This window comes from Oncorhynchus mykiss, chromosome 25, assembly GCF_057628025.1.
Source record: "Oncorhynchus mykiss isolate SJ-2025 chromosome 25, ASM5762802v1, whole genome shotgun sequence".
NCBI classification, from domain to species: Eukaryota; Metazoa; Chordata; class Actinopteri; order Salmoniformes; family Salmonidae; genus Oncorhynchus; species Oncorhynchus mykiss.
Window position 1 is genome coordinate 65,828,906 of NC_143046.1, and position 141,095 is coordinate 65,970,000.

Below are 141,095 nucleotides of genomic sequence, written 5' to 3' on the forward strand. Positions count from 1 at the left end.
GTGTCTCTGCATATGTTGTCCACGCAGGTTTAATGTGGTCTTCCAGGAGGCCTGCGCCCATGAGAGGATACCCACAGTATGAGACTGCTGGTGGCTAGCTCGAGATGCCTGGAACAGTGACCAGCAAATCTCAGCCTCCTTAAAACATTGACACACAATGTAATAATCATTTGTGAATCACATTAAACAAAAGGGACTGCAGAGCAGGAACTCTGACATTCATCAGTGATGACCAACAGTTTGGCCATTTTATTTTACACAAAACAATCTCCCCTCCAAGCCATAAGCAACTAATTAACAATATTTACATAGATAAAAATCCAATACCAAACCCCAATAACCACTGAGCTTCCCAAATCAATCGAACTGGAACCTTGAACACTGAAAGCTGGACCTGCTTATGAATGTGAAAGACTATATAAACTAACTTTAAATCACAACTTCCGTTTCTTTACACATCTTCATATTATGTCCTTATCTGAACTGTATTAAACTATTTACACTTTTGTAAATGCACATGGTTTGTATAAGAATAGTTCAGATCTTGATTCCTATAGTACAATGCATTTCTACTTCTGTCAACACAGTTTGACTTGTGCCTCCATAAGGATAGCACCAATAACACAAACAGCCCCCTAAAGAAGACCCCAATCATGTTGAATTATTCTGTTAGAAGTGTGTATCCTGTTCAACAAGAATGATGTGACGTTTAAGTGGTAAATCACATTGATAAATGTGAGGAGGGTTGAACAACAACAACTTAACCTGCCGTGGGTTTGCATTTTGTGGTGCGTTGTGAGGCTAATGATTCAAATGATCTTTTAACACTTCAAAGAATACAATAGTATTGCTTAAAATGTGTGTGTGTCTGTCTGCTTTAGGCTTTTGTGCTATATGCCGCATTCTACATTATGCTTTCCTAAATAGCCTGTATGTGTGGTTAGCTGCCCACTGTAATACACTGCATATTGTCAAGTGTACAAATGTTCGCTGCAGAGATGAAATGACCATAGAAGAAGAATACATGCAGTTCAGAACATAAACCAATATTTCACACCATCCCGTAGGCTCATGGTTTGACTTAACAACAGTATTATACGTACATGGGCATTGGAAAACGGTGTAAATATGTAGAAATAAGTCAATAATACAATGAAAACACAGGCAATAAATATTCACCTTGTGTATCCTGTCTCAGTATCCTTGCTCAGGTCAAATACAGCAGCCTATGGGTAGTACAGTCAGAAGGGAGGCAGCTAAAATCACACAAGCACTCGGATGGACACAGACACACATACAGCGAGTGGATGCATAGATGGAATTGGAGATCCAGAGGTAAACCCAGTCAAGAGCAAAAGACATGACCGATATCAAGATAACAGTTGAAGAGGCTGGAACTCAAGGTTAAAATCCAATTGATATTCACATCTCAAATCTCCCCGGCAGTCAACAGAAAGTCATGTTATAGTAATATCTCTGTTGTTATACTTTTACAGGTCTAGGCTTCGTTTAACTATACACATCTCCAGATAAAGTCAGAGGCAAAGGGTTTGAATAAGGCAGGTTTAAAAAAACAAAAAAACTTTTACGGATCAAGACGAATAACATCGTCAACAAAAAGCCATCAACAGTATGGGTGAAAACAACACAAATCCCTAAGTCAGTCCATAAAACAGACAGTGACATGGGCAAGTACTTTGTTTGTTCCTTTGAAACCCCATGTCTTTGTACAGTGAAGTCAATTGGTGATGTGAAATGTTAAAGGGATATTTTGGGATTTTGGCAATGAGGCCCTAACCCTTTATTTACTTGAAGGTAGTTTTACGAGCCACACCTATAGACTTCCAGTCATTGCGCTAACGCTAGTTGGCAATAGATTGTGACACTACCTCTAACTTCCTTCATACTGGACACAGAGACATAAAAATGTTATCCACAAGTTCACCTGACTCTAGGGATGCCACAACCCATTGCCACAACCCTGAAGTATCACTTTAATAACAAAACATAAATGAATCAGCTGGGCTTCAACTGTGACATATGAAACTCCCACCAACAAAAAAAGTGTGACCTCAAATATATAAATATCAAGTACCACTTGTCCCTTCTCTTTGAAAATGAAACAAAAAGATCTGAACTGTTGCCATAACATGAAAACCTATTTACATGTATGTACACATATTGAAGTAAAAGAGTCATGTATATATACTGTATATCCTTCCCTGATCAGTTAAGGCCAAAGTGCTATGGGTGCGCAGCTACTCCAAACTTTGTATAGGCTGCATTTGCATTTAAATGTTCCTCGTTTTTTTTCTCCAAAACAAAATTACAAAAAGCAAAATGACATCAAGCTCACGAGGCTCTTAAACTAGTGCTACGTTCTGTCTCAAACATGTAAAACTAAGTAACTCTTGCATCTAGAAGAAAACTATCAAGCCTTTTTTTACACCAGTTCATCTTTCTTCATTAGAAAAGCAAGTGTTGTACAGCATATACATAGTGCCAGCAGACATATGAGGACTTCCCAGAGCTTTCTGGGACATCCTGTGGGTTTCCTGTAATGCCCTCTACCACTGAAAGAGGATCATGGGTAGTCTGTGTGAGTCGAGGAGAGTTGTCCATTGTCCAAAGCTGATGGAGAGGATAACAGGGGTATACCAGAGTCTGGGGGTGAGCTCCAGGGATAAGGCCAATCAGAGCATGCCGAAGCCCTCACTGCCCTCACTGATGGCGAGCTTCAGCATCTTGTGCAGCTCCTCATAGGAGTCATAGGTAGGGAGGCACAGCTGGTTAAAACTAGAGAGAAAATAATCCAGAGTCAATTTACAGTTGTGTATGTGTTTATTATATAAAGATGTATAGTGTGTCTGTGCATTATTCAAGTAAAGAACTGAAACCAACTACATAGTACATACATGTATGTGAGCCAAGTACGAATGTGAGTGTAAGTGTACATATACTGTAAATGTCCGTCTGTGTGTGTGTGTCTGCCCGTCCACTCACCAGGTGTGTGCGGTGGGCAGGGTGCTGTGTGTGGGCGCAGCGATGATCTGGAAGGAGGGGCAGAGGGTGCTGAAGCCCCCGGGGGGCAGCTGGGAGGAGCCGGTGGTGAACTGCAGCAGGCGAGCCAACTCCTCCTGGGTGAAGCTGGACACCACGGCCCAGAACCACTTCATCACCTAGGACAACACCAGAACACAGTCAGCATGGTGCTCAACACGAGCACATTTAACACATCTCCATCAATGCTGTAGCAAAGCAGTATCTTTCACCGTGTACTATGGGTCAGACCTGGTGACGTCACCCACCTTCTCTCTGAAGTGCCAAGACCCTCCTACGACCACAGCATGGGCCTTGAAGTCCTGGACATCGATATCTCCCGTACCACACAACAACAGCTAGGAACAAACAGACATTTAGACATCACAGGGCCATAAGAGTGACATTTAGAATGTATGACAAGGGATGTACGCTTGGAATGTATGACAGTGAATGTGATTTTATGCAGCATACCTCCAGCTCATTCTCATCAAATATGGCCAAAAGGTTCTCTGGAACAAGTTCATTCAAACCTGCAATTCACAAAACAGTTTGTTGCCTATCCCCTTACAGAGACTCCAGATTAGACACACAGGTGAATGTGAAGAGGCCATAGAATATCTACGTTTGTATCCTTACCTTTGAGAAAGTGCTCCACCTCGTCTCGCACCTGACTGGCGAGCCTGTACTGGGCCAGCAGGTTCAGATAATGCATCTTGTTCTCATTGTTCACAGCAATCTGAGCTCCTCCAGATATCAACTCCACCACCTGCAGTGACAGAGTAACAGAGCACAGGACGTGACTGACAACACATACCGAACCTGACACACTACCTCTACTTTTACACACTCCACTTCTATTTAGGAGTCCTAAGCAGTCTACCAAGGAAATCATATGGGTTTCTTCTGTTTAGTTATTGCTTTCTTTTTTCCCTGTGAGATGACTTGGTGGATAAGGGAAGTCATGTCAAATAGAATGATTTCCTCGTCACCTTCTCCAGCTGTCCCGACTTGCTGTACTTCTCCTCGGCAAACACCAGGTCCATGTCACTGACATCATTGTTTAGGATGACACAGACTTTCATTTTGTAGAACTCCTGATCATCCGTCTCAAAGTACTGCCGTGGAAAATGAAATACAAACACAGGAAAATGGAATTGAAATAGAATGACGTCTTTACCTCGGCGAAACAATAAGGATGACTTATCCACTTAGAGCGGCAGGTTCAGATCTTAATATGTTCTAGAAACACCACAACATACAACTGGTACGCTATGAAATAAACAGATCTCCTTTCATGGCCTTGTGAACAATGCAACACTTACAATTTGATTACAATTAGGGCTGGGCGATATGGCCAAAATCTCATATCCCGATATAGATAATTTTCTGTAAATTCAATTTATAAATAGTTTATATAAAATGACCACATGTAAAGGCCTATTTCTTATTACATTTTGAATTATACTCAACAAATAAAAAGGTACTTACTCATATTTGATTATTTATTTTATTTAGAACCTGTGCAAATTTTCAATTAAGCATGAAACAAAATATAAAATATGAATGTATAAAATCTAAAAAAGGTCAATAGAAAACACTTAAACTATAGTTGCAAACAAAATAAATATAGGCCTAAAATATATATATTTTGGGGGGCTTGCCTGTTTTGCATGTTATTTTGTCATTAATACGTGTCACATACCAGTTTGGTACCTTGGGTCGAGTGTCAGCACCAACACACGAAACCCCCGTTTCTCGACCATGTAAATTGGGGCCATGTCTTTGCAGATGTAAGTTGTAATGGCAGCTGTTACCTCCTTCCATCTTCGTGATTCATCGCCATATAGTGTGTCGTGGGCAAAAGCCTCTTGCAACGAGTCGGGGGTTTGTTTGGAGCACTCGACTGTACTTTTTTGGGTCTCATCCGTAGACTCTCTCTGTACTGTTTCACATGATTCTTGCGTAGGTGGTAAAAGAGGTTAGTGGTATTTGAGCCTGCGGCATATTTTGCAGAGGACGGTTTTCTGGTCCGTGTCAGACTTTTCATACCCAAACCACGTCCATGTGACCGAAGTAGCCCCTCTTTTAGGTACGAGCCCCGTGTCTCCGTGCTCTGTGTCACGTTCACTCTCCTCCATGTTTGTTTGTGTTGCAAATTTATTTTCTCACGGCACATGTGGAAGAACACAAAGCTTCGTCCAATTGGTGAAAAATATTGCCGTAAAGAGTGTGATTTGCGACAACAAAATAAACAATAGAGCACAATATGAAACGATAGACGCTTTTCTATCGTCACACGATATATATCGTCATATCACCCAGCCCTAATACTAGCCGAAGCATAGAGGTAAACATTGGGAGTGAGGTCTAACTCCAGTTCCTCTGAGCGGCTGTGGGACTGGGGTGGAGGGCGTACCTTGTAGTTCATCCTGAGTCCGATGATCTGGGCTAGGAAGGAGCGGGTGAAGCGAGCACGGACCATCTGCTTGTAGGCCCCGCCCAGGGCTGACTCGTACAGGCACTTCCCCACCACGCGGCCGGCAAACTCATACATCTTCAGACGCAGGTGGGCCGGCCGCTCTGCGTTGGGGTGGACCTGGGAAGACAGGCAGACACATTACCTCACTATCATATTGGCAAAGTCAGTGAATATTGACCCTAGCCGTATAGTGTTAGTTGTGCTGGTGAGGTCTTACCAGTCCCTGGTTGTCGTCACTGAAGCGAGTGAACAGCTGATTGGTGGTGTCAAACAGGGTCTTACAGACGAGCTCAAACCACTCCCTTCGAGGCCCTCCCCAGTCCAGAGCTAGGGGCCAACACAACACACATACTTAGTGATTCAACAGCCCTTACCACAAACAACACCAGCTGACTGGCCTGTCATCTGCTGATCTTACCTTCCTCATCCTGGAACACCACCTCAAAGTTCTTACTCCAGTCCGACACGGAAAAGTTCCGGGTGGATTTCAGAGACTGGGGAGAGAGAGATTTTAAAACACTGTAATTTTCAATTTCCAATCATTGTCTTCATACGAGTCTGCTGTAGCAGTTCTTAATCTCACTGCAGCTCGGAGAGTAGTTGCGCGGTGGATTCACTCACCGAGTCCAGGATGCAGTGGCGTGTGATCTTCAGGCAGGTCTTGGTGCGAGGTCTCTTGGAGTGGATGTGTCTGAGCTCCCTCTGGAAGAAGCTCACCTTGTCCTGGAACGTCTCCGAGCCTCCTGACAACGGCATAAAAAACATACAGATCTTAACCATGTACTCCCCATGGACACTGAATTGGAAGAGGAAGGAAACTAGGGCTGACCCCATTTAGTCGAATGGTCGATTGTTTGGTTGATAGGCTGTTGGTTGACCAAGATTTATTTAGTTGAGCAGTAGCAAAAAATAAATACAAACGTTAATGGTGTAGACACCTGTCTGAGCGGACTAATCCATTATGGAGGCTGTAATGATGGCATAGTCCATCACTATAAAACATGTGCTTTTGAAATTGTATATGGTTATATTATGTAAGAACAATGGTGCAACACTAATAACAATGATATTATTTATAACAAATGCACTTTCTGCCATGTTGGATAGCGGTCGCAGTTCTGAAACATCAGTGCGCTGTTGAATTGGCACCTTTTCCTAGACCAGCAAAGATAACCAGCATATTGGTGTTGAGAACAATGCGGTTGAGGCAGCAGCGGAGTTACGAGACGAGAAAACAGCCCTTTCCTTAATTGCCTAAGAAAAGTGAGGAGAGGGGAAACCAACTAAATTAGGTCTATAATCAATAGCCTAACTGTTAAATGTGCCTGGCTATTTAAATCATCCATATGTATGTACAGAAATAAGACAGATCCTGCTTCTGTTGCCAGTTTGAGTGTTTGTTTAATAGCCTGCTGATTCTGTGAGCACCAAGCCTCATGCAACCACAACATGTTGGATAAACAATTTCACAAATTCGTCTGTTTTTAATCTTTGCTATGCTGTAATAAAGGTAATGGACTTTTTTTCCCATTAGAACAGCCTCTCTGGTATTATTTATAGTTTTATTTATAATTTTTTTGTAAATACACCTGACATTCCGCTTAGTTTGCCAAAAGGCACCTAAAGGACTCTCAGACCATGACAAACAAGATTAAACTCCTTGGCCTGAATGCCAAGCGTCACATCTGGAGGAAACCTGGCACCATCCCTGCGGTGAAGCATGGTGGTGGCAGCATCATGCTGTGGAGATGTTTGTCAGTGGCAAGGACTGGGAGACTAGTCAGGATCGAGGGAAAGATGAACTGAGCAAAGTACAAAGAGATCTTTGATGAAAACCTGCTCCAGAGAGCTCAGGACCTCAGACTGGGGTGAAGGCTCACCTTCCAATAGGACAACGATCCTAAGCACACAGCCAAGACAATGCAGAAGTGGTTTCGGGACAAGTCTCTGAATGTCCTTGAGTAACCCAGCCAAAGCTCGGATTTGAAACCGATCAAACATCTCTGGAGACCTGAAAATAGCTGTGCAGCAACGCTCCCCATCCAACCTGACAGAGCTTGAGAGGATCTGCTGAGAAGAATGGGAGAAACTCCCCAAATACAGGTGTACCAAGCTTGTAGCGTCATTACCAAGAAGACACAAGGCTGTAATCGCTGCCGAAGGTGCTTCAACAAAGGGTCTGAATACTTATGTAAATGTAATATTTATATTTTTTAAAGTATTTTTTATTTCTAAAAACCTGTTTTTGATTTGTCATTATGGGGTATTGTGTGTAGATTGATTTAATACATTTTAGAATAAGGCTGTAATGTAACAAAATGTGGAAAGAGTCAAGGGGTCTAAATATTTTCCGAATGTACTGTACTATAAGTCAGGCCCTATTGGTCACGTTCATGCGATGCATACATGTGTCATGTAAAGAGAGCAAGGGTTGAGGGAATAGAGAATGTAAATGGCTCTAATTATGTTGCAGCTTTAACAACATGGACAGCGGCATTAACACTGTTGATATTCTGTGGTGGGGAGGAGAGAGAGAACGGGTACTAGTCACACAGTGTCATTTTCTTAAACACAATCAAATCAAGTGCGGTACTCCCTCTAGTCATTAGGGTGTCTTAATTATTTAATCAAACAGTGAGCTTAAAGCATCGGACAAGCTCATTGAATATAGTTTATTTGATTAAAATACATAGCATCTGTCTATATATGAAAAATGCAAGTTTTAAAATGTTGACCAATCAATTGGTCGAAAGAACAGACGACTCTCGGTCGACCAAGAGTTTTTGGGGGTCGGGGATAGTCCTAAAGGAAACCAACCGATATTCTTGTGCAGGAAACGGATGAAGGTGGCAGCCATGATGTTTCTGTCTTTACAGCTCAGCTCCACTGGCGGCTGGATCCCATCATCCACCACTAGAGTCAGGTACTTGTGAACGGGGTCAGGGCCGTAGTATGTGAACTGGGAGGGACAGAAGAGGAGGGTGAACACACCAGCTCATTAAATCTACTGATAAAAGGTCAGAAAGCATTATGTGGACATCGTACAGTTTTTCAGAGCAGTTCTGCTTGTCCTACCTTTGTCCCTGGACACACTCGAAAGGTAAAAAGGCGCCATGGAATAATTTTCAGGTAAAACTCCTTCACGGACAGTTGCTGTGTAGCAGAAAAGTACATTTTCCAGTCAATGACAAGTCTGCAACACACCCAACTGAAGAGCATGTACTATTTCTATAAAAATAGCTTTCCCTTTCTATCCCCTCTTCACCCACCTTTGGGGATATGTAGCAGTAGACCTTTTTAGGTTTCTTGACCTTCTCTGGCTGGTCTTCTACAGGGGAGTCATGCTCGTCCTCCTCGTCCCCCATGGAGGGTCGACTCTGAGGGGCCATCAGAGCCGAGGCTGGGAGCTGCCACGAGGAGTTACTGTAGTTACTGTAGTTCCCTGTGCCGTAGAGGTACGCCTCAAAGTAGATGCTGATCCCTGGAGTTGACACGTTCTTCTCCACACAGTTCTTCTCATTCTCTGTGGGGGAGGTGGAAGAGTAGCAGTTGAAACACAGGAGCGATGTAAGAGATTTTACTACACAAAGAACAAAAGTCTTCATATACACTGTACATGATCTAATGTTGAGTATGATAGGCTGACTTGCTGAAATACTTCCTTCGCCTCGGCCTGTGTAATCGTACCCTAAAATAGGACCCTTACTAACCACTGAGAACGATGATGTCAAACTCCCCGTTGCTGATGGGCAGGTCGTTATAGGAGATGCGTGCCCGGAAACAGCCCTTCTTCCTCAGGGTGATCTTCAGCAGTACCTGGCACAGCTGCTTGTTGGACGTCACTGTCTTACTGTAGTACTCCTCCAGGCTGTCGTCATCCACTGTGCCCAACTGATAGGAGGCAGATACAAAATGGATTCCCATTTTCCACTTTCACAGTCTAAATTCCGGAAACAATTGACTTCAGGCTGTTATATGAGGATTGTTATATTGGGCCTCAAGTGTCTTACCGAGTGGACGTGGACACCGTAGTTGACCTCGTCTATGAGTGAGGTGGAGTTACTGGTGGGGTTGCCATACTCGTCCCGGGGCTCAATCTGCAGGGTATGCTGCTGGCCATATACTAAGACCAGCGTGGAGAAGTGGTAGGCTATCTTCGTTTTAGATGGAACCACTGTCCCTGAAATGAACACAGAAAATAAGGGAAACAGATGAGCATTGAAGGAACGTTTCAAATTAAAGTATGTAGTGTTTACCAGTACAATACATGCAATGGCCCTGAGACAACAAAGAAAAACAACTCTCTTTCATTTACACAAAGGTTCAAGTTGCTTCCATGTTAAGGGAGCATTTCAACACGTATCAAGCCTGATTGGTCAAAGCTGTAGAGCATGATGACAAATGAAATCATTCCAAACATTGTAATAAACAACCAGATGAAAATACAATGTTCCGAAAAATATTGATTTTGTCTTAAATAAACTTGATGTCATGATCAGCATCACATCATGCTATATTTAGTAAACAAAGCCAAACTACAAACCAGATTGTGATGAAGAATACTATTAACAGCCTTATTATCGTGCTATGAGGACAAGCAATGGAAAGAACATTGGAAGTAACATTGGCATTATAATAAGGGGTATCAACATTTCTGGTCTGGGTGGCCATTCATTCATTCCTACTAGGCAACTTCAAAGTGATGTTCTTTATGAGCAAAAGCACATGATTATCAATATCAATTACTTAAACGTCATCATGTCATCCATGCTTTGCATTAAATCTTACAAATATAGCACAGTCCTGTCCTGAAATGGGTTACTTACACAGCCCAACCTTACCTGGCTGGAATATCTTGTAGTAGGGGCTATAGGCCACGTTGAGTCCTCCCAGTTTGACGGCCACCTCATAGCGCCCGGCCTTTCGGACAGTGAAGGTCACTTTGACCACGTTGGACTCTGGCTCCTGCAGAACCTCCTGGGTGACGGGGATGTCTAGGGCCAGCTCTATGTGGGTGATGTTGACCCTTAACCCCACGGGCCGGTGGGCAGGGAAGGGCTGGCCGTTCTTATAGAAGAGCTGGGGTAGAGAGTCAGAGAAAACCATGAGAAACCATGGCAGGAAGTCTTGCACTACAACTTGTGCCAGAACACCATCCTGCCAACAGTCTATTCATTGTGTGCTTTATGATCCCAATAGAAACCCAACAAACAAGCCAAATAACAGAATCACTGATTTCAATCTGCAGAAACAAAAAAATCCTTCCTCCACACTCTTTAATACTTGATGTAGGTTGTTGTTCTTTAATCATACAGTTTCAAATATAAACTAAACTCTTAAAGTCCAGAAATTACTGAAGCAGACTTCAGATTTCAAGCCATTCGGTAGGTAAGGATCTTACCTGAACACGGAAGCTCATAGTTTGGCCCACTTCCTGTGGGTCCTTCCAATCCCATGACACATTGCAGGAGCGCGGGTCCAGGTAGTTCCCCCGTACATAGTCGTAAATGCTGCGGTCGCCCCTCCTCCCAGGGTCATCATTCTGCAGGAAGCTAACCACCCGCGCAGCGAGCTCACATAGGAACTTGATGGTAAAGACAAACGCTATGATGGAAACAGTAATTCCACCTGACAGGGGGAGACATTGTGTCAGAGAGCTAAATGTGATTAAATGCACAGCACACATTAGTAGAGAGACCATTTGCAATGCAATATTACTTCAAAGAATGCCCTCCAGGTCTATTTGATTTAATGAGCTGCAGATAAGCAGTAATTGTATGGGTAAAGCCTGAAAGTCTTGGGACACAAACAGTATCACAAGTTCAAATATGTACTAGTATTTCAACAAGTTCAAAGTTCTTCCTGATAATTCTAAACTACAAGTTAGTTTAGACTCCAGGCCTGGCTGACATGTGCCAATCCCCTACTTCAAACAGCTACGGTCAGTAGAACTCACTCACCAATCACGTAAAACATGAGGTCCCTTATCAGAAAGCACAGTGCCACAGTACAGCCAAATATAAGAGCTCCCGCTGAAAGAGAAACAAAGAGACGGCATACTTCACTTGACTTTCCCAGCACAGAAGGAGCTTTCAACAGACATTTCATATAAAGCTGGCGTTCTCTAGTGTACACCATTCATTCTGAAAGGGCATACTTACAGATCAACTTGGAGGATTGACTTGTATTTCACTTTTGTTTTCTGATTCATCTGTAGATAATAAACCTTTAAATGTAGCACACGCCCAGGTTGGACTCTGCATCCAGGACATTCATCAGGAAACCTATTAGGTCCATGTTGTCCTACCCAAGTACTACAGTATATGGACTAGGGCTGACCCCATTTAGTCCACTGGACGATTGTTTGGCCGATAGGCTGTTGGTCGACAGAGATTTTTTTTAGTCGAGCAGTGGCTTAAGAATATATGACACGAGACACCTGTCTGATACACGCCTGTCTGATACACGCCTGTCTGATAAACGCCTGTCTGATACACGCCTGTCTGATACACGCCTGTCTGAGTGGACTAATCCATTGCAGAGGCTGCGTGGATGGCAAACCAATATCACCAGTATTACTAATTACAATGTTAGTTTGCTTATGGTCATTTCTGTTAATGCATTCAATATAGTACTATTACAGTCTAACCATCATTGTAGGAGTGGACACGTTGTTTGCAGAGCGCACAACCTATGCTACACTTGTGAGGAAAAAAAGTTGTGGTTTATTTAATTATATTTACGAGTTGTCCTGTCAATCTGGAGTACGCACCTTATTTCGCATAGAAGTAGGCCTAGGCTACCTGGCCTGGGTGCAAATGTAGGCCTACAAATGTTCCCGTTTGGGGATTTGATACCATTTTGAATTGTCTTAACTCACCACCACTGTGGAGCTTCTCAAAGTAGTTTTGTCTTCGCCTTAAACTGCAAGTAAATTAAGTCTGTTTTTACATCCACTGAGAATGACAAAAGTTGTGAGTCTGTCTAAGCTCACCAGTGTGGGAAACTCGAGGTTTGCTAGCATGAGCTTCAGACCAGACCAAGTTAATGGTTGATACAATGTTTCAAGTTCATTACAGAAAGGCCATGCATAGCAAATATGATTAATAGGATATTTATTTTTAAAATCAGGATATTTTCTACCTGCAGTCTGCAATGTTTTTAAATTTGTTTTTTGTCTTTATTTAGGCTATTTTTAAATATTGTCAATGGCAATAGAAGTTACTTTTAGATTTGTATCAGGAACAGGTTTTCTTCTGGGTTAGGCTATATTGATCTCTGGCTCCCTCTTTAATAATTTGTGCATCTTCATTTTCAATCGCAGTGCTTAAAGCATCAGACAAGCTCAGTAGCTTACATATAGTTGATTTTATTCAAATATAGGGTGTGTCTATATATATTTTGTACTTTTTATCTCCTCAATTTCGTGTGGGGCGGCAGGTAGCCTAGTGGTTAGAGCGTTGGACTAGTAACCGAAAGGTTGCAAGATTGAATCCCCGAGCTGACAAGGTAAAAATCTGTTGTTCTGCCCCTGAACAAGGCCACTGGTCCTAGGCCGTCATTGAAAATAAGAATTTGTTCTTTTAACTGACTCGCCTAGTTGAATAAAGGTAAAAAATAAAATATCCAATTGGTAGTTACAATCTTGTCCCATCGCTGCAACTCCCGTACAGACTCAGGAGAGGCGAAGGTCGAGAGCCATACGTCCTCTGAAACACAACCTTGCCAAGCTGCACTGCATCTTGACACACAGCTCGCTTAACCCGGAAGCCAGCTGCACCAATGTGTCGGAGGAAACACTGTCCAACAGGTGACCAAATTCAGCATGCATGTGCCTGGCCCGCCACAAGGAGTCACTAGAATGCAATAAGACGAGGACATCCCGACCGGCTAAACCCTCCCCTAACCCAGACAACGCTGGACAAATTGTGTGTCTCCCGGTCACGGCCAACTGTGCCACAGCCTGGGATCGTGACCCGGGTCTGTTAGAGCGCTGCGCCACTCGGGAGGCCCACATTTAGAACATTTCAATCGATTGGTCAAAAGCACAGACGACTCTCGGTTGACCAAGTTTTTTTTAAAGTTGAGAACAGCCCTAATGTGGACACTGTTATGTGGTGCATCAGTGAATAAACAAAGGCAAATCAAGATTTTCCAGGAATAGGAGTTAGGTATCTTCTCTGAGCATAGCGATTTGCTAATTGAGAGTGTATAGGCCAATGAGAATCGGTGTGTGTACTGCAGTATGTAAATTAGGATAGGAAATGGTACATTGGAGAATGTAACAACATAGGACTAGGCCTTAACATTATGTGGTTGCACTTTTTTGGGGGGGTGAAAGATTTTATTTATGATTACGATTTTTTAAATCCAAAACATCCATGTACAAACAACAACAAGCAGACGCACACAAACATCCACAACATCATCCCCGCCCAGACCCACCTCCTTACACCCCCATCTTCAGCACTCGTATTACTCTCCGCCACATGACTTCAAACCGCACCATTTTTTATCTCTCCGTCGCCAACGCACATTTAGATAATAAAGCATTTGACCTTTCCATTGTGTTAACGATTTATTTCCAGTCAAGTATACGTTTTCTCAAGATGATTGATGAGAAAAGTATCGTCCAACACATCAGGTATCTCACTGCACCCTCAAGCTTGATGCCCTCAATCTCACACAATTTATCAATGAACCTACCAGATATAACCCCAAATCCGTAAACATGGGCACCCTCATAGATATCATCCTAACTAACTCACCCTCCAAAAACACCTCTGCTGTTTTCAACCAAGATCTCAGCGATCAGTGCCTCATTGCCTGCATCCGTAATGCGTCTGCGAGCAAACGACCACCCCTCATCACTGTCAAACGCTCCCTAAAACACTTCTGCGAGCAAGCCTTTCTAAATGACCTGGCCCGAGTATCCTGGAAGGATATTGACCTCATCCCGACAGTAGAGGATGCCTGGTTATTCTTTAAAAGTGCCTTCCTCACCATCTTAAATAGGTATGCCCCATTCAAAAAATGTAGAACCAGGAATAGATATTGCCCTTGGTTGACTCCAGACCGGTCTGCCCTTGACCAGCACAAAAACATCCTGTGGTGTTCTGCATTAGCATCGACTAGCCCCCATGATATGCAACTTTTCAGGGAAGTTAGGAACCAACATACACAGGCAGTTAGGAAAGCTAAGGTTAGCTTTTTTAAACAGAAATTTGCATCCTGCAGTACAAACTCAAAACAATTCTGGGACACTGTAAAGTCCATGGAGAATAAGAGCACCTCCTCCCAGCTGCCCACTGCTCTGAGGCTAGGAAACACTGTTACAACCGACAAATCCACTATAATTGAGAATTTCAATAAGCATTGCTCTACAGCTGGCCATGCTTTCCACCTGGCTACCATTACCCCAGTCAACTGCCCGGCACCCTCCACAGCAACCCGCCAAAGCCTCCACCATTTCTCCTTCACCCATATCCAGATAGCTGGTGTTCTGAAAGAGCTGCAAAATCTGGACCCCTACAAATCAGCTGGGCTAGACAATCTGGACCCTCTCTTTCTAAAATGATCTGCCGAAATTGTTGCAACCCCTATTACTAGCCTGTTCAACCTCTCTTTCGTATCGTCTGAGATTCCCAAAGATTGGAAAGCTGCCGCGGTCATCCCCCTCTTCAAAGGTGGAGACACTTTAGACCCAAACTGCTACAGACCCATATCTATCCTACCCTGAATCTCTAAGGTCTTCGAAAGCCAAGTTAACAAACAGATGAATGACCATGCACCTCAGCCACGCTCAAGGTCCTTAACGATATCATAACCGCCATCGATAAGAGACATTACTTTGCAGCTGTATTCATCGACCTGGCCAAGGCTTTCGACTCTGTCAATCACCACCTTCTTATTGGCATACTCTTTCTCAAATGATTGCCTCGCCTGATTCACCAACTACTTCTCTGGTCGGAGGGCCCATTGTCCGGACCTCTGGCAGTCTCCATGGGGGTGCCACAGGGTTCAATTCTCGGGCCGACTCTCTTCTCTGTATACATCAATGATGTCGCTCTTGCTGCTGGTGATTCTCTGATCCACCTCTATGCAGACAACACCATTCTGTATACTCCTGGATCTTCTTTGGACACTGTGTTAACTAACCTCCAGATGAGCTTCAATGCCATACAACTCTCCTTCCGTGGCCTCCAACTGCTCTTAAACCCAAATAATACTAAATGCATGCTATTCAACTGATCATTGCCCGCACCTGCCCGCCCAGCCAGCATCACTACTCTGGACGGCTCTGACTTAGAATACGTGGATAACTACAAATACCTAGGTGTCTGGCTAGACTGTAAACTCTCCTTCCAGACGCACATTAAGCATCTCCAAAATTAAATCTAGAATCGGCTTCCTATTTCGCAACAAAGCATCCTTCACTCATGCTGCCAAATATACCCTCGTAAAACTGACCATCCTACCGATCCTTGACTTGGGCGATGTCATCTATAAAATAGCCTCCAACACTCTACTCAGCAAACTGGATGTAGTCTATCACAGTGCCACCCGTTTTGCCACCAAAGCCCCATACACTACTCACCACTGCGACCTATACGCTCTCGTTGGCTGGCCCTCGCTTCATACTCGTCGCCAAACCCACTGGCTACAAGTTATCTACAAGTCTCTGCTAGGTAAAGCCCCGCCCTATATCAGCTCGCTGGTCACCATAGCAGCACCCACTCGTAGCACGCACTCCTGCAGGTATATCTCACTGGTCACCCCCAAAGCCAATTCCTCTTTGGTCGCCTTTCCTTACAGTTCTCTGCTGCCACTGACTGGAACGCTGCAAAAAGATTCCCATCTCCCTCACTAGCTTTAAGAACCAGCTGTTAGAGCAGCTCACGGAGCACTGCACCTGTTCATAGCCCATCTGTATACAACCCATCTATCTACCTCATCCCCAAACTGTATTTATTTATTTTGCTCCTTTTGCACCACAGTATCTCTACTTGCACATCCATCTTTTGCACATCTACCATTCCAGTGTTTAATTGCTATATTGTAATTACTTCTCCCTTATCTTACCTCATTTGCACTCACTGTTTATAGACTTTGTTTGATTTTTTCTACTGTATTATTGACTGTATGTTTTGTTCATTCCATGTGTAACTCTGTGTTGTTGTATGTGTCGAACTGCTATGCTTTATCTTGGCCAGGTCGCAGTTGCAAATGAGAACTTGTTCTCAACTAGCTTACCTGATTAAATAAAGGTGAAATAAATAAATAATAAATAAATAAGCCATGTCTTGACATATGCAGACAGACGGATTAAAAGTACATTTACATTGTAATATTCTGACAGACAATTTTCTAACTCCTCCAATAACTTTTGGGCTTTATAGCATTCCCAGAAGGCATGGATTATTGAGTCATTGTTCGTTTTACAGTTAAGACATGACCCGTTGCGCTGTAGAATGTACCATGCGCATCTTCAATATGTACCCATTGTTCCTCTTTAATCGATTTAACTATATATTACAAGTAAAATCCCTGAGTGGCGAGTTGATACAATTCCAGGTCTGGAAGGTTAAAACTAGAGGTCGACCGATTATGATTTTTCAACGCCGATACCGATTATTGGAGGACCAAAAAAAGCTGATACCGATTAATTGGCTGATTTAAAAAAAATATATTTATAATAATGACAACTACAACAATACTGAATGAACACTTATAATACATCAATAAAAATCCATTTAGCCTCAAATAAATAATGAAACATGTTCAATTTGGTTTAAATAATGCAAAAACAAAGTGTTGGAGAAGAAAGTAAAAGTGCAATATGTGCCATGTAAAAAAGCTAACGTTTAAGTTCCTTGCTCAGAACATGAGAACATATGAAAGCTGGTGGTTCCTTTTAACATGAGACTTAAATATGCCAAGGTAAGAGGCTTTAGGTTGTAGTTAATATAGTATTTAAAGGACTATTTATCTCTATACTATTTGTATTTCATATACCTTTGACTATTGGATGTTCTTATAGGCACTTTAGTATTGCCAGTGTAACAGTATAGCTTCCGTCCCTCTCCTCGCCCCTACCTGGGCTCAAACCAGGAACACATTGACAACAGCCACCCTCGAAGCATCGTTACCCATCGCTCCACAAAATCCGCGGCCCTTGCAGAGCAAGGGGAACAACTACCCCAAGTCTCAGAGGGAGTGACGTTTGAAACGCTATTAGCGCGCACCCCGCTAACTAGCTAGCCATTTCACATTGGTTACACCAGCCTAATCCCGGGAGTTGATAGGCTTGAAGTCATAAACAGCTCAATGCTTGAAGCACAGTGAAGAGCTGCTGGCAAAACGCAAGAAAGTACTGTTTGAATGAATGCTTACGAGCCTGCTGCTGCCTACCATCGCTCAGTCAGACTGCTCTATCAAATATCAAATCATAGACTTAATTATAACATAATAACACACAGAAATACGAGCCTTTGGTCATTAATATGGTAGAATCCGGAAACTATCATTTTGAAAACAAAACGTTTATTATTTCAGTGAAATACGGAACCGTTCCGTATTTTATCTAATGGGTGTCATCCCTAAGTCTAAATATTCCTGTTACATTGTACAACCTTCAATGTTATGTCATAATTACGTAAAATTCTGGCAAATTAGCAATGAGCCAGGCGGCACAAAATGTTGCCTACTAACCTACTAATATTGCCTACTAACCTGGTTTTCGTTTAGCTAAATATGCCGGTTTAAAAATATATACTTTGGTGTATTGATTTTAATAAAGACATTGGTGTTAATGGCTAGGTACACGTTGGAGCAACGACAGTCCTTTTTCACGAATGCGCACCGCATCGATTATATGCAACGCAGGACACGCTAGATAAACTAGTAATATCATCAACCATGTGTAGTTAACTAGTGATTATGATTGATTGATTGTTTTCTATAAGATAAGTTGAATGCTAGCTAGCAACTTACCTTGGCTTCTTACTGCATTCGCGTAACAGGCAGGCTCCCCGTGGAGTGCAATGAGAGGGAGGTGGTTAGAGCGTTGGACTAGTTAACTGTAAGGTTGCAAGATTGAATCCCAGAGCTGACAAGGTAAAAATCTGTCATTCTGCCCCTGAATAAGGCAGAAACCCACCGTTCCTAGGTCGTCATTGAAAATAAGAATGTGTTCTTAACTGACTTGCCTTGTTAAATAAAGGTGTAAAGAAATATTTTTTTAAATTGGCCAAATCGGTGTCCAAAAATACCGATTTCCGATTGTTATGAAAACTTGAAATCGGACCCAATTAAATCGGCCATTCCTATTAATCGGTTGACCTCTAGTTAAAACCACCCTCCGACTTAGGAAGATGTAAAACTTTCCCTTTTATTCTATGAGTTCTATTTGCCCATATAAAGTCTTATGACTGAGTATACTTGTTTAAAGAATCTATTCTAATCTATTATTTTTATTATTTCCATAATTATTTTTCCCCCCCATGCAAATCTTCTATCCTGAGATTTTAGAGTATTCTGAAAATATCTTTAGCAAAGGGGGCAATGAGTTTTCAATATTGTCTGGTACAGTGTATTCAGAAAGTATTCAGAACCCCTTCTCTTTTTCCACATTTGGATACATTACAGCCTTATTCTACAATGGATAAATAAAAATCCTCAATCTACACATAATACACCATAATGACAAAGCGAAAAAAAAGAAGGAAAAAAAATGCCTTATTTACATAAGAATTCATACCCTTGCTATTAGACTATTAGTTTCCACTGATCATCCTTGAGATGTTTCTACAACTTGGGAGTCCACCTGTGGTAAATTCAATTGATTGGACATGATTTGGAAAGGCACACACCGGTCTATATAAAGTCCCACAATTGACAGTGCATGTCAGAGCAAAAACTAAGCCATGAGGTCAAAGGAATTGTCCGTAGAGCTCTGAGACAGGATTGTGTCGAGGCACAGATCTGGGGAAGGCTACCAAAACATTTCTGCAGCATTGAAGGTCCCCAAGAATACAGTGGCCTCCATCATTCTTAAATGGAAAAAGTTTGGAACCATCAAGAATCTTCCTAGAGCTGGTTGCCCAGCTAAACTGAGCAATAGGGAGAGAAGGGCCTTGGTCAGGGAGGTGACCAAGAACCCAATGGTCATTCTGATAGAGCTCCATGGTTCCTCTGTGGAGATGGGATAACCTTCCAGAAGGACAACCGGCACTTCACCAATGAGGCCTTTATGGTAGATTGGCCAGAATGAAGCCACTCCTCAGTAAAAGGCAGATGGCAACCCACTTAAAGTTTACCAAAAGGAACCTAAGGGACTTTGACCATGAGAAACAAGATTATCTGGTCTGATGAAACCAAGATTGAACTATTTGACATGAATGCCAAGCGTCTAGTCTGGAGGAAACCTGGCATCGGCAGGGACTGGGAGACTAGTTAGGATCGAGGGAAAGAAGAACGGAGCAAAGTGCAGAGAGATCCTTGATGAAAACCTGCTCCAGAGAGCTCAGGACCTCAGACTGGGGCGAAGGTTCACCTTCCACCAGGACAACGACCCTTAGCACACAGCCAAGACAATGCAGGAGTGGCTTCGGGACAAGTCTCTGAATGTCCTTGAGTGACCCAGCCAAAGCCCGAACTTGAACCCGATCGAGCATCTCTGGAGAGACCCGAAAATAGCTGTGCAGTGACGCTCCTCATCCAACCTGACAAAGCTTAAGAGGATCTGCAGAGAATGGGAGAAACTTCCAAAATACAGGTCTGGCAAGCTTGTAGCGTCATAGCCAAGAAGACTTGAGGCTGTAATCGCTGTTAAAAGTCCTTCAACAAAGTACTGAATGCACTGTTTGAGCATTGTTAAACTTATGGGTATGTAATCAGCAGGGGACTGTCACATATTTTCTTGGTTTTAATATAACTGTTTGATACATGGAATTAGAAAGCACTGAACTGAGTGACATGTGTTGTCCTTTGTGTAAATAGGGGTGGTACTTTGTCCCAAAATGATAAATATAATTCTATGGGAAATCCATGCATTCCTGGTGCTTTTCTCTGTCCGAATGTTTTAACAGTGTATCATATTTATATTTGGGTGATATCTTTTTTTAGTGATCATTTTTTGTCTGCTGATAATTCAGGGATACAAACTGGTGAGGGCCCAAACATTTGACACTTTTTTTTTGGGGGGGGGGGGGGGTTGAAACATACAAAAAATCCCTGCTAGGGGGAAATGCAGGTTAACTAATTAAACAACAAAGAATATGATCTACATGATCAGTCTCTGTGTGTAAAATAAAAAGTGGTAAATGTGAACCTAACTCACAGCTAAAAAATGTAAAGAAAGCAATCCAATGTCATTTGTTGCCTAAAGTTTACTGCAAATGACACTCAAGTCTTGAGAAAAAAACAATACATTAATATTGCAGCCATGACAGCCTTTATAATAGAACGCTCGTGACCACACACACATATAAATATTGCACTTGAGAAACAAACATATTAAAAGTAGAAATAGAATGAAACAAACAGGCATTCTATTCTTGCTCTATTATAGTGGCCACTATAGCAGACATCGGTCAAGTGCACAAAGCTACATGTGTGCAAAAATAATTTTCACCGAGTAAAAAAACTATAATCCCCCTCACACACACACACACACACACACACACACACACGTGTTACTGTCAAATTCAACACAACAAAAACCATATCTGTGGGCTACACTGCACATTATTACATTGTACACTTTCTGCCTGTGGACATCTGTTCTACAATGTGCCTGCAGAGCATGATACCCTTTGTTGGCATAATTGATCTCTTTCAGGCAGAGAGGACACCTGGCTTACCCCTTGTTATCCACTGTATTGAAAAAGTGAGAAAGAGAGAAAGTGTTGTGTTCCTTTCACCTCTATAGTGGCATCCAGCTTAAGCCAGGCCCAGCTCCAGCTACACTTGATCCCTGAATCCACTTGTTTAACAAACAACGCTTCATTTCACCTCATTTTCTCATTATGAAAATTAACCACATTCTGTAGAGGGAAAACATTAGTTAACAGATAGTGGTTAGTTCTTTTTTTTTTAACCTATATTTAACTAGGCAAGTCAGTTAAGAAAAAATCTTATTTTCAATGACGGCCTAGGACCAGTGGGCTAATTGCCTTGTTCAGGGGGAAAACGACAGATTCTTACCTTATCAGCTCAGGGATTCGATCTAGCAACCTTTTGATTGCTCTAACCACTAGGCTATGCTCTAACCACTAGGCTACCTGCCGCCCCAGATAACGTTAACATTTCACACAGATTGCCAGGGTTCAGTAAGCAACTAACGCGTTATAACTTGAGGAACGGCAAGGAATCGTATACCAGGTAATACTATAGCGAATGGTTAGGTTACTGTTTGCTCATCTGATGTGTTCTCTAAATTATTTGTAGAGATGCCATTTTTTTTCAGACTCTTTGAAGGTTCCTTGAATTTGCCTTTTTTATTGCTACGTCTGTCAAACTTATCAACTGTATTATTTAGGTCTCATGCTAAGATAATAGTTCCTGTCTGGATTTGACCTAATATAGCTTAAATTCCATCTAAAAACACCAGATTTGTCTATTAAATCAATGTGTAATCTTTTACCATGTAAGATACAATTCAACATTAGAAAATGTCCTTTTTGGTCTGTGTGTTAGGATATAACAGAAAAGGGTGTATTTATCAAGCATGCCCACACCACTGCTGTTACTACAGTAGGTGGCAGTAGGGCTGGGCGATATGGCCTAAAACTCATATCTCCATTTTTAAAAAACTTATAAGTGATTCAAGATATATATATATATATATATATATCTAAATAAGCTTTGTTGTACAATTAAAAGGTCAAATACACTGCTTTTTAAACAGTCACCAAAATTATAATGAATTGAGTGCTTGTGAAATTACACCTAGGCTGAATATATATGCCTTCCACAACCACTAATAAATGTCATTATTTTATCAAAAATAGTTGTACCTTTTTTTTTTCAATAATCACCGATTTGGCTTTCAGGTCTGTCTATAAAAATGCTATTTTTGTAACAAATGTAACCAAAACCATGCATAATGCACATTCAGTAATAATGGTTTATATAAAATGAACACCGGTCTCATAAACAATCTGTCAAACACAAGCCCATGTGCTAATGAGTAGCCAGCTAATATTTAGATTTCATGTTCAGCCAACTTGGATCTAGGTAAAATTCCACTAACAAGGCAAAACATTGTAATTGTTATGAACACACCCTTCTGTCCGTCTCCAACTGTTTGAACAGCGTGCTAGCCTGTCCACTTTGTTCAGATGTTGAAATAAGTGGCCTACCTTATTTCTCAGAATGAGAACGGGTTGCCAATTCCTTATAATTGTTTTATGCTTATTGCACATTTATAAAAGACAGACTAAACAGCTAGTATAACAATCTTTATTTGACTAAAATGCTGCTAGTGATACGTGGTACCGTAACCCGTGGGCACGCAACGAACTAAGCATACATTTTCCAGAATAATTGTTCATTGGTACATCCGTTTTATTAGTGTCTGCTCTGCTTGAAATGTAAGGAGTTGAAACATAAACAAGGTATGGTTCGAGAGGTTCACGTTTCCTCTATTACAGTAAAATAATGTCTCAATGTGTTTCGGTGTCCATATGAACGATTCCGTTGGACCAAACCTCAAATAGCAAGTTGAAACCGTTTGTCAGAAAAGAAGAAGTGATCTCCCATCTTAGTTGTTGTGAGTGGTAGGGGGAGGAGCTTTGGAGAAAGAGGCGAAGCGAGAAGTTTCACCTCGTCATTATATACAGATCTCTGGTGTAAATGGGAAGGTGCACAGCACAGACGGAGCGAACGAGACCAAAAAGACAACATGAAAACAAGCAGACAAACGCTCATAAAAACAAAAAATACAACAACAACAAATTATTCTGCGATACAGGCATTTGGAATATCAGGCAAAAACATTCATTTTAATGAATTAGATATAACGCTCAGCCCTAGGTGGCAGCATAGACCTCTCCAACCCTGGCTCCTCTTTAAATATTACATTCCTCCTTTTTTGAAATGTAACGCTTGCAGGAAAACCACATCTGCTGACAGTCTCTAAAGTGTTCAATCACTAAGTGTTCAATCTCTAAGTGTTCAAGAACCATATGCTTTTTCCCCATCATGAAGCCTGTGCACATTCCATGTAATCAATCAAATGTATTTATAAAGCTCTTCTTACATCAGCTGATGTCACAAAGTGCTGTACAAAAACCCAGCCTAAAACCCCAAACAACAAGCAATGCAGGTGTAGAAGCACGGTGACCAGGGAAGACTCCCTAGAAAGGCCGGAACCTAGGAAGAAACCAGGCTATGAGGGGTGGCCAGTCCTCTTCTGTCTGTGCCGGGTGGAGATTATAACAGAACATGGCCAAGATGTTCAAATGTTCACAGATGACCAGCAGGGTCAAATAATAATAATCACAGTGGTTGTAGAGGGTGCAACAGGTCAGCACCTCAGGACTAAATGTAATAAATTGGATTTTGTTAACCACTCAAAATACACTCAAAGTTAACCAGATAAAACATTTTAGCAGTTGTATAAGGGCAGTGGGCCATTTCATGAAATGGAAGAGTCATTGTATGAATACATCGTTATTGTATACATTACATCTATAGAGCATGTGAGCATGCAAGCTGAACAGACATTTAACAGAAAACATACAAAAAACGAAGTAAAGTACTTTTGTACTTTGAGGTGCTATGCCTTTTTAGAGCCTTTAAGCTCCAACTCCTCTCCTAGTGTACCAAGAGTCTAAGGATTATGTCATTGTACATAGATGAGTGGAGGCCTGACACACACCTAAGAGAAGTGTCTAATGCCTTCCCATTCACCCCGCCCCAATCCCCCAGAAAGAGCCCCCCTCCACTCTCACGAATAACCACCATTGAATCTTAGCTGTAATGACAAATTCAACATCCTCTCCTAATCGATCCAGAACTCTTACTCATTTTACAGCAGGATTGCAAGTCACAAAAGTAAATTAAATGACATTGTAGTATAGTTAAATACTTCTCTCTCTCCCAAGCCAAACCCATTCCTCTCTACCTCCCTGCTTTCTACCCCCTTTACCCAAGCAAAGCTTGTCCCAACCTCCCATCCTTGCCCATCCAAGCTAAGCTTGTCCCAATCTCCCATCCCTGCCCACCCAAGCTAAGCTTGTCCCTACCTACCATCCTGTCCTACCCTCCCTCCCTACCTCTCTGACACACTTACACCCATCAACTTACTCATCCATTCCCGCCCAACATATACCCTATGCATCAACACACCCATTCTCTCCCACCCTCCTACACATATTTACCATCCATCACCAGTTTTAACCAGTAGGTAGCCTAGCGGTTAAGAGCGTTGGGCCAGTAACCGAAAGGTCACTGGTTCGAATCCCTGATCCCTTGACCGAGGCACTGAACCCTAATTGCTCCTGTAAGTCGCTCTGGATAAGAGTGCCTGCTAAATGACCAAAACATATATATACAGTGCCAGTTAAACGTTCATTCAAGGCTTTTATTTAATTTTTTACATTGTAGAATAATAGTGAAGACATCAAAACTATGAAATAACACATATGGAATCATGTAGTAAGGGAGATGGAGCTAGCATGTTGGAGTGAACGGCTGTGTGAGAGAGGCTCCTGCAACTGTTTTGCGAAACAATCTAACTTAACCTACTTTACAGCACTTTTTACAACATAAGTCTCTTTCTAATACAATATTGTAACTTTGTATGTGAACATGCCGAGTAAATAGGCGACTAAAGGACAATAAATCCTCATCGGAGCCCTTCTCCCCACCAAACAACAAGACAGACATGGCGGAATGCACAGGTAACAACGTGACACTTACAGAACTTACCCGGGCTCTGGGAGAACTACGTGTTGCTATAGCTGAGGATTTTAAGGCTACTATTTCTGAACTGGACACCAAAATCGAGAGCACCATTCAATCAGTTGCTTCTTTGCCTGTTGTCCCCGTGCCTGGACCGGGCCAACGTCCTCACCCAGTAATCACCTGTTGTCACAGTTTCAAGACCAAGGATCATATGAGGCTCGAATGAGGGGTAACCTGTTACATAAAGGACATCCCTTCCGTGTCTATGATGATTACGTGCCCGATGTGGCGAAGCATCAGGTCGGCTTCAGAGACGTCACGACCAAACTCTACAAACTCCATCTTGGCCCAGCCTTGCTCTTCCCTGCCAGACTCAGAATTACCCCTCCTTCTGGTGAGAAGATCTCTCCTCGGTTATGGACGCAGAGAATTTTAACCGGGAATATGCACCAATCCCCCGTGCGGGTTAGATTGCCTTGTCATTGTGTGTTAGGGTGTGGTGTGCTCATGGACTCAAATCCATACTATGTCATAGCGGATGAAACCTTATTAAACTGTCTCAGCAAGGGCTGCCGACGGAAGTTTTATTGACGCTCCCGGACATGTAAGATGCTTAGCCGGCCAATGGAGGGCGGTTAGAGCTTTCATTCCGGCTGGAAGACTGACCTGTCGTTGAAGTTTAGAGGATGCCTGTTTGAGTGGATTGTTGGGTTTGATCATTGACACTTTTGGATGGATATACTTATACCACCCATTTTTGTTTTGTTTCATTATTTCTCAATTCTTAGATTATTCCTACATTATTCTTATTATCATATCATTTATTGGCGGTGATGGTTAGGTCGGGGCAGATGGGGTGGCATTAGACACCTGGATATCATGCTGGGTTCTGTCATTACGGCGGGCCGCTCTGCCGTCCTGCTTCTGTCATTACGGCGGGCCGCTCTGCCGTTCTGCTTCTGTCATTACGGCGGGCCGCTCTGCTTCTGTCATTACGACGGGCCGCTCTGCCGTTCTGCTTCTGTCATTACGGCGGGCCGCTCTGCTTCTGTCATTACAGCGGACCATTCTACTTCTGTCATTACGGCGGGCCGCTCTGCCGTTCTGCTTCTGTCATTACGACGGGCCGCTCTGCCGTTCTGCTTCTGTCATTACAGTGGACCGTTCTGCTTCTGTCATTACAGCGGGCTGATCTGCTTCTGTCATTACAGCGGACCGCTCTGCTTCTGTCATTACAGCGGACCATTCTACTTCTGTCATTACAGCGGACCGCTCTGCTTCTGTCATTACAGCGGACCATTCTACTTCTGTCATTACGGCGGGCCGCTCTGTCGTTCTGCTTCTGTCATTACGGCGGGCCGCTCTGCTTCTGTCATTACGACGGGCCGCTCTGCCGTTCTGCTTCTGTCATTACAGTGGACCGTTCTGCTTCTGTCATTACAGCGGGCTGATCTGCTTCTGTCATTACAGCGGACCGCTCTGCTTCTGTCATTACAGCGGACCATTCTACTTCTGTCATTACAGCGGACCGCTCTGCTTCTGTCATTACAGCGGACCATTCTACTTCTGTCATTACAGCGGACCGCTCTGCTTCTGTCATTACAGGGGACCGCTCTGCTTCTGTCATTACAGCGGACTGATCTGCCGTTTTGCTTCTGTCATTACAGCGGACTGATCTGCCGTTCTGCTTCTGTCATTACAGCGGACTGATCTGCTTCTGTCATTACAGCGGACCGCTCTGCTTCTGTCATTACAGCGGACCGTTCTGCTTCTGTCATTACAGAGGACCGCTCTGCTTCTGTCATTACAGCGGGCTGATCTGCCCTTCTGCTTCTGTCATTACAGCAGACCGCTCTGCTTCTGTCATTACAGCGGACCGCTCTGCTTCTGTCATTACAGCGGACCGCTCTGCTTCTGTCATTACAGCGGACCGCTCTGCTTCTGTCATTACAGAGGACCGCTCTGCTTCTGTCATTACAGCGGACCGCTCTGCTTCTGTTATTACAGCGGACCGCTCTGCTTCTGTCATTACAGCGGGCTGATCTGCCATTCTGCTTCTGTCATTACAGCGGGCTGATCTGCCATTCTGCTTTTGTCATTACAGCGGGCTGATCTGCCATTCTGCTTCTGTCATTACAGCAGACCGCTCTGCTTCTGTCATTATAGCGGACCGCTCTGCTTCTGTCATTATAGCGGACCGCTCTGCTTCTGTCATTACAGCGGACCGCTCTGCTTCTGTCATTACAGCGGGCTGATCTGCCATTCAGCTTCTGTCATTACAGCAGACCGCTCTGCTTCTGTCATTACAGCGGACCGCTCTGCTTCTGTCATTACAGCGGACCGCTCTGCTTCTGTCATTACAGAGGACCGCTCTGCTTCTGTCATTACAGCGGACCGCTCTGCTTCTGTCATTACAGCGGACCGCTCTGCTTCTGTCATTACAGCGGACCGCTCTGCTTCTGTCATTACAGAGGACCGCTCTGCTTCTGTCATTACAGCGGGCTGATCTGCTTCTGTCATTACAGCGGGCTGATCTGCTTCTGTCATTACAGCGGGCTGATCTGCTTCTGTCATTACAGCGGACCGCTCTGCTTCTGTCATTACAGCGGACCGCTCTGCTTCTGTCATTACAGCGGACCGCTCTGCTTCTGTCATTACAGCGGACCGCTCTGCTTCTGTCATTACAGCAGACCGCTCTGCTTCTGTCATTACAGCGGACCGCTCTGCTTCTGTCATTACAGCGGACCACTCTGCTTCTGTCATTACAGCGATGATTCACAAAGTTAAATTTGCTACTGGGGAATTACTCTCTTCCCCCAAGTACATCAATGACAGATTCCGTCAGTTTTACGAGACTCTATATGCATCTAAAGCAGATCCTAACCCCTTAATAATGAAAACGTTTTGGAGAGCTGTAATCTCCCTGCCCTGAACCAGGAAGATTCCAAATTCCTGAATAAGGAAATATCTCTAGGAGAAATTCAAGAAACAATTACATCTCTAAAGAGTGGCAAGACCCCAGGCCCAGATGGATTCCCTGGTGAATTCTATAAAACATTCAGCAACATGCTCTCCCCCTACCTGCACAAAATGTTGGTTCAGGCCAATGAGGATGGAGCTCTCCCACCTACTTTGGATGAGGCGTTTATCACAGTTATTCATAAAAAGGGTAATGATCCGGAAGAGGTAGGGTCATACAGACCAATATCTCTCCTTAATACAGAACAAAAGATTTTAGCAAAAACTCTTGCTAATAGGGTTAGCACTTTAGTGGGCAAATTGGTCCATTCGGACCAGACCGGCTTTATCCCTAACAGAAACTCATTCTTCAATCTCAGGCGCCTTTGACCACAGTTGAGTGATCCAATATATTCAAGGTCCTACAGAAATGTAATATTGGAGATGGGTTCACAAAGTGGATTCAGTTTTTATATAGGAACCCCTGTGCGAGAATACTCACTAACCAATCGCCACAATTTAACCTTTGTAGAGTGACAAGGCAAGGTTGTGCGCTGTCGACTCTGCTTTTTGCTCTAATCATTGAACCTCTCGTCACAGGCAATCAGATCTCATGCAGCAATACACGGCTATAATACTAATGATACTCTAAATAAGATTTCACTATACGCAGATAACATACATACTATGTAACAGAACCCCAATCTAGTATTCCAGCTATTCTTGATTTGATGAATTTGTTTGGTACCTTCTCGGGATACAGAATAAATTGGAACAAGAGTGAATTAATGCCCATAAGGTTGCAAAACACCTCTTGGTTAGAACTGATTCCATTTACCTATCTAGGAATTGTAGTTACCAAACAATACCCCTCACTATTTAAAGAGAATTTCCCCCCTCTGATGCAAAAACTCAAGGCAAACATATAATTTTGGAGAACTCTCCCAACTTCATTGCTCAGAAGAATTAATGCCATTAAAATGGTCTTCGTCCCACAACTGCTTTACCTATTCCAAAAAATCCCAGTATTCATACCTAAGTCCTTTCATAAACATCTGGACTCAATTATCAATCCATTCATCTGGGATTATAAAACACACAGGATAGGTAAAAAAAAACACCTGTAAATCCAAGATGGATGGAGGATTCTCTCTCCAAAATGTTATATTTTACTATTGGGCCGCTAACCTCCGTGCTGTTACGTTTCTGCTGGATGACACACTTCTGTCATCCGGTTGGCTTAGTATGGAGCGTGAGGATTGCCACCCCTTCTCTATTGGCGCTGTGATTTTGTCGCCTGTCAAGTTGGAGATGTCACTTTATAGTAACAATCCTATTATACATAGCACAGTCTGAATCTGGAAGCAAATTAAAGTCTACTTTGACCTTAGTCCAATATCATTCCTACTCCCTGTTGCCAGGAATCCCTCCTTTGCCCCCTCTAACCTTGATAACACATTTGAGCGATGGGGAGAACTAGGGAGCAATACCATAGGGGATCTACATATAGAAGGGACCTTTGCCTCTGAGTTGCTGAGGGAAATGTATAATCTTCCCAGAAGTAACTTTTTCAGATACCTACAGATTAGAGACTAATCCCAACCAATACACACAAAAAAATATTCTGCGATACAGGCATTTGGAATATCAGGCAAAAACATTAATTTTAATGAATTAGATATAACGCTCAGCCCTAGGTGGCAGCATAGACCTCTCCAACCCTGGCTCCTCTTTAAATATTACATTCCTCCTTTTTTGAAATGTAACGCTTGCAGGAAAACCACATCTGCTGACAGTCTCTAAGTGTTCAATCACTAAGTGTTCAAGTTCAAGTGTTTAATCATGAATTTAAATGCATTCCAGGTGACTACCTCATGAAGCTGGTTGAGAGAATGCCAAGCGTGTGCAAAGGTGTCACTTTGAAGAATCTGAAATATTTTTTGATTTGTTTAAAAAAAAATTGGTTACTACATGATTCTATGTGTGTTATTTCATAGTTTTGATGTCTTCACTATTATTCTACAATGTAGAAAATAAGAAAAATAAAGAAAAACCCTTGAATGAGTAGGTGTCCAAACTGTTGACTGGTACTGTATATGTAAGTCACCTTTCCATTCATATACACACACATACTCCCACACACATATCCCTGAAACAGTTATTGCACTTATTGTTTCAGCATGACTATGTAATAACAGTCAACTTCTCCTTCACAACATATTACCTAGTTCTGCTCATCTGTGTGGCTATTGCTTAATAAAACAGTGAAACGCTAGGTCCTTGCAATACATCAGTATCTTCTACAGACAGCTGTTGAAGTCACTCTGTCTCAATACAAGGCAGAAGCTTTTCAACGCCTGTCAAACGATGTCTACAAAGTGATCAGGCACTCACCGATAGACCACTTCTCATTCAGCCGCCTCTCAGCAAGGTTGTGCACCAGTTGGATCTCGTAGTCTTGGTCGCGGCGCCCCCTTGAGGCCTGGAGAACCTTGACGCCCGTGGACAACTTGATGTAGTCTTCGTAATAGTATCCCCACGCAGCCAGAGAGAGCTGCAACTGGCTGTCAAACTGGGCTAGATCATCCAAATTCATACAACCCAAGGTCTTCAGTCTTCATTTGGACCACAGTGCAATATGGTCAAACAGAGAAAAAAAAACTGTCAATTGTATTCATTTCACCTCTAGCATGGCCACAGTCTCACACTCACACTCAGAGCGACTGAACAAGAAGAACCTGGCTTTAAACAGGGCTGTGGTCTGTTAGCGAGTGCCTTAAATAGGCTTCTGTGTACTCTATCGTGCACGTAAAACAAATATTGGTTTATCACCTTGTTCTGCACTGCACCACAGTAAACGTAACATGATCTACTAAGTTACATTTATATTAAGCATTAAAAAGGGGCAATCTGCAGTTCAAACAACAACAAATCGGTCAAACCGCCCTTGATTTGGTAAATAGCTGCGGGAATGCTGGAGAAATGTAACCACTCTCAAATTCATAGACAAAGCAAGGAAATCAAATGAGATCAAAATTACAGTTAACCATATTGAGGCAATACAGTGTTTGTTTACAATTACTTTATTTAGAAACAAAGGAGTAGATCAAGTTTATATTTTGGGTTCTGATGGGGTAAGAACATTTTACTACGCTCATGAGGGATTTATAAGTTATATTCTTCAAGAATCTATGCAAATTAATCATGAATTTAAATGTCCAGAAATGGATGTAGCAATCACAGATTGCCTCTTCAAGAGTTATATAAACATTAGAAAGCCAGAAACATTAGAAAGCATAGTGTGGTATGGAGTGAGTCATGATGAAAGTGGATTAGTATTCCTATGACACATGTATTAAATGGTACAGTGTAATCTACTCAAGGAGCAAAAGCTTTCCAGGGTTGACAGCTGCTGTAGCCACAATAAACACAGTGTAATAACCACTATAACCCAGCTGCTCATGTTCACAATACATTACTTTAGGTAAAGAGCCAGTGCTCAGACAGACCTGAGCTCATACTGTACTGAACAATCTGCAAAGAGGAAGTCAAGTTTACATTCCCCTCCGTATGACTAACCTATGTGTCACAATAAAATATATGAATGTGATACAACTGAAAATAGAGAACATTTGTCTTTATTTATGAATTAATACATGAAACAAGTAAAGGTTATACTATTATACAGAAAGGCATATAGGCTCAGTCTGACTGCAGTTCAACTCAGTCCACAGAGAGCTACACCCCCATTTGTAGGATTGCAGAACATCGACTACTATATCGTATGTGTAACAGACCCTTCAGAGCACTCATTACTGCAGTGACCCTCTGAAACACTGCAGCCTCCTGAGCTCAATGTCACCAAGCGCAGCCAGCCATGAATGGGGAGTCTGCTCCCAAGTGGACAAAAAAGCAGACACAAAGCAGTATCTGTTCTATGGTTGTTATTCTCAGCCATGTAGCCTCTCTCAGTGAAAGAGAGAGACCTCTCAGTGTTTCGCAAAATGAATGAATTCTGTAAGATGTAAGTGCGGAATTGTGTAGTAATGTTGAATCTGCCCATGACAGGTGAGAGGTAGGTAGTACTGTGCTAATAACATGGTGGTCTTATGCTTACGTATGATAGTAGTGCTCAAGGCTTTGAGAGCAAAGCCACTCCTGGAAGGCAAAGTCTCGCAGCAGCTGGATGTGAGCCTCTGCGATGTCCCTCCAGCGCCGCTTCTCTCTCACCACGTCCTCCAGACGAGTCAGAACACTCAGGCTCAGCTCCTCCAGAGTCTCCACATCTACACACACAGACAGACAAAGACGCAGACAAATCAGCCAGAGCAGACATGCCAGTATGAGGATCTATTCTAGTCTATAGCCTTGTCACAAAGACATACACCTCAACATTACCAGAATGAGGGGAACACAAGAATATACTCTTACCTGCAAACAAGAAGGCCCTAAATCACTGAAACAACAACCTCAGGCACTACAAAGAGTTACACTAATGGCTGAAGATAAGCTGTCGAGAAGGAATTTCACCCATTGGCCGAACCTTCATTAAAACGCCCTTTGAACTGTGATAGGCTTTTGTGCAAACTCCAATGGATGAGATAATTCAAAGAGAATAAATTCCTCTTGTTGTAAAAGAACTGGGATGCTGTGCATTAACTACAGAGCAAGTCAATTAAGATTTACTGTGTTTGGTTGCAATTACATTAGCCTCCTACCCATCAGCAATAGTTCAGATATGCCAAACTGCCACTGAAGATGTTCCATGTCATTCATGAACATTGGATCATCGCAAAGAGTGGCATATATTTTCTCAACTAACCTTCAAGTAAGTGTTTGTATTCGGAGAGACTGTGGCCTTGAATCCATTCTTCAATCTGACTTTCTTTGCCTTTCTTCCAGCACACTTCCCAGAAGAAAATCCACGAGACTGAGCAGAAGAGGAAGGTCAGCAAAAAGCGGCGGTCCATCAGACCATCTTCAGCCTGGACTCAGACTCCTCTGCTCCTCACAAAGACTGGGCCAGGTCCAAAATATTGCACGATAAAGTCTCAAATGATCTTAAATTCTCCAGCTTCTTCACTTGGAAAGACCTTGAGCAACAACAAAACATGACAGGTATAAGTCCGGCAGTTCAAAAAGAATGAACCTAAACAATGACTGAGACAATTAAAAACGTGTGACCATGCTCATTTAGCTACTCAGACACTGTCACTAATCAGTACCAGCATAACCAAGAAGACATGTATGAATATTAATGTGTCACAGTGGAGGAGTGTTGGGTGATGGGATACGACATGTAATCCAGATGATTTAAATATGCATGAACTGGCAAGGGTCCTAAAAGGTCTCATTACTTGAATCTCATAATCTGAACTAAAGACCACCAAAGACCATAGTGATAAAAACATAGACTAAATGCATTGGGACAATACCCATAGACAGACTATCTACAAAAACAACATCCCCACAAGATACCCATTTGTTATCAGCGCTGCTTTGGAAGCCTTCATCAAGGTTGAAATGATACGGCATTGATATACATATGACCCCTATGAATGACAACTAGGTCGAGGATACTAGGCTGTATCAATAAGGAGTTTTTTTGACAGCATATCACAGAGTGCTGTTTGCTAAAGATCTGACGAGAAATTACACATCTGGAATGGTGAAAGGTTTAGCAATACTGCATAGCTTCAGTAATCAATATGCCTTGATACTGGCTCTTGGGGTTAACTTGTCCTGCTAACGTTACCTGGCTGGTTGGCAAAGTAAGGCGATCAATTAATGGAACAAGCAGTTAGTTATGTCGTTATCTCGCTACTCCATGCATGTGTAGAATGGAGAACCGTAGCTAATCAATAGAAACGACCATCATTAGAAACGTGATTAACATGTCTTAGGCTATGCAAAACTAACAAAACTGGCAGGGATGAATATACAGCTAGCTACAACATGATTTTAGTTAACGTTAGTTAGATACACAAAAAACATGTCGCATCATCAATTCCTTCAAAACAAGTGCACGATAGCTAGCTAACCTTAGTTGCTGAGAGCTAGACTGTGCTAACTAGCGACGTTAACCGTCAATGTCAACGCAAAATAGAAATGTGGTATTCCAGAGCCAAATTCAGTGTTTCAAAACAAATGTGATAATCCATTCCTCACGCATAGCTGCGCCAACTTTTCATTGAAATACATTACATAGCTAATACAACGTTCATTTCAACAATAACACTTATCATACCTTGCTTGGATTTATCACATTTAGCTAGCCAGCAGCAATCGGAAGTCAAAATGTGCAAAGGCAGCAAACGTCTATTGTTGATGACGTACAAACACAGTTACACGAGGGCTATACTACTAGGGACATGCAAGAAGTCCGCTGTTGGATAACAAATCATGGTAACGTCGTCCTTTAAGTTATCATATTATAATGACATGATACAATGTATATAGTGGTTGTTGATTTAGCTGTTTTAATGATTGAACATGTGTTTCAGTAGTTGTTGATGGGAGTTCGTATGCTTTGTGTTGCTCTGCTACTACTAACTAACGAACGTTAACTTGCTAACCATGAGCTAACGTAACGTGCATTTCTCGATTAATCGTAGCTAGCTAGTAGTTTTTGTTCTTGTTTTTTTGTTCTGACTGTATTATTCCAATATGTGTAATTCAGGGGAAACGGAAGACTAAAAAGTTTGCTTCAATGAAGAGAATGATAAGTTTGAAAGATCAGAGAATGTGAGTTGCTAGCTAGCAAGCTAAGTTACTACCGTCGGTGAACACGAATATGAATGTATATTGTACTTTCTGCACAGGATCATCACACACACACCATTTAGCGAGCTAACGTTAGTTGACTAACAAACCATGCCAACTTTGTATATACTAATTGTCAAGCTAACAAATTGGCATGGATTGTCAGAAATAACTAGCTTGCCAGTTTGCTTACTAATTGTTCACACATTCCTTTCTTTACTTTGAATAAGACATAGCTAACCTATCTATCACGATCTCTCCAGTTTGAATTTCTATGGTAATGACTGTGTTTCTTTAGAAAAGAGAAAGACCGTACCAAAGTACTGGCGAAAAAAAAGAAAGATCCTTCAGAAATAAAGGAAAAAGAAGTGTAAGTACATCTGAGTAAACAAATATAAATGTACCAATAGTTCTTAACTGATATTCAATATATTGTGAACACATGATTGATTATACGTTGATACCTTCTTACTGTGTGTTCACACATTCCTTTCCTACCTGCAGGCCAAAGTATCCATCATGTCTGTTCTTCCAGTACAACACTCAGCTTGGTCCCCCTTATCATATCCTTGTCGACACCAATTTCATCAACTTCTCCATCAAGGCTAAACTCGACATAGTTCAGTCAATGATGGACTGCCTGTACGCCAAATGTGAGTATCTGGAAAAGTTTATTCCGCTGAAACTCAATTAATGTAACCCTATTAGGCAATAACTGTATATTTTCAATTATCATCAAGGTATCCCATGCATCACAGACTGTGTAATGGCCGAGATAGAGAAACTGGGGATGAAGTATCGAGTTGCTCTAAGGTAACTAGCCTGTTGTGAAGACCAACACCCAGGTATTCAGACATAAACACATGATCAGAGCACAGGAGATTGGTGGCACCTTAATTGGGGAGGATGTGCACGTGGTAATGGCTGGAGCAGAATAGGTAGAACAGTATCAACAACATTAAACACATGGTTTCCTTGTGTTTGCTGCCATTCCATTTGCTCTGTTCCAGACATTATTATGAGCCGTCCTCCCCTCAGCATCCTCCACTGGTTTAGAGGGTTATTATCGATGTTCCATAGGGGAAGTATTTGACAGATAAATATTTGTCTGTTTCTGTAGGATAGCCAAGGATCCTCAGTTCGAACGACTTCCATGCACCCACAAAGGAACTTACGCTGATGACTGTTTAGTTCAAAGGGTAACACAGGTAATGTAATTTAATGTACTAAATTGACAATATATTATACTTATCAAAAATATAAACGTAAAGTGTAAGCTGAAATAAAAGTTCCACATTGAGAAACCTTATTTCTCTCAGATTGTGTGCACAAATTTGTTTACATCCTTGGTAGTGAGCCTTTATGTTTTTCCAAGGTAATCCATTCACCTCACAGGTGTGGCTTATTAAAAAGATGATTAAACAGCATGATCATTACACAGCTCCACCTTGTGCTGGGGACAATAAAGGCCACTTTAAAATGTGCAGTTTTGTCACACAACACAATGCCACAGATGTATCATGTTTTGAGGGAGAATACAATTGGTGTGCTGACTGCATGAATGTCCACAGGGTTTGCACACGGTGCTTAAAGTACTTGAATTTGCCACACAAATTCAAGTACTGCAATACCTTAAATCTGACATTTTTGAAGTTGGTCCTTGAATTAAAATGAGAGGAGAACAGAAAAGGATCAAATATGAAAAATATTAGAAACATTTATTTGTCTTGCTAATTAATTCCCAGGCAGACTACTGAGTTTTGTTTCTTGTTTCGCTCTCTGGTTTCCAGGCAAGCTCACTCATTTCACCCACACTGCCACTCAGCTAGGCAGGTACAAAACTGACTGAATAGGCACCTCCAAAGGTACATCGATAGCTAAAATGACGGGCAAATGTAGATTCAATCCTGCATGTCAAAATATTTATGTTTTGCCAGACCTAACCAGGGAGCAATGATTTATATATGCTCGTTATGTTCCCCTGGTCCCCCGGATTTACCCTGTTGGCAGCGCATTCATTCACCACTCTGCCCAACATTAAGCAGTTGACCTCAGCAGGAGCAGTTGACTGAAATTAAACTAGCTGTAATCAAAAGATGGGCTGCTATAAGTTCTTATAACAAAATGCATTCTTTATAGAGATTAGTGAGACAGACAGTGGTGAGTCAGGCTGAAATGAAATAGGCAAAGGAGATACAGAGGGGAAGCATTGAAGCAAGCAGGGAGAGAGGTTAGCACTACAGTAGTAACCAAACTTGGTGTCCGAAACCCACGTGGTGTCCCCTAAAATGTAAATATAGTCCCCTGAGATAAGATTATCAAACGCATTAATAACTTGTTTCTCTTCAAATGGGTATAGAATACAAAAATGTAGAGTCAACTAAGAGCCTTTTACACTTTCAGTATTCACTTTCATGGCATGTTGGGACGGACTGTGGGACCTCAAATTTAGGGAAATATAAAGACAAGTTTAATATTATTGCCATGTAAACTAAAATATGAATGCAACAATTTCAAAGATTTTACTGAGTTACAGTTTATATAATTCAACATCATCAGTACTGACTTACCACTCATGTATGTAGTGACAAGTTCTGTTTAAGGTTGTGATGTATAGTAAGTTATGGAGATATTTTGCCATCCGGTGGTGACTAGAAACAATTGCATAATATGAACTATTACAAATTGATTTTATTTTTATTTTACCAGGTAGGCCAGTTGAGAACAAGTTCTCATTTACAACTGCGACCTGGCCAAGATAAAGCAAAGCAGTGTGACAAAAACAACAGTTACACATGGGATAAACAAACAAAAGTCAATAACACAATGCAAATGTAGTAAGATTAGGGAGGTAAGGCAATAAATAGGCCATAGTGGCGAAATAATTACAATTTAGCATTAACACAAGTGATCTATGTGCAGGTAGTTGGGTGGGCTATTTACAGATGGGCTGTGTACAGGTGCAGTGATCCGTAAGCTGCTCTGACAGCTGATGCTTAAAGTTATTGAGGGAGATATGTCTCCAGCTTCAGTGATTTTTGCAATTCATTCCAGTCATTGGCAGCAGTGAACTGGAAGGAAAGGTGGCCAAAGGGGTTGTTGGCTTTGGGGGATGACCAGTGACATATACCTACTGGAGTGTGTGCTACAGGTGGGTGTTGCTATGGTGACCAGTGAGCTGAGATAAGGCAGTGCTTTACCTAGCACTGCCTTAGTGCCAGAGTCACAAGCCTTGGCCAGGTCGATGAAGACGGCTGCACGGTACTGTCTTTTATCGATGGTGGTTATGACCTGGAGCCAGTGGGTTTGGCGATGAATATGTAGCGAGGGTCAGCAAACGAGAGCATACAGGTCGCAGTGGTGGGTAGTATATTGGGCTTTGGTGACAAAACAGATGGCACTGTGATAGACTAAATCCAATTTGTTGAGTAGAGTGTTAAGAGGCTATTTTGGGGGCATCTCCAACGGGGTGGCAGGGTAGCCTAGTGGTTAGAGCGTTGGACTAGTAATTGGAAGGTTGCAAGTTCAAACCCCCGAGCTGACAAGGTACAAATCTGTCGTTCTGCCCCTGAACAGGCCCACTGTTCCTAGGCCGTCATTGTAAATAAGAATTTGTTCTTAACTGACTTGCCTAGTTAAATAAAGGTACATTTAAAAATGGAAAAAAAAGTTCTGTAGGGTAGTCAGTATGTTTGGCAGCATGAGTGAAGGATACTTTGTTGCGAAATAGCCAATTTAATTTTGGATTGGAGATGCTTAATGTGAGTCTGGAAGGAGAGTTTACAGTCTAACCAGACACCTAGGTATTTGTAGTTGTCCACATATTCTAAGTCAGAACCGTCCAGAGTAGTGATGCTAGTCGGCCGGGCGGGTGCGGTCAGCGATCGGTTGAAGATGCATGCATTTAGTTTTATTAGCATTAAAGAGCAGTTGGAGGCCACGGAAAGAGTGTTGTATGGTTATAAAGCTCGTTAGGAGGTTTGTTAACACAGTGTCCAAAGAAAGGCCAGATGTATACAGAATGGTGTTGTCTGCGTAGAGGTGGATCAGAGAATCACCTGCAGAAGGAGCGACATCATTGATATATATACAGAGAAAAGTGTCGGCCCGAAAATGTAACCCTGTGAAACCCCTGCCAGAGGTCCGGACAACAGGCCCTCTAATTTGACATACTGAACTCTATCTGAGAAGTAGTTGGTGAACCAGGCGAGGCAGTCATTTGAGAAACCAAGGCTATTGAGTCTGCCGATAAGAATGCGGTAATTACCAGAGTCACAAGCCTTCGCCAGGTCGATGAAGACGGCTGCACGGTACTGTCTTTTATCGATGGTGGTTATGATATCATTTAGGACCTTGAGCGTGGCTGTGGCGCACCCATGACCAGCTCGGAAACCAGATTGCATTGTGGAGAAGGTACGATGGGATTAGAAATGGTCGGTGATCTGTTTGTTAACTTGGCGTTCGAAGACTTGATAAAGACAGGGCAGGATGGATATAGGACTGTAACAGTTTGGGTCTAGAGTGTCGGTCCTTGAAAATAAATATTAGTGCTTGAAAAAGTACTTAAGTCCTTGAATTTGACTTGCCACAGTCTCTTCGAATCCTGTGTCCACCAGAGCTGTTACCAGATAATATAATGTTAATTTCTCTACCATAAACTGCCTCCAATGTCAGTTTAGATAATTTGGCAGTACGTCCAACCGGCCACACAACCACAGACCACGCGTAACCACGCCAGCCCAGGACCTCCATATCCAGCTTCTTCACCTGCAGGATCGTCAGTGACCAGCTATCCGGACAGCTGATGAAACTGGGTTTGCACAACCAAAGAATTTCTGCACTAACTGACAGAAAACATCTCATGGAAGCTCATCTGCTTGCTTGTCGTTCTCACCAGTGTCTTGACCTGACTGCAGTTCGGCGTTGTAACCCACCTCAGTGGTTAATTTCTCACTTTCGATGGCCACTGGCATGCTGGATAAGTGTGCCTTCACAGCTTAATCCTGGTTTCAACTGTACTGGGCAGATGACAGACAGCGTGTATGGTGTCATGTGGGTGAGCGGTTTGCTGATGTCAATGTTGTGAACAGAGTGCCCCATAAAATTGCATTTTATCAATGGCAATTTTAATGCACAGAGATACTGTGATGAGATCCTGAGGCCCATTGTCGTGCCATTCATCCGCTGCCATCGCCACATGTTTCAGCATGATAATGCACAGCCCCATGTCGTGAGGATCTGTACACAATTCCTGGAAGCTGTCCTGCATACTCACCAGACATGTCACCCATTGAGCATGTTTGGGATGCTTGGATCGCCGTGTACAACAGCGTGTTCCAGTTCCCGCCAATATCCAGCAACTTTGCACAGCCATTGAAGAGGAGTGGGACAACATTCCACAGGCCACAATCAACAGCCTGATTTCCATGAGGCAAATTGTGGTTATACCAGATACTGTCTGTATTTTTTTCTCCACGCCCCTACCTTTTTAAAGGTATCTGTGACCAACAGATGCATATCTGTATTCCCTGTCATGTGAATTCCATAGATTAGGGCCTTGTTTATTTCAATGGCCTGATTTCCTTATATGAACTGTAACTCAGTAAAAATCTATGAATTTGGTCCATGTTGCGTTTTATATTTTTGTTCTGTGTATATTAGGTGAACCCTGTAGTTATTAGAACACTGGTTTTCTGCCAGAGAAGAGCATCAATGAAATTGTGTGTCTTTCACAGCACAAGTGCTACATCCTGGCAACTGTGGACAGAGACCTGAAGAGAAGAATCAGAAAGATCCCAGGAGTACCCATCATGTACATCTCCAACCATAGGTAAGAATTAACATTAAATTACTAGTGTTCAATTATTCATTGAACACTAGTAATGTATCATTAGGAACACCTTTCTAATATTGAGCACCTTTTGCCCTCAGAACAGCCTCAATTTGTTTGCGCATTTACTCCACAAGGTGTCGAAAGCATCTACAGGGATGCTGGCCCATGTTGACTCCAACGCTTCCCACAGTTGTCAAGTTGGCTTGATGTCCTTTGGGTGGTGAAGCATTGTTGATACACACAGGAAACTGTTGTGTGAAAAACCCAGCAGCGTTGCAGTTTTTGACACAAACCAGTGCGCCTGGCACCTAATACCATACCCCGTTCCAAGGCACTTAAATATTTTGTCTTACCCGTTCACCCTCTGAATGGCACACATACACAATCCATATCTCAAGGCTTAAAAATCCTTCTTTAACCTTTCTCCTCCCCTCTCAATAAGGGATCATAGCGTTCACCTGGATTCACCTGGTTAGTCTGTCATGGAAAGAGCAGGTGTTCTTAATGTTTTGTACACTCAGTGTATGGCAGTAAAATGTATAGCAAGGTAAAATACCTTATACCATGATCTTTAAACCATGTCTAACAATATTTATTCACAGGTTCAACATTGAAAGAATGCCTGATGACTATGGTGCTCCAAGATTTTAACATTCAATGGATGGACATAGGATTTAAATTCCAGTTGGACTGTGGTTTCTGTCGAGGAGGATTTGATTTGTTTACCTGCTTATTGTATATTATCAAAGGACTTGAGTTTATGCTGGTTTTTTTGTGAAAAGGGGAATGACAGAATATTTTTTGCAAGCTTATTCTGGCTGTGTTTTTCATACCAATCCAAACCTAATTTTTGTCCCATAAAAGTGCAATAAATTAATGGAAGAAGTAAAATGTCTCCAGTTTTTCTATTATAGTACTCCTAGAGCTTTGATAACTTGGAGAATGCATTTATTATACAGTAAACCCTTGAGTTTTGCTGCATGTAGAGTATCCAAGAATGATGCCAATACAATATATTTGCTGTTAAATGTTCATATAATAGCTGCCCACTGTGCTGGCATTATATCAAGTACCTGCAAGCCATTGCAGTTCACAGTATATTTATCAATAGACTAATGCATTTTCCGCTCATCATTTGTCTGTAATAGAGGAGTAATTTTGTTTGGCTGACGCCACCAACAGTAGACGAAATGTGCATGTCGTGGAAGATGTTATCCGTCAGATAGAGCATGCGCAGCTGCTGGGTTCTGGGAGTGTCTGAGCGGCGCAATATTGTAGCAGGCATGAGATCAGCACTCGCTACTGTGAAGCCATGGGCGTTCAAACTGGACAATGACTTGGACTGACAAGAAGAATATGATGTCAAAAGGACAAGACTGAAATGCGCCACCGGCTAAGCAGAGTGTCGAAGAAATGTCCAATCGAATCTTTCCCGGCGTTTTGGATATAGACGGAATCCCCGCTCTGGGATAACGGTGCCGGGTATTAGTGATTTATAATAAGGTAGTTTGTTGTGGCCTACCCTGTTGGAAGACTGCTATTTTTTCCCCGTTATGTTGAAGGCATTGTGTGTATTCATTATTTCCAAGGTGCTGAATTTATCATCAATGTTGTAGGCCTAGTATAGTGTGTTTAATGTTGGCTGCCAATTCACGCCTTTTCTAGTTTTGATAATTTTTGTGTAGTTTCATGTTTTTCAGTGATATACTTGACTTAATCTGCATCTTATAGATCATTGTGATTTTTATAAAGTGCCAATAACCATGTTGATCAGATAGTGATTATGACTATTGAGGTAGCAAACATTCCCTTTAATCTCTGATTTTGGAAGCATTTGTTAATGTTTTTGAAGTTGAACTCATCTGACAATTTAAGTGGACAATTGTAACAACATATGGAACATATTTTCAAGTCTGTGTGCCATTTTGTTCATGAGAGGCACAGTATTTGAATTTGCAGGCTAATAGGCTACAGCCTGCAGTTTTGAAAAGTCCTACATATCCAGTGGGTCATGAATTGCTCATGTTTCTCACCTGCTGTGGGAGTGTTACTTGCTGAGAAACTGCAATCAGATTGACAGTTAAAGGGCGAGGCTGTAAGCCATTTGTGCCAGCCAGGTTCCAGGACTGGGGTCCGTTGTGTGGCGGGATGCTGAGGACCACAGTGGGGTGTGTGGGGGTGGAGGAGAGAGATGAGGAGCAGGAGGATGAAGGTGAAGAGGACTTGCGGGATGGAGGTGTGCCCTTCTTTGTGAACAGGGGAGGCCTACCGGTGGATGAGGAGACTTGGGAGCAGATGTGGAGGCATGTGGCCCGGATTCACCCTAATGGTGAGGCCATAGGGAAACGCATCCGGGGAGCCAGTGATCTGCCCAAGGTAGGATGAAGGTGAAGTCCTGACCTAGCTAGACACCCTGCCTGACTGTTGAGAACTCTACAGGCTGCACTCGTACGCAGACTTTGTCAATAGCTCCCCCCAGAAATATAGGCATAGACACTGTTTCAGTAATATGCACACCAGTCACATTTATTTAAAGTAAACCATCATTCAATATTGAGATAAACATACAGTAAATGGTTCAGGAGGATAAATTTTCCAATAGCATGGGCTTAGTATATTATGCTACATGAACTTCATCAAATTCACACTTACTGACAATAGCGTGAATAGCTGATTATGCAGAATGATGGTAACTGAGTGATTCAGTTACGGCCCGTCTAATTGTACAACGGTCATTTAAACGCTACATATTTCTGTCATGCAACATACAGGCATGCAGAATCCAGTTGAGCTGTCCACGCCTTCTCCTCACCTGGATATAATACATTCAGTAAATCAACCATATGAATGCAATGTTAATTGACTATACAGTACATTTGGAAAGTATTCAGACACCTTCCCTTTTTCCACATTTTGTTACGTTTCAGCATTATTTTAAAATGGATTAAATAAAAACATTTCCTCATCAAGCGACACACAATATCCCATAATGACTAAGCAAAAACTGGTTTTTAGACATTTTAGCAAATATATTAAAAATAAAACTGAAATACCTTATTTACATAAATGTTCAGACCCTTTTCTATGAGACACAAAATTGAGCTCAGGTGCATCCTGTTTCCATTGATCATCCTTGAGCTGTTTCTACAACTTGATTGGAGTCCACCTGTGGTAAATTCAATTGATTGATCATGATTTGGAAAGGCGCACACCTGTCTGTATAAGGTCTCACAGTTGACAGTGCATGTCAAAGCAAAAACCAAGCCAAGAGGTCGAAGGAATTGTCTGTCGAGCGCCGAGACAGGATTGTGTCAGGGAGGTGATCAAGAACCCGATGGTCGCTCTGACAGAGTTCCACTGTGGAGATGGGAGAACCTTCCAGAAGGACAACCATCTCTGCAGCACTCCACCAATCAGGCCGTTATGGTAGAGTGGCCAGACGGAAGCCACTCCTCAGTAAAATACACAACAGCCTGCTTGGACTTTGCCAAAAGACACCTAAAGGAATCTCAGACCATGAGAAACAAGATTGAACTCCTTGGCCTGAATGCCTAGCATCACGTCTGGAGGAAATCTGGCACCATCCCTACGGTGAAGCATGGTGGTGGCAGCATCATGCTGTGGGTATGTTTTTCAGCGGCAGGGACTGGGAGACTAGTCAGGATCGAGGGAAAGATGAATGGAGCAAAGTACAAAGAGATCCTTGATTGAAACCTGCTCCAGAGCGCTCAGGACCTCAAACTGGGGCGACGGTTCACCTTCCAAAAGGACAACGACCCTAAGCACACAGCAAAGACAATGCTGGAATGGCCTTGGGACAAGTCTCTGAATATCCTTGACTGGCCCAGTCAGAGCCCGGACTTGAACCCGATCGAACATCTCTGGAGAGACCTGAAAATATATGTGCAGCAACGCTCCCCATCCAACCTGACAGAGCTTGAGAGGATCTGCAAAGAAGAATGGGAGAAACTCCCCAAGTACAGGTGTGCCAAGCTTGTAGCGTCATACCCAAGAAGATGTGAGGCTGTAATCGCTTTAACAAAGTACTAAGTAAAGGGTCTGTATACTTATGTAATATTTCAATTTTTTATTCTAAAAACCTGTTTTTGCTTTGTCATTATGGGTTATTGTGTGTAGATTGACAATGAAAAAAACAAAAAAAACAATCCATTTTAGATTAAGCCTGTCACGTAACAAAATGTGGAAAAAGTCAAGGGGTCTGAATACTTTCCGACGGCGCTGTATGCTTGAAGACATCCACTGACTATTGTCAATGATGGGTTGTTTGTTTTCGTTAAGTATACTAAGTGTGTCTCCGACTGCACATTCCAGTTAGGAATTTCATTATACAAAATTACATTATTTTCGGACCAAAACCAAGTGGATAAAGCTGTCAAAATATACATTACAGACCACGCAGATAAACATGTCACTAGATTGTCACAGCAACCTTTCAGTTAAACCCCATCACACTTAACCGTTAGGCTACCTGCCACCCATAGACTCACCATAGGGAACAATTAAGATAATGATCATGGGTTAAAAGTTTAAGAAACATGGTTGTTAGGTTAAACAAGTGGACATTCTCCAACTCTGTAAATATAGGGATTGTGTGATATTAATGCCTCTGGTTGTGCTCTGCCTCTCCCCCATAGATTCCAACACTGAGTGTGCCTACATACCAGCCAACCACCAGTATCCCACAGCGCCTAGAAGCCATACAGAAATATATCAGGGATTTGCAGTATCCTTTGCCTGAAATGGTAGAACTGCTTGTCACTATTGCCAAGCTCTGAACCAATGATAGCCCAGGTAGCCTAGATAAAGCTATGACTATTCATTAGACCTCAGGGTGCAGTTGTTTGTCATGGTCAGTTTTTATGATTGACAGGGTGGGCTGAACAGTTTAGGACATATCCAGATATGTCAACAAAATATACATTAGGTTGAGCAAACAAACTAAATTTCATGCATGATGCAAGCACACTATGCTCTGGGTTTGAATTCAAGATGGGTCTTCTGAAATATGTGTTAGCCATGCACTGTATTATGTATTGCTTTAAGCTTCATACATAATTCATAGATATAGGCACAAGCTGATTCCATGCTATTAGAAACTGGCCCAAACACAGTAGATGTACTGAATAAGTATTATGGTGGTGACTGACCAGTATAATAGTTCATATATATACTTCATACTTGTTTGACTCTGTCTTTTTAGGACAATATGTATGTCCTTAACATGTCACAACATCTCAGAATGTAAGGCCATGTTTAGGCTATAATCTATTATAAGCATAAACATTAGCACCTCTCAGCTCAAGAAGCTCATCCATAATTCACAAACGAGGAAGTATGAATATCAGAAATCACTTAACATGGTTTTATTCCCCATGAGAATATGTTTAGTTGGGTTTGAACAGTTCCATGTTGTTTCACTCCCTCTGCATTCTTTGTACTTAACAATATCCTACAGGTACAATCACACAGGAACACAGTTTTTTGAAATCAAGAAGAGCAGGCCTCTTACTGCGTAAGCACAGTTTCTTCTATCCAATTGCTGTTTCCTAACGTTTCGTTTTAGCTTAGCTCTTTGATGATCCTAAGTGTTTGTAAATGTCAGACAGTGTAAATGACATGACTGTTGTCTGCCAGAGAGAATCTCAGGGTTTGACAAAATAGCTTTTCCTGGAGCTGCAGAGAGGCCACAGAGGCAGCAAACAGAAGAAGCAGCTGATGATGTTTACCAATTGCTTCCTAGTTGCGCTGATCATGACAGAAGCTGAAAGAACTGGATATCTGGATCAGCTGTATGTCTGTTGCGCCCCAGGACTGAGGGAACAGGAACTGTTATCATAGCCTAATAGTATCTGTTTCCCGGGCAGGAGCTTCTAGTACATTTTTCTTGCTCATCCACTCAGTTTGTGACATTTGGCACCAGACGCTTTTATTTCAATGTTTCTCAAAGTGCCAGTTTTCTAAGCTTTGAGATTTTTCTAGTAATCAAAGTTTTGCCTAAAGGAGGTAATAATTTTCTCTTTGCATGCATGCACATGTCCTGCAATGTGTGCAAATGTTCTTCAGGCCATTTAGAATCCATGTTTAGAATTATTACCTTTAGTGTAGACTATTTTGTTGCTTTTCCTTCAGGTGTATTCTAACCCTCATATTCTGTGTAGGTTGATGGACATCGCCAAGGAGATGATCCGGGAGTCACTACCAATCAAGTGTCTGGAGGCAGTGATCCTTGGAATGTATCCTTTCCTTTAATTAGCTGAGGTATTCCATGGGTCACACTGACAGCATGTGGAAATTGGAATGAGTTTCTTATGCCCGTGTTTTTACCTGCACATCATTTTTTGGTCAAATTTTGGAGACTTAGGAATGGGGTGAGGATAAAGGATGACCTGGACATGTTGTTTTCCAACTGAGTGTTTATGGGAAACTAAAAATAACCCAGAGTGATGCCCCAAACAGTGTGGTAACAGGGATTTAGATAAGACAAAGCTTTATGGGCACAACCAGGGCATCCAAGTATTATGTGATTAGAACAGACTCGTGTGCTTACAGTCTGAGACTACTGTATGTGACTAATGTATTCTTGTTTAAAAACCAGATCATTGGGGCTTGAAAACTGTTGTTGTCTATGTTACCCTGTAAAGGAGCAGTCCAGTGTGAGCATACAACCAGGTAATAGGGGTTTCCATTTCCTTGACCTTGCCTGTCCCAGTTACCTCAGCAACAGCATGCCGGGTGTGGAGCGCTTCCCCCTCAGCTTTAAGACGCAGTTCTCAGGGAACCACTTTTGCCACATCGTGCTGGGGATGCACAGCGGTGGCCGCTTCGGAGCACTGGGCATCAGCCGGCGGGAGGACCTCATGTTCAAACCCCTGGAGTTCCGCACGCTGGCTGACCTGGTGCAGGAGTTTGAGGGGGCCTACAGGGGCTACTGGCACACCTTGAGGAAGGTGAAGATTGGTCAGTATGTGTCCCATGACCCCCACAGTGTGGAACAGATAGACTGGAAACACTCCATAATAGACGTGGACAAACTGACCAAGGAGGAGCTGCGGAGAGAGCTGGAGAGACACACCCGGGACATGAGGCTGAAGGTATGGGACCAGGGATACAGAGATCATCTGTTAAAGAGTGTTGGGGTGTGATGGGATGTACAGCACTAAAGCAGGACATGTTCACACATTCAGGAAGGATCCTGGGGACTGAGATGGAAAATGTCCATGAACCAAACCAGTCAGCTACCTTCTAGTGATTGCATTAGCTCCAACCAGTGGTGGAAAAAGTACCTAACTGTCATACTTGAGTAAAAGTAAAGATACCGTGATAGAAAATGACTCAAGTAAAAGTAAAAGTCACCCAGTAAAATACTACTTGAGTAAAAGTCTAAAAGTATTTGGTTTTAAATATACTTCAGTATCAAAAGTCAATGTAACAGCTAAAATATACTTAAGTATCAGAAGTAAAAGTATAAATAATTTCAAATATCTTATATTATGCAAACCAGAAGGCACCATTTTCTTGTTTTTAAAATTTACGAATAGCCAGGGGCCCACTCCAACACTCAGACATAATTTACAAACAAAGCATGTGTTTAGTCCACCAGATCAGAGGCAGTAGGGATGACCAGGGATGTTTTCTTGATAAGTTTGTGAATTAGACAAATTTCCTGTCCTGCTAAATTAATACAAATGTAACTAGTACTTTTTGTACTTTTGGGTGTCAGGGAAAACGTATGGAGTAAAAAGTACATCATTTTCTTTAGGAATGTAGTGAAGTAAAAGTTGTCAAATAAATACAAATAGTAAAGTCCAGATATATACTGTAAATAAAAAAAACTTAAGTAGTACTTTAAAGTATTTTTACTTAAGTAAATTACACCACTGGATCCAACTGGGACTGAATTAGTCTGCAGCATATCACTGTACCAGCACTGAATTTAGATTAGTGTCAAATTAAATTGGGATGCATGTGAGCTACATTAGATCTGAATCTATATGAGATGGAAGCACAAGGGGATCGTTGAATGTGAATCCATCCTGAGCAGATGGAAAGCCCTTAATCAGAGTTGCTGACCTCTTTTTGACCCGTCATGCATGATGATATGGAGTTGACCTGCCAATTCAGGACCTATCATCCTCAAATGATGACCTCTCATGGGCTATCATCCCAAACAGTAATGAAAGGAGCCTTAACGCAGGGCCCTGTGAATAATAATAACTAATGTGATGACATTTCTCTGCTCCATTGTGAGTCACGCATGGCTGCCTCAATCAATGGCTGATCCTTTATAGCGAGGGCTCTCACCCAATGGCAGCACTCACAATCACATTAAAGATGGGGACGATTTTACCGTCATCACCGTCAAAACTGTGCCTCCTTGAGCACATTAGGGCCTCATTGAGGTGCTCGCTCACCTTAGCACTACTCTAAGTAATTGAAAGCTGATGATCTGTGTGTGTGTGTGTCCTTCCTCCTCCCTTCTCTGCATAAATGGTGTGCTGAATTTTAAAATAAACGTTTAGTAATTGGAGAATTGCACTTCTCCTTAGTCTACACGGTGGATATTACCAGAACTCAACTTGTAAGCATTTGTACCTCTACCTTTGTGTTGCCCCTTGTTGTTACTGTGAGGTAAACATAACTGTGTGATTGTCTTTCAGATTGGAAAGGCTGCGCCCCCTTCACCCGCCAAAGACAGGAAGAGTAGCATGGGCTCGCCCCTTCGTAACCCAGGCAGCCCCATGCGCAGGAACAGCCGCATCGAGAGACGGTAATACTGATTGTGCAATGTAGTCAGATATCAGGAGCTGCTTAGTCTCACTATAGTCTCTCTGACAGCACAGTAAATACTCGTTAGGTCAATAAACAAGATGCTAGCTGTAGTGGAGATGGCCCTGCACTGATCTGAACAAGCACTAGAGGCTATAAGTCCTATGATGGTGTAGTTCAAGAGGAATCTCTGAACAGTAATCTCTCAGTTTTAATCTGTGTCATGAGAAATCATATATATATTTTTTTGGGGTTTACAGTCCATCTGGAGAGAAGAAAGTTCTTGATCCGAAGCCGCCACCAGACATGAATGGATATCAGATTCGAGTGTGAGGAGGATTTCACTTCATAAAATCATCCTGCAAAACAAGATCTTAGAATGGTGGGGTTCTGTCTGACAAAAGGTTTGTTCTGGGGAATGGGGCTTTTGTGTTCAGTTTTCCAAATAGGTTTGTACCGTGTAAGCAATTTATTTTGGGTATTTTGCATTCAACAAACGTGAGGTATACTGTACAGAGCATGGCCATGTCAATAACTGATTATTGACTAAATGTACAGTACTAGTCAAAAGTTTGGACACCTACTCATTCTAGGGGTTTTCTTTATTTTTATTATTTTCTACATTGTAGAATAATAGTGAAGACATCAAAACTATGAAATAACACATATGGAATAATGTAGTAACCCCAAAATATATTTTATATTCTTCAAAGTAGCCACCCTTTGCCTTGATGACAGCTTTGCACACTCTAGGCATTCTCTCAACCAGCTTCATGAGGAATGCTCTTCCAACAGTCTTGAAGGAGTTCCCACATATGCTGAGCACTTGTTGGCTGCTTTTCATTCACTCTGCGGTCCGACTTCTCCAAAACCATCTCAACTGGGTTGAGGTTGGGTGATTGTGGAGGACAGGTTATCTGATGCAGCACTCCATCACTCTCCTTGGTCATTGTCTTGTTGAAAAACAAATGATAGTGCCACTCAGTGGAAACCAGATGGGATGGCGTATCGCTGCAGAATGCTGTGGTAGCCATGCTAGTTAAGCATGCCTTGAATTCTAAATAGATCACTGACAGTGTCTCTAGCAAAGCACCATCACACCTCCTCCATGCTTCACGGTGGGAACCACACATGCGGAGATCATCCGTTCACCTACTCTGCATCTCACAACAACATGGCGGTTGGAACCAAAAATCTCAGATTTGGAATCATTAGACCAAAGGACAGATTTCCACCGGTCTAATGTCCATTGCTCGTGTTTCTTGGCCCAAGCAAGTCTCTTCTTCTTATTCATGTCCTTTAGTAGTGGTTTCTTTGCGACAATTCGACCATGAAGGCCTGATTCACGCAGTCTCCTCTGAACAGTTTAAGTTGACATGTCTGTTACTTAAACTATGGGAAGCAAATGTTTTGACTGAAATCTGAGGTGCAGTTAACTCTAATGAACTTGTCTTCTGCAGCAGAGGTGACTCTGGTTCTTCCTTTCCTGTGGCGGTCCTCATGCGAGCCAGTTTCATCATAGCGCTTGATGGTTTTTGACATTTTCCATATTGACTGACCTTCATGTCTTAAAGTAATGATAGACTGTCATTTCTCTTTGCTTATTTGAGCTGTTATTGCCATAATATGGACTTGGTCTTTTACCGAATAGGGCTATCTTCTGTATATCACTCATACCTTGTCACAACACAACTGATTGGCTCAACTCATTAAGAAGGAAAGGATTTCCACAACTTAACTTTTAACAAGGCACACCTGTTAATTGAAATGCATTCCAGGTGACTTCCTGATGAAGCTGGTTGAGAGAATGCCAAGAGTGTGCAAAGCTGTCATCAAGGCAAAGGGTGGCTACTTTGAAGAATCTCAAACATAAAATACATTTTGATTTGATTAACACTTTTTTTTGGGTTACTACATGATTCCATATGTGTTATTTCATAGTTTCATAGTATTATTTAACAATGTAGAAAATAGCAAAAATAAAGAAATTAGTAGGTGTGCCCAAACTTTTGACTGGTACTGTATGTTCAAAGCCTATAATTCTAAGGTCTCGCAATGCTCAACTTTGGGGATATCGAACACTCGTTTTACACCAGGGGATATCAAACCCTTGTGTAGGATCAATTCCACGGGCCTACTTATTATTATTATTATTATTATTATTTTGTTCTCAGTGGGATCTCAACTTACGTTTGAGAGGTAGAATACACAAGGTGCAATTTCAAGATGTGGTTGTGCATCAGCAGTTTTCCTCTGACGTCAGTCACTGGAAGTCACTAAATGAACCCATGTCAGCTAAATATTTTTAGATTGGTAAATTAGTCTAGCGGGCAGCTATCTAAACTTCTAGTAATCCTGATCGAATTACCAACTGGGGGCCCCCCATTGATTTTGTTTGTCACATCATATTAAAAACTGCAAACATTTCTCTCCACCCTATGGCAAAATGTGTAGAAATGCAGGACATTAGCTGTAAACTGCACACAAAAAATCCCCCTGACAAAATTTGTAGAATTGTATGAAATTAGTTATAAAATTGCTAAATTTTCTCTCTGCCCCAAACTTCTTTTAAACCTGCAACGTTTTCTCTACACCCCATGGCAAAAATGTGTTTAATTGGAGGAAATAATAATTGAACTCTAAAACTTAAATTAACTAAATAAAAGTTGCCCACCCTGTTTTACACAGACACTTATATTTAAATTAACAGGCATAACTAGCTGACCTATTCACAATATCTCGTTGAGTAATAGATGTTAAGTCCCCAGCAACTTCTTTCCAAAAATGTGGCATGGGTCATTCAGCAGCTCTGTAGTTCTAGGTTGCTACCAGGCTTTTTATGAAGCCGGAAGCTTGGTAGTGACACCGTTCTTTTATAGTTCATTCTACAATAAGATTGGTTCAGGCAGCATTTAAGGAATTCCCAAAGGCTAAACAGGTATGGCTCATGTTTTTAAAGATGGGTTAATATGCAATGTTACATTTGGCTTAAGCTGTGTAAGGTGTAAAAATGAGTAATTAGACATATCACAGAAGAGATCCATGTTGTCAGTTATTAAGAATTGCAATCTGTCTCCATGTTGTACTTTAAGTGTGTAAATATTTGTTTTAGCTCTGCTGGATAGTAACCGCTTTTGTAGTGTAGTTTGCAATCCACTTACCTTGTGCCTTTTTAATGAACATTTTAATAGACAGTGATAAAGAAAACAAGTGTTACTGGATGAATAGTTTATCTTTAATTTCACTAGCAAAACATACTGTACCATCTGCTCTATCCCAAATAGCCAGCAGACTGAGTGATCTACACCTGATCTCGTATTTGTATGTTCTGCTATTGATTACACATGATTGAATATGGGGTAATTCAGCGTGCAGTAGTCTATTTAAACCTTCCAAAGCATGAGAAGTGTGATTCCTTTTAGGATAGTAAGAGAAAGTGGTCACTGTGGTCAACAGAAGTTTAGAATTTTGTGGTCACTCATGAGACAACCTCACATGCACAATGTTTTTGTCCAATTGTGAACGATTACATTGCAGGTGATTTTTTTTTAAATTTCTTTGTCATTATTCTTGATAACATGGGCATTTAAGGCAGCAGTTGCTTTTTTATATTGACATGGAGTGATATATTTAGTTTTTGTTCAGTATAAATAACCTTGTTCTTATTTTAACACACAGCCTTAGTGTGGTTGTCTAGCTACTCTAAATATTAAAGTTGTATTCAAGGTGCAAAGAGATTTGTTTACAGTATTCTCATCTGCATTTTTATATGGCATTTAGGCCAGAGTTTCTGTAATTTTATACTAGCATCAATTTTTATTATCACCGAGCATTTGAGAAATTGAAGTCCGCACCACGTTTCTAAATATTGCCACAGAGCACATTGAAATTTGTTGGTTGGGATTCCTTTAGTCCACTTTAATTTCAATACCATAAACAGAGGTTGTCTTGTGCCAAAATATTGTAATTGTCCTTTTAACATGTTGTAAAGCTTTCTATTGACTTAGTCAACTCCTCTCACTTTCCTCCCAGTGTGTCTGTTGTTGCCAGGATTTATCTAACTCATTGACATGGGTCAGATGGCTGAATGTTTATTAGCAAGCTTCAGCTATATTTAGAGATCTACAAAATACAACAGTGGACAAAATGTAGTTAAAAATCAATGACCGATGCAGTATAAATAAACTGGGTCCTGAGGACAAACTGATAGCCTACATGCCAACCAAGAGTCCAAACTGGGCAGTGTAGCCTGGACTAAAGAGAGTGACTAACATTTCCTCCTTTAATTGTCTTCAAAGAAAGCTTAATACAAATCCCATACTGAGGATATGTGTACTGGGGGACCATACAGTAAGACAATGAACAACAATTGGTTGCAGCTATACTAATTAGAATTTTCTGTATATTCTCTGTTGCCCGCTGGTACACTGAGACATTCGACCTAGCCCATTTTGGGCTCCAAGACATCCGTGACATGAAATCAGAGGTTTTGATATTTCCTCCTTTCATTGCAATGTGGTCTGTTTTTGTTCCTTCGTGCAAAGATGTGATGACACTGTATTAATACATGTCATCTGAAATATTGTAACCGTAAATCACCCGTATGGCTTTGTGACACTTGAAACTGAAATAAACAAGGAACTGGTATAGGACCAGATTTGTTGAAAACAAATGGTGTAACATTTGAGTGATTAACCTACCTTTTTTCCCATTCATCACATGCTTTTTGGAGAGATGCTAGTGCTAGCAACCAGCATGGGTTGTACAAGTCAATTGTACTGTGCTGGCTGTGTCTACAGTGTACTGACGCCCAAGGATTCTGCTGCACAAATCAATTAAGTCTAATGGAAGCCTGGCTGAATGGATAGTCTACCTGACAGCACTGCAATCGGCTAACAAGGCTTAACTAACTAAACCCTGCTAACCTGACATATTTCATCATACGAGCACACAGGACTGCCATGGTTGTTGCTCTCCTGAACAAACAGCCTCTTACTGTTTCATGTTCAGACCAGGGAGATTTTGATAGCTCTCATATACAGTAGCACAAGAGTAGCTGGTGACTGTTCTCTTATGAAATGGCTCCTGTTAGTATATGCTATAGCTGAATGTACATCATGTAGGTATGGTATGTGAAATGCAAGTGTTGAAATAGGTTTGTTAAGTGGGGGTAGGGATGGTAATGTTCAGTGGCAAGATTTCAAATGTATGAAGGCACAGAGGGAGACAAAACAGAAACCCAGAGGTAACAAACACTAGGTACTACCGCCACCACCACTGTTTATGAAATGAAGACAGGAATAGTGGCCTACTTTGAAAAACCTACTGACCCATTTCTCCTCAGTGCATGTGTTTTGTGCCACGGGAAATTTATTTTTGTGCAGCACAGTCAAACTCATGTATAGGTTTCAAGGTAGATCCTGGAATTCTTACACACTGAACCCACTGCCTGCCTTTATGCTAACTTACATTTAAAAACTCTTTCAGTGATTCATTATGAGATACAGAAAATAATTCCCCGGAAGACCTGAGAGAGAACACCTGATTTATTGTAGTTAGACTAAAGGAAGTGTCAGACCTTGACATTTGTGTCATTCCAGTGAGCTATAACTAGAGGTCTTAGTGTTGACAGGAGTCTGTTGGCTGTTCCTCTAGACCAGGCTTTCCCAAACTCAGTCCTGGGAACCCCCCTGCCCGGTGTACCTTTTGGTTTTGCCCAAGCACTACACAGCTGATTCAAATAACCAACTCAAGTTTTGATTATTTGAATCGGCTATGTATTGCTAGGGCAAAAACAAAAACGTGCACCCAGGGGGAGTCGTAGGACTGAGTTGGGAAAACCCTGGTCTAGACTGCAGTGTACACACACACACACACACACAAAGGCCCCGACAGTGCCCTAGCATGCATGAATGCTCCCTTCCTGCAACCTGAATGAATAATTGATTCATGCCTCAGCCAGCCACACTCATCTTCTCCTTGACAGAGTGCCTCAGTAGAGCGAGAGAGCTTCCATCTCAGTGTGGCACTGCCAACATTCAGGTCACAATTTTAACACCCAAAGATGATGTAGATCACCTTAATTAGACTGCCAAGCTATTGTTAGATTTATTTAAGATTTCTACCATTTGAACAAATAATACTGACTGGACCAAAGACAGAGGATAGGGGGGAAAACAGCTAAATAAATAGAAAACATTGACATTCAATTATTTCACAGTTTGTAAATGTTTTAAGACAAATGTTCCAATTTACTAGTGTAGCAGATTGTGAACAAACTGAGTAAACAAAATCCCCATAAACCTTTAAATCTAAAAGCTTCTTGTATTCATATCTTAACAGTAAGAGCATTTGTCAAATAAACTCCAACTAACTGAATCTAACCTTTTTGGTTATTTTTTCTCTATACATGTAAACAAATATTATCATTCAGAGGACATCCCATCTCTTCTGGAAATTGGGCTGAGTAGTTTTTCTTCATGTAGGAAACAAGCAGAGTATTAGATGGGACTCAAAACTCTCTGTGAGCCCCAGGGACCAAGTAAGTATTCACTTTTAAACATGGAATTGTGCCATGGGCAAATCATGTAAGGTTTGAACAAAAATGTTTAAATGCTTGACCTCTGTCCTCCTGATTCTTCATTGACCATAGACAGCCCAAATCACACAGGATTCAGGTCCAGCTGGAACTTGGCCAGGAGACTGAGGTGGTCCGAGGGGAACATTTCATTGGGTAAACCGTTCATTGACCAGAGGTCCTCCTCTGGTAGGAGGGAGAGACGACCAAGCAGCTTCAGACCTTGGCTCTGCCGTTGACCTCCACCTGAAACAACGTTTTTGGTACACCATCTCTCAATTCTTCTTTCTCTATACACTTACTAGACTGGAGGACAATATCAATGGCTATTATACAGTGCCTTGCGAAAGTATTCGGCCCCCTTGAACTTTGCGACCTTTTGCCACATTTCAGGCTTCAAACATAAAGATATACAACTGTATTTTTTTGTGAAGAATCAACAACAAGTGGGACACAATCATGAAGTGGAACGACATTTATTGGATATTTCAAACTTTTAACAAATCAAAAACTGAAAAATTGGGCGTGCAAAATTATTCAGCCCCCTTAAGTTAATACTTTGTAGCGCCACGTTTTGCTGCGATTACAGCTGTAAGTCGCTTGGGGTATGTCTCTATCAGTTTTGCACATCGAGAGACTGACATTTTTTCCCATTCCTCCTTGCAAAACAGCTCGAGCTCAGTGAGGTTGGATGGAGAGCATTTGTGAACAGCAGTTTTCAGTTCTTTCCACAGATTCTCGATTGGATTCAGGTCTGGACTTTGACTTGGCCATTCTAACACCTGGATATGTTTATTTTTGAACCATTCCATTGTAGATTTTGCTTTATGTTTAGGATCATTGTCTTGTTGGAAGACAAATCTCCATCCCAGACTCAGGTCTTTTGCAGACTCCATCAGGTTTTCTTCCAGAATGGTCCTGTATTTTGCTCCATCCATCTTCCCATCAATTTTAACCATCTTCCCTGTCCCTGCTGAAGAAAAGCAGGCCCAAACCATGATGCTGCCACCACCATGTTTGACAGTGAGGTTGGTGTGTTCAGGGTGATGAGCTGTGTTGCTTTTACGCCAAACATAACGTTTTGCTTTCTTGCCAAAAAGTTCAATTTTGGTTTCATCTGACCAGAGCACCTTCTTCCACATGTTTGGTGTGTCTCCCAGGTGGCTTGTGGCAAACTTTAAACGACACTTTTTATGGATATCTTTAAGAAATGGCTTTCTTCTTGCCACTCTTCCATAAAGGCCAGATTTGTGCAATATACGACTGATTGTTGTCCTATGGACAGAGTCTCCCACCTCAGCTGTAGATCTCTGCAGTTCATCCAGAGTGATCATGGGCCTCTTGGCTGCATCTCTGATCAGTCTTCTCCTTGTATGAGCTGAAAGTTTAGAGGGACGGCCAGGTCTTGGTAGATTTGCAGTGGTCTGATACTCCTTCCATTTCAATATTATCGCTTGCACAGTGCTCCTTGGGATGTTTAAAGCTTGGGAAATCTTTTTGTATCCAAATCCGGCTTTAAACTTCTTCACAACAGTATCTCGGACCTGCCTGGTGTGTTCCTTGTTCTTCATGATGCTCTCTGCGCTTTTAACGGACCTCTGAGACTATCACAGTGCAGGTGCATTTATACGGAGACTTGATTACACACAGGTGGATTGTATTTATCATCATTAGTCATTTAGGTCAACATTGGATCATTCAGAGATCCTCACTGAACTTCTGGAGAAAGTTTGCTGCACTGAAAGTAAAGGGGCTGAATAATTTTGCACGCCCAATTTTTCAGTTTTTGATTTGTTAAAAAAGTTTGAAATATCCAATAAATGTCGTTCCACTTCATGATTGTGTCCCACTTGTTGTTGATTCTTCACAATAAAATACAGTTTTATATCTTTATGTTTGAAGCCTGAAATGTGGCAAAAGGTCGCAAAGTTCAAGGGGGCCGAATACTTTCGCAAGGCACTGTATATATTTCCTTTGGATTACATGCCCCTTACCTTTCTGATAAGCACCAGAAATGCCACGCCTTGGAGAGTAGAAGATGTAGTCGACTGTAGCTCCAACCTCGGAGTGCAGCGTGGTCACCTCAGCACGGTCTGTTCCAGGGATGAAGTGGCCGTAGGCTGACCGCAGGTTCAGGTAATGGGAGATAGTCTGTCTGAACCTGAGGAAGGACATGGACAATGTTATTACATTTAACATGTATTCAGCACTGTCAGAGTGCCTTCAGGAAGTATTCAAACCCTTGACGTTATCCCCATTTTGTTGCGTTACAGCCTGCTGCTACTGGACTCCTATTTACAGTTGAGGTCGGAAGTTTACCTACACTTAGGTTGGAGTCATTAAAAATATTTTTTCAACCCCTCCACAAATTTCTTGTTAACAAACTATAGTTTTGGCAAGTCGGTGAGGACATTTCCAAATGCCTGAAGGTACCACGTTCATCTGTACAAACAAAAGTACGTAAGTATAAACCCCATGGGACCACGCAGCCGTCATACCGCTCAGAATGGAGACATGTTCTGTCTCCTAGAGATGAACGTACTTTGGAGCAAAAAGTGCAAATCAATCCCAGAACAACAGCAAAGGACCTTGTGAAGATCCTGGAGGAAACAGGTACAAAGGATCTATATCCCCAGTAAAATGATTCCTATATCGACCTAACCTGAAACGCCGCTCAGCAAGGAAGCCACTGCTCCAAAACCACCATAAAAAAAGACAGACTACGGGTTGCAACTGCACATGGGGCAAATATCGTACTTTTTGGAGAAATGTCCTCTGGTCTGATGAAACAAAAATAGAACTGTTTGGCCATTATGACCATCGTTATGTTTGGAAGAAAAAGGGGGAGGCTTGCAAGCCGAAGAACACCATCCCAACGTGAAACACAGGAGTCGCAGCATCATGTTGTGGTGGTGCTTTGCTGCAGGAGGGCCTGGTGCACGTCACAAATAGATGGCTACATGAGGAAGGAAAATGACGTGGATAAATTGAAGCAACATCTCAAGACATCAGTCAGGAAGGTAAAGCTTGGTCGCAAATGGACAATGACCCCAAGCATACTTCCAAAGTTGTGGCAAAATGGCTTAAGGACAACAAAGTCAAGGTATTGGAGTGGCCATCACAAAGCCCTGACCTCAATCCCATAGAACATTTGTGGGCAGAACTGAAAAAGCGTGTGCGAGCAAGGGGGCCTACAAACCTGACTCAGTTACACCAGCTCTGTCAGGAGGAATGGGCCAAAATTCACCCAACTTATTGTGGGAAGCTTGTGGAAGGCTACCCAAAACGTTTGACCCAAGTTAAACAATTTAAAGGCAATGCTACCAAATACTAATTGAGTGTGTTAACTTCTGACCCACTGGGAATGTGATGAAAGAAATAAACGCTGAAATAACTAATTCTCTCTACTACTATTCTGACATTTCACATTCTTAAAATAAAGTGGTGATCCTAACTGACTGAAGACAGGGAAGTTATACTAGGATTAAATGTCAGGAATTGTGAAAAACTAAGTTTATATCTATTTGGCTTAGGTGTATGCAAACTTCTGTATATATTACTGCACAATGTCTGATCACACAATCCATTGCACAATTCTTCAGCAAGTGTAAATATCCTACTTCAATTCATTGAGTGCCTTCTTCTATTGCATTAGTATGGTTTTATTCACTTAATTACTTTCCCATTGTGGAGAGGTGAACCTGCAGGTCAGCATTTTATTGCACATCAGGTGTATATGACATATAAACAAAATTGAACATGAAATGTGGCCCTTTGAAAAGGGACATAAAATCTGACCTTGTTGTATAAGGATGCTTGTCCTCAGGATCTATTGGAAATAAGTGAAAGAGTAACATACAGGAGTCATTAACTGTTCTCTACACAACTGTGCTCTGGGGTCTCACCTGCCGTGGGTATAGTTGAGAGTAAATGTTTTGGGGTCTAGTTTTAGTGTGTGTGTGTGTTACCAGGTGTGTTGTCAGTGACCCCTGGAATGAGCTCCAGGTCCTGTGGCCGGATACAGGCAGCCTCACAGAAACGCAGCCGACGCAGGAAGCCATGGTTGTACTGCAGGTTCCCTACACAGGAAGAACAAACAGAGTGGCCAGTCAGACCATCACACAAGACTTAAATGGAGATACTGACAATACTCAACAATCCACCCTGACATGGTCCAAACAGAAAGACTGACACATACGTTCTGGACTCTGGGTTGACGTGATTTGACTCTTTGGCTCATTTACAGTTGTGTACTGGCAGTTGTCATCGATGCCCACGGTGCTTGGCCAAAGGGGAGCGAATACCCTTCTATGATGGACGTTGTAGGACAGATCCTCTTGACCTGATATCTGCCACACATAAGGAAACAAAACACAGAACCCATTGGCCAAGGTAACATACTGAACACCAACTCACCATTGAATTATTAAGTAGCTTAAAATTGACAAGTCATTTTCCATAGGAGTAGTGTGCTCACCATCCAGGCAGGTAGACCATGATAGTAAAGCTGTCTTGTCGTGATCAGTTGGTACAGAGGCATGTTGGGTAGAGCATTGAAGTCTCCACATAGAACAACATTGCAGTGCTCTCCCTTCACCTTGCAGTTCCTCACGATGTAGTCGATCTCTGCCAGCAGCATTGCAAGCTGGGTCAGCTTCACGTCACCCCTCCTGGTGTTGAACAGGAGGTGGGTGGTTGCCACACAGAGGGGTGGGCCCTTGGCAGTGACTTCTGACCCCTGTGTGATAATTGGCTGGAGCAGCAGGACAATGCCCACGTTGTCTCGGTCCAGCAGCTCACACTCTGGCCTGTAGAACTCCAGCAGACTCTCTGACACCTGGGAGAAACGGTCGCCGCGGTAACAAATCACACAGCCATCAGTCTTGGTGCCGGTGCGCCGCTTGTAAACACAGGTGTAGCCTTGAGGATTGAACCACAAAATTACAAATATTGATATACAAACAGCTATTACATGTCTGTTACTAAGTGTAGCTGACTTGCATTATTCTGCAATGGTCTTGATTGTGCCATTAACAGATGCTGAGGAACTTGGACCTACCCATGTCACGAAGGACAGGATGGAGTTGCTCTGTAAAGTGGTTCTCCTGGACCTCTTGCAGACAAAGGATCTACACATGGGAAAAACATACAGCTCAATTCACAAGGAGACTCCGATGACAATTGCTCAGCAACACAGTGTCAATAGATGTTACTGTATTAATTTGGTAAGGTCAGACTGACATCTGGTTCCCATTTCTTGAACTCCTGTGTGAGGTTTGGGAAGCGGTAGTCCCAGCTCAACACCCCTAGAGGGCAGTGTGTGTACAGCTCCTGGTTGGCCTCCAGCAGGTCCTGGGCAAGGATGTTGTAAGACATCACTGTGAAGTCAAACAGGGGCCGGGGTTCTGAGGGGGGCCTTTGGAGAGGCTCTGGCGCTGTGTGGGTCTCACTGAGTTCCTCCCACACCCTCCACACCACTGAGGGGGAAGCAGAGAGATGTCTAAGCAAATGGTAACACTGATATTCTGATGGTGATGTGGGTTCACAAACAATCAATCAAAAACCTGTACAGATGTTACAGATATCATGCAAAATGCTCACCTTGGAAGGTCTCTCTCTCCAGTGAATGTGGGTAGTAGCTCATGCTTGGGAACGCTGTGGAAGGGCAGAACAACACCTCTTTCAAGCCAGGGCCGATGGGGAAATGCCAGCCCTTGGGTGGGGGCTGAGCCCTACTCTCCCATGGCTGTGTCTGGGCCTCTGCCTCACAGAGAAGGGAGACCAGGTCCAGCCCAGGATCCCATATCTCAGCAGGCACTTCACTAGTGCTTGCATGTGGGTCTACAAAAGAGCTCAAGTCTAGTCCTGCTGCAGTCTGGCTCTCCCACTCCGGTTTTTGCACCTGTGCCTTGGTTACTGACTCTCCCATGCTCATCTTTTCCACTATCTGTTCTAACAGGACATGGACAATCGCTTTATCGTCTGTTGTCCTGCTGTCCTTGACTGATGGATTCTGTACTTCAGATGTCTCTGTTGTTAGCTCCGGCGCTGGGTTACTGTTCTCAGACTTCTCTGTGGGGGAACAGGGAGCCTCCTGCACGCCATCATCCCTCATGAGCTTCTCTGAGTAGAGGATAGTCTGCTCCTGGTCCTGCTGCTTTGGACCTTCCTCTCTGACCCCGTCCTCCTCCACGTCGTCTCTCACCTCTGGCTCCTCTTCCTTCACTCCATCAAGCAGCCGACCCCCCAGAGTTACGAATACAGGCTCTTTCCTGTCTTTCTCTGGTTCAGACCCCATCACCTCTTTCACAGTGCTTTTCTTCATCTCTGCCTCTTTACTCTTCTCTTTTTCTAGTGCGCCGTTCTCCTTCAACCATTCCCCAGTCACTCTCCCAGGATCCTTCTTGGCCTTTGGGGGCCCGCTGCTTGTACTAAGCCACGGATCCAGCAGGCCTGCCTGCGTTTTAGTAAATATTTTGGAAGGGACTTCACCATCCCACACCTTATTGTCATTAATGGACACAGAGGGACCCTTTTTCAAGGGTTCTGTAAAAAAGAAATGGTGCGATAACTTACATATGTGTTCAAACACTAGCTTATTATTGCTGCATGCATCTATAATAAAACAAATATTTTAAGCAATTATATCATTACTCCTCATAAAATCAAACAAAAAGCTGTCAGTCACTGCACACACCACAACATATGCACGTGGTACTCATATGACGTCACGCAGTACATTTAGAATCCATTGCGCCTAGCTAAAATGTCAATGCCATGTGTTTGCTATTTAGATTATGTTCAAACTCAAATAGCATGCGGTAGCTAAAGCAGACCAGATTAGCCTTTAGTTAAATCATCGATTAAAAATTGGACTCCAACTAAATATGTGCTACGCGACGTGTAGTTAGTTAGCTAGAGCTAGCTATTCGGCCATTCGACTTTAGGCACCCAAACGAGCCATCATGTTAGGCGAAAATGTACAGGCAATAAAACAAAAATGTATGTGTCGAATGTTTTTTGTTTGTATGTGGTTTACCTGTGACGCAGTTTATAAGCCGTGTTAACGGGTAAAGCCCGTAAAATATCAGGCTCCCAATCATGCTCCGCTCCAATGATTGGGCGGACCCGATCATGCCGAGCCGCGGGGCACCGGGCTATGGCCCGTGATATGAACGGGATGAGTGCCCTTCTCAAATCGAACCATAATCTGCGCCACGAGGTCATGTTCTCAACAAAACATCCATTTCCATAAAATATGTTTTAATTGTCTAACTAGTTTTCAGTTGGAAGGCAGATTACGCGTTTTATCAAAAAATCACCTTTGAAAAAACTAAGAATTCTGTTCATTACTCCATGTGCTTAATTTACATGTCACTTTTGTTTTGACACGATTTAACGTGGGCATTTTCCCTATTCAAAACAACTAGGAACTCGGAAATCTCCGACTTCTGATTTAAATGCGTTTTGTATTTAACATTTAACTAGGCAAGTCAGACAACTGGGTACTCGGCGAAAGAAAATAGTTCCGACTTGGGAACATCGTTTTGAATGGTCATTCAACTCGGAATTCTTTCTAGAACTCCCGAGTTTTTTTCGTTTTTTCACCGAGTTCCCAGTTCCTCATGCCCAAGGGCAGCCAGGCCGTTTCCAAAACGAATGCAATCAACTTTCATCCGGGCCAGATTAATCGAATCCCCTCACTGGTATGCTCACATTAATTATGTATAATTGTCTTTAAAAAAGAAGTGAACCCATACACTACAACCATCTCAGTGGCAGACTTCATTATAGTGATAACAAGAAAGCTGCACGTTGGAATATAGACTCCTTTTATGTGTTTGTAAACAGTGCTGCACGAGGTGGTGGCAAAACACGCGAGTTCCTATGGAATGCCAGCTAATTAGTGCAGTTCACACTACTTTTGGATTATAATTGGACTTTAAGGCTCGTATGAATGACCTGCTTAATATAATGTTTGTGTCATCATCGCAAATCAACTGCATTATGCTTACAAAAACACTTAAACTTCAACCAGTAAAATGGCCCATTGACTAGCTTTTGCTACACCCAATGTCAATGAGCGTTAGCATTCTAGCTACCTGCTGCATTAAAAATAGTTATTTTGCTAAGACCACAACCAACTATAATCTTAGCGACGGTTCAAGCAAGAATCGAAACATTATTGTAAGCGCATGACAACCCCAAAAAGTTATTTGGTTTAGAAGTAATAACAACGTACGGGCGTTGCAGCCAAGAGTCGCGTAACGTCAGTGTGTCGTGCACTGGAAAATGGCCTATTTGTAAAACATTATGGTCTGGAACTGAGAATGCAGAAATTGTATGGATTGACAGTGAAAATCGTCCCAAATCTATAATACTCAATGGTGTACTACCCAGGAATATTTTATATATTTTTTCATGATAAACACTATAAATACAAAAGTATGTGGACATGCCTTCAAATTAGTGGATTCGGCTATGGCAACCACACCCGTTGCTGACAGTGGAATAAAATCGAGAACACAGCCATGCAATCTCAAATCAAATGTTATTTGTCACATGCGCTGAATACAACAGGTAGACCTTACAGTGAAATGCTTACTTACAAGCTCTTAACCAATAATGCAGTTTTAAGAAAATACCCCCCCAAAAAGTAAGAGATAAGAAAAACAAATAATTAAAGAGCAGCAGTAAATAACAATAGTGGGGCTATATACAGGGGGTACCGGCACAGAGTCAATGTGTAAATGTGCTGGAGGCACCGGTGTTGAGATAATTATGTACATGCAGGTAGGATTATTAAAGTGGCTATGCATAGATAATAACATAGAGTGGGGGGTGCAAATAGTTTGGGTAGCCATTTTATTAGTTGTTCAGGAGTCTTATGGCTTGGGGCTAGAAGCTGTTTAGAAGCTGGGGTAGAAGCTGTTTAGACTTGACGCTCCGGTACCGCTTGCCGTGCTGTAGCAGAAAGAACAGTCTATGACTAGGGTGGCTGGAGTCTTTGAACATTTTTAGGGCCTTCCTCTCCAAAGACAAACATTGGCAGTAGAATGGCCTAACTGAAGAGCTCAGTGACTTTCAACGTGGCACCGTCATAGGATGCCACCTATCCAACAAGTCAGTTCGACACATTTCTACCCTGCTAGAGCCAAGGATTTTGGAATAAGATGTTCGACAAGCAGGTGTCCACATACTTTTGTTCATGTAGAGTACCATATGGTGGGAAATACTGTATCAATGAAAGACATACTGAAATGCAAATAATATTTCAACATGTATATGTGGTGGACCTGGATCTGGTGAGAGTTGAACACAGGAGATGTCTATCCTATCTCTCGAGTCTGCCAAGCAGATAATGTCAGTCCATCCCTTGCAGAAGACCTAGACCTGCATGATGAGTGGGATACAGACCTGGAGGTTGATGAGTATGCTATTTTATTGAAATTTTATGGATAAAAAAACCCATCAGATCACAGTAGTTATTACAATGTATTATTGTTTGTATTGTAAGTTGATTTGTTTTATGCATATCTCACCCTGATGGTTGTCTGATAGTGACACCACTTCTTATCATCGTTAGAGGTGAAAAAGACCACCGCTGAGATGTACCTGCAGGCCTGCAACCTGGTCCGAGTGGTTCCTGTCTCTTACTTCCTCTGGAATCTGGGCACCTCCACCATGAGCCACAACCACCACGGCGTGGGACCCCTGGGGGGAGGCGCTGGTCATTGCCCTGGTGGTAAGTCTGCTGGATGTCTATTGACACATTATCAACTTCAAGGAATGCTCATCAACAGGACATGGACTATCACTCTATCATCTGTTGTCCTTGACTGATGGATTCTGTACTTCAGATGTCTCTGTTGTTAGCTCCAGTGCTGGGTTACTGTTCTCAGACTTCTCTGTGGGGGAACAGGGACCATGCACATCACCAACCTGGAGCTGGCAGGAAACTACCTGCTGGCTGAGGGAGCCAAATACCTTGTGGCGATGTTGAAGGCAAATTTCACCATTCGCCATCTGGTAAGTTTGTATGAGTTCTTTGTAAGAAGGTAATGTAAATGTATCTGGTAGCATTAACATCTCTTATTAAACATGTTCATTCAGAAATGGGACAAGTATGATGTGCTATTTGTCCCACAATCTGCCACAAGAGGGCATTGGAGTTGTGCAGGCCATGCAGTCCTTGACATTAAGAGATGTATTAAAATGGCCACTGTCTAGTAGAATTTGTCCAACAATCGCTTACTGTCTGAAGGCGCTGAGTGCAGAGCAAAAATGTTGCTTGACAACATTTCCATCAAATCCGTCAAACTTTCAGGTAGTACACACAGATTTCAACATGAAAACAAAAAACTCTGTTCAATAGATACACTGAAAAAAATATAAACGCAGCATGTAAAGTGTTGGTCCCATGTTTCATGAGCTGAAATTAACGATCCCAGAAATATTCCATATGCACAAAAAAACTATTTCTCTCAAATGATGTGCACAAATTTGTTTACATCCTTGTAAGTGAGCATTTCTCCTTTGCCATTTCAGTTGAATGCATTCAGTTGTACAACTGACTAGGTATCCCCTTTTCCCTTATGATGCGTTGATATTTTTGTTAAGTATATATTATATTTCTCTACTTTATTTGTGAATCTTTATTTCAAAAATTTCAACAACAGGGAATGGATACATAGAGGACGATGCTAAAAGTTTTGCAGATGCCCTGGCAGTAAGTGAATAGAAATGACATTAAAAAAATGCAGGTATATTGATGACAATACTGTCATTGGAGTCTATAGCTAGCTACTTGCAATATCTCTCCCTTTTGAACAACTATAGAGTAAAGGAGCTGGACTTGAGCCACAATCAGTTCTGTGGGAGAAATGGGGAGCATCAGGGGCAGATGTTAGGTAGAGACCATTTCACTTTATGTCTGCATCTCACATCGTTACGGTTGAGCAGTCTCATGGAGTCATTCGGGTTACAATCATTCACAATGTGAGTGTTTAGCGTTTTGCATCTGCTGTCACTGACCTTGTAATCCTACAGCAAATTATGAAGGTCTGGCGGTACTAGACTTAAGATGGAACATCTGCAAATGAAAGGAGCTGTGGCTTTCTGTGCCGGCCACAAGGTGTGGATAAACATACTCATCCCAATTCCCACATTCAAAGTGTAATTGTTCCTTTAAAAAAAAAATAGTTAAACAGTATGTGATGAAGATATCTCCTCTTCACAAATGTGAATGTGACCCTGAAACACCTAGACCTGTCCTGGAATGTCTTTGGGAATAAGGGGCCTTGACTTTAAGAGAGGCACTGAAATTCAGCAACACTCTGGTATCGAAATATCTAGAACCCAACTACAACCGCATCACCAATGAGGGGGTGGGCATGCAGTGCAAGGGCTGGAGGCCAACGACACTCTTGGAGTGCTGACAGTAGGTGCTTGATTGACAGCGCTCACATCCACTGACCTGTGTGGTGTGGAACTAGGGGGACTTTAGATGTTTTGTGTCCCTGCAGCTGACTTATAACTCTCTGGAGGGGCGCTGGCTCTTGTCACTGTGGTCAAGAACACGCCCAGAACTGCTCTGGAAGAGTTCAACATATCTGTGAGCATTGTTGTTCTCTACTTGATGTACACGAAAAGTGTTTTGGTTCCTCTGTTAGCACTCCAAACCATGGTAAAATTATAACTGAGTCCTTTGTGTTTGTGAGTAGAATCCAGTCTAGAGGTGCTGTATGGAGGTGTCAGAGGCTTTATCGCTAAGAAATCATCCAAATGCCTTGACCCAGGTACACTGACTGGTCATATAATTTTTGTCAAATGTGTATTCACATGCAGTAGTTACAAGTGATTGTAAATCATAACTGAATACAGAGTATTTAAACAATTTTTTAAATAAACTTCAAATTCAACTCACTGGTACCTAGTAATCAATGTTTTTCAAACCAGTGCAAGATGTGAAATAGGGAGGATTATGTCAAGGAAAAACATCTCTGCTCTTTTCTTTGAAGGATTATCTGGATCAACAAAAGCTGCACCTTTGGGACTGTCCCAAAAAGATGGGACAATGCAAGTGCCTGTAGCAGACTTCAGGAAGGCTGTGCAGCTCTCAAACTAATTGCTCATCCCATAGTCTCTGACATTTGCAGGGTCCGTTGAGCTAATGCATTTCCAATGCTCGAAGATACCCCGGAATACCCTCACTTGCATGTACTCGTATGAGTGGTTTCTGTAATGTTATTCTCATACACTGAGTGTACAAAACATTAGGAACACCTTCCTAATATTGAGTTGCACCCCCCAACCCCATTCCCTTTGCCCTCAGAACAGCCTCAATTTATCGAGGCATGGACTCTACAAGGTGTCGAAAGCATTCTACAGGGATGCTGGCCCATGTTGACTCCAATGCTTCCCACAGTTGTGTCAAGATGGCTGGATGTCCTTTGGGTGATGGACCATTCTTAATGCACATGGGAAACTGTTGAGCGTGAAAAACACAGCAGTGTTGCAGTTCTTGACACACTCAAACTGGTGCATCTGGCACCTACGTTCAAATGTACTTAAATCTTTTGTCTTGCCCATTCACCCTCTGAATGGCACACATACACAATCCATGTCTCAATTGTCTCAAGGTTTAAAAATCCTTCTTTAACCTGTCTCCTACCCTTCATCTACACTGATTGAAATTGATTTAACAGGTGACATCAATAAGGTATCATAGCTTTCACTTGGATTCACCTGGTCAATCTGTCATGGAACGTTCCAGAGACTGGATCGTGAAAGGACAGGGATGGTTGATTACAGGTGGGCTTTTCTCATACAGTACACACTGTCAGGGTGGGGTGAACTAGCAACATTATTTGAAGACCGCTATGAGTGTGTAAAGAAAACACCAAACATCAGCAATAACCTGTGAACTGAACAGAAACTTGTCATAAACTGTCCACACATCTGTTTGCCCTAAAAAAAACTCATAATGAGCAGACGTTTATGGTCAAAGTGTCGAAGTAGGGCAAACATATATATTTATTATTGCTTGTAGTGTCGTGCCAATGTTCTTCCTTTTCAAACGCTAAGAAAGTCCTTTTAGTGAAACATCATACGTTCTTCGGAGTCCCTCCTCAGGGGTCTGGCCGACACCAGGAAGCAGAGGATGCCAGCTGCATAAGATGGAGTCCCGTCAGAAGAAGGAGAAGCAGAAGAGCGAGCGCATCCTGAAGACCTTCCAACACCCCCCGCAGCTCATGGTCATGTCCCCGGGGGGCACCAAGGAGGACTCCAGTGGCCCCCAGCACTTCTCTGCCACCCCACTGAACTCCTGGCACCACACCATCATGTCCAACAGCAGCCGTTACTCCGTCACCAACCTGAGCAGGGAGCGCATCCACCTTCCCATGCCCCCACCATGTGACCCACCACAGGCCCACCAGCTCCCCCACCATGTGCTCCTACTCCCAGCCCAAGCTGACGGAAGACTCTCCACGCTAGCCCCAATCTAAACCATGTTATGTAATTTTACAGAGAAATCACTGGCTTCTACATACAGTCCATGTATTACACATATAACCATACAATATACATTCCTCCAGTATACATAACCACGTTTCAGGCCAACTTTATGAATCAACTGGGGAAATTATAATACCACACCATTATGACATCCCTGCACCTAAAATATCCTAGCAGTTAGAACCAACAAGTCTGAATCATAACCACCTCGACTACTCCAGAATGACTTCCACTCTGTTTGTCTTAGCTCTCCTGAGAACCACCTTGGCCTTTGGGGTACGTGTGATGTGATTCTGGTGCATCTCTCTCAGACTAACTGATGCCTATAGAAGTGACTTGTTTATTTGCCTTCTCAGCCTGTAGGCCCGTGGAGCGAGAGGAATGGGACGGAGGATGGAGGTGGGAAGTGCTCCTGTGAGGCCTTCCTGCCCGGCTCCACCTTCCCAGTGGGAGAGCTGGTCCTCCTGGAAGAGATGGCTATGCAGATCAACCACAAGCTGGAGATGGAAATGAGCAAGGTACACCAGTATGGAGTCACATAGATGGTTATAATGGTGGTTATAATGGCCTATTACTCTCTGACACACTATATACACCATACATCCTATCATCAAATCCCATTTTATTTGTCACGTGCGCGGAATACAACAGCTAGACTTTACCGTGAAATGCTTACTTAAGAGCCCTTTCCCAACAATACAGAGTTTTCAAAAGTAAGAACAATTTGCAAAAAAGGAAATGGTAACACAATAAAAGAACAATAAGGAGATTATATACAAGGAGTACCATCGTAGACCTATAGCTAAGCTATAAAAATTGAGCAATAAGCACGGGTTCTGATGACCTACTCTTTCCTTAACAGTAGCTCAGTTTTAAAATATCCCTTCCCTCCAGTTTGAGACATATGAGAGCAAGCTGACAGTGTATGCAGAGAGGATAGTGAACCTGACAGTACTGGTGGAGCTGATGGAGAAGAACCCTGGCGCGTACAGTGACGCCTACATGCAGGAGGTGAAGGTGCAGATCAAACAGTTGGAGGCTCTGGTACAGGAGTTCCTGGGCTCCATACAAACCTCCACTACCGTCTTTGAGTCTCTGCACCAGCAGGTAACTACCCGAAGACTGTCCCCAACAACTCATCTGGCCACGATACAGCTATAAACAATGACCATGTCTACTTTTCACTTCAGACATGTATCTTTTGAAGGACTTAAACTTCTGGTCTTATGGTTGTTTATCTGTGTTCTCACAGATCTCCTCCATGGTGGTGGTCGTGACCATGCTGGAGAGATACAATAAGAACCTGGTGTTGGTGAACCATCGTGAGTACATCAACATACAGCTCAAACTGGAGGAGTGTGAGAAGCGCCACAATGAGATCTTCAACCCCAACATCGGTAAGTCTAAGACTACTTTTATGGTCTCCTTTATGGTCTATCTATGCACAATCACTTCACCCCTACCTACATGTACAAATTACCTCAACTAACCTGTACCCCCGCACACTGACTCGGTACCGGTACCCCTTGTATATAGCCTCGTTATTGTTATGTTATTGTGTTACTTTCTATTATTTGCATTTCATGGTAAGGTCTACACTTGTACACTTGTAGAGTTTGTAAAGTTTGTTTTGATGGTGATACACACCCGCCTCATGCCAAAACATTTGTAGACCATTGCATCTTTGATGTCACTGACTTGACCCTCTTTTCTCAGGGTCCTGTGAGCACGGAGGTATAACCAGAGTCAGCAAGCCCATTGTCAGTCAACTGAATGCCCACTTGAATGCTGGCTTCAAATAGGGAGGCTGGGGGAAATATTCTAAGCCTGTGCATGGTTCTGAACCTCAATATTGGTACTCTGGGTATAGTGGTGCCTCAATTGTTGACATGAGATTTTACAGTAGCTACAAAAATTGCATTTTGAGAACTCCATTTAAACACCAAAGCTTGTCAAGTAGCTGGTATGGAACTGGTAACAACTTCATTGTTCGTGATAACACCCTGTATTATCAATTGAACAACCCATTTAGCATGGCCAAACTGAATTTTACTACTATGAACTATGAGTACAGGGTCATTGCAAAGGCTAGCACCAGATTCTCGTATAGTCACTCACCCAATCAGAACCTAGACTTTGCTGCTGATGAGAATGGGCTGTGGGTGACCTATGCTACAGAGGAATCCAAGGGTAAAATGATCATTGCTAAAATTCATGAGCCATCATTTGGTATAGAGGAGTTGTGGGAAACCAGTGTGTACAAACCATCTGTGAGCAATGCCTTCATGGTGTGTGGAGTCTTTTATGCTGTCAGAACAGTTGACATTCACTATGAGGAAATATTTTATACTTATGACACCAAGATAAAACCAGAGAGTGTCGTGGAAATTTCCTCTATTTACCAAATCATGAGAGCAAACCACACACAAGTCAGAGTTAGTTATCAAAGTCCATCTTTAATTATATGAGCTCTATCACAACCCTGTGACTCTCAGATCAATTCAGTGTCTATCAATGAATTCTCTGAGAGTCTCTTCCACATTGCAACTGAGATCCTTTAATAGCAAAAAACACACATAGTCAGACAGCATAGACATAATAAATTGTTCAGCTTTGTCTCCTAAACTATGTTATTTTCTCAAACTCAGAACCATAAACCAATCCACCATATCAACAGGCATATATCAAATCCATCCTATCTTGACAAGATCACAGAGACACACTGACTGTCACACAGACATTGTGGAGCCAAGAGATACACGCTTGACCTCTCCCCTCTCTCCGGCCCAAGCAACTTAGTCTTGACATAGAACAGATACTGCAACCCCGCCACAGTATTATACAAAAATAACATTCTGATGAGAAGTAACTTACAAACATATGATGAATATAAAACATCTTACCTATGTTACCAACCAATTCTGATTATTCCCCAACAAGAGCTACATGAGTATTCCATTTGAGCGGTTCCAGGACAAGTATGTCAACCTGGACTACAACCCCACTGATCAGAAACTCTACATGTACAACGATGGCTACTATGTCAACTATCATCTCAGGTTTGACAACCAGGCCACTGTAAACACAACACACCCCTTGGTCAGATAAAAGGCCTATTGTGGCATCTCTCATATTGAAACGTGTTGATTTTAAATAAATCGCTTAAGCATTCTCGTTGTGTTCAAGGGTTTACCTTTGATATTCCATCTGAAATAGTACTGTCTTCATTGTATTAAAGTATTATGATTCCTTCAGTCTTTAGTCTACATAAGCATCTGTATAATGAGGTGTATACTAGACCCCAGAGTCAGCCAAATGAAGGTCAGTTGTGGCTAATACGCATGATACAGTGTATCTCATAGAAAATACTTTAAATGAGTCCCTTATGCTGATAATAAATTCGGTGTCAAACATAAAGTCAGATGCCAATACATTTTCTGTCTCTAGACTGTCTTGTTAATCTTCATGTAGGCCTACTGTAGGTACTAAACAGTCTCACTCACCAACATCACAGAGGGGGTTTGTGATACTGTTTTAGAGGAGAATCTCTTTCAATATGCAGCACATTGTTAGGAATTAATGAACAGTAACACACTTCATTCCTGAGAATACTTAGTCTGCTCATTATTGATATCTAAACATATAGAAAATAAAACTTGTACAATATAATGTGACATTTTGCAAGGATTGGCTACTGCAAAGTCTTGAAAGAACAACATTTGTCTCTTCCTTTTCGTATCTAAAAAATACTATGGTAAAACCATGTTGAACACAGACCCAATCCTCTTTTGGCCTCTGGCCATTTATTTTGTTAGCATTACAGTATGGATTTGAACTATCGAAAGTGGCTTAAGTGTTAACTATTTAAACGTAGTTTGTGTACAGGCGCGCGATTCAGTCTGTATCGCCGAAGCATCGCAGATGATCCGAATACCGATTGAGCCGACATATGCAGCCCGTGAATGCATTCTCCGGGACAGCAGAAACATTGCCTTTATTAATTGTCAATCACATTGTAACGCAGATCTTCAGCACCTATACTCCTTACCAGCATAATCTAAAGTCTCAGGTGGAGAAAAAAAGTTAGCATAATACTTGTGGAATTGTGTGATGGAACTTGCTAGGCAATATCATTGGAATAAGGATGAAAATACTTTATTATACTATGCTTATCTCAACATCCTGCCACATTGTTGATGACTAATAGTAAGATCCAGTTATGTAGTTGATAATATCAGGTGCCATCTACCATATGCCATCAATAACATGTCCTCATAACTGAAAAAACTGTCCATATGCCCTGTTTCTCATGCACTCCATGTCCATAGAATTATTGTGATCAATAAAATTATGAGACAGATTTAAAAAATTGTACTTGAGTATTTTATTACAAGCAAACAAGGATGTCTGCATATAATTCCTCAAGAATTGAAGGTAGTCTCTTAAGAAACAGCAGTAATTATGGGAAGAAGCAAGATGTTTCTCATTAGCTGATAGGAGCGAGTCTTTAAAAACCCAGAACAGATGGACAAGGACCCACACCAGAACACTGGATACAAGATGGTTCTGTTTCTAGTGCTCCTGTCTCTCCTTTGTCCTGCAGTGGCTTGGCTGTTAAGGGACTCTCATTTTCTCCTTCCACTAAACCTTGACAGTTAGAGATACTTCCAAAAAGAGTGCTAGTTTACTACTTGAGTGAGCCACCACTGTGAAGTTCAGTCCAAACTTGTATTTTCCTCCAGCCAATGGAGGACTGGGACTCTGGAAATGTGACTGCAAATGTAAGTGAGTTGGGGCAATGTCTTAGTCATGTGTTTCTTCCTGACATCCCCTTCCCTGCCGACCATGTGGAACACATGCAGCAGGTCACCAAGGATCTAATGCTGGAAGTGGGAATCCAGATAAAATCATGTACTGTTGTATTGTAATGAACACCGTGAGGTTTGAGCCCCCTGAACAGGATGAATCCATATTGCATTTACACACCAGGTTGTAGAGTGATGTTAACAGTAGCCTACTCCAGTTTATGGAACACGTCTTGTAAACCTTGGGGGGGATGCTTGTGTATATTTAACCGAGACCTCATTCACAGTATACCCTACTAGATATCTTACATCATTACTACTACCTGTGTCTCTCTTGCAGCTGGACAGTTACAAGGGCAGGATTGTGATCTATTTGGCTGAGTTAAGCAACCTGACTATCCGAGTGGAGGTTGTGAAGAGCGGCCCTGATAAGTACATCCGACTGGATTTCGAGCTTCTCAGGATCGAGACGAGAGAGTTTGAATTGTTGGTGACACAGCTGAAGGAATCCCTCAACTCCTCCTCACCTATGTTCGACAGCCTGTGCACTGAGGTAAATGGGTGATAGGTAGACAGACATAGCAGAATGACTATTAATGACTGTCATTGGCATTATAAATAAGTGACAGCTAATATCATGTGAAGAAAGGGTAATGTTGTTACATGGAACAAATGACCTATTTGTCCTTTGTACACATGCATCCATAGATTCACAACATGAGCCTGATTGGGAACCAGCTGGAGAGCTATGACAAGAGTAACCTGGAGGTGATCTGTATTGAGTTTGGAAAACTGCAGAAGAAGCTGGAGGAGTGCCAGAAGAACCAAGAGGAGGGGACAAACCCAGGTATTGGTAAGAAGCCTCTGTGATGGTAGCATTGTTAACATATTGTATCATTATTTCAAAGCCAGTAGTTCGTGGATTTGTTTGTCTTATATATTATTAATAGCTATTTATGTTTCCCCCAAGGCTCCTGCAACCATAAAGGCATTGCCAGTGTAGGGAAGCCAGTGATCAGCCAACGGAATGCGAACTTGAATGCGGGCTACAGATTTGGGGGGGTGATGGAAGGCTCAAAACCCAATCGTGGCTTTGAATCAATGTATTGGTATGGTGCCTATAGCAGTGCCTCAGTGCATGACTTTTATCTTTACTCCGGCTATCAAAATCTGGTTTTAAGGAATTAATTTAAACAACATAACTTGCCAAATGGATAGCAGGGTACCGGCAACAATTACATTGTTCATGGTAACACCCTGTGTTACTAGAAAAACAGCCCATTCGGCATGGCTAAACTGAATTTGACCACCTCCAAATATGACTACAGAGTAATTAAAAAGGCCAGTGCAACATTCTCATACAGTTACTTAGCCAATCAGAACATGAGAATGATGAAAATGGGCTATGGGTAACCTATGCCACTGATGAATCCAAGGGTAAAACGGTCATTGTGTCACACCCTGACCTTAGAGATCCTTGTAATTCTCTATTTTAGTTAGGTCAGGGTATGACTAGGGTGGGTAATCTAGTTTTCCTATTTCTTTGTTTGGCCTGGTATGGTTCCCAATCAGAGGCAGCTGTCTATCGTTGTCTCTGATTGGGGATCATACTTAGACAGCCTTTTTCCCACCTTAGTTTGTGGGATCTTGATTTTGTATAGTTGCTGTGTAGCCTGCAGAACTTTACGGACGTTTTGTATTTTTTCGGTGTTCATTTGAATAAAAGTAAGATGTTCGCCTACCACGCTGCACCTTGGTCTCCTCATTGAAACGATGAACGTAACAGAAGATCCCACCACAAACGGACCAAGCAGCGTGGCCAGGAGGAGCAGACATCCTGGACATGGGAGAATATATTGGACGGTAAGGGATCCTGGACGTGGGAGGAGATCCTGGCCAGAAAGGATCGCCTTCCATGGGAGCAACCAGAGGCAGCGAGGGAGGAACAACGATGACACTGGGGTTCGCAACCATGACGCAAGCATGAGAGGCAGCCCCCCAATTTTTTTGGGGGGAGGCACATGGGGTGGCACATGGGGTGGCTGGCAGAGCCAGGTTTCAGACCAGAGCCAAATCCCTGCACTCGCTTTAAGGAGCGTGTGACCGTTCGTATGCGGTGATATGCACTGTGTCTCCAGTACGCCTCCTCGGACCAGGATATACTGCGCCGGCTCTATGCACTGTCTCCAGTGCGCATTCACAGCCCGATGCGCTCGGTGCCAGCTCCCCGCACTTGCCGTGTGAAAATGAGCATCCAGCCAGGACAGGTTGTGCCGGCTCAGCGCTCCTGGTCTCCAGTACGCCTCCTCGGACCAGGATATCCTGCGCCGGCTCTATGCACTGTGTCTCCACTGCGCATTCACAGCCCGATGCGCTCGGTGCCAGCGCTCCGCACTTGCCAGGCTAAAGTGAGCATCCAGCCAGGATGGGTTGTGCCAGCTCTAAGCTCCAGACCTCCTCGGACCAGGATATCCTGCGCCGGCTCTATGCACTGTGTCTCCACTGCGCATTCACAGCCCGATGCGCTCGGTGCCAGCTCCCCGCACTTGCCGTGTGAAAATGAGCATCCAGCCAGGACAGGTTGTGCCGGCTCAGCGCTCCTGGTCTCCAGTACGCCTCCTCGGACCAGGATATCCTGCGCCGGCTCTATGCACTGTGTCTCCACTGCGCATTCACAGCCCGATGCGCTCGGTGCCAGCGCTCCGCACTTGCCAGGCTAAAGTGAGCATCCAGCCAGGACGGGTTGTGCCAGCTCTAAGCTCCAGACCTCCAGTGCGCCTCCACGGCCCAGAATATCCTGTGCCAGCTCCACGCACCAGGCCTCCAGTGCGTCTCCCCAGCCCGGTACGACCTGTGCCTGCTCCACGCACCCGGACGCCAGTGTGTCTCCCCAGCCTGGTACGACCTGTGCCTGCTCCACGCACCCGGCCGCCAGTGCGTCTCCCCAGCCTGGTACGACCTGTGCCGGCTCCACGCACCAGGCCTCCAGTGCGCCTCCGCAGTCTGGAGCCTCCTGTGAGGGTTCCCAGTCCGAAGCCTCCAGTGATGATCCATGGCCCAAAGCCTCCAGTGATGATCCATGGCCCGAAGCCTCCAGTGATGATCCATGGCCCAAAGCCTCCAGTGATGATCCATGGCCCAAAGCCTCCAGTGATGATCCATGGCCCGACGCCTCCAGTGATGATCCATGGCCCAAAGCCTCCAGTGATGATCCATGGCCCGACGCTTCCAGTGATGATCCATGGCACAAAGCCTGCAGTGATGATCCGTGGCCCAGAGCCTGCAGTGATGATCCATGGCCCGGAGACTGCAGTGATGACCCGTGGCCCAGAGCCTGCAGTGATGATCCATGCCCGGAAACTGCAGTGATGATCCGTGGTCCGGAGCCTGCAGTGATGATCCATGTCCCGAAGCCTCTAGTGATGATCCAAGGCCCAGCGCCTCCAGTGATGATCCATGGCTGGAAGCCTCCAGTGATAATCCATGGCGCGGAGCCTCCAGCGAGGGTTCCCAGTGCGGAGCCTCCAGCGTCAGTTCCCAGTCCGGAGCCTCCAGCGGAGGTTCCCAGTCCGGAGTCCCCGGCGACGATTTACGGTCCGGAGTCCCCGGCGACAATCTCCACACCAGAGGCGCCACCGAAGTTGGCGGGGCGACGAGCGGAGCGGGGTCTGCGTCCCGCACCGGACCCGCCACCGAGGGTAGATGCCCACCCGGACCCTCCCCTATAGGTTCATGTTTGCGGCCGGAATCCACACCTTTTGGGGGCGGGTACTGTCATGCCCTGACCTTAGAGATCCTTTTAAATCTCTATGTTGGTTAGGTCAGGGTGTGACTAGGGTGGGTAATCTAGTTTTCCTATTTCTTTGTTTGGCCTGGTATGGTTCCCAATCAGAGGCAGCTGTCTAATCGTTGTCTCTAATTGGGGATCATACTTAGGCAGCCTTTTTCCCACCTTAATTTGTGGGATCTTGATTTTGTATAGTTGCTGTGTAACCTGTGTCTTATAGTGTCACGTTTAGCAAAAACTAGAGCCTCCCTCTGGTCTATCGTATTGTGACTGAAATGACTCTCTGACAGCACGGGGCTTTGACTGAATAAATACTCATTACTTGGTCTGATGCACTGACTTGCATTCAAAACTCATGTCCCTTGAATTTCTGAAATAAAATCAAACTGAAGCATTGAATCTGTTTGTGTTGTAGTTCAGTTCATTTTAAGTTGGGTTGAAAATTCAAATGTTCATTATTACCATAATGATTAAAATACCCAGCCAACTGTGTCAGATTCCCTCCCATTACCTAAGGCAGTCCAATGAGAAAGAGTATAGGGGTGCAGTATCCCACCCCTTATTTTTTAGTAGAATATGAGTCACTCCGTATAACTAGTACCACAATATGACTCATCCCCAGTATGATATCAGACCCCTCCCTCCCTAGCTTTGGCCTGGGCTGTGGTTTACTCTCTCACACCCTCTCCTCTCATTTCCCCTTCCCCTTCCCAGCTCTCCTCCTTGGGCTCAGGCTGGGGCTTCCGCCTTGCTCCTCTGTAAGCAAGCCCTCCACTGGGGTGGCCCTCCCCTTTGTGCTCCAGCGAGAGTCTGGGTCCAACTGTTACTGAGGACCAAATCAGAGCAGATTAGACTAAGCAGGCAGGGTGAGGCCACATAGCATCCATTCACTTCATGTACAACAATGAACCATGCACATTGTTTTATTCTTACGGTTTCAGGTCATTGTTGTACAAATCCATTGACTAATTAAAATGTGGATACAACATTATACTGTAATAAATTGCCAAATCTATCTGAAATAGAAAAAAGGTCTGAGAACAAAAGCAAGACAAAAACAGAACAGAACCGAATATTTTTTATAACTAAACCAAGATAGACAAAAGTCTGTCGTTTTCAAGGGGAACAAATGAGCCATAGTGGGCAGAACACACAAGGAGGGGGTAGAGCCAAGCACGAGTTAGCGAGATCCCATTGGTGCGTTTTAGCATCATCTGCATATTTCCGTTAAGAAACGCCTACTCTCTGAAGTGCGCGTGTGCAATAACTCACTTCGCTTTTGCTTTTGCACTCCTTCTAAACAACGTGATTTAAAAAAAACTTTTGCAAAGGCCAAAGTGTACAAACCGTAGCCCACTCTGTTCATGACATATTGTAGTTTTGCGAAAAGAAAACTGTATTGAATGTCGGCCAAAATCCATCTCGTTCCATCTTCTCCCACTGCGCGCCAGTGTGTTTCCCCTCAGCGGAAACGCCAAGCGGATGCTTCACGTTTATATACATCCAGTAAAATATCTGTCTCATTGTTCTATCTGACAGCTCCATCTCTTTAAATATAGCATCTGTCAGGATGAGACGGGGGAAGTTAAGGCCTCGTGGCTAATGGTACCACCTTACATAATGTCAAACCAATAGGCAGCAGCCTCGCTGAACTCTCCTCCTCTTCCTGATATCTGTGCAGAGGGAGGCTGCTGAGGACGAAGGCTGCTGCTGGGGCAGTGGGTCTAGGGGGCATGCTCTGATCACATCAGGTAGGATATATGTGTGCATGTGCTGTCTGTCGTGTGGCGACCAAGATGAATGTATGATGCAAGCATGTCTATCCATTGCAGACAAACAAATGGGATTATTGTATTGTTAATCTTGTGTATTCTGGTTTGTCTCTACGCTGACAATGTTTGTCGTTAGTATCAAGGATATTGGTGCATGTAACATGGAAATACTGCAGGAGGCGGACTGATTCTCAACAACAGACACACTATGACTTCTCCTCATTAGACTGTATGAGGAATGATAACGTGTATGTGAGTGGGATACAAAACTAACCCCATGTCACAATGATAGACAATGGTAAGGCATCAGCACATTTTTATAGTGCACTTGTATGGTATGCTAAGAGCTACCTTAGGTTGATTTATTTTTTCCAAATCTAATCAGTTTTCCACGTTAATTCAACATAAACACAGATTTGTTTTTAGATTAAAGAATTAAACCATTTTTTTTTGCAAATGTATTAAAAATTAAAAACAGAAATACCTTGTTTACATAAGTATTCAGACCCTTTGCTATGAGACTCAAAATTGAGCTCAGGTGCATCCTGTTTCCATTGATTATCCTTGAGATGTTTCTACAACTTGATTGGAGTCCACCTGTGGTAAATTCAATTGATTGGACATGATTTGGAAAGACGCACACCTGTCTATATAAGGTCCCAGAGTTGACAGTGCATGTCAGAGCAAAAACCAAGCCACGAGGTTGAAATAATTATCTGTAGAGTTCTGAGACAGGATTGTGTTGAGGCACAGATCTGGGGAAGGGTACCAAAACATTTCTGCAGCATTGAAGTTCCCCAAGAACACAGTGGCCTCCATCATTTTTAAATAGAAAAAGTTTGGAACCACCAAGACTCTTCCTAGGGCTGGCCACCTGGCCAAACTGAGCAATCAGGGGATAAGGGCTTTGGTCAGGGAGGTGACCAAGAACCCGATGGTCACTCTGACAGAGCTCCAGAGTTCCTCTGTGGAGATGGGAGAACCTTCCAGAAGGATAACCATTTCTGCAGCACTCCACCACCTTATGGTAGAGTGGCCAGACGGAAGCCACCCCTCAGTAAAAGGCACATGACAGCCCGCTTGGAGTTTGCCAAAAGGTGCGTAAAGACTCTCAGACCATGTTAAACAAGATAGGCCTGAATTGTCACGTCTGGAGGAAACCTGGCACATCCCCTACAATGAAGCACGGTGGTGGCAGCATCATGCTGTGTGCATGTTTTTCAGTGCCAGGGACTGGGAGACTAGTCAGGATGGAGTCAAAGATGAACGGAGCAAAGTACAGAGAGATCCTTGATGAAAACCTGCTCCAGAGAGCTCAGGACCTCACTTTGGGGGCGAAGGTTCACCTTCCAACAGGACAACAACCCTAAGCACACAGTCAAGACAACGCAGGAGTGGCTTTGGGACAAGTCTTTGAATGTCCTTGAGTGGCCCAGCCAGAGCCTGGACTTGAACCCGATCTAATGTCTCTGGAGAGACCTGAAAAAAGCAATGCTCCCCATCCAACCTGACAGAACTTAAGAGGATCTGCAGAGAAAAATGGGAGAAACTCCCCAAATACAGGTGTGCCAAGCTGGTAGCATCATACCCAAGAAGACTCAATGCTGTAATTGCTGCCAAAGGTGCTTCAACACAGTGCTCATTAAAGGGTCTGAATACTTATGTAAATGTTATTTTGTTTCTTTTATTTTTTATAAATTAGCAAACATTTCTTAAATCCTGTTTTTGCTTTTGTCACTATAGGGTGTGTGTAGATTGATGAGAAGAAAACAAACATTTTAATCAATTTTAGAATAAGGCTGCAAAGTAACAATTTTGTAAATAGTCAAGGGGTCTGAATACTTTCTGAAGGCACTGTAAGTACTTTGAGTCATCCATCCTCCTCACCACCCCTGCAGCACTGACAGTGTTTATTCATCAGCAATAGTACCAGAGCTGCACACTCATACTCACTTCCTGTGCTCTACTGAAGTAAAAACTGAACTCTCTGATGACCCAGGTTCGTATCATCATGCTTGAAAACAAAGACTTTAACCTTCAAGTGGAGGAGGATAACCCCCCCAGTGAGCCGACTAACTGCTGCCAGAGATGAGTCCCACTGCTGATAGGACCAGGGAGAAAAGGTGAGACACTCCACATCCTTATGATCTGATGAGGAGGCTGGTGAGGGGAGAATGGCTCATAATAATGGCTGGAATGGGTCGACTAGAATGGCATCAAACACATGGTTTCCAATGTTTGACACCATTCCATGTATTCCTTTCCAGCCATTATTATGAGCCCGTCGTACAACTGACTAGGTATCCCCCTTTCCCTTCCTCCCGCCCCAATTACAGTGCCACCAGCTGCCTGTAAGGGGAGAGGAACAGAAACAGTCTATTATTGGTCACATTACTTTCACTTTACTCTCAGTTTCATGCTTTGCCGTCATGTTTTTCTCAGACAAGTGACTAGTTAAGGGATTTACTGTAGCCCTGGGGAAATCTTGGCTTTTGGTAGTTAACCATCTCTGGAAGATTTGATCAATTATTCTCTGCCATCGTAAGGATTATTCTTAGGAACTTCCCTTAAAGAGAGGAACGTCTTAGCGGTGGCTGGTCGTGTTATGACTCCTCCTAGGACATACAGGTCTGTGTGATTCCATATAGCTCGGTACACTCTGTGTGGCTGCTAGGCCCGTCTGGACCTCCACAGTGCCGAGCCAGGACAGCCATGGCCAAGAGAGACTACCTGGTGGAGGCAGCCAAGCAGATCCGCATGGCTCTGGACAGGGAGGTCAGTGAAGACTATGAAGCTGCCTTCAGCTACTACAAGAATGGGGTTGACCTGCTGCTCAATGGAGTTCAAGGTACAGTGGTAATCTACTGTACTCTAGAGTATTCTGTCAACATGCAGGGTTCTGGTTAGGGTGATATTGAATAGAGCAGGTTAAGGCGCTACAGACTTTAGCTACTCAACACAGTGAGAATAAGTCATGAGGCATGAAACAGGAACATGTGGATTTATCTGCTCATGATTCATCCATTGTTTTAAATTAAATAATTCCTATGAAAAACAGGAAGTCAGGAAGCCAAGGTCAGAGAACGATATCCATACTGGTAAAGCATGCCGGATATTCTCTCTCTACTGTGCTAGTGAAGTATGTCAGCTATATTCAAACAGAAGTGTTTGAATGATGAGGTTATTTCAGTTTCAGTTTAGTGGAGTGAGGTTTCTCCATTGTGTGAGAGGGAGAGAACTGAGGTCTGATGTAGTTGGTCTGTCTTCCAGTGGACCCTAACAAGGAGCGCCGGGAGGCTGTGAAGAGGAAGACTACTCAGTATCTGAAGAGGGCCGAGGAAATCTTTATCTCCCACCTGCAGGACAACCTGGGAAAGGGGAACTCTCACTTAGGGGTAAGAAGATGACCTTTGAACCCTCATTTTGACAAGATGAACATTCCATAATACTGTGCAAATCTTATTGATGGAAATCAACCCACTCTGATCATCCATGTTACTCAGGGAACTGAACACTCATTTTCCAGCTTTTTACTCCTGTGTTGATTTATATGTCTCGTCTGTTTATTGAAGAGGTGGTTAAGTGCTAATCTTCCAGTTAGCACCTCTCTGAATCATTTCCTTCTGGGAAAGCCTGAGTCACATCCTCAAAGCAACCAGTATGTGCTGCTTATAGCCTCTCTCTAGAGATGGGCTACAGAACAGCACAACAACTCCCTCATCTCCCTCTGTTACACTACACCCGACCAGGGCGAGAAGATCACATCTGCCAGGATGCCTCGCACTGGCCGGCTGGGCGCTCTCTCTCCCCCTCTCTCTTATGCAACATGCTAATATCTGTTCTAAGATTGTAACTAATCCTTGAGTAGAAGCAACATTTCAGATCTGAATTAAACACAGACACGTGTCCACATCGCTGTTATCTGTCCTGTACTGATTTGTAATCTCTTTTTATCACCAGGGTTACAGTAGTCTGAGATTCCGGCCAATCAGACACCTGAGCTGCCCAGTGGAGGATCTGGAGATGTGTAAAGTGGTGGGGATCATCGATAAGGTAAGGACGTTTTTACACTCACTGCTCTCAACCAGACATGGGTACTATAACATTTTGTTAGACTGATGATACTCTCTTGAACAGACATCCTGGCTGTAGTTAACCCTTTATTAACCAAATCACATTTTATTGGTCACATACACATATACCATGTCTTATAGATCCAGTGACAACCATGCTTAGCTAAGCAAATAGTACCTTGTCCTAAAATGTCACAACCATCTAATAACATACTATGTTCTATTTAAACTAAAATAAAATGTACGTCTTCTCCCCAAGGTCCTGATTGTCCAAAGCCTGATTACAAAGGAGAAATGTGTTGTTAAAGTAAGTACTTAACACTACCAATACAGTATGTCAGAGGACAGAGTGGCAGACGTGTAGTAGAAACAGTTCAGCTGTCACAGTGCAGCTGTCTATCTGTGTAGATGCATATCCAGTGCACAGATGGCTGTTGTACGGTCTGGACCCATGCCAGCCATTCTGTGGCAGCCCAGTCAATGGGAATACTCTCAGTCTTGAGTATCCTTCACCATTGATTTGGCTAAAAGCCCTCCACTCTGACCTTCTTAGTGGAAATGCACCTCTGATTTCCGTAACCAGAGAGTTGTTATTGGAAAATACTGTAGCAGGGTCTCTAAGGCGCAGGTCTCAGTAGTCTCGTTTACACCTGGCACTATCATGCATCATGTGTCTTGATCTTGTCCACATTCTGATTGTGCCCAGATCTTGAGAAATGTGTCTACATATGATATTAAAATGTATATTTTTATACGACCACTGTTTCCACATTGTGATCAGATTTCCCGGTCTCTCCCTGTATATAAATTATTTGATGGATATTCTTTCAAAATAATATTTATTTATTATTTTAAGACACATATTGATGCCATAAGTCAGTAGTGCCACCTGTCAATGATTTTACAAGGTGGGATAATGAGGATTTAAATGGTTTCACTATCTAGATCTGTTTACACTAAAGATATCCAGACACAATGCATGCCTGACTACCTCCGTAAGTGGTCAGGAAGATCTGATCACAATGTGTCTTTTAATCGTCTACACCTGTTTTAACAATCAGAATGTGGACAAGATCAGGACAAAGGACGCGTGTTAGAACCAGGTATAAGCCCGCTTTTGTTGAGATTAGTTTTTAGATTTCTGTTTTTATCAATTAACTATAGACAGACTAAGACTAGACAAGAGAACAATGTGTATTACAGTAGAGAAGTTGTATTTTGACCAAGGTAATAGTAACAGCATAGTCATACATGTATTGTTCTATTGCGCTGTGTCCTCTCAGAGCCTGCCCAAGTCGAGCTGGGAGAGCCGGGACCAGCCCACTATCATCCCCCAGGGCGTCCCCTATATGGTGAAGCTGCTGAGGTACTATGTCAGTGAGGATGCTGTGTACCTGCATCTGGAGCATGTTCAAGGTGAGCTGAACACAGGCTCTGCCTGCCAGCCCTGCAGTATGTGAGATGTAGCGGATGCTCTTACCTAGCCTATCGCCATGCAAAGGGAGATTTATGTCCATGGCATAGCAGTGGACCTACAGGTTACATTTGTTTTGTTGATGGTTGCACTCTTCAGCCATTTTGGGTCAAGGATGCCAAGGAGATTAGAAAAAATAGCTGAATTAAAATAAAGAAAAACTACTATTGTCTTATGATGTATTGACTTTTCTATGCTCTGTAGGTGGGAAGCTTTTCTCCAAACTGTCCAAGGTGAGGAACGACCAAGCCAAGGAGCACCCAGAATGCTATATTCCCAGCCAGCACAGGATCAAACTGAAGAACAGCTACACCTCCCCTACTATCAGCTCAGACTACCAGCAGAATGACAGAGGGGACACAGGGACAACCTCTCTCCTGGAGAGGGAGAACGAGGAGAGCCCAGACACAGACTCCCCTCCATCTTGGCATGAGGCTCAGCATCGTCTGGAAGGCTGTAGGACCCACTCCTACTGCGAGGAGACAGGCTGCCTGCAGAACAACTCAAGGTCTACAGCGCTACAGCCCTCTTTATCTGGGCCAATGAGGACAGACATCAGTCCCCATATCCATCCAGCAGGCCACAATCAGTGTTTGCACTCTGAAACTCAGGACAAGCCTGCTCCTCCTAGTCATCTGTGCATCGATCAGGTTCCTGATGTCACCTCTGAGCCTTCTGGGAAGGCCACTGGAACAGAAAAAATTGAATCCAGTTTGGATTTTGACGTGGTGTGGAAGGCTGCTGATCTGACACAGAATTGTGAGAGTGAATCCGATATAGCTGCCGCTAAACCTGTACCTCAAACAACTCAGACCTCTTCTGGTGGGACAGGGTCAACAGTGAACTTGAAGAATCATTCTATTAGTTTGTATTCACAGAAAAGTTATGTTCCCCTCCATAATCAAAGTCAGGCTAGTGAGATGGCAACTTTGACCTCCTATGGCTCTCACCAAGGCAGTGTTTCAGGTGGAGACCTTGAGAACACTGTGGGTGTAGAGCTATCCACACACCAGGAGAGAGGGCAGGAAGAACAGGTAAACCGTCACACTACTGAAAAGAGCATTGTGAACTTAGTAAGCAGGGACACAGAGACTTCCCAGCCTGGCAGAGCTGTGTGTCCCTCTACAGTAGACGAGCTGAAGGTCATGAGGACATCCTCAGGGATCTCTCACCCCCCTTCCCTGCCTCACTGTCTCAGTGCTGGGACACAGCAGGGGAACCAGGCAGGCATCTCCCTGGCCCTCACAGGGGCAAAGTATCATGTGGGGCCTCCTTGCAGAGAGCCAGGGGAGGAGGTGAAGGAGGGCTGGGAGCTGAGCCCTTTGAGTAAGGACATCCCCCAAGGGAAAGGATCACTGTGTGACCCTAACACCACTGGCCCCACAGGGGCCTCCCCACAGTGTCGGAAGGAGGACATGAATGCTTTCCTGAAGTCAAATGGATCAGATGGACAGGGTCAGGATCAGATCATTGAGGTGGAGGGCTGGTGCCACCAGCCCAAGTTCCCTGCCAAGGCCTCCAGAGGGAGAGACGGGGTCAGGCAGGGCTGTTGGGGGCTGCCTGAGGCAGAGGTGCGTCTGTTGGGAGCTCAGATCCTCCTGGCCCTGGAGAGTCTTCACCAGCAAGGTGTCATGTGCCGTGACCTCAACCCAAAGAACATCCTGCTTACCAGCATCGGTTAGTCACCTAAATCACTTTAACTCCGTAAGGTCTCAGTTTTTGGCACGAGTTGAGTCTTGAAAACTCAACAAACTTTGATTGTGACATATTGTCATGTTTCTCAACAGGAAAGGTCTGCCTGACATTCTTTGGCCAGTGGAGTGAAGTTCAGTCAGAAACCAACTCTGAAGCTATGGACCAGATGTACTGTGCCCCAGGTGGAAACACTGTTTATTTAGTAAAACTGTCACAACAGTTCCACATATGGCTGCTACCCTAAAGTGCCTTCTAGTGTTATTATATATCAGACATTTAGTTTGATCCAATAAGAAACCTGTTAATAACAGTTCTGTTTGTTGTTTGCCAATAGAGATTGGAGGTGTGTCCAAAATAACAGAGGCTTGTGATTGGTGGAGTCTGGGGGCATTGCTATTTGAACTTCTTACAGGAATGGTAAATAACATTTGTATTGAATAATCCTTTGAAGAAAAAAAGAGGCCAGAATCTTACCCTCCGTCATAGTAAAGTTTTTTTCCAATCCAAACGTGTGTATGTATATTGATTAGAGTGCTGCCAACTGGTCTGTTGATAGTGTATCTGTGTTGGTACCATTATCAAGTCCTTGTTGAAACTATGCCTGTTCCTGTGCCTCCAGCCTCTGTGGCAGTTCCACCCAGCCGGGGTACATTCTCACACCCAGCTTCTGATCCCAGACCAGCTGAGTACTGCAGCTGCCTCCCTGCTCACTGAGGTAAGGCCTGAGTCCTATTACACACATGACTGGTAGTGTAAATACCGTAGACATATACACACATGCTGCTAGCCTGCAACCACAGATACACACAGCCACACACATTGTACAAACTCAAATTGGCTTGAGTTTGAGTGAGTGACTATTGTGTGTTCCACAGCTTCTGCAGTTTGACGCTGGTTATCGTTTGGGCTCTGGAGGCGGTGGAGTGAGTGACATCAAGTGTCACCCCTTCTTCAATGGTGTCTCCTGGAAGGCACTGAGCAGTTAGCAGGTCAACAGACTCTGTAGCCTGAACAGTTATCTGCAGCCAAGTGAAGTTGGGCAGCCACTGCCCCCTTGTGGCTAAAATAGAAACCCCAACTCTGGAGCTACTTCCTGAGCATCTTGTTCTTCCCAAAGAATGATAGATTAGAAGGGTAATTCAGAGCAATATGCACACAGCCAACATGTCAGCCCTGCAACAACCAAACTCTGCCTGCAGTGTTGTCTTTGTGACCTCCATGTTTGAATAATAGAGGCTAGTGTAAACATAGTAGGGCAAAATGTACTCCTGGGTGACTTTTGGGGTATTTGTTGTACAAATGACATGCAATGCTACTGTTAACATCCATGCGTAGCATCACCAAGTATGGAAACGGATGTTTTTCATTGTCAAACACTTACTACACAAATACTTTGTCAGCCAATGGCTGTGATAAACAGCGTTGACAATAAGGTTAGTAAAATGAAGTAATGCATCTGTGCTGTGTTAGTCTTTAATACACTCATGGTCAGCCTTTTTTCTGGTCATCTGTACATAGCCTATATCAGGGTTTCTCAAGCTCAGTCCTGGGGCCCTACCTGGGTGCACGTTTTGGTTTCTGGCCTAGCACTACACAACTGATTCAAATAATCAAAGCTTGATCAGTTGGTTATTTGAATCAACTGTAGTGCTAGGGCAGAAACCAAACATGTGCACCCAGGTAGGGCCCCAGGACCAAGTTTGTTTAACCCTGGCCTATGACTATTTCTACCACAGCTCAGACAGTCACTTCCTGACTTGTAAGTGATGTGGTGTGTTCTCAGTCTCTTTAATGTTTCCATTTCTTAAAGCTTCCAAGGCCTGGCAATATCTATTTTACACTACACACCAGCCACTTGGTTTCTGAATTGTTCTTATCGCCAGTCATTGAGAGCATTCTGTAAAAAAGGCAAGTAAGTGTGTGTAAACAGAAAACAAAAAGCATAGTTTTTAAACCTTGAAATCTTGTCTTTAAATAGTTTTGTTTTTTTACACAGCATAAACAGAATTTAAGTGTGCGTGAATGAGATGACTGGGTCCTGACACTTCATCAGTGTAACAAAGCATCAATAACCTGTACCATGAACATCTTAGGATATAGTGTTTTCACAGTCCATCTTCTGATAGGCTACAATTGTTCTCAGAAAAAGTACATGAAAAATACTTAATGCAACTTTTTGCCATTTATATTATAATTATTGTAGGTAGAAAATAGCAAATGGTGCTTTGAGATGTACAACACCCACTCCCTGCCCCAGACACACAACATTTAGCATACATTTTTTTACAATTTCAGCCCATGCAATAAGTCCAATGCACCTTTTGGTCTATTCAAGTATCCCTTTTCCTAGTTAACCAACACAAAACGTCTGCAGTTTAGGTTAATCAGGCAGGTATAGCTGCTGCGTGTGAAGGGCGGTAGGTTGGTTTGTTTAGCCATTGACTGGGGAGGCTGGCTCACATGTCCAGTAGCAGCACTCTGGGATCTTCTACCACAGTCTTGATCTTACGCAGGAAGGTGACCGCCTCTCTGCCGTCGATGAGGCGATGGTCGTACGTCAGAGCCACGTACATCATGGGGCGGATCTCCACCTGCAGCAGAGGAAGAGGAGCTTCAGAGACAAACTGCTTCTTGTCTCTATTCCACATAAACTAAAGTCCTCTCACGGTCAACTGCATTTATTTTCAGCAAACATAACATGTGTAAATATTTGTATGAACATAAGATTCAACAACAGACATAAACGGAACAAGTTCCATAGACATGTGACTAACAAAAATGGAATGTGTCTCTGAACAAAGGGGGGGGGGTCAAAAGTAACAGTATCTGGTGTGGCCACCAGCTGCATTAAATACGGCAGTGCATCTCCTCATGGACTGCACCAGATTTGCCAGTTCTTGCTGTGAGATGTTACCCCACTCTTCCACCAAGGCACCTGCAAGTTCCCGGACATCTCTGGGGGGTGTGGGGGGGGGGGCTAGCCCTCACCCTCCGATCCAGCAGGTCCCAGACGTGCTCACTGGGATTGAGATCCGGGCTCTTCCCTGGCTATGGCAGAACACTGACATTCCTGCCTTGCAGGAAATCACATACAGAACGAGCAGTATGGCGTGGCATTGTCATGCTGGAGGGTCATGTCAGGATGAGCCTGCAGGAAGGGTACCACGTGAGGGAGGATGTCTTCCCTGTAACGCACAGCGTTGAGATTATTATTGTTGTCATCCTGTACCTGTCCCGCAGGTGTGATGTTCGGATGTACCGATCCTGTGCAGGTGTTGTTACACGTGGTCTGCCACTGTGAGGATGATCAGCTGTCCATCCTGTCTCCCTGTAGCGCTGTCTTAGGCGTCTCACAGTACAGACATTGCAATTTATTGCCCTGGCCACATCTGCAGTCCTCATGCCTCCCTGCAGCATGCCTAAGGCACATTCACGCAGATGAGCAGGGACCCTAGGCATCTTTCTTTTGGTGTTTTTCAGAGTCAGTAGAAAGGCCTCTGTAGTGTCCAAAGTTTTCATAACTGTGACCTTAATTGCCTACCGTCTGTAAGCTGTTAGTGTCTTAACGACCATTCCACAGGTACATGTTCATTAATTGTTTATGGTTCATTGAACAAGCATGGGACACAGTGTTAAAACCCTTTACAATGAAGATCTGTGAAGTTATCTGGATTTCTACAAATTATCCTCTTTGAAAGACAGGGTCCTAAAAAAGGGATGTTTCTTTTTTTGCTGAGTTTATGATAAGGAGTTCTCCTGAGATATGAATCTACAATATATGGTGTAAAATCAAAGTCTACAGAACAGAGCCAACCTTGCCCTCGATGGCCACTGGCCTCTCGAAGATACCATGCATTCCCAGGATGGCAGACTGCGGAGGGTTGATGATGGGCGTGCCAAACATGGATCCAAACACGCCACCGTTGCTGATGGTGAAGGTTCCTCCATCCATGTCCTCCACGGCCAGCTCATTCTTACGAGCCTGCAATCAACATCATCAACTTAGAAGATGCACAAAGTCCAAACATAAAGTACAGAGAAAACCATGTTATCCTACCTTCTCCCCCAGCTCGTTGATGGTCTTCTCAATGTCAGCGAAGTTCATTCCCTCCACTCCACGGATGACAGGCACCACCAAGCCCTGGGAGACAGGACACATTAGATATTCTGAGTTTTGGTTCATGTACAGTACCAGTCAAGTTTGGACACACCTACTCATTCAAGGGTTTTTCATAATTTTTTACTATTTTCTACATTGTGGAATTATAGTGACGACATCAATACTATGAAATAACACATTTGAATCATGTAGTAAACAAAAATAAGTGTTAAATTATAATATATTTTATATTTGAGATTCTTCAATGTAGCCACCTTTAGCCTTGATGACAGCTTTGCACACTCTTGGCATTCTCTCAACCACCTTCATGAGGAATGCTTTTCAACAGTATTGAAGGAGGTCCCACATATGCTGAGCACGCGTTGGCTGCTTTTCCTTCACTCTGCGGTCCAACTCATCCCAAACCATCTCATCTGGGTTGAGGTCGGGAGATTGTGGAGGTCAGGTCATCTGATGCAGCATTCCATATTTAGATTTGTTTAACACTTATGGTTACTACATGATTCCAAATGTGTTATTTCATAGTTTTGATGTCGTCACTATAATTCCACAATATAGAAAATAGTACAAATAAAGAAAAACCATTGAATGAGTAGGTGTGTCCAAACTTTTGACTGGTACTGTATATTAGCCCTGTTGTAAAAGTGTTCAATGTGAGTGAGTAGCCAACCATCGGCATTACCTTTGGTGTTGCTACAGCCACACTGATGTCCACGTAGTCCCTGTACACAATCTCTTTGGTGGTGTCGTCAATGACTAAAAATATAAACGGTATGAAAGGGATTTGAACATTTTAAATACTAATAAACTTTCGGTAGAGGTAAAGTGACTATGCATAGATAATAAAACAGTGAGTAGGAGCAGTGTAAAAACAGGGGGGGGTTGAAGCTGTTAAGGAGGCTATTGGACCTAGACCTGGAGCTCCGGTATCACTTGCCGGGTGGCCATTTGAGAGTACAGTCTGCTTTGGCTTCTATGATTCACTTCCTTGAAGCATACAGCGTTTTTGTGTCTGTGGGGAGGTGGCCCACAGACAATTTTACGAGTGAAAATTAACCACTTCTTGACTGTGGCTAGTTTAAATAGGCCAGAGAGGCATTGGTGGAGTACACACTAAGCACGGTTGTCTATGTAAATCTCGTTCCTGTTCTTAACCAACTTAACCACATACGCCTGATACCAGTGGATACAAAATGTGTGTTGCCTTATTCAGACTCATATGACAAGTAAAGCAACTTCTCAGAAAGAAGAGCCCACCTCCGTTGACGGCAGGCTGTTCCATCAGAGCATATGCTGAAGCCTTGACAAATGCAGACATGAAGCCCAGCTTGATGTTGTGTTTCTTCAGGAAAGCGTCTTTGTAGGCCTTCCTCATCTCACTGATGTTGCTGTGGAGAGAATTAGGCTCTCATATCGATCGAAAACATGCATTACACTCAATCTTTTCAACCAAACTTTAAAAAACGATACTCATTTTTTCAGTTAAAGTTCAGCTTCTCCAGGTCATGGTGATCGAGTGCTATTGACACTGGGCTAATGTTTCACCATTGCTCATTTCTCCTCTGTATGATGAAAAGGGCCTCTTGTATCTCTATTTGTTTGTTTTCCTGTCTCTAACCTGGTTTAAACTCTAAAGTTTCTTCGCTAACGGCATTAGCCTCTCCCAAGGCACTGAGAAAGGAGAGAAGAAGCGATAAAAATCTTCACATTCCAAAACCCTCTAAATCTTACTGGCCTGTCATAAAAACCCATAGCGGTTGGGGCAGCTCGTCCACTCAGAGCGCAGGTCTCTGGTCTCCAGGTCTGACTGCTCCTTCGGCTATAGATGAGCCCAGGCCTGGAAGTCTTCTTCCAGACCATCAATGCCAATTCAAATAGGATGCAGAGAAACCCCTGAATAGCTGAAAGCTGACACCCCACATTTGCAAAGGAAAATAAATCCTCAAAGTGTAATCTTTAGTCCAGGGGTAATTTCCTTGTAAATGAATAAAGCCCCTGTTTTAAGAAATCTTATCTTTGTTTTCACCAATATTAGGACCAAATATTTACATTCCATCGTTTAAGAGGAGATCTGGCTTTAAAAAGCGTATCCCATTGAGCAGATTCCAATCTCTAATCATTATCTGTATGGCCTCAGCTTGAATAGCATTTCTCTACTTCTGACTTTACTTTATCTAGACACCTTTATTTTAGACAGGACATATAATCCCTAATATAAATGTATACATTTATGTAAGTGAATCTGTTGTACTGAAAGTGTAGTGGTAATGTTTAATATGTTCTGGATGAGTAATCAGCTCCTTTAAGACCTATTTCCTATCTAATTATGTTACTAGAGATAGGGCTTGATTATGTAGGACAGCTATTCTGTTTTTGCCTACCTCATGTCGACCTCATTAAATGTTGTCAACATAGCGCAGGTGTTCTGGGCTTCCTTCAGTCTCTGGGCGATTCTCAGACGCATACGGTTCATCTTCACCTGAGACAGAAAAAAAAGAAAAACTAAATATTTAAAGAATTTTCACAGAAATATTTTACCTTAAGAGAAAACATCACAACAGCTATGCATTCTATCAGACACTGTTTTTGTATACCAACACTATGGTCTGAGCCATTGTGAATATTAAGAATAATGTTCCTTTACTGCAGTATTCCTGATTATGATGCCTCACCCTGTGCTCTGTCCTGACTGGTTTACCCCCTCCATCTGTGACAGCGGCTGGGGCAGCAGGAGCAGCAGTGGGTTTGATGGCTGAAACTGTACCGAACAGACAGGTGAACAGGAGTTGTTAGTGCCACGCCACCTCTTCTTAGCCATTACCAAGTGTCACTGTCAACAGGCAAGGGCCAAGTGATTTATCCTATTTCCATAATCAACAGTAAACACTGGACAGGTTAAATACTTCTCACTTGACATTGAGTTCATTGAGTGGCTGACATACTAACCTGGTGTGGCAAAGATGGCAGCTCGTGGGACGGGTGGCACTGGGGGCATAGTGGTAGGGATGGGGCCCACTGCAGAGGGAGAAGGAGAGGGCGTTGTGGCTGCATCATGGGGGGGTGGAGGAGTGGCTACTACTGCTGCTGGGGCCTCTGCAGCTTGGGCAGCAACAGCTGAGGAGAGAAAGGTATAAGAATGCATTAGGCAATAGCAATGTGTTTACTTTGTAGGTAAGTATAATTTGTAAGTATAATCTAATAGCTCTGTAAACACAACATCTCCCATGCGTCTTGAATTTAGAAGATTTTTTATGTGGTCCTACCATAGACATGGTAAACTCAGTGGTACTGACCTCCTTTCCGGAGTTTGAAGAGAGCCTGTCCTCCCTCGACCTTCTCCCCATCAGGGACCAGCAGCTCCTCAATCACCCCAGCAGCAGGAGACGGCACCTGCACGGATGTCTGTGGGTCGAGACAAAACATCAAGGACCATGCATGATACATCAAACTTTCCGTGGGTCTGTTATTCTAACCATCTACAGTTAACTGTTAGTTTACTATAAAAGGCTGTTGTGAAAATGGCAGCTCAAAGGGTGATTCAGCGACCATTAAATACCTTGTCCGTCTCAATTTCACAAACCACCTCATCCTCTTTGACAGAATCACCAACCGCTGTAAAGAGACAGTTGCATTAAGCGTGGCAAACAGAAATATCTACCTGGCTGCAACCAGGTAGATCTGAATGAGCACAAGAATCAGAGACAAACATAAGTTACTGTACCTTTCTCCCACCTCACATCCCCCTCCGTGACAGACTCTGCAAATGCAGGTGTCTTTACTGTGATGACTTCATTCCCTAAAAGACGGAGACAACACAATACTGACTTAATACAACTCTTGTAGTGTTACACAGAATCACATTACTGCTTAGATCACAAGGGTCAAATAAACAGATGGGAGTCCAGGAAAATACATACTGCAAGCTACAGATGTCTTGAAGTATCTGATTTGGAAGATGCTGGACCTGGCCTCACATTTCCTACAAATAAAATACAGTCAATACAGAAAGTATAACTGCATAATACAAGGCTAAAACACAGCTAAAGCAATGTTTCAATGAGAAGACAGGTCAATGGTGTAGCTATAATACTTACGTAGGGTTATTGACAGTGACACTACAGCTAGCTGACAATCCTGCAGGACAGATGACAGCAGTACTCAGTTCTAGCGCAGAATCTCAAAAGTCACTGAACAAAAATATAAATAGGCAACATGCAACAATTTCAAATATTTTACTGAGCTACAGTTCATATAGGGCTCCCGAGTGGTGTGGCAGTCTAAGGCACTGCATCTCAGTGCTAGAGGTGTAACTAGACACCCTGGTTCGAATCCAGGCTGTATCACAACTGGCCCTGATTGGGAGTCCCATAGGGCGGTGCCCAATTTGCCCAGCATCGTCCAGGTTTGGCCATCATTGTAAATAAGAATTTGTTCTTAACTGGACTTGCCTAGTTAAATAAAGTTTACATTAAAAAACACAAATTAATTTAAATAAAGAAATTAGTCAAATTCATTAGGCTATGGATTTCACATGACTGATGATACAGATATGCATCAGTTGGTCACAGATACCTTAAAAAGAAGTAGGGCGGTGGATCAGAAAACAAGTCTATATCTGGTGTGACCACCATTTTCCTCACGCACTGTGACACATCTCCATTGCATAGAGTTGATCAAGCTGTTGATTGTGGCCTGTGGAATGTTGTCCCACTCCTCTTCAATGGCCGTGCAAAGTTGCTGGATATTGGCGGAAACTGGAACACGCTGTTGTACATATCGACCCAGAGCATCCCAAACATGCTCAATGGGTGACATGTTTGGTGAGTATGCAGGCCATGGAACTGGGAAATGTTCAGCTTCCAGGAATGTTTGTACAGATCCTTGTGACATGGGGCCGTGCAGGTGAGGTGATGACGGCGGATGAATGGCACAACAATGGGCCTCTAAATCTCGTCACGTATCTCTGTGCATCCAAATTGACATTGATAAAATACAATTGTGTTCGTTGTCCGTAGCTTATTCCTGCCCATACCGTAACCTCACCGCCACCATGGCACAACTTTGAAATCAGCAAACCACTCGCCCACACGACGTCATACGTCTGCCCTGTACGGTTGAAACTGGTATTCATCCGTGAAGAGCACACTTCTCCAGCGGCCATCGAAGGTGAGTATTTTCCCACTGAAGTAGTTTACAACGCAGAACGTAAAGAAATTGACATTACATTATCTAACAACAGCTCTGTTGGACATTCCTGTAGTCAGCATGCCAATTGCACTCTCCCTCAAAATTTGAGACATCTGTGGCATTGTGTTGTGACAAAACTACACATTTTAGAGTGGCCTTTTATTGTCCCCAGCACCTGTGTAATGATCATGCTGTTTATTCAGCTTCTTGATATGCTACACCTTTAAGGTGGATCTTGGAAAAGGAGAAATGCTAACTGACAGGGATGTAAACAAATTTGTGCACAACATTCTAAAGAAATAAGCTTTTTGTGCATATGGAACATTTTTGGTATATTTTATTTCAGCTCATGGGACCAACACTTTACATGTTGCATTTATATTTGTGTTCAGTATAAAGAGTTGGGTTCAACTACTGTAATTAACATGCAGTTTCAAAACACTCACCTGGCACAGCCCGCCGTGCAGACACATTGATTCCCTGTCAAAGAGAACAGTAACCTGTTAGCTATCAATATAAAGTAATCATTAAACAACTCAAAATATATATCATATGCATATGTTATATCCCCCCCCTTCTAAAACGAGGGAGTGAAAATGCATCAAATCAACAACAGGTGTTTGTTACCAAGGACCATGTTTACAATGTTCACATGAACAGTCTGACAGACAGACTTTGACATACTGTATCTCCCCAGTCAAAGGTCAGTAGTGGGGGAGGGCTACTGCCACGTTGAAAAAAAACTGGGGAACTCGGAACTCTCCGACTTCCTAGCGTTCAAGTCAACTGGGAACTAGGAGAAAAACTACCTCCGACTTGGAAAAATAGTTGATTGTTCATCCAAGTCGGAACTCCAAGTCGGAAACTTGGGCATCTTTCGAGAACTCAGACCTGCGACCTGAACATCACCGACGTGATGATTTGACCTCGTTTTCACCGAGTTCACAGTTGTCTTGAAAGCGCCATTAATGCATGCGTGTTGTACCAATCCGTGACTTCAAACCATGGAAACAATGTAGGCATACACTATTATACAAACAGACTGCTAGGGGATAACTAGCTACTATGACTAAATATATAACCAAGTGAAAATAGATTGATAGAGGGCTGTCATCTGTGTATTTGAGAGTTCGACTGGTTTGTTTAATCCAGTTATGCAAAGATTGGACAGTCAATATGATGTCAAATCTGAATAAAAAAAGAACATAGCTTGTTCAAAATATAGCTAGCTAACTAGGCAAAATACAACAGTCTATCATCACAAAAAAATAGCTGTGTGCTCTCAAATGACCTCAACATATCGTAGCTTGGTAACGTTAGATAAATAAACCACTGGTTGGCTAACTAGCCAACTTCGTGAAACCAAATAAAATGTTAGCTATAATCAAATGATATGGGAGATATTGCTTTAGAATTCAAAACCGGGTTGAACCAATGTCTTGCCGGGGAATCGGGTGTCATGCTGTCCTTGGCTTGCAATGTGAAGGCCTACTGCTCAACCGGCGGCGCTTCTACACCTCTCGCTAACCTAGACCTCAACGTTGGCAGCAGCATGATGAAGCTCCGCGTGAAAGTTTTCCATTTATCTAATGCCTACCTGACGAAAGACCGAGAGAGAACGACCGAAGTTCCGGGTGAGACACCGGGAGTAGGATAACATGGTGTCTGTAATGACAGCAACCTGTCGGCGGGAGGGAATCTCCTCCCCTGTAGTACGCCAAAACCTGCTAAAGGCGGAAGCAGTGTGGGAGGAACCAAGAGCCACAACTAAAGAGGGGATTGATCACAGGGATGTCCCAAAAAAGGATCCACTGTGGAAAAGCTAATGGCTCAGTGAGTGAAAATAACTTACAATACATTTGCATAATGCATGTTTGATTTTTCCTCATCTATTCCTAAATAGGATTGGATAATTACACAATAATATTATTATTTTGTATTTTATGTCAGTTTATAGCTTTAAAAAATGGTAGGGCCATTAAATCACTGATAATGTGATATCTAGTCTACACTCAATAAAGTGAGTGCCTATCAGTTCAACACAACTTGTAGCATACAGTTTCTTCTCATTTCATAATCAGTTTTCTTGCAAATTGTCCTCAAACTCACCACTCTGAAATATTGCCATATTATGCCAATACATAGATTTGTTGAAAATGACAAAATAATATCTATTAAACAACTAATATGAGCTCAACTAATTAGTTCTATTGAGTATTTGTTTTGAATGATGGGGAAGGCCGTCATTGTAAATAATAATTTGTTCTTAACTGACTTGCCTAGTTAAATAACGTTGAAATGAAATTTAAAAAATCATCCTTGGCCTCAGAGTTGAGTCAACTCCGAGGCCACGCCCCTGTTTCTTTTTGATGCATTGACAGTAGCTCCAGCTCTCATCACATTCATTTTCAGTGTATCAACCAGTGTATCAACTCGACCCTACTCCACGCAACAGGTAAGGTGCGCGTTCTGTGTGCTCGTTTACTTTGGGACATTCTCAGGATGACAACTAAGCCTACATTTCGCAGCTACATCCTTAGTTTCACAACTAAAGGCTATGATTGTTGACCTTATTGTTAGTTGATGTCAGCATTGTCCACATGCAAATTAATTGGTTGCTTATGATTTCAGCTATGTTGAATTCTGTACGTTTTTTTTGTGTATATCATTAACTCAGTAAATAAAGGCACGTTTGTTTTGTGTTTTTAAGCAAATCTTAGGCACACTTTAGGCTTATTGATTAAACATTTGACATACAAAAACTCTCAATGAGCACTTATAGACTACTTTTCACTACAGATTACAAGCTGCACTGTAACATTTTGTTATGTTCGTCTTGTCTAAAAATATATTAATAACTCTATAATTGATTAACTATAGTTTTATGGATAGTTCTGTCATTTCCATGCAGATGGACGTAGACTATAGGCTACATTTACTATTATGTTAGAATATCATGCCACGTTTGTGATTTATCCAAATAAATGTACTTGATAATCATTAATTGCCTAAAGAAAAATACTCTCCTATTAGATAACCTTACTAAAAAATGTGTAAGGATGATTCAACAAACGACAGAAAGCGTTTCCATCCAATAAAGAGAAAATAATCCATCCTCAAATTGTAAATCAAGTATAGAGACTACCAGTTCTTCAGTCACTGCCATACACCAGGTAGCCTACACAATGTGCAATGTGTTGTAAATTATACATTAAAGTCGTGCTGTAAGTGGAATATGAATGACTTCCCTGTATTTATTGAGGATGTCTATTTTTCCAACTTTCTGTAGTCATAGTGGTCATAAGATTATTTGTATTTTTATTTTGTTGTGTTTCTCCCTCCAAAAAAAGTTATTGCAAAGAAAATGTCCATACTGGCTATAAGGCTATTTACTCACTTATGTAAAACAAAATATTTAGCACATGAGGGCTTGGTGAAATATACATTCATTGTGTGTTGTTTTTATAGAATGCAAGTCTGTCATTTGTAATGTGTAATTAATAGTGATTGTGGTAAATTTGATCGATGCATGTTTTCACCAGGAGACATTTTTACTAGCTATCTTAACATGCTGTTATTACAGAGATTAAAGAAATATGCAATAACATGATCCACACACTGGAATAAATCAATTTACAAAGAAACTACAATTGAATGCAAATGAGAGATAAAAACAGGAATTTATTTATTTTCCCCTTAATAATATACAGTATCCGTCAAAAGTTTGGAGACACCTACTCATTCAAGGGTTTCTTTATTTTTACTATTTTCTACATTGTAGAATAATAGTGAAGACATCAAAATTATGAAATAACACAAATGGAATCATGTAGTAACCAAAAAAGTGTTAAACAAATCAAAATATATGTTATATTTTAAATTCTTCAAAGTAACCACCCTTTGCCTTGATGACAGCTTTGCACACTCTCGGCATTCTCTCCATCAGCTTCATGAGGAATGCTTTTCTAACATTCTTGAAGGAGTTTCCACATATGCTGAGCACTTGTTGGCTGCGTTTCCTTCACTCTGTGGTCCAACTCATCCCAAACCATCTCAATTGGATTGAGGTTGGGTGATTGTGGAGGCCAGGTCATCTGATGCAGCACTCCATCACTCTCCTTTAAGATCTAATAGCCCTTAGACAGCCTAGAGGTGTGTTTTGGGTCATTGTCCTGTTGAAAAACAAATAATAGCCCCACTAAGCGCAAACCAGATGGGATGGCGTATCGCTGCAGAATGCTGTGGTAGCCATGCTGGTTAAGTGTGCCTTGAATTCTAAATAAATCACAGACAGTGTCACCAGCAAAGCATCCCCACACCATCACACCTCCTCCTCCATGCTTCACGGTGGGAACCACACATGCAGAGATCATCTGTTCACCTACTCTGCGTCTCACAAAGACACGGCGGTTGGAATCAAAAAACTCACAATCTTTGTCCTAAGGACAAATTTCCACCAGTCTAATGTCCATTGCTCATGTTTTTTGGCCCAAGCAAGTCTCTTCTTCTTATTGGTGTCCTTTAGTAATGGTTTCTTTGCAGCAATTTGACCATGAAGGCCTGATTCCCGCAGTCTCCTCTGAACAGTTGATGTTGAGATGTGTCTGTTACTTGAACTCTGTGAAACATTTATTCGGGCTGCAATCTGAGGTGCAGTTAACTCCAATGAACTTATCCTCTGCAGCAGAGGTAACTCTGGGTCTTCCTTTCCTGTGGCGGTCCTCGTGAGAGCCAGTTTCATCATAGCGCTTGATGGTTTTTGCGACTGCACTTGAAGAAACTTTCAAAGTTCTTGAATTTACTGACATTTTCCGGATTGACTGACCTTCACGTCTTGAAGTAATGATGGACTGTCGTTTCTCTTTGCTTATTTGAGCTGTTCTTGCCATAATACGGACTTGGTCTTTTACCAAATAATGCTATCTTCTGTATACCACCCCTACCTTGTTACAACACAACTGATTGGCTCAAACGCGTTCAGAAGGAAAGAAATTCCACAAATTAACTTTTAACAAGGCTCTCCTGTTAATTGAAATGCATTCCAGGTGACTACCTCATGAAGCTGGTTGAGAGAATGCCAAGAGTGTGCAATGCTGTCATCAAGGCAATGGGTGGCTACTTTGAAGAATCTCAAATATCAAATATATTTGTTTAATACTTTTTTGGTTACTTCATGATTCCATATGTGTTATTTCATAGTGTTGATGTCTTCACGATTATTCGACAATGTAGAAAATAGTACAAATTATGAAAAACCCTCGAATGAGTAGGTGTGTCAACTTTTGACTGGTACTGTAGATTGATCCTTTGTGTGTTTTTTCAGAATATTTTCTTGCCTTTCATATTCTGATTAAATACTATCTTTCATGAGTAAAACTGTTATTCTTTTTTATCATTCATATTGACTATGTCCAACCCAAGATGAAAGGGAGACACAACTGTGGACTCCCCTGTGCCTTGAGTTCTTAGAGATTTCTCTTATACATCTGAGGATCTCCAAATAATGATCTAATAACGAGTGGCCTTTGACATTCCATGCTATGAATATGTAGTAACAAGTTTGTTAACCGAGGTAGTGATTACAAGATCACAGATGAAATGTCAAGTTCTAAATATGAAATGGCAGGATCACATGTGAGGCTATTGCATTATATTTTCAATTCTTTTGAGTAGCAGTTTATTTCTGTGCATCACCACTTTAAGATGTCATAAGCATAATGGAAGAAGCAGATTATTGTTTCCCACCATGATTATATACATTCAATCAACTCTGTTGAACATAATTGAAGTGGCATGTAATAGAGAAATGAGTGAGCACTGTCAACTAACATTTAGTAACCGAAGTGTTCTGGTGCAAGCCCTCTGCTCTATGTTCTGTTTAACTTGTACTCGTGCTTTCTACTTTCCCCAAAACATAATAATTTGAACCCCAAATATTGTTAAGTGTTGCATACTGTTCACAGATATACCCCATGCTATAGATGCTGTACTGAATAAGAGATTTATGGTGTATTCAGGTTTTATCCTTTGCTTTTCAGATACCTGCATTTCCAGAGCAGTCTGTGGTCCATTCATCTCATTGTGACTCACTCTAAGGTGTCCCGACACAGCAATAAAAAGGTTCACAGTGGGCATGAACCTAAGCCTTCCTGACCAGAACATGCACAACCCCAGTGACGGCGGTGTGGAGGATGACAAGGCTGAGCTCATGATCCCCTGCTTCCGCAGAAACATGTACGATGAGCCTCTAACCTCATACTCCAATGGATCCATCATTTCCCACCTCCTGCGCAAAACCGTCCAAAACAAGAGGGCTCTGGACGAAAGCCACTTCTACCTACCGACCTCTGCTGTGTCCAGCTCCACCATGGCTGACTCCAGTCAGGAGGACCAGAGCAGTGTCTCCTCCAAGGACAGCACGGCGGAATTTGCATCCCCAGGCAGTCACCTCTCAAACGGAGCCAGCCCTGAGGGGGACAGGCCGCTGAGTGATCACCTCCAGGCCAAGCGTGCCCGTGTGGAGAACATAATCCGAGGCATGGCGGGGTCTCCCAACAGCAGGATCCATGGGGACAGTGAGAGGGCTGTGTCAGACACCAGGGAGGCTAGAGAGGCCTACAGGGAGAACAAACGTAAACAGAGGCTCCCCCAGCATCAGGAGCACAGTCTCAATGCTGCTGCTCTGGCTAACAGAGGCAGCAGTAGCAGCAGTGGCAGCAGCAGTAAGGATGAAGAGTGCAACAAGCTCAAGGAGCAGCTCCAGAGCATGCAGAGGCTCCTGAGACAGCTCCAGGAGAAGTTCTTGCAGGTTTATAACCAGGAAGACACTGAGCGTGAGGACAGAGATGGCACAGGCACAGCCAGCACCGCAAAACATGATGACACCACACCAAGCAACGAGTCTGGGTTCCGTAAAAACATGGATGAAGAGTTAGAGAGGAAGCATGACGGAGCTAAAGGGGACTGTAAGGACAGAGTGAAGAAAGACGGAAGTTATCTGACACATCAAACGGAAGGCAAGAACCTACAGGAGACTCTGAAGCATGAGCTCTCCAAAGCGGTGAGTGAGAGTGTAGATATGGTGTTCAAGAAACTCCCCTCCACGGGGCTCAACCAGTCATCCTATCAGCGCATGTGTCACACCCCGGAGAACATCGACTTGGGAGTTGAGAGGAAGGGCCAGGTAGCCTGTAACCAGGAGCAATCACACACTGAGGAGCCAGTCAAACCCCAGGCTCTAGAGTACTACGAGAGCACTGAGCCTTGCAGCCCTGAGGATCAGACTGAGGCTCTGTCTCTTGTGGTCCGTAAGCCGCTCCTAAGCCAGCTTAGCTCAGTTACCCCGACGGTGAAGAGGCCTTACCCCTTACACCATTCTCCATTCCAGTTTAACTACAGCACACCTCTCCATGACAGTCAAATCCTGGAACACCTCCTCAAATACGGGCCCCACACTAATTTCGGAGGTCTTCCATGCGTGACCCCATCCATGGACAGAACCTCCCCAGACTCTGTGGAGCTGCCCTGGGATGCCATCGCCATGAGGTCCAAAGTGACATCCAGCCACCTGACCCACCACCCTCGCACATCAGGCTTAGGACCAGTGACCGGGGACAGTCTGTGTCTCCCTCACGTCAAGATGGAGTGTGGGGACATGCAGAGCATGGCAGAGAGAAACTCCTACATGTCTCTGAATATATCCTTTTACTGGCCTAAAAAAATCTCATAGTGTGGTAGTGTTCCATTTAACATTTGTCAGCATATAGATGTAGTAATGTAGAATTGCATTTACAAGTATATAGTCTATGGATGTCTGCATTAAATGTTTCATAGAATATAAAAAAAACATAATGACATAGAGCATTATGTACACTGTATTAATATTCCTAGATGTGTTTACTAATATTGAGTTATCCGATATTATGTATCTACATTCATTATAAAATCCACTATACAAACTCCCTCTGTTTTGCCTTCCCAGTTGAACAATGATTTGCTGAGGTTCAATACAGCATGCGCAGTTCCATTAATACAGACTTCAAGGATCATTTTTTCTTTGATCTCGCTAACCCAAAATAAAATTATAGCATCTTCTTTAATCTGAGCAGAGTAATGACTTTAAGTCTAGAAAAAGACAAATAAAAAGGAATACAAGGCTTTGATAAGTATTGTCAGGAACAAAAGCCAATTTTCAAAGGCAGAGAAAGCTTCTGTTTCTGTCCAGGAAACAGTGTTTTTTCAGACTTGAAAAGGTGCAGAATATATTTCTCTATCATCAGTGTGATAGGAGTGCATCTGAAAGGTCAGAGCTGAGTGCCTGTGGAAAGCAGAAGTGCCTCCCTACCAGAACACTTGTCTTCTTGAGTATATATTGGATACATACACAGCCATCAAAAGATGTGTTTATACACACAAAAAAAACATTCCAACAATAAATATAATCCAGTGAGAGTATATTCAATGACACCACTCTGCATTTTATCACGATTATGATCACTTTAATCATAAATTAATATAATCACATTGTCAAACGAAACATTAATAATTATTTCCCATAATCATTATCATAGAAACAGGCTATAAGTCCCCTGCTGCTGTTGTTAAGCATTGTTTGATCACTGGATACGTTAACGGCACATCACAGGTAAACTGTTGTAAGCCAACTCCTGTGCCATATTTCTTTTTCACCTCTACTGAACAACTCTAAGTGACGTGAAGATTGTGCCCGTGGTCAGAAGTGGTCATTGTCCTTAGTTGTAAGGATTTGGAGAAGAATTGTATTAGGCTCTCTGAGGATATGCTTTATCTTTACTGTACAAAGAGCTGTGGTTCTCTTTGAACAATTTCTCATCAATCTTTCATTCCAACTTCCTTATTTCAAAGGTTGTATTCCCTAATTAATGTATAGTGTGCTGTGACCTGCTGATAAGGAAGTATTACCTAAGGCGTGGCCGTGGGCTACAGAAAGAAAGACCTCTGAAGATCTAGTTGAATAGAAACTTTGCTTGAGGTATGATTTTATTTGTAACATGATGAAGCAGATTAATACTAAAAAAATCATACTTCAATCATCGTTTCTAGCTGGAAGATGTCTTCCATCTAGTTACTATTCAAAGCATTTCCCAAACAATCACCATCACCACCGCTAGGCATTAGGTGTAAGAGCCGCAGTGACTAATTGAAATCCCAAATCTAGTTTATAATGTTGTAGGGTCATTATTGACTTCCTGGTTACCACAGAGCTGTTATTTAGTGTCATTCATTTTAATTGGAGACAGAGGCAATTCAGTATTCTAATCTATTAACACTTTGTACAGTGTATGTGAACTGTATTTAATTGTGATCGACTGACAGAACTTGTGGCCTTAACACATTGACACATTCAGGAAGGCCTAACCCCCAACCATCTGAAGAAAGCTAAGCTGATGTTCTTCTACACCCGTTATCCCAGCTCCAATGTGCTGAAAACCTTCTTTCCAGATGTCAAGGTAAGCTAACACAATATTAATTAACGTTAGGTTATTTAATGTTAATGGGCTTGTTCTATGTTCACCATATTTGCCTGCAGAATACTTGTTGATGTATTTTTGGGACAGAATGGTCGGAGGAAGGAAACAAAAGAACACACGGTTTAGAAAAACAAAGCTGTTAAGCCAGTAGCATGTCCTGGGGCATAGACCAGGGAGATAGAGGGGCATTCTTTCTTTAAAAAGCCACTCTAGTCAGCAAATGGACTGACAAAAGACTGTAATAAAGCCACTGTCGTTCTGCGTCAATACAGGGCAGGTTTTAGACATGCATGCAGGCAGGCTGTGAGGCGAGCACTGGGCCTAACCACAGCATCCTGTATTTCTGTGTGCCCTGTGTGTTTCCTCTCCTGTCCCCTCTCCTTCCACCGTGGCCGGGACATGTCCTGCTAGGGCCAGTCTGTGTCTGGGGCCCAGGCCTGGCCTCCACACTACTCTATCTGACCCTAGGGTCAGAAGGGAGGCCTGCAGCCAGCAGCCTACTGCATCTCCTCCTTGCCCACGACCCTGTGGTGGGAAGTGGCACTGAACAAAAGACAGTTCTAATCCTGGTGTCCGATTCCATCCTATCAGGCAGAGTCACTGAGAGGGAAGCTTCCTTCTGTCCTTGCGCTGCACTGTGGCTTTCTCACCGTCCGATAGCAGCAGAGAAAATAAACGTCTTTGATGCCTGCCCAGCCCTTGGGCATTTTTTTCTTTCTTTCTGGATGAAGAGATAGAATAACCAGGCTAATGTCAAGACTGAGTTTAGAAACACACGGCTTTGACAGATGTTTTTTTATTCAGTAAGTTGGTGGGAAAAGATCAGAGCAATTAACGTTGAATAAAATGACAGACCAACACAATCCATATTGCTTACATACAGTACCAGTCAAAACTGTGGACACACCTACTCATTCAAGGGTTTTACTTTATCTGTACTATTCTCTACGTTGTAGAGTGAAGACAGTGAAGGCATCAAAACAATGAAATAACACATGAAATCACGTAGTAACCCAAAAATATATTTTAGATTCTCAAAGTAGCCACCCTTTGCCTTGATGACAGCTTTGCACAATCTTGGCATTCTCTCAACCAGCTTCACGAGGAATGCTTTTCCAACAGTCTTGAAGGAGTTCCCACATATGCTGAGCACTTGTTGGCTGCGTTTCCTTCACTCTGCGGTCCAACTCATCCCAAACTATCTCCATTTGGGTTGAGGTTGGGTGATTGTCGACTATGTACATACTAAATATAGATCTTTATTCACTTGTGGAAGGTTTTACCCAAAACAACACATTTATATTCCAGCTCAGATTTGTAAATCGATATGAAAAAGAGAAAAGACACGGTTTTGACATAGAGTAGGTTCTCGATCATCTTGCATCAACTTGATTATTTGGTCGATAAAGACACGTAATCTGAGTAAACGATGCCAGTCAATTTTTCTCAACTTGTTGTCCCCTTGTGTCTCTAGTTCAATCGCTGTATCACCTCTCAGCTCATCAAGTGGTTCAGTAACTTCCGGGAGTTTTACTACATCCAGATGGAGAAGTTTGCCCGCCAGGCCATAGTGGACGGGGTCACGGATGTGAAAGACATGTCCATCAGCAGAGACTCTGAGCTGTTCAGAGCCCTCAACATGCACTACAACAAAGCCAATGATTTCCAGGTAAGTCAAAATGTGTTTATCTTACCATATGTATGGTCAGTTCCTCCCCTGGTATCCAATGTAATTATATACTGTATGTAAGCTCGTCAAGGTTTTTCCATGATTTTAGATTATTACATATTAGATTAACATCCTCCCTTTCCAAAGTTAATTGCAGCACGTATTCAAAGAACATATGGTCAATGCTGACTGAATTATCTTTATGTATGGGAACAGTGTGTTCATTCTGCTTTCATCAGCACTCCTCAGTTGATGCAGTTGTGCTTTTTGCCCTGAAACTAAAATGAGTCATAAAGTGAGGAAAACAATGAAGTTGTTTAGTCATGAATGTGATAAATTACACATTGATGTAGTATTTGGGTAATACACCTTCATTAGCATATCAGAGAATTCTCCTCCTAGTAACCTGTTCCTGATCTGGTCTGGTCAGGAATCTCCTACCTCTGTGGTTCTGGTCTGGTCAGCTATCTCCTAGTTGTGGTCACGTATGACTGTGTCCTTGCCCTGACCCATGTGTCACTGCACCTGTGGCTGCACAGCCTTTGCAGCCATTATCTAAACTCTAGAGCAATGCTTTATCAAACTGTGGGAAGAGGAAGCTGCAGAATCCCACTAAAACAACTCTGGATTAGAGGACCAGTACGCCTGAGCGAGGCTCAGATTGCTACTGATGCGGAATGCTGAGAAAGATGCTGTGAATTCCGAGGGAGAAGGCTGATTGGTGGGAAAGAACCAAGACCGTTTTCTTTACCTTGGGACTAAGACATTCCTTTCCCAGGGATGCTTTGTGTCGGGAGATGAGAAAAAAAAAAGTTATGCCAACAACTGGACTGTTAGCGGGTCTATGGGAAATAATGGCACCGAATAGATTCTTGTCCCAGCATCCAAGCCTGATCTGTGTTGATCTGTGTTGAGAACAGGGTGAAATTCCTGGGAAGGCTTGGTGCTTTCTCTCTTTCCGAACAGCTAAATTCAAGGCAACAAGGCTACAAAGTCAAAGGAGAATCCCACTACAGACAGCTAATGATTCTGACATTGTATTTGTTTTATGAGCATAGAGAACAAAGTGTGAAGGAGCTGTCTGTTTTGAAGTGAGTAAGGGTGTTAAAAATGTCCTTGTAGGCAGGGCCGGATTAAGAAATCATAGGCCCCGGGGCTTTGTTTTTTTTATAGGCACCCCAAACTTTGCTTTCCAAACTGAAACGTTTTACCCGCGATTATATTTTGAAATCTGCAAGGCAAACCGAAAGCCGCAACCAACCATAGAACAATAATCCATAGATGGCAGTTCCCATTCAAGTCAGGACTGGTATCCATTGCTACTGTACCCATGAGTTTAACAGTCAAATTGCCAGGGTAAGAAGTTACTAAACCCTTCTATGGATTATATGTCTATGGCCACAATGCAACAAGCTGTATATTTAGTGCATGCTGCCCAAACTGTAGACATACTGGTAACTGCCAAAATAAAGGAAACAATTAAGTCAATGAGGCATATAAAGTATACAGTGCATTCTGAAATTAGTCAGACCCCTTGATTTTTTCCCACATTTTGTTACATTACAGCCTTATTCTAAAATGTATTCAATTGTTTATTTCCCTCATCAATCTACACACTATACCCCATAATGACAAAGCAAAAACAGTTATTAAAAATCTTAAATATCACATTTACATATGTGTACAGGCCCTTTACTCAATACTTTGTTGAAGCACCTTTGGCAGCGATGACAGCCTCGAGTCTTCTTGGATATGACGCTACCAGCTTGACACAACTGTATTTGGGGAGTTTCTCCCATTCTTCTCTGCCGATCCTCTCAAGCCCTGTCATGTTGGATGGGGAGTGTCGCTACACAGCTATTTTCAGGTCTCTCCAGAGATGTTCGATCTGGTTCAAGTCCGAGTTCTGGTTGGGAGACTCAAGGACATTCAGGAACTTGTCCCGAAGCCACCTGCATTGTCTTGGATGGGTGCTTAGGGCCATTGCCCTGTTGGAAGGTGAACCTTCGCCCCAACCCGCTCTGGAGCAGGTTCTCATCAAGGGTCTCTCTGTACTTTGCTCAGTTCATTGTTCCCACAATCCTGATTAGTCTCCCAGTCCCTGCAGCTGAAAAACATCCCCACAGCATGATGCTGCCACCACCATGCTTCACTGTAGGGATGGTGCCAAGTTTCCTCCAGACGTGACGCTTGCCATTCAGGCCAAAGAGTTCAATCTTGGTTTCATCAGACCAGAGATTCTTGTTTATCATGGTCTAAGAGTCCTTTAGGTGCCTTTTGGCAAACTCCAAGCGGGCTGTCATGTGCCATTTACTGAGTAGTGGTTTCCGTCTGGCCACTCTACCATAAAGGACTGACTGGTGGAGTGCTGCGGAGATGGTTGTCCTTCTGGAAGGTTCTCCCATCTCCACAGAGGATCTCTGGAGCTCTGTCAGAGTGACCATCAGGTTCTTGGTCACCTCCCTGACCAAGGCCTTTCTCCCCCGATTGCTCAGTTTGGCTAGGCGGACAGCTCTAGGAAGAGTCTTGGTGGTTCCAAACTTCTTCCATTTAAGAATGATGGAGGCCACTGTGTTCTTGGGGACTTTCAATGTATCAGAAATGACACAATCCTGTCTCGGAGCTCTATGGACAATTCCTTCAACCTCATGGCTTGATTTTTGCTCAGACATGCACTGTCAACTGTGGGACCTAATATAGGCAGGTGTGTGCCTTTCCAAATCATGTCCAGGGAATTTAATTTACCACAGGTGGACTCTAATCAAGTTGTAGAAACATTTCAAGGATGATCAATGGAAAAAGGATGCACCTGAGCTCAATTTTTGATTCTCATAGCAACGGGTCTGAAAACTTATGTAAATAAGGTATTTCTGTTTTTTATATTTAATAAATTCGCAAAAATGTCTACAAAACTATTTTCACTTTGACATTATGGAGTATTGTGAGTATTTATTTATTTATTTAATCCACTTTAGAATAAGGCTGTAACTTAACAAAATGTGGAAAAGGGGTAGGGGTCTGAATACTTTCCTAGCATGGTTTAGGTCCACTTGTGAAGTCTATGCCAAGGTGCACTGAAGCTGTTCTGGCAGCTCGTGGTGGCCCAACATCCTTTTCAGACACTCTATGTTGGTGTTTCCTTTATATTGGCAGATACCTACCTGTATGTTCCTGTGATAAGGCTGTCTACACTCATTGAGAACGGGTTATTCCTGTGGTTGATGGTTGCATTAAAAATATATATATATATATATATACCACATATATAATATATACAGTACATACAGTACCAGTCAAAAGTTTGGACAAACCTACAATTGAAGTCGGAAGTTTACATACACTTAGGTTGGAGTCATTAAAACTTGTTTTTCCCCGGGTGGCGCAGTGGTTAAGGGCGCTGTACTACAGCGCCAGCTGTGCCATCAGAGTCCCTGGGTTCACGCCCAGGCTCTGTCGTAACCGGCCGCGACCGGGAGGTCCATCGGGCGACGCACAATTGGCCTAGCGTCGTCCGGGTTAGGGAGGGATTGGTCGGTAGGGATCTCCTTGTCTCATCGCGCACCAGCGACTCCTGTGGCGGGCCGGGCGCAGTGCGCGCTAGCCAAGGTTGCCAGGTGCACGGTGTAGCCTCCGACACATTGGTGTGGCTGGCTTCCGGGTTGGACGCGCGCTGTGTTAAGAAGCAGTACGGCTGGTTGGGTTGTGTATCGGAGGACGCATGACATTCTGCCTTCCTCTCTCCCGAGCCCGTACGGGAGTTGTAGCAATGAGACAAGATAGTAGCTACTACAACAATTGGATACCACGAAAAAGGGGTAAAATGCAAAAAAAAAAAAAAACAACTTGTTTTTCAACCACTCCACAAATTTCTTGTTAACAAACTATAGTTTTGGCAAGTCAGTTAGGACATTTTTCCAACAATTGTTTACAGACACATTATTTCACTTATAGTTCACTGTATCACAATTCCAGTGGGTCAGAAGTAGAGGTCCACCGATTATGATTATTCAACGCCGATACCAATATCGATTTATTGGAGGACCAAAAAAAGCCGATACCGATTAATCGGCCGATTTTATTTTAATTTTTTTGTAATAATGACAATTAAAACAATATTGAATGAACACTTATTTTAACTTAATATAATACATCAATAAAATCAATTTAGCCTCAAGTAAATAATGAAACATGTTCAATTTGGTTTAAATAATGCAAAAACAAAGTGTTGGAGAAGTAAAAGTGCAATATGTGCCATGTAAGAAAGCCAACGTTTAAGTTCCTTGCTCAGAACATGAGAACATATGAAAGATGGTGGTTCCTTTTAACACGAGTCTTCAATATTCCCAGGTAAGAGGTTTTAGGTTGTAGTTATTATAGGAATTATAGGACTCTTTCCCTCTATACCATTTGTATTTCATTAATTAACCTTTGACTATTGGATGTTCTTATAGGCACTTTAGTATTGCCAGTGTAACAGTATAGCTTCCATCCCTCTCCTCGCTCCTCCCTGGGCTCGAACCAGCAATACAACGACAACAGCCACCATCGAAGCAGCGTTACCCATGCAGAGCAAGGGGAACAACTACTAGAAGGCTCAGAGCGAGTGAAGTTTGAAACGCTATTAGTGCGCGCTAACTAGCCAGCCATTTCACTTCGGTTACACCAGCCTCATCTCGGTAGTTGATAGGCTTGAAGTCATAAACAGCACAATGCTTGACGCACAACGAAGAGCTGCTGGCAAAACGCACGAAAGTGCTGTTTGAATGAATGTTTACACGCCTGCTTCTGCCTATCACCGCTCAGTCAGATAGTTAGATACTTGTATGCTTGTATACTCAGTCAGATTATATGCAACGCAGGACACGCTAGATAATATCTAGTAATATCATCAACCATGTGTGTTAACTAGTGATTATGATTGATTGTTTTTTATAAGATAAGTTTATTGCTAGCTAGCAACTTACCTTGGCTTAATCTTACCTTGGCAAATCAAAATATATGGTACATTTTAGATTCTTCAAAGTAGCTACCCTTTGCCTTGATGACAGCTTTGCACACTCTTGGCATTTTCTCAACCAGCTTCATGAGGAATGATTTTACAACGATCTTGGCTGCTTTTCCTTCACTCTGCGGTCCAACTCATCCCAAACCATCTCTATTGGGTTGAGGCCGGGTGATTGTGAAGGCCAGATCATTTGATGCAGCACTCCATTTTTGTATTTGTATTTATTACGGATCCCCATAATAAATACAAAATGGTGGAGTGTGGACCTTCTTCCTGGAGTCCAGCAAAATTAAGGCAATTAATACAATTTTAAAAACATTACATTACATTCAGACTGTGTGCCCTCAGGCCCCTACTCCACCACTACCACATATATACAGTACAAAATACATGTGTACGTGTGTGTATAGTGCACATGTTATCGTGTCTGTGTGTGTGTGTATGCGCCTATGTTTGTGTTGTTCCATAAGGTGTTTTTTATCTGCTTTTTTTTATCTATTTTTACTGCATGAGTTACTTGATGTGGAATAGAGTTCCATGTAGTCACAGCCTGGAAGTGTGTTTTGAGTCATTGTCCTGTTGAAAAACAAATGATAGTCCCACTAAGTGCAAACCAGGTGGGATGGTATATCGCTGCAGAATGCTGTGGTAGCCATGCTGGTTAGATGTTCCTTGAATTCTAAATAAATCACCGACAGTATCACCAGTAAAGCACCCCCACACCATCACACCTCCTAAAAGTTAAAAGTAACTTTTAACAAGGCACACCTGTTAATTGAAATGCATTCCAGGTGACTAACTCATGAAGCTGGTCGAGAGCATGCCAAGAGTGTGCAAAGGTACCATCAAGGCAAAGGGAAGCTACTTTGAAGAATCTGAAATATAAAATATATTTTGATTTGTTTAATACTTTTTTGGTTACTACATGGTTCCATATGTGTTATTTCATAGTTTTGATGTCTTTACTATTATTCTACAATTGATAAAATATTAAAAAATAAAGACAAATCCTGGAATGAGTAGGTGTGTCCAAACTTTTGACTGGTACTGTGTATATACACAGTATTATTGTTATTATTATTATTATTATTATTGATTAGCCTGGGCCCAGGGGCTTCACTCCCGGTAAGCCCTTGTTTTAATCTGGCCCTGCTTGTAGGTCCAGGTTCCACAGTGTTGATTCAGAGCACTGTACAAAAGAGTTCTGTAAACAATGAGACAACACACTTCCCATCCACTCTGGTGGTTTGTCACTCACATCAAAGAAGCTGTTGGTTTAGATTTTGCTTGGTTTCAGTGCAGGTAATTAATTGAGACTTGGCTTTAAGCACACCATCGTGTTTGATCCCTCTACCAACAGGTTCCTGAGAGATTCCTTGAGGTTGCTGAAATTACTCTCCAAGAGTTTTTCAACGCCATTTCAACTGCCAAAGATTCTGACCCCTCTTGGAAGAAGGCAATCTACAAGGTCATCTGTAAACTGGACAGTGATGTACCAGATGAGTTCAAGTCATCCACCTGCCTATAGACAGAGCAAACAATAGCCATGCTCGAGGAAGGAAGGACATTTTGCAGTCATACAATGACAATAAGTGCTAATTTTAACACATCTTGCCAATAAATTGGATTTTAGTGAGAGAATCAAGGAACAAATGGATTATGTTGTAAATGACATATTATACACTGCAGTATAGGAGCCTACTTACTGCACTTACAGCTTTTTACAGTCTCAGTGAGCTTTATAGCACTGCTCCAGCTCTCTCCTAGGAGTTAAAAAAAAAACTTAGCTGACAGCAGATCGTAGTGTTTCTGTGTATCTCCATAATGATTCAATTAAGACAAGATGTAGTTACATGTTTGTAGATGTAGTGATATTTAAGGGCAGTGGTTTAGTACTGTGGTCCACTTGCTAGGTCTGATAGACTTACAAATGTGAACAAAATGGTACTTTCTATACATATTTGACTTATGGTTCCTAATGGACATGCGGTTTTGGATGATTTTGTAGCAAGTGTTATATGTAAATGTGAATACGCTAAATGTATTAACCTAATAGCATGTAAATATTGCAAGTGACCACAAAGAACCAATTGTTTGAGAAAAAATTGTATGTACAAAAAAGTACAAAGTTATGTTTAGATGTTTTGTGCCTATTTCTATAGTCTACTGCCTATTGTCAACTCAATTCCAGAGACACCATTTTCTGAGTGGTTATTTGATAGTTCTGCTGATAGAATAAAGATGCACTTACTTCATCTTGAGACGTCTGTTATATCACTGATTGTAAGTCACTCTGGATGAGGTTGTCTAATGAAATTACTTAAATATAAATAGATGGAAATAATCATTTTTATTTTATGGAATTATTTCACAATTCATTTCAGACATCACCAAACATTTAGTACATTTTGTTCATATTTTTACTGCTATTGTTTGTAACACCACATTGAAAGTATTCTGCCTCAATTCCGAGCCGCTAAGGTGCCACTAATCCATGCCATAAAGACATCTGTTTAAAGTCCCACAGACTACGTTGCTCACATTGCACTAATTGTGTGGGCAGCGTGGATGCGAACAACTGCCTTGTCTTAAAAACAGACACAATGCATTCCCTCCTAATGAGTAATGCCCAATGTGACCTCATATCAGAGTTGTGCCACCAAAGCAAAATTCCACAAAACCGTTGACTTTTTCTTCCAGGCACCGGCTTGCTCAAAGCGTGTTAATCACTTCACAAAGACACACACACGCTGACCCACAGATATACACACACGCTGACCCACAGATATACACACACGCTGACCCACAGATATACACACACGGTGACACCACAACTATGAATGGCGTGATTCCTCTCCCTGCTATCTGATAGAGGGCCTCCTGTGGTTAGCTCAATGGAAGCCTGTCAACTTCAAACCTGACTTGATATTCAGCCATCATTTATTATAAATCTATCAAAAGACTATCAATATGATACCCTTAAATGTGTGAAAAAACATGCTGTAAAAATACAGTAAGGCTTTGACTTCTTATAAACACAACTGAATAGAAAGAAAAACAAAGGAGTCTGCATACACTGTGAAAGTAGAAGCTCTTCATTAAAGTAGACTGTTTCATGTTAATGTATTAAATCATTTTGGCACTTCACAAAACAAACATTTAATTGGAAAACCTGTTAGGCACCCAAGCACCAATTACATCTGAAATGATAACATTTAAGAAATTAAAACATTTGTTTGATTAGCTTTATGAGAAGGAGTGGAGTATACCAACCTAGGTAATCATTTAATAGACATTTATTTTCAATTAGATCAATCTTCTTCCGTAAATTGATTTAACATTTCAACTCAATTAAAAAGCCACCGGTTGAACTAAAGTACTTTGTTCAAATTCATTTGTTATGACATTTTCAGTATAAGACTTGGTGCCTGATACGATGAAAGAAAACGAAGAGAATTGTCTCAAATGTCCAACTGCCTCCAGGGCTTACTGTGCTGAAGCTCCCAGTGTGACCGCAAAGGAATAGAAAATATATAGCGTAGGGGAAAAGCAAGAAAATTCTAAATGAGAAAAGAAAACGAGTTGATTTTTAGTATAATTCTAAGGTTTATATAATGCAAATATCCCTACTCATTTGAACACTGTTACCCCAAATTTTAGAAAGAGATTTTTAGAGAGGAGGAACCATGTGGGTAGAGCTAGCTGTGCTTGTTTGTTAATTAAGAAACACCCTCTAATCAAGAAGCAATAACGAAAAGCAATTTAATTAAAAAAAATGCCCCTACATTTACATATTGTAAAATTGTCATGGTAGTATCTTCATGGAGACTTGTGAAGATATGTGTCTCTATCTTTAAAAACAAAGAACGTGAGTATAGAGGGAATCTCACAGAGGGACATAGTAAAGGATCATTCAATAGAGAAACAGTGCCATCTAGTGGATCACTGAAGTAACATCGAGAGGTCTCGGCTCAATTAGGGTACTGACCAAGATCTCCCTTCTATTATTTGATGCATGGCCTTTGATGTGCTAGTTCATAGCATGCATACCGTGTTATTCTCCCAACTTGATTTGTTTTCTTTTATCATTTAGCAATCAAACAAAACGTTCTTATACAGTGACACAGTCATGTTGTAAAAGTCTCCACACAGGTTCGCCCTGGTTACTGTAACAATACTGTTGCAACACTGGACCTGAGCCGATCCTCCAAACTTTTTGATTTTCACAACAGATACAAATATGAATGTGACTTAAACAGTCGTCCATGTGGATGTTTCTTCACCTTGAAATGATCATAGTAGCAACCATTATTATGGATTCCATAATTCAACACTGACTTACTGTCGGTAATTTTGTGCCAGGTTCCATAAACGTAAGAAAAGAACCCCCCGAAAAATGTTCAGGTACCGTGATGAAGTAACAACAGTTTTATTTAAATGTTCAGGTACCGTGAGGAAGTAACAACAGTTTTATATAAATGTTCAGGTACCGTGAGGAAGTAACAACAGTTTTATATAAATGTTCAGGTACCGTGAGGAAGTAACAACAGTTTTATATAAATGTTCAGGTACTATGATGAAGTAACAACAGTTTTATATAAATGTTCAGGTACTATGATGAAGTAACAACAGTTTTATATAAATGTTCAGGTACCGTGAGGAAGTAACAACAGTTTTATATAAATGTTCAGGTACCGTGAGGAAGTAACAACAGTTTTATATAAATGTTCAGGTACCGTGAGGAAGTAACAACAGTTTTATTTAAATGTTCAGGTACCGTGAGGAAGTAACAACAGTTTTATATAAATGTTCAGGTACCGTGAGGAAGTAACAACAGTTTTATATAAATGTTCAGGTACCGTGAGGAAGTAACAACAGTTTTATATAAATGTTCAGGTACTATGAGGAAGTAACAACAGTTTTATATAAATGTTCAGGTACTATGAGGAAGTAACAACAGTTTTATATAAATGTTCAGGTACGGTGAGGAAGTAACAACAGTTTTATATAAATGTTCAGGTACTATGATGAAGTAACAACAGTTTTATATAAATGTTCAGGTACCGTGATGAAGTAACAACAGTTTTGTATAAATGTTCAGGTACTATGATGAAGTAACAACAGTTTTATATAAATGTTCAGGTACCGTGATGAAGTAACAACAGTTTTATATAAATGTTCAGGTACTATGATGAAGTAACAACAGTTTTATATAAATGTTCAGGTACCGTGATGAAGTAACAACAGTTTTATATAAATGTTCAGGTACCGTGATGAAGTAACAACAGTTTTATATAAATGTTCAGGTACTATGATGAAGTAACAACAGTTTTATATAAATGTTCAGGTACCGTGATGAAGTAACAACAGTTTTATATAAATGTTCAGGTACTATGAGGAAGTAACAACAGTTTTATATAAATGTTCAGATACCGTGAGGAAGTAACAACAGTTTTATATAAATGTTCAGGTACTATGATGAAGTAACAACAGTTTTATATAAATGTCCAGGTACCGTGATGAAGTAACAACAGTTTTATATAAATGTTCAGGTACTATGATGAAGTAACAACAGTTTTATATAAATGTTCAGGTACTATGATGAAGTAACAACAGTTTTATATAAATGTTCAGGTACCGTGATGAAGTAACAACAGTTTTATATAAATGCATTGATGTCTGTGTGGTGCAACGTCCTTTTGATATTACAGTAAACACTGCAAGCACATCTAGCCTCAGCTGGGTCTGGTAGACAAAGCCGGGAGCAAACACCAGAGAGCTGGACACAATAGGAGCAAAGTGATGTCACTGGGATGGTTATTATGCTTAATCTTCCATTTCTTACTCCAGGATATGGACTCTTTGGCACGCTCACACTGGGAGGGCGTAGGGAGCACAGGAAGGCAAACTTGAGAATGGAAGAGGCTGACTTTAGGCTGCCCTTCAGACAGCCACTCCTTGGCATAGTTTTGTGTGATCACCGGTAAATCTTTATTAATTTTAATTGGAGCCCCCATTTAAAAGAGCAATTAACGCGGATTAATCGAGCCCATCCCGTATAATGTCTTCTGTTAATTAGTTTGTCAGCACTGTTTTAATATCGTCTAATGACTTCATATTTCAGGGATGACATTAAAGAGATGCTGAAGGAAAAGGAATGGCCTTATCAGAATGCCGAGCTTTAATGGTTGATGTACCCCGCCGCCAGGCAAGGTCAGGGCTCTGTGGCCACTGGGGAGGGAGGGCAGCCTGCAGAGTGGCACCAGGGACAATGCTCTGCCTCACTCACTCTCTCCCCCACTCTCTCCCTCACAAAGTTATACAGCCCTGAGAGAACTGGACTCCACTTTGATTAGCATGACAGCTGGATTAGTTACTGAGGGAAATGTACCATTCTGACAAAATAATAGCAAACTGCTCTCTTGTTTGGTGTTCTGAAATGTTGACAATTGTTGTAGTAACTTTTGGTATGGAAGAACATTACCCCCTACATGGTGTGATGGTGTCCTACTTGACCTCCCACCTCTCATCCTGTGAGAAAGCCTAGCAGACAATAGGGGTTGGAGGTCATGTCCTCTGCCCCACCTGTTTTAGGGTAAACAAACCAAGGCTCAGGATCAGAGAGGGAGGGAGATACTGTAGCCCTATCTCTCTCTTCATCTGTTTATCCATCTGAGAAAACACCATATGTCAGTGTTCTCTGTTCCTCACCCCCTCTACAGCCGAGAGCCACTGCTTGTGAGTTGTGAATAATACCTTCACGGATAATTCAATGGATTCATTATGAGTGGAATAAGTATTGGGCTCTTCTCTCTTTGTCACTATGGCCAGGATGATCACCATACATCCGTGTTAGATAACAAAGGCCTGCAGTGGGACATGGTAATAACAGAGGTTTCAAATGGTTATATGACAATCCACCTCAAGAAGGAAGGATATAAGTTCATCGTAGACACTTTCCATTTGAAGTGGTTTGTCATATATCCATGGTTATTTTATGTTAATTAACACATTTAACTTGGTCCCACCAGCATGAGGTTTCACAAAATAAACACAGAGAGATTGACAGACCGAGTGAAGTTGATAAAAAATAAAAAAAAACACTGCAAAAAGCTCACCCAGTTTATTGCGGCTCTGGCGTGCATCCCTGCTAATTTGAGTGTGCCCTCGCACCTCCACTCTCCTCGGCAGATTCATAAATCTCATTCCCATTATCCCGCTAATTAGCCGGGATTACAGGAGCATGTAATGCCCCCGCTTCCCAATAGATGGATTGGAGGACGGTCTCTTTGTTTTGAAATCACTTCCTGATTGATGTACAGAGTCCTAGTTTGCAATTGTAATGGCCCAGATGTTAACAATCAAATGCGTTTACGCTCCAGGAAGTAACAGTCTGTCATGGAAGAGGAGCCAGCCAGGCGTGTAACGACACATCACAGGAGTGTGGGGAAGAAGGGACTGGGAAGAGAGGGGGAGGGCGGTGGGGCTAGCGCATGCCCCTGCCCGTCATTGAGTGCTCTGTTCTTCCCACCATAATACCACGCAGGTCCTGGTGTTGATTGGGCCATCAGGCTACACTGATGTGGCCAACTGGGAGGATTCCTCAGTCAAATATTGATCTCTGAAGCGCTTGTGAGAAACGCAGAGAGACTGTTTTTCATTATGATTTTGCATAACCACTCATGTCTCTTTCTCAAATCTGTCTGTAGCCTATATCCAAGATGATGGTTGTTCAGTGAGAGGGAATGACAGTCCCCTCTGAGAAGTTACTATTTTGGGTTGGTTCCTTTCAGTAAATGAACATTATGGGGTGAGAACAGCTTGTATTTATACAGAAATAAGAGGTTTAAATTATTTTTTACAGACACAAATTGAGATACTGTCATTTCCAACTGCTGTGTATCCCCATGTAAGAAGTGATGTTAACATTACTAACCAGTAGAGGGCACTATTGTCTTTCTGAATCCACTGTTTTGCTCCCTCTTCTCCATCTATTTTTTCTTCCCTTCGCCAATAAATCACTTCCCAGGATAGTTAATGGATCTAGAAGCAGATCATGAGTGAGCTATCTACAGGCCGATAATTCAAGTGAAGATCCCCACACTGATTGTACTGAAAGGTTATTTATTTCAACAATAATGCAGGACACAAAGGAGAAATCTTGGGAAGATTCCTGGTGGGGGAATAGTGAAGCGTTCATCTCAAATGGAGCAGCGTGTAAATTGGGTTCACTTTCCCCCAATGAAAATATGGACTGCAGTTTATTTCTACTCACATGGGAGACTTTTGCTGTCCTCTCGGGGGTGGGTGAGAGAGGTGACTGTGTGTGAGGCAAGGGTGGGTTTAGTCCTTGAAAAATGCCCTATTCATCCCCGGGTTGGTTGTCTGTAGAGTGGGGAGCACCCCAGGGCACAGTGGTTGGCTCGGCACAGATACTCCAGCTCTCTCATCATGCAGAAAAATGCATGATTAGGACCCAGCTGACATGTCTGAACAGGGCTGGGGAGAGTGGAGGAGATAGCTCCATATGGCTTCCCATGTGGCCACAGCATCCCCTGAGTATGGCGCTGTTGACTGGCTATGCATTACTTACAGTGGACTGTTGACCTAAGAGTTTCAAAATACACTACATGACCAAAAGTGTGCTCGTCGAACATCTCATTCCAAAATCATGGACATTAACATAGAGTTGGTCCCCCTTTGCTGCTATAACAGCCTCCACTCTTCTGGGAAGGCTTTCCACTATATGTTGTAACATTGCTGAGGGGACTTGCTTCCATTCAGCCACAAGAGCATTAGTGAGGTCGGGCACTGATGTTGGGTGATTAGACCTGGCTCACAGTTTGCATTCCAATTCATCCCAAAGGTGTTTGATGGGGTTGAGGTCAGGGCAGGCCAGTCAAGGGCTGAAAAACAGCCCAGACCATTATTCAACTTTACAGTTGGCACCATACATTCCATACAGTCCACTGGCTCAGGTAGCATTCTCCTGGCATCTGCCAAACCCAGATTCATCCGTCGGACTGCCAGATGGTGAAGCGTGATTCATCACTCCAGGGAACAGGTTTCCACTGCTCCAGAGTTCAATAGCGGAAAGCTTTACACCACTACAGCGGGCGCTTGAAATTACGCATGGTGATCTTAGGCTTGTGTGCGGCTACTCGGTCATGGAAACCCATTTTGTGAAGCTCCCGACCAACAGTTCTTGTGCTGACGTTGCTTCCAGAGGCAGTTTGGAACTCGGTAGTGAGTGTTGCAACCAAGGACAGACGATTTTTACATGCTACGCGCTTCAGCACTCTCGATCCCGTTCTGTGAGCTTGTGTGGCCTTGAGCCGTTGTTGCGCCGAGACGTTTCCACTTCACAATAACAGCACTTACAAATTGACTTGTTGGATAGGTGGCATCCTATGACACTGCCACGTTGAAAGTCACTGAGCTCTTTAGTAAGGCCATTATACTGCCAATGTTTGTCTATGGAGATTGCATGGCTCGATTTTATACACCTGTCAGCAACGGGTGTGGCTGAAATAGCCGAATCCACTAATTTGAAAGGGGTGTCCACATACCTTTGTATATATTGTGTATTATTGAAGCTGTGAATAATGGAGTGAAGGACAATGGAAAGACATACAGTACCTGAACACATATGGGACATGACATGTATACTTGAACATGTGTTGTGTAGCATGTTGCAGACCTTCAACAGGCCTGTCAACTTAAGCATTAAATACAGAAGATAAGCATAAGACATGAATCGGCTGTGAGATATGTCTAATGGGTATTCTACAGTATGAGAGCCAGTATGTTGTGTGATAAGCAGTGTGATTTAGAGATATTATGCATGTATCTATGCTAAAGCAATGCTAAATGGCCATACTGATTCTACAGGGGCTGGGAGTTGTATTCCCTGCAGTGGAAATCACCACCTCACCAAGAAGGACCAGATTATGAGCCCAGGTACCATTCTCTTTGTGAACATCCTAGGGTGAGGAGGTGTAAGCTTGAGGAGCACAGTGGAACATCCTTCCTGGGGAACTCTGTCCAGGGACTCTTGGGACCCCCAGATCGACCTGCTGATCAGCCCCCTTCCCTGGGGTGGGAGAGACCTTTTTTGCCCTTCTCTCCAGATGGGTGGAACACAGGTCAGTCCATCCCAGACGCCTCACAGGGTACATCCTGGTCGCTGGTCCCAGGAGACAAGGGACCCGGTTGGGACTGGCAGCTGTACCCCTCCATCAGCTCCCTGGCCCACACACCCCAGGGTATACCTGCTGCTCGGCTTCTGCCCCAGTGGCATGTGACAAATGGTGACATGTTTCTGCTCTCCTGCTTGGTTAGATCAGAGGTCTTGATGGATATTGAAACAGCAGGCGACATTCAGACCCTTGTGTCTCAGATAGAAAGGAAGAGGAAGAGAGAGAGGGAGAGAGATAGAGGCAGAGGGAGAGAGATAGATAGATAGAGAGAGAGAGAGAGAGAGAGAGAGATAGAGGGAGAGAGAGAGAGAGAGAGAGAGAAAGAGAGAGAGAGAGAGAGAGATAGAGGCAGAGGGAGAGAGATAGATAGATAGAGAGAGAGAGAGAGTGAGAGAGAGAGAGGGATAGAGATGGAGAGAGATCACACACCATTGTAAATACAACCCATATTTATGCTTATTTATTTTATCTTGTGTCCTTTAACCATTTGTACATTGTTAAAACACTGTATATATATATATAATATGACATTTGTAATGTCTTTACTGTTTTGAAACCTCTGCATGTGTAATGTTTACTGTTAATTTTTGTTGTTTTTCACTTTATATATTCACTTTGTATGTTGTCTACCTCACTTGCTTTGGCAATGTTAACACGTTTCCCATGCCAATAAAGCCCTTGAATTGAATTGAATTGAATTGAGATAGAGGCAGAGGGAGAGAGATAGATAGATAGAGAGAGAGAGGGATAGAGAGAGAGAGAGAGAGAGAGAGAGAGAGAGGGATAGAGAGAGAGAGAGGGAGAGGGAGAGGGAGAGAGAGAGGGGGGGATAGAGAGAGAGAGAGAGAGAGAGAGAGAGAGAGAGAGAGAGAGGGATAGAGAGAGAGAGAGAGAGAGAGAGAGAGACGGGGGATAGAGAGAGAGTGAGAGAGAGAGAGGGATAGAGAGAGAGTGAGAGAGAGAGAGAGAGAGAGAGAGAGAGAGAGAGAGAGGGGGGATAGAGAGAGATAGAGAGAGAGAGAGAGAGGGATAGAGAGAGAGAGAGAGAGAGGGATAGAGAGAGAGAGAGGGAGAGGGAGAGAGGCAGAGGGAGAGAGATAGATAGATAGATAGATAGAGAGAGAGAGAGAGAGAGAGAGAGAGAGACGGGGGATAGAGAGAGAGTGAGAGAGAGAGAGGGATAGAGAGAGAGTGAGAGAGAGAGAGAGAGAGAGAGAGAGAGAGAGGTATAGAGAGAGAGAGTGAGAGAGAGAGAGAGGGGGGATAGAGAGAGAGAGAGAGAGAGGGAAAGAGAGAGAGAGAGAGAGAGCGAGCGAGAGAGAGAGGGAGAGGGAGAGGGAGAAAGAGAGAGGGAGAGGGAGAGGGAGAGGGAGAGGGAGAGGGAGAGAGAGAGAGAGAGAGAGAGAGGGAGAGAGAGAGAGAGAGAGAGACATGGAGAGAGAGGAAGAGGAAGAGGGGGTGGAGAAAAGAGGGGAAAAGTGCTGCCTAGAGCTGTGGTGAATATTGCTTTATTTATAAGAAAATATGTCTGTTGTTGTAAAACCAAGTTTCAACTAATTAATATGAGATGGTGAAGATGAGCATACACAGTAGTTATGTTTGCCAAAGTCTTCAAAAAAATTTATGCACACTGCTGTTTTAATATTACAATATGCAGGTTATATCTTTTTACCTTGCAAGAAAGATCATATTTCATAGCAGAATGTAGATTCTTAGAATTCTGATAAAAATTAAACAAGAAAGAAAGCAACAAAGAGCAGCCTCTCCTTCAGCCGTTATTAGAAGTGTGACGTGATTGATAACATGTCAGTCACGGGAATAATCAGGACCAATCCCGTCCCATACAGCCGTCTCTGCCCCCCGCCCTAATCCTTTATACCCCTATCACATTCAACACATCCACTTGCCATTGAAAACCTGTAATTGAATGAGTTTTTGTCATTATTTTGATTAATCATATTAATTTGTACTAATTAAGCGATGGTTTGAAGTGATGACAATTAGATTAATGAAATTAGTTTTAACTTTCTTTATACCCACCTTAATAACACCCCCCAAAAAAAGGATCCTGACCAGGACTGTTCTGAAACAGTCGGCAATCTGGATTTCGGGACTAATTGAATGTCTGATTTTATTAATGATGAAATTTATAAAAGTCCATGGGGGGGGGGGGGGGGGGGGTTTAACGCAGATTCAGCTGCTAAGAGTGAAAAATTAATTAAAATTCCCGGAGATATTCTTCAAGTTAAAGGCACAGGCCCCTCGTTAACCCTGGGCATGAGAATGGCTGTACTGTACCACCAGGTATTAGCTGCTGTGTTGAGAAATATGGGGTTTTAAGTGGTGACAAATAAAGGCTGTTGAGGTTCCTTAGATTAATGGTGCTATCGCAAAGGGTTGAATAACTGTGATGATTGGCTGACCACTACACCAATCAGCAAGGAGCAAATTATTTCCCATTCTCTAAACTCATCCCTGGTGAACAGCTGTCCCAGACACTAGGAGGACTGATGTCCCAGACACTAGAAGGACTGCTGTCCTAGACACTAGGAGGACTGATGTCCCAGACACTAGGAGGACTGCGGTCCCAGACACTAGAAGGACTGCTGTCCTAGACACTAGGAGGACTGATGTCCCAGACACTAGGAGGACTGTGGTCCTAGACACTAGGAGAACTGCTGTCCCAGACACTAGCAGAACTGATGTCCCAGACACTAGGAGGACTGCTGTCCCAGACACTAGGAGGACTGATGTCCCAGAAACTAGGAGGACTGCTGTCCGAGACACTAGGAGGACTGCTGTCCTAGACACTAGGAGGACTACTGTCCCAGACACTAGGAGGACTGATGTCCCAGACACTAGGAGGACTGCTGTCCCAGACACTAGGAGGACTGCTGTCCCAGACACTAGGAGGACTGATGTCCCAGACACTAGGAGGACTGCTATCCGAGACACTAGGAGGACTGATGTCCCAGACACTAGGAGGACTGCTGTCCCAGACACTAGGAGGAGTGATGTCCCAGACACTAGCAGGACTGATGTCCCAGACACTAGGAGGACTGCTGTCCCAGACACTAGGAGGACTGCTGTCCTAGACACTAGGATGACTGTGGTCCTAGACACTAGGAGGATTGCTGTCCCAGACACTAGCAGAACTGATGTCCCAGACACTAGGAGGACTGCTGTCCCAGACACTAGGAGGACTGCTGTCCCAGACACTAGGAGGACTACTGTCCCAGACACTAGGAGGACTGATGTCCGAGACACTAGGAGGACTACTGTCCCAGACACTAGGAGGACTGATGTCCCAGACACTAGGAGGACTGCTGTCCGAGACACTAGGAGGACTGCTGTCCCAGACACTAGGAGGACTGATGTCCCAGACACTAGGAGGACTGATGTCCCAGACACTAGGAGGACTGATGTCCCAGACACTAGGAGGACTGCTGTCCCAGACACTAGGAGGAGTGATGTCCCAGACACTAGCAGAACTGATGTTCCAGACACTAGGAGGACTGATGTCCCAGACACTAGGAGGACTGCTGTCCGAGACACTAGGAGGACTACTGTCCCAGACACTAGAAGGACTGCTATCCGAGACACTAGGAGGACTGATGTCCCAGACACTAGGAGGACTGCTGTCCCAGACACTAGGAGGACTGATGTCCCAGACACTAGCAGGACTACTGTCCCAGACACTAGGAGGACTGATGTCCCAGACACTAGGAGGACTGCTGTCCCAGACACTAGGAGGACTACTGTCCCAGACACTAGGAGGACTGATGTCCAAGACACTAGGAGGACTGCTATCCGAGACACTAGGAGGACTGATGTCCCAGACACTAGGAGGACTGCTGTCCTAGACACCAGGAGGACTGATGTCCCAGACACTAGGAGGACTGATGTCCAGATAAAAATACCATTGTCTGTTTAGATATATTTTTCCCATAAATATGGACCAAGAGGAAATTAAAAAAGGTAGTTTAAATGTTACCGTGAGTGTATTTTTCTGGGTCCAGTCCAAGCTGTCCCTGGTGGCTGGGTCAGGTCCGGTGATTGACACACAGGGCAGCCCCTGCCACTCCGGGTGCAGTGGGGGTCTGACACTTGTGTACTGTGGGTTCTGCCCGCTCCTTCAGCTCTGCATATTCACCAGCCTGTCTCCCTCTCCACAGGCCAATTCATAATTAACAGCTGTTGGCTTGTCAAGAGTGGCCCTGGCCGTGGCACACACACATACATTTAGATTCACTGAGAACACCCCAGTGCCATGGACGGATTTCAGAGGCCATGAACCCATCCTCTCTCACTGAATGATGGACGCTCACCTGAAAGCTGAAACACAGACACTCTCAGCCCAGTCAAACTCCCCCTTCCTCCCTCCTTTCCTCTTCCTCCCACTCTCCCTGGTCAGCTCCTTCTGCCACTGGCCCTGGAACTTTATGCATAAACTCTACTTTCTGTCTGGCCTACAGAGCCGGAATGAAAACGAAGTCTTGCCGAGACCGGCCTCTGCTATGTGTGTTTGTCATGCCTGTTTAGCTGAAGTTGAAATGTAAATATAGACCGCGGGAGATCAGTGCTGCGATATGCTGCTTGAAATTCTAATAAACAAGGAGCTGTCCACTTGTAATAAATGATACCCATAAAAAGGGACGATTCCTTTAACTGATAAAGATGAAAAGTAATTGTTTGTGCTCACACTAAATTAATCAGATCAAAACACGGGCAATCATTTTAAACAGACACCGGACCCATAAAAAAAGAACAAATGTGATAAAGTATTGGCTATGAGGCATGAAGTCTGGAGGTTAGCATTACAATAATATGGAGGCCTGGTATTCAAGAGACCAGAGATAGTATTATTGCATATATTCAAAGAGGAGGAAATGTTTATGGTGTATGTGCACGAGGAGGCCGTCAAAGGCTCCTCAGATCTACAAGGTCATGAACAATGCAGTCTCATTTTACGGAGACATGATTATCAGAGTCTGTACGTTCAAAATTTAGAACTACACCAAATCTCAACACATTCAACTGTATTTAACTGTCCATCCCAAATATGGATCCCAAGTCCTTGCATGAACATTAAAGCATGAGATGGCTAAACTAAATACATTTTTTAGAGTCTGAATAAAAAACACTATCGGTTGAAGAGGGATTATGTCTTAATTGTTTATTTTTCTGGACTGTCATCAGTTGTGTCAGTAGCCCACACACAGTCATGTTGCCAGGGGTGCTTCCTGCTCTCAGATGCCATAGTGATCAACACAAACAGAGTGTATACCTTCCAGCATCAGGCTCCAAATATGATAGAACACCTGGACAGACTGGATGCACAACAAACACGTTTATTTTCACAGCTTTCAAATGCTAAACCAACACACTCTGAACGTAGGGCCAATTTCCACTGCTAGCCCAGTACAGGGCCAGGCAATCTAAACAGCCCAGAGTCCCTAGCACTCATACACGGGCCTGCCTGGCCATGGTCCTAGCCAGCCTGTTTACCAGAGCATATGACAGACAACCTGATCCGGACAAACAAGGCATGGAGCTCACTGGCCAGTGACACACCTTGGAGGCCATCCATGCTCCAGTAATGTTTCACAGTCTTATTTCAGAGACTTGTGAAATGATCATGTACTTGCAATGTGGTGGAGAGTGGTACTGAATGGACAGCTCCTTTCCTCCTTCTCCAGCCTGGGCAAACAGAGGCTGATGAGAAATCTCTCCTGTGGCTATTCCTCGCTGTTATCTCTTTGGCATGGCTCTCTCAATTAACTTACCCAAAGGTCCTATGGATATTTTCCTTCAAGCCATAATACCTAAAGACATTTTATTGTATCATATTAATCTTAGTTAATATAATACTTTATTGTATTGTAAGATGATATACATGTATTTGTTCTACTTTACTTTACAGAATGAAACACCTTGAAATATGTCTTGAAAATGCATTTCGAACAAACCTGAACTAAAGTCCAATGAACTCTAAATGTGTCAGGTGAAACAATCAACAAGTCAGTTCCATTTAGCAGCTGTCTTAATTGACTGGATGATGGGCTGGGCCTTCTCTGGAGAGGACTGTGTGCTTTGGCAAGTGTCTCATCTGGTTAAAAGGAAAAGATTGCATTTGAAAGGGAGGGAGAGCCACCAGCCAAAGGCATCCCTTCTGTGAAACTCTCAAGGCAGACCAAACTCCCTGCTCTCTTTATTCTTGTCTGCCAGGTTGTAATGGAGTTAATTGTACAATAAAAGCTATTCTCTAAATCATTTCCTCTCTGTCCATACAAGATTGATCACGGAAACAATCCTTTCTACTGCTGTAATTTTCATATTTAATGAGCGTGACTCCAAAACTATTACACTAATTAGTCAAATCTCACATATCGTTAATGATGCTCGCAGTAATTAATATTGTATTTAATTAAAAAATGACCCATTTTAGTGGCTTGCAGGCAGGCGTCGCTGGCTGCTTTGCCTGGGGGTAGGAGGGAATGTTTGAGAGGAGGGGGATAAGGAGAGAGGATGGGGTTTGGGCAGTTGGACAACATGGTTGAGATGGATAGAAAGGGGGAGGATGTGGACAGAGGGGTGGGTAGGGTATGTGTGAGACAGGTGTAGGTGCTGTGAGTGGCCCTTCTCTCACTGTGCCTGTGCAGATTCTGCTTTGCTACAGCATATGTTTGTGTGGCTAGCATGTGCTCAGAACCCCCTCCCAGTGGAGGCAGCACACGACAGAGCGGCGGAGCTGGGTGATTTATGGAGTAGCCCCTGTTCCACAGTGCATATACTGGAAAATCTCCAGTTTACACAAGAATTGCCTGAAAAATGAGATCTGTGACTACATTCTTTTCATTAGCAGTTTATGCTAGTGTGGAGGCAGGGATGGAGGCGCTGAGCTCCTAATGACGCGAGCAGAGCGGAACGCGGGCCCACAGCCTCGGCAGGCAGCTGCTCTCCTCTTAGACTCCCTCATTACCACCAATATTCATGTCACAAACACTCATTTAATTTCGACAATAATAAAGGCGGAAAGCAAAGTTGGTTAACTTGTCCTGCTTGATGGGGGTTGGGTTTTGTGTAACACACAGTGGGTATGTAGGCCTACACACACATGCATGTGCACCCCACAAATAAAATGATTGAAATAAAATCACATTACTAGGTGAATCCTTTCATTTGGTCTACATTTCTCAAATCTAACTCTAATTAATAAATACATGGATAGATATGCTTTGCATGTGATCAGAATAGCTCCCTCTCTCTCTCTCTCTCTCTCTCTCACACACACACACACACACACACACACACACACACACACACACACACACACACACACACACACACACACACACACACACACACACACACACACACACACACAGGTAATTCAATCATATATGTTAAATAAAGCAAATGAACTCCAGTCACTGCCCCCAGAACCGCCCTGCCATCTGTAACAAACACTGATGCTTGAGTCCCGCTGGGCAGCAGTTCAGTTTTCTTATCTAAATAAGATTTAGACTTAATTTAAACCGGGCCTCCATCAGTTTGGAGAGATGGCAGAGGAATAGTCAGCAGGATGAGAGTCTTAGGGCACCTCATTTTATCTTTATTTATGTCTCTCCCTCACTCTTCCCAGCAGCAGGACTGGGTGTGCACGTGCTGCTGCCGAGACGCACTCAACAATGTAATTGGGGTGATGAAAAATTATCGTGATTGGGGCATTGATTCTCTCCCCTCCGCCCCCAGTCACACTCCTCCCACCCCCCCCAGACCTGTAATAACATCTCCAGGCCCATCTGTCACCATCTAATGTGACAAAGTTTTTATCGCATGTATTAAGGCGGCCAGATTAAAAAGTAAATACAGCAATCTCACCAGGCCCCCGCGCTGGCAGGTTATGGCGCATTTCACGGTGGCCTGAGCACCTCATCAGTGTTCCGCCGCCTGTGCCCCTGGCAGGGAAACAAACAGGCCCCCGGGGAGAAGCGCCTAGGCGGGTGGGGTGGATGGCAGCGGGGTGGAGAGGGGTAGGGCTACGGGCTAGGGGGATTGGGGTTAAGCAGATGTTAAAGGATCCCATTAATGTCTTCTTTCCCCAGAGGTAGACGGCCTGCAGCCGAACCTGTTTCTCTCCCTCCCTATCACCCCTTTGTTCTCTCCCTTTCCTCCCCCTGGTTAGTGAGGGTGGGATAGAGCTAGGAGATAACAGTGGTAGCGGGAGAGAAGAGCATGAGAGGGGCCAGGAGGTTTACCGGTGTATCTCTGTGGTGGACGTGTCACCACCATCTGCTTACAATACCAACAATAGAGGTTGGGCAGCCAAATGAATCAATTCAATAATGTTAGGGTTAGTGTTGGGCGACTCTGTTAAAAGCTTGACCTCCTTACCTGACCTTTCTCCAGTTGGTGTTGGCTGCTCTCTTCTTGTATCATCTCACTGCCTCTCCACAGTCCTCTTCCCTCTCCATGCAATCTATCTATGGTCAGTGGATGTGTCCCTGTAGGGCAGTGCTGTGTTCAGAAGAAACCTAGCAAGCGCCACCTAGAGACAGGGCTGGCAGATGGGGTGCTGAATGGATTGTGCCTCTCAGATTCTGGCTCATTTGGGCTCCTATGAGGAGATATTTGCACGTGTTCCGTACGTCTGTGTTCAGGTCTATTACAATACCAGGAGAATCCTTCATATACATCAGTCTGTAGGATCTTAATTTGATCACTCATGCAGGACATTATCAATTTGTAGCGTATTTGAGGCTTAAAAAGGCTTCTGAAATTTTACCACTGACATTTTGACTTGATTTCCCTAACGACAAATGTTTCAAACCCTACAAAAATATCCATGAATTATAATCCACATAATAATTCACATTTCCTGTTTCTGCAGGATTATTTTCCTGCTGTAGCAAACTGCCTTAAATTAAGATCCTACATCTGTACTCCACTGAGGTGCAAGAATACTGAATAGGTCACACATCATTGAGCCCATGTGCTTTCAGATCACAATGATTATTTATCATCTGTAACCCACAAGGTTCCATGGTTCCTTAATATGTGTATAGGCTGTGGGCTCCTCCGACCCAGCTTACTCAGTAGCCACACAATAGTCACTTCCTGGTTTGAGTGAAATAGGTAGTGGGTGTGTCAGGAAGTGCAGAAGCCATCTTTATGTTGTGGTCATAAGTGTTTGCTAACTAGGAAACTGCTTTAAAAGCACAGCTTTCTCACTCCAAACAAGTAATAACTTTTTCAAAGGGATATTGTCTTGATCCCCAACAGAAGTTACCATTGTGTGGACTATTGACTTCCAAGAACCAAAGTGTGAAAGGCTATTTCTAAGGCCTATAATACATGTGGAAGTTGTTTCTGTGGACTATTCAACTTTGGATTAGTATACAGACTAACAACTGACCTGGTCAAATCAAACCTTAGTTCATGTCTTGTGGCTTGGGGGGGATTGCTCGATTTCCTGAATCTATACATGTGAGTTGATTTTGGCGGAATTTTGGTATGATTCTTGATTAGACTCTACCAGCTGATTCAATTGTGAATACACATTATTCTTTACATGAAAGTTCATGCCCTCCCGTATTTTCCAATTTTCCAACTAGGGTTTAGTTTTAACAATGACAGTCATGAAGTATGTAGCCTATGTTGTTTATCTGTGTCCCTTGTCTCTTTGGTGTGTTGATAATGAACTGGCCACAGTGAGGCATTACAATGAAGTGTTAATGAATCCTTGCAGAAGGCTTGGCAGAGCAGGAGACAGCAAAGCAGGGTGGAGGTAATGGGAGGGAGAGAGGGATTGACACTGGTGCACCTGGGATAGGGCCCACTTGCTGGGCCTGGGCTGTGTTGTTGCCTGACAGGCTGTCTGCTGACAGGTTTGTCACAGTGTCTGCCTGGCCTGCTATCTGTGGTCTCATCCAGAGGGAGAGGGGAGAACATGTGTAGCTGTCTCTCTGCCTGTCATTAGGGGCTGCTTACCGAGAGGGGCCTGGCCAGCGCAGTCTAATTCGAAATGAACTGTGCAGGATGCTGGGTGTGACAGACAGTTGAGAGTGCAGGGTGGTGTTGGACCAATGGTGAAGACAGGGCGGCCGCTGAGCTGCTCCCGGCTGCAGCAGATGCCAGTTCAGATGCCCAGGACCCGGGTGGCACTGACCAGCTCTCTCTCTCACCATGCTCCAGAAATGAGAGAATTTTAAAAAGATAGAAAGTAAATTACATTTAATTCCACAGAGTCAATAATTGTACAAATCACTGTGACAAATTGTCACAGGAATATACAGTATTTGTACAGACTTTATACACATGCTATAAGATCTTAAACATATTACAGTCAAAAGCAATGTTTCATGCAGTGTTTCTGTGAATATCTGTATCTCCGTGTTGTGAGAAGCCTCTCTATGGTAAGCTACAGTATATGTACTGTATCGTGAGGATCTCTAGTCCAGCAGTGAGATGTGCTGACAGGCTGCTGATGTCTGCCAGGCAGGCCACACTGCAGATGGAGGACAGCATGGTGCTGAAAAGGCCAGGGCCAAACACTTAGGAGTCAATTCCACAGAAAGGATCCCGCAAAGAAAGGTCAAGTGGACACATCACGGCATTCAGGGAAGAAGACATCGGCTTTATAGGGCGGAAGAAATCAATTCATAAATTCCTAACTGAAGGTTTTTCTTTTCGTGTGTACTGGTGTGTGTATGCTGTGCCTCTCTATCGACTGTGTGTGTGTGTGTGTGTGTGTGTGTGTGTGTGTGTGTGTGTGTGTGTGTGTGTGTGTGTGTGTGTGTGTGTGTGTGTGTGTGTGTGTGTGTGTGTGTGTGTGTGTGTGTGTGTGTGTGTGTGTGTGTGTGTGTGTGTGTGATGAAAGTATTACTGAATGACCTATCACGTGTTTATAGAATTTACGTTACACACACAGGCACACTATCTCAGTCATTGGGTTCACCTTACCTCTCCAACTCAGTCAGCCCTGACTGCTAAGTATTGTACATGGAATCCAAATGGTATAGATTCACACTCATGCTATGTTCATATAAGATATAACTTTCTGCACACTATTATACAGTAAGCAGACGACATCAATCCAGTTTTTTTTAGCACCCCCGTAGTATTTCTGCTAATTGTTCATCCATTATTGATTAATGTAACCACTGTGACCAGGTATGTAAATTACCTCTCATTAAGTCAAATGCAGAAGATGAATCAAGACCAAGGGGGTTCTTCAGGAGCAGAGTGTGAGAGGTAGAGACATAAATACTGTAGAATGACTTGAGATGAGGAGGAGAGGGATGGAAGGGCTTCTCTTCCTGAGGTAGTGGAGAATATGTATGATTTCAACCATACCAGATGAGGACACAAACCTATTGACATGGGGAGAAAACAACATCAGTTATTACCCTGGCCTATGTGAGAAAATCTCTTTGAACGAAGACTGACCCGTCTTAATCATCCACCGTTTTCCTCTTCCTGTTCCTTGCATTCTGCATCCTGCCTATCCTGTCCGTATTATCCTGTCTGCTCCTGCCTGGACTACTGCTGTCTGGGCTCCCTGCTTGTGCCATCAAACCCCTGCAACTCATCCAGAACGCTGCAGCCCGCCTGGTGTTCAACCTTCCCAGGTTCTCCCACTAAATGGCAACTGGAAAATGTACATTTAGAACCATTCTGTCTGACTGCTGACTGGTCCATATTTTTCTCCTTCCTGTATCCTGTATTCCTCTGGTTTTGTGTAGACCGTCACCTGAGATCCCTCTCATTCAGCACTGCGGGGCTATTAACGAGTGAGACAAGGTCAAGAGCCACTGGCCCTCCCACCTCTCCTGCCTCTCCTGCATGGCAATTAACGCCGAAGCAGTGGGAGGGAGAGAGCTGATTCCAGTAGCCAGTCAAAGGGCCAATCAGCTCTGATTTGTGGTTTGAGTCCCCCTGGTCTGGATGCTAGGGTGGAGGCTAGGTGAAGGGTAGCTGGTCTGTACACTGTGATGAGGTTAAAGGGAGATGAGGGTGACTGGTCCTTGCACTTGTGTTCACATTTTTGTTTAGCAAAATAGTATTTCTGATTGAATTAACATGTCATTGAACTATTATCTACTAATAAGTGAAGAAAGCCAGTTGTAAGCAGCCAAACATTTGAAGGAGTTTTTCTCATTATGGCAATGAGAGCAATCTTGTTACACAAATGATAATTAAGGTGTCATTAGCAGCACATACACACTGGGTTAATTAGAGAGCAGACACACAAACACTTTAGGAAGACTGATCAAAGTTCAGGTCTACCATCATTAAGGGTAATCCAACCTAACACAAACACATTGCTGTAATCAGTTCAATCAGCTACTGTACAGTAAATGTTACCAAAACATAATCTATTTATGAATACACAGAGAATCATCCATTATGGAATGTGTTTTATCAGGCTATCAGGTTTCTTCTTATCGTCTCAGATATTTCCCCCCGGCCCTCTTTATAAATGAAATATTCCTGTGGTAATCTGTAGCTGCTCAGAGCATCCCTGGCTGCTCCATCAAGACGGCAGACTCACACCTGAACTTTGATACTTTTTAGAATAATTGCATATCAGCACACAGCATCACCGCGGCTCGCACCAAACAAGCTCTTATGCACATGGCAAAAACCTCACTGTTTGCATAAGCCTATTTATTATGAGTGATAGCGCTGCCTTCCCTGACATTCCATAAACTGGAAGCACCTAATCTTGTTTAGGCTTGATACTTATTAAAATACGAGAATAGGGAGGGAACAGATGCCCAAAGCAGCACTGCCCACATCCTGATAGGCGTTGTGTTTTTGGTTTAAAGTAAATATATTTGTCTTGTGGCTGGCAGCGTTGCCGTCCGCCCGCCATTGTGTCTGAGATGAGATGGGCTCAGTGGCTGCATGCCTGCCTCAGTCACATGATTTATGATCCCAGTTGTACTGACTCTGGCTCTGAGACGTGGCTGGATATGAAAGAGTTCCTGAGGCAGGGCAGGATGCTATTGTCTGGCTACCCAAACTCCTTGCACTGGCCAAACTCTACGCCACGCCCTCAGACGTTTCTTCTCCGCAATGAGTCTGGATCTGAGTACCTCCCCGACAAGTTCTAGAAAGGAAATTCTAGACCGTCTGATTGGTGCCAGAAACTGATGGGCTGGGCCAAAGCCATAACACACGTGGGTATAGCAGCAGTTAGAACATTTGTCATTGGCTTTGATACTCTAATTAGTTAGAGAAGATCCAATCGCTGGTGACTTTGTTTTGTACAACACCCCTCATTTTGACATCACCACACGAACGACTCCAACGATGACAGTCTGACTGAGGTATGTAGCGAACGTGGAGCAGCAGGAAGAATTCTGTTTCAGTCGTCAGGCAAAAGGTGCTGGGCAGAGAGCAGAGAGAAGGCTGTCCACTGTCCACACAACCACAGCAGTCTGACTCTTCTGGACCTGAGATGCTGTCAATATCACGTGAGGATGATTACATGTGGGAGGCAGAGGATAAAGACTAGTGGAGGTGTGGAGGGGGGCTGGAGACAGGTGGGGGTAGTGTTGGCAAAATAATTGAATTCTACAATGGCTGGCAGATATCTGAATGTGACTTTGTGAGCTCCAATCCTTTATCCCTTCCTGGTCCGAGTATTGACAGCTAAAAACAACAGCCATTATCTGTTAATTACATTAACATTTTATCAGTGCTGGGTTGCTGGGGTGCGTGTCCCGCAGCTGGAAGATAACTGTCAGTCAGCAGCAGTGAGGTAGGGAGAGGGGTGGGAGGAGCAGACCCCGGAGGCCCAGTGCTCCAGGACCAAGGGTCTTCTCAGTGATCCAGCCCTGCCTCGCAGGCCTGGCCCCTGCCCCCTCAGGGGCTAACAGGGACAGGGGACAGGCCTGACAGGAGGGTGCATTCCTCCACTTCAGCTGTTCTGTTCAAAGAGTAAAGGCTAAGATAAGTAATGACACCTGCCAAACTCTAGCACCCTGGGGTCAAGAACCACACTGAATCACAAAGCCGCGCCTGGACAACGGACTTGAGGACCCTGCACCTGTCTGTGGCTGTCCCTGCAGCTCTCTGGCTGTGTTGGCCTGGCAGTGGACCCTGCACCTGTCTGTGGCTGTCCCTGCAGCTCTCTGGCTGTGTTGGCCTGGCAGTGGACCCTGCACTTGTCTGTGGCTGTCCCTGCAGCTCTCTGGCTGTGTTGGCCCTGCAGTGGACCCTGCACCTGTCTGTGGCTGTCCCTGCAGCTCTCTGGCTGTGTTGGCCCTGCAGTGGACCCTGCACCTGTCTGTGGCTGTCCCTGCAGCTCTCTGGCTGTGTTGGCCCTGCAGTGGACCCTGCACCAGTCTGTGGCTGTCCCTGCAGCTCTCTGGCTGTGTTGGCCTGGCAGCTTTATCCTCATTACGGCTCTCATATGTTTTATTTATGCTGTCTGTAGAGTATCCAGCTCTGCCAGCAATGGGCTGGGCCTGGGCATGGCTGGCAATGCCAGGGAGAGGACAATAGGAGCAGGTGCCAGCATACTACAGAGAATTGGCCATGGACAGAGCGTTATGGTTCCAGTCAGTGAAGGGGGGGCTCTGCCTGCAGGTCTTTGGGGTGATCCACAGTCCTCAATCGTATTACACCGGTTCCACTGGAGCTGTTGCTGTGGGACCTGGCCTTGCCGCTCCCGGTCCATGCCCTGTTTATTGATTGGAAGCTGCCTTATAACTTAATATTTCACCTGCTTATTTCCCCTGCCGAAGCTGCTTCCTGTCAGAGGGCCGATGGGGGGATCAATGGGAACCTTGTCTGAGCAGGGAAAGGTCCTGACAGGGGTCGCCCAGTGACTGACAGGACCCCAGCCGCCAGCTGGCAGCAGGACAGGACAGCCCACGGTCAATGAGGGAAGCCATGTTGCTTAATTCTCATGTTGGACCGCTTCACAATTAACAGAATTACTGCTTTTAAAAATGGCATGCGGGGAAAAGCTAATTAAACACACAGCAGCTTCCAGACAGAGAAGGGTTGAGAACCAGCCCTGAGCTGCGCACAGAGCTACTGAAACACATTGCCTCAATACACAAAAAAATGCAAAGGACCACTGCTGACAAAGAAAGAGTAAGAAAGAAAGAGATATCAAGTGTAGTAATCAAAATGAAAAATGGGTCTCTGGCTGCTTTAAACAAGAGCTAATTTATCACCAGAAAGTACGGATAAGTAGCCGAGTTGTTGCCGTTCAGTAAGTACCCGTTCTGCACCAAATTATTCCACCCCTGCCTGCGTACAACCATAAATCATACACTTCCACACATCTTTTCCTATTAGCTGCTGTGCTAGGCATGGGAGCGTGCTCAGCTACCAAACACAGACTAATAGGCTACAACTTTTAATTTTGAGAATGTCCCCCTCCCCCAATCCTTAATTTTCCACCCTCAACACAATATTCACATATCACATAGGAGCATTACTCAATTATGTTTATCACAAACCAGCATCCATTCAGGTCTGTGAAGAAGTGTTATTCCTACCCTGTTGTTCTCTGCTATGGTATGGCTAGGGGGCTACACCCTACAGAGGGGATCTCACCCTCTATACTGATAGAGCTGATCTCTTACCTTGGGACATTGAGGGGTCAGTCAGCCATCACAAAGCTCCCCCAGATGGATTGTCCACAAGTCAATTAAAATCATTGGATGCACTGTATGTGACACATATTCTTACAGCTCTTACTAAAGTTAAAAATTCTATAAAATAACATTATTGTATTTGGAAACATTTTATGTAATAAAACAATTGATTCAAGATAGTTATCCCATTTTTTTGTCCCCACAATGAAATCGGGGAGGGGACTGTGGATTTGTCTCCATCAGTTAGTACATTAGTCACATGATATCTCAGACATCCCTGGCCTGATTTTGACTAAACTTGGGTGAATGATGAGTCTTGCCAAAAATATCTGGCATTTACAGAATGACACTGATTGGCCCAAGGCGGGAGCTATATTAATTAACTGAAATTTCTTAGTCACATGAGATATATCTATTGGCCCAAGGGGGACGACGTTTACTGTTGCCTTGTTTGTTTGAGAACTTCTGGATGAATGAGGAATAGATTGGCCAGAGCTAGTCTGAATATGAGGCAGGCAAAGCAGCCGTGTTCTGCATGATTTGTCTGAATTAGAGAAACAGATATGATCTCAGTACTGGAAGAGGGACTCTGATGAGAGCAGCTTAAACCATCAAAACTAATCTATCCAGATGTGTTTTGTTTCAGACCACAGCCAGCTATACCCATACAGTACATTACACCCAGCACTCCTCTCCCCCCTGCCTGCCTTCAACCTCAATGGAATAACAACAACTGCGAAACAATGGCCACACAAATGAATTAATCACAGAGGCTCTGGAGCTCTGGGAAATCCCAGGAAAGCCAGACAGACAGTGTGGTGAGGAGTGGGGAGGCGAGTCCAAGAAGTCAGATGTTGAGGACATGCAGTGTGATTGATGGAGTCTTTGACTTCCAGTAGAAGTGGCATGATGGCCTGGCATCTTTCTGAAGTGCTCCGCTCGCATTGTGACCAAATCCTGTTATGTTCCTGTTTCATTGTGGTGACAGCATGAGGAATGCTTGGTTTTGTTCTCCCCACTGTTGCTATCCATCATCAGAGGAGAGCACAGTCGCGCTCTCTTCACTCCCCTCCTCCCTCCCTCCCCTCTCCCTCACATTCCCCTCTCTCTCTCTCTCTCTCTCTCTCTCTCTATCTATCTATCTCCCCCCTCTCTCTCTCTCACTCTCTCTCTCTCTCTCTCTCTCTCTCTCCCTCTCTCTCTCAGCACTAAACCTTGTGTTTGCCACTGTAGGCCCTCCTGCTCGCCTGTAGCACGTGTGCTGTTAAATGAGCTGCACTGTTTTTCACATACCCCACACTCCATTCCAGAGGATCTGTCTTTATGGGGCATGTGAGAGGACAGAGGGGAGCAATGTGTGGTGCTTTATTCAGAAACACTTAGGTCATAAAGACAGGCTTTTCTTTCAGATCAATCTTGTACTTAGAAGCGGATGTAATTTGATCCCAGTCAATGTCCTCAACGTTGAAAGCATCCTGTCTGGGTTTTCCTAACGGGGAAGAAAAATAACGAATATGTCCAGTCATCTCATTAATGTCCAAGTCTCACTTGATCACATTCTGGGCGGTCAATGAGTGGGGATTAATAGTTTAATTATCACCCCTAAAGTGGTCAAAGCTAATATTTCATTAGAGAATAAACAAAAAACGGAGGCCCTCGTATCCAATCATGATCAATGAAGCAGAAAGAGGGGCTACAGCATTATGAGGGGGGAAACTCACAGCATATAATATCGCCACGTAAAAGAATTATAATTAGTCAAACGTAATTAGCGGAACATTACAGAATTACTGGGCTGTTTTGGAATGCCTTTCATGCTTCTATAAGGAGAAAGCAATTCATCAATCTCAAGAGGCACATTCATTCTATAATGCTTATAGTGTAGTGTTTAAAATTGATGCATTCACATTTGCCAGGCAAGATTTCTACATATAGTATTTATGTCGTTTCAGACAATAAAATAAAAAATAATAAGAAGAAAATGTATCTTGAAAATGGCATTGGTACGATAAGAAAAATAGTATTTGTACGTTATCATTCAATTCCTCCTCCTTAGCGGAGGATATAGACTCTGCCCCTCTATTGCCTAATAAGCGTCTCAGCGCCTTTCAGCTGTTGCTGGGGTGGTGAGTGTCACTGTGTATGACGTTAGCTCAAGCATCACGGTCTTATCTCATGAAGAGGCTTATAAATGTACAACTATCTCATGTCACATAAAGACGCGGGCTGATTTCTTCATATTGATCAGCTGCCGGGGGCCGTGACAGCCTTGTAGCGAGAATTAACACCCAGCCTCTCACAGTCACACAG

The 141,095-nt window shown here is 43.1% G+C and overlaps 8 protein-coding genes and 2 pseudogenes across 24 annotated transcripts; 7 read left to right on the plus strand and 3 right to left on the minus strand.

Annotated features, from left to right (window-relative positions):
• Positions 1–218: 218 nt before the first annotated feature.
• LOC110505533 (apoptosis-resistant E3 ubiquitin protein ligase 1) lies at positions 219–34,726 on the minus strand. 2 transcript variants are annotated; one of them, XM_021584812.3, is made up of 22 exons: positions 34,638–34,726; positions 33,213–33,483; positions 32,508–32,676; positions 30,785–31,005; positions 11,482–11,553; positions 10,923–11,149; positions 10,363–10,600; positions 9,532–9,701; positions 9,232–9,412; positions 8,791–9,044; positions 8,597–8,674; positions 8,339–8,480; positions 6,143–6,264; positions 5,940–6,015; positions 5,739–5,848; positions 5,459–5,638; positions 4,032–4,157; positions 3,679–3,808; positions 3,514–3,572; positions 3,309–3,398; positions 3,004–3,179; positions 219–2,796 (listed from the first exon to the last, which is right to left on the minus strand). In XM_021584812.3, exons 2-22 carry the CDS (start codon positions 33,358–33,360, stop codon positions 2,694–2,696), a joined length of 3,072 nt encoding a protein of 1,023 aa, XP_021440487.2. In that variant the 5' UTR covers positions 33,361–33,483; positions 34,638–34,726; the 3' UTR covers positions 219–2,693. The 2 variants fall into 2 exon arrangements, with proteins under 2 accessions (XP_021440487.2, XP_021440488.2); XM_021584813.3 differs by lacking the exons at positions 30,785–31,005; positions 32,508–32,676; positions 33,213–33,483; positions 34,638–34,726 and adding an exon at positions 11,683–11,958.
• Positions 34,690–41,876, plus strand: LOC110505535 (rRNA-processing protein FCF1 homolog). 2 transcript variants are annotated; one of them, XM_021584816.3, is made up of 8 exons: positions 34,690–34,795; positions 35,070–35,134; positions 35,451–35,522; positions 35,657–35,805; positions 35,893–35,965; positions 36,273–36,360; positions 40,888–40,982; positions 41,588–41,876. In XM_021584816.3, exons 1-8 carry the CDS (start codon positions 34,793–34,795, stop codon positions 41,634–41,636), a joined length of 594 nt encoding a protein of 197 aa, XP_021440491.2. In that variant the 5' UTR covers positions 34,690–34,792; the 3' UTR covers positions 41,637–41,876. The 2 variants fall into 2 exon arrangements, with proteins under 2 accessions (XP_021440491.2, XP_090076906.1); XM_090220780.1 differs by lacking the exon at positions 35,070–35,134 and having other exon boundaries at positions 34,703–34,795.
• Positions 41,877–42,227: 351 nt separating this feature from the next.
• Positions 42,228–54,444, plus strand: LOC110505534 (tubulinyl-Tyr carboxypeptidase 1). The gene is made up of 7 exons (XM_090220779.1): positions 42,228–43,361; positions 45,641–45,729; positions 46,462–46,518; positions 47,165–47,239; positions 47,716–48,097; positions 49,664–49,773; positions 50,033–54,444. Exons 1-7 carry the CDS (start codon positions 43,134–43,136, stop codon positions 50,103–50,105), a joined length of 1,014 nt encoding a protein of 337 aa, XP_090076905.1. The 5' UTR covers positions 42,228–43,133; the 3' UTR covers positions 50,106–54,444.
• An 859-nt stretch (positions 54,445–55,303) lies between these two features.
• angel1 (angel homolog 1 (Drosophila)) lies at positions 55,304–64,659 on the minus strand. 2 transcript variants are annotated; one of them, XM_021584817.3, is made up of 10 exons: positions 63,389–64,659; positions 61,951–62,895; positions 61,591–61,826; positions 61,409–61,478; positions 60,827–61,269; positions 60,548–60,698; positions 60,318–60,428; positions 60,148–60,178; positions 58,344–58,510; positions 55,304–56,595 (listed from the first exon to the last, which is right to left on the minus strand). In XM_021584817.3, exons 1-10 carry the CDS (start codon positions 63,483–63,485, stop codon positions 56,435–56,437), a joined length of 2,412 nt encoding a protein of 803 aa, XP_021440492.1. In that variant the 5' UTR covers positions 63,486–64,659; the 3' UTR covers positions 55,304–56,434. The 2 variants fall into 2 exon arrangements, 1 of the variants encoding a protein (XP_021440492.1); XR_016491975.1 differs by having other exon boundaries at positions 55,856–56,595; positions 60,827–61,186; positions 63,389–63,534.
• A 1,299-nt stretch (positions 64,660–65,958) lies between these two features.
• On the plus strand, positions 65,959–69,960 carry LOC149972099 (uncharacterized; annotated as a pseudogene).
• Positions 69,961–69,993: 33 nt separating this feature from the next.
• olfm4.1 (olfactomedin 4, tandem duplicate 1) lies at positions 69,994–73,001 on the plus strand. The gene is given in 6 exon segments (XM_090220792.1): positions 69,994–70,149; positions 70,224–70,385; positions 70,762–70,974; positions 71,120–71,264; positions 71,584–72,245; positions 72,808–73,001. Coding segments are annotated over 6 exon segments (1,410 nt in total). The 5' UTR covers positions 69,994–70,089; the 3' UTR covers positions 72,976–73,001.
• A 1,611-nt stretch (positions 73,002–74,612) lies between these two features.
• LOC110504203 (olfactomedin-4-like) lies at positions 74,613–79,289 on the plus strand (annotated as a pseudogene).
• A 419-nt stretch (positions 79,290–79,708) lies between these two features.
• Positions 79,709–88,926, plus strand: LOC110505538 (ribosomal protein S6 kinase-like 1). 14 transcript variants are annotated; one of them, XM_021584822.3, is made up of 13 exons: positions 79,732–80,210; positions 80,368–80,529; positions 82,231–82,354; positions 82,880–83,079; positions 83,502–83,626; positions 84,192–84,284; positions 84,564–84,611; positions 85,588–85,720; positions 85,983–87,455; positions 87,566–87,655; positions 87,808–87,890; positions 88,093–88,188; positions 88,349–88,926. In XM_021584822.3, exons 3-13 carry the CDS (start codon positions 82,320–82,322, stop codon positions 88,457–88,459), a joined length of 2,487 nt encoding a protein of 828 aa, XP_021440497.2. In that variant the 5' UTR covers positions 79,732–80,210; positions 80,368–80,529; positions 82,231–82,319; the 3' UTR covers positions 88,460–88,926. The 14 variants fall into 14 exon arrangements, with proteins under 14 accessions (XP_021440496.2, XP_021440497.2, XP_090076915.1 ...); XM_090220789.1 differs by having other exon boundaries at positions 82,880–83,006; XM_090220783.1 differs by having other exon boundaries at positions 82,906–83,079.
• A 493-nt stretch (positions 88,927–89,419) lies between these two features.
• LOC110505539 (dihydrolipoyllysine-residue succinyltransferase component of 2-oxoglutarate dehydrogenase complex, mitochondrial) lies at positions 89,420–98,590 on the minus strand. Its single transcript, XM_021584826.3, has 15 exons — positions 98,378–98,590; positions 97,227–97,260; positions 95,688–95,727; positions 95,511–95,572; positions 95,315–95,389; positions 95,150–95,205; positions 94,887–94,995; positions 94,540–94,707; positions 94,266–94,351; positions 93,975–94,072; positions 92,851–92,981; positions 92,276–92,349; positions 91,531–91,614; positions 91,288–91,455; positions 89,420–90,064 (listed from the first exon to the last, which is right to left on the minus strand). The coding sequence occupies exons 1-15, from the start codon at positions 98,438–98,440 to the stop codon at positions 89,930–89,932; spliced, it is 1,383 nt and encodes a 460-aa protein (XP_021440501.2). The 5' UTR covers positions 98,441–98,590; the 3' UTR covers positions 89,420–89,929.
• Positions 98,591–102,787: 4,197 nt separating this feature from the next.
• Positions 102,788–115,218, plus strand: prox2 (prospero homeobox 2). Its single transcript, XM_090220793.1, has 4 exons — positions 102,788–104,474; positions 106,159–106,268; positions 107,764–107,958; positions 114,324–115,218. The coding sequence occupies exons 1-4, from the start codon at positions 102,914–102,916 to the stop codon at positions 114,489–114,491; spliced, it is 2,034 nt and encodes a 677-aa protein (XP_090076919.1). The 5' UTR covers positions 102,788–102,913; the 3' UTR covers positions 114,492–115,218.
• Positions 115,219–141,095: the final 25,877 nt, after the last annotated feature.

Bases quoted from the DNA above. Each gene is read 5' to 3' on its own strand.
- LOC110505533 (XM_021584812.3), bottom strand. From the start codon at position 33,360: ATGGACCGCCGCTTTTTGCTGACCTTCCTCTTCTGCTCAGTCTCGTGG. The intron at 5,849-5,939 runs GTAAGATCAGCA...GTTGGCCCCTAG, and splicing joins GGTGTTCCAGGATGAGGAAG to CTCTGGACTGGGGAGGGCCT. The intron at 3,809-4,031 runs GTGACGAGGAAA...CTGTCACTGCAG, and splicing joins AGTCGGGACAGCTGGAGAAG to GTGGTGGAGTTGATATCTGG.
- LOC110505535 (XM_021584816.3), top strand. The intron at 35,523-35,656 runs GTAAGTACATCT...TCCTACCTGCAG, and splicing joins GAAATAAAGGAAAAAGAAGT to GCCAAAGTATCCATCATGTC. The intron at 36,361-40,887 runs GTAATGTAATTT...TGTCTTTCACAG, and splicing joins TAGTTCAAAGGGTAACACAG to CACAAGTGCTACATCCTGGC.
- LOC110505534 (XM_090220779.1), top strand. From the start codon at position 43,134: ATGCTGAGGACCACAGTGGGGTGTGTGGGGGTGGAGGAGAGAGATGAG. The intron at 43,362-45,640 runs GTAGGATGAAGG...TCTCCCCCATAG, and splicing joins GAGCCAGTGATCTGCCCAAG to ATTCCAACACTGAGTGTGCC. The intron at 48,098-49,663 runs GTATGGGACCAG...ATTGTCTTTCAG, and splicing joins CCCGGGACATGAGGCTGAAG to ATTGGAAAGGCTGCGCCCCC.
- angel1 (XM_021584817.3), bottom strand. From the start codon at position 63,485: ATGATCGGGTCCGCCCAATCATTGGAGCGGAGCATGATTGGGAGCCTG. The intron at 61,479-61,590 runs GTCAGTCTGACC...TCCCATGTGTAG, and splicing joins TCAAGAAATGGGAACCAGAT to ATCCTTTGTCTGCAAGAGGT. The intron at 58,511-60,147 runs GTCAGATTTTAT...GTCCTTCCTCAG, and splicing joins AAGCATCCTTATACAACAAG to GTTCAGACAGACTATCTCCC.
- LOC110505538 (XM_021584821.3), top strand. From the start codon at position 82,320: ATGAGTCCCACTGCTGATAGGACCAGGGAGAAAAG. The intron at 84,285-84,563 runs GTAAGGACGTTT...CTTCTCCCCAAG, and splicing joins TGGTGGGGATCATCGATAAG to GTCCTGATTGTCCAAAGCCT. The intron at 84,612-85,587 runs GTAAGTACTTAA...GTGTCCTCTCAG, and splicing joins AGGAGAAATGTGTTGTTAAA to AGCCTGCCCAAGTCGAGCTG.
- LOC110505539 (XM_021584826.3), bottom strand. From the start codon at position 98,440: ATGTTATCCTACTCCCGGTGTCTCACCCGGAACTTCGGTCGTTCTCTC. The intron at 94,708-94,886 runs GTCAGTACCACT...TTCTCTCCTCAG, and splicing joins CTTCAAACTCCGGAAAGGAG to CTGTTGCTGCCCAAGCTGCA. The intron at 92,982-93,974 runs GTAGGCAAAAAC...TTCTCTCCACAG, and splicing joins TTTAATGAGGTCGACATGAG to CAACATCAGTGAGATGAGGA.
- prox2 (XM_090220793.1), top strand. From the start codon at position 102,914: ATGAACCTAAGCCTTCCTGACCAGAACATGCACAACCCCAGTGACGGC. The intron at 106,269-107,763 runs GTAAGCTAACAC...TTGTGTCTCTAG, and splicing joins CCTTCTTTCCAGATGTCAAG to TTCAATCGCTGTATCACCTC. The intron at 107,959-114,323 runs GTAAGTCAAAAT...CTCTACCAACAG, and splicing joins ACAAAGCCAATGATTTCCAG to GTTCCTGAGAGATTCCTTGA.